A 144179-nucleotide genomic window follows, 5' to 3' on the forward strand; every position below is an offset into this window, starting at 1 on the left:
GTGTGGACATACGCAATCGACTGTATAAAATCGGTTTTTAAAAATCGACTTCTATAAAATCAACATAATTTCGTAGTATAGACATATCCTTAGTGTTACATTAAATATTTCTCTTCTAAAAGGATGACAATGCCAAAGATATCAAAACAGAATGATGCATTATAATTCATTAGACTAATTTTGGTGCCCAACTTTGGTTGCATCTGTTCAAGAAAGATAACAGAAAGGGGAAATGTCCAGAAAAGAGTAATAAAAATGCTGAGTGGGTTTCACATGCAAAATACTTGGTTCAGTTGTGCAAGTTGTTATTCCCATATACAGTCCAACGGGACTTCAAATGAGAATAGCTATATGCACATGAATAATTGTTTACAGAATTGGGTTTAAAGTTTTGAAAGACTGGGGTTAATTAGTTTGGGAAGGAGAAAAAATTACAAACTTGATTAAGATACCTAGGATGATGAAAAATATAGTGAAAACTGGCCAGGTGCTTCCTTTCACTTGCTCCCACGACACAAGAATAAGGAGACACTCTTTGAAAGTAAGGGGTGATAAATGTAAGCAAACCAAAAGGAAATATTTATGCAATGGGTAGCCCACCTGTGGAACTCATTACACCAGAAGGTCAATGGGTCAAACACAGCGTGTCTGGATTTTTAAAGATATAGATAATTTTGTGACCATCAATAACATTGGTAGTTATGGAATGCAAAGATAATATTATTCTAGCCTCATAATTCCTGGCATCAGCTGATTGCTTGCAGTGTTAAGCCAGAAATCTCTTTCCCTTCTTGTGCAGCACTGAAGGAAACTGGAGCTGTGCATTATGGAAGGTTTCTGACTTCCTCTGGAGGATCACAGAAAATAGTGATGGGAAAGGCATATTAAATCATCCAGACCATCCCCTTAAAAATGCATGATGCAGTCATAGGATAGTGGATGTATTAGATCAGCGGTTCTCAAATTTCCTTGCACCATGACCCCCTTCTGACAACAAAAGTTACTACACAACCCCAGGAGGGGGGACCAAAGACCAAGCCCGACCAAGCCCTGCTGCTGGGGGTAGGGGTGGGGGGCGCAAAGCTAAAGCCCAAGAGCTTCTGCCCTGGATGGGGGGCATGTAACCTTAGTCCTGGGCAGTGGAGCTTGGGCTTGGGCTTCAGCCCCAGGCAGTGGGGCTTGGGCTTCAGACTTGCTAGGGCCCAGGGCCAACACCAGCCTGGGCCCCATTTTGGGGTCCCGACCCACAGTTTGAGAACCCCCCGTATTAGATATTAAACTGCTCATCAGGTAGAACAATGAGAATTCTGCAGCATTCAGTTCAAATAAGGATTTGCAAATGAAGATCTGTAAATTGGTTTACCGGGTCAGGAACATACAGAGAACCATAGCTGGCCTCTGCCTACCCCGAGACACTCCTTCACCCCAAATCAGCATTAGATCCCACCTTTTTATCTTAGATTCCTTTTGGATTGGGATGCCAGGATTTCTTGGGGCTTGGCAGGCACACTGACTATGGAAGAAGCTGGGCGGAGGAAAGTTCACAGGACAGCTAACCCATGATTAACAAATTTGAGAGATAATGACAGATTCATAGACAATTCAAATTCAAGCCATAGGAACATAAGAACTACCGTGCTGGTCCATCTATTCCAGTATCCTGTCTCTGACAGTGGCCCACACAAGATGCTTTAGAGGAAGATGTAAGAACCCGGCAGTAGGCAGATATGGCAGAACCTGCCCTCTCCTGAAGGTCTCATCGTAATCCTTAATAACTGGAGATTGGTTTAAAATGTGAAAAATAAGCTTTTTATCTCCCATCCACTACTCTTTTAGTGAGCATTAACTGTAACAACTCTGGCTACTCTTGTTAGCCACATAAACATCCAATCCTTCTTTGAATCTTGCTAAATTCTTGGCCTCCGCAACAGTGCTGTCAATTTCAGACAATGCTGACTTCGGAGTAATTTTTATAAGGCTAGCAGAACATTTCACTCAGCTCAGGTGTCAGGTACAGGACACTTCATGGACTAATGACCTGATCCAGTATGGGAATTCTAATATCATTATGGTATTTAAATGATGAATGGCGAGGAGGTAGAACATGACCTTGACAAGGTCACCTTGAAAACAAAAAGAAAAAAACCTCTTCACATATCCATGTAAGTGCAATTGTTAGTTGCTATTCCATATCTATATGCAGATTCTTTTGAGTACACACTGAGTACATAAAGGAGAAATTGCTTACTTTTCACCACAGTGCAGAAATCCATCTTGGAAAAATGAAAAGCGGTCTAAGGAAACTGGGAAAAACAACGTGATTACATCCATTCAGCATGAGGGAAAGACTAATACCAAAAAGAGATCTCAGAGTCACTGTAAGACATTTACAATGTGACATGGCAGCAAAAGACAGAGGCTGCATATCCATTCGATCAAAAAGCAGGGAGGGAGAATTGTCTCCATAGAAAGTTCTGAACCTGGAATATTGCATTTAGTCCTGGGCTTTTCATTAACAAAAAGATATTGGGAAACTGGAGGAAGTTCAAAGAAGAATGACCAAAAGGATCCACGTACTGAGAGGAATGATCTATGAGGAAATTTAAAATGCTTAAACAGGTACAGCTTGGCTAAGCGGTGACTGCTACCGCTCCTTTGCATAAATATGGTTAGCAAATATTTGAAAGGTAGACTAAGGGTGATATTCTCAACCTCACTCTGGCCACGTTATGCTGTTCTCATCTTTTTACCAAGCTAAAAGGGCTCTAAAAGCCATGCCTGACTGAGGGAAGACACCTTAAGGCTGTCTTCAAGGATCCCTTCACAACGCCTGGCATAGGAGGGTTGGGACTGGAGGCAGGAGGGGCATGTTGGGGGCAGGGCCCCAGCACTGTAGAGATTCCAGGCTGTGGTGTGACCTATATGGCAGGCCTGAAGAGACTGCTGAAACTCAGGCCACTTCAACCCCACCTCCCCTGGGCTGTGAGGACCATCTCCAAGAAACTCAGCACACCATTTTCCCTTAGGATGGGGGAAAAAATAACTTGGGTTTGTACTGCGGGGTGTAACTGGGAGTAACAAAGAGAAATTGAGAAAGGCAAAATTATAGGCTGAATAATCAGGGAAAAGATTCATAATAATCCTGCACTGGGCTATAGAATCCTCTCCAAAGCAAGTGTTAGAAGCTGCACAGCTTACAACATTAACAATGAAACTGTTCAAAGCACGAGAAAAACACTATTATAGGGAACAATGATATATGTGTAAGGGGGATGCACTAGGCTCCTGACAGGCAAAATGTAACTGACAATTAATTTCTGTCATCATATTTATATTTATTACCCAAAGCCTCCTTTCAGGGCTACACTGTGCTAGGTGCGGTACAAACACCCCTGCCTTGTGCCCCACAGGGCAGACCGTTTTTATGATTCTATGAGCTGTCCAGGTAACCTAGGCAGAAGCTGCAGGTATGTACTCACACGCCACCACCTCTACGTACTGTTATGCAAAGTAGTATTTCACTGGGAATTCATGATTTGAAGGTCCAGGAAGTCAGGATAGCAGGGGGAAAAAATGCAGTCATTTTTGATGAAAAAAAAAAAAAAGACAGAAATTTCATTTCAGGCTTAAATATCCCTTTCCCTCCCACCCCTCAAACAGACGCACCCAAATATAAGTTATGAGCATGTCTTAACCTCTTTTCTATTTTCTGCTTTTACTATCACTACCAGCAGATTAGACAGAGCTGATTGCTTTAGGCTTCAAACAGAGTCAGTCTGGGGGGGGGGGGGGGGGGTGTCTTTAACAAAGCCCTCCCCCCTGTATCCTCCCACCGCATTCACTTGCAAATCACTGTGTGTCTGGAAGTGCCTGCTTTCCCCCAGCCCTTAACCCTCCCATACTGAGTGCTGCTGCAGAAGCAGCAGCAGAGCACTGTATGTGTGTGTGTGTGAGGGAGGGATGTTTCCTTTTTTTTTTTTTTTTTTTTTTTTTATTAATCAGGAGCACTGAATGGAAACCAATCAGATAGAGAGCCCCCTCGGCTTCGGCTCCCTGCATGCCAGAGTTAAAAGTGATGCTGGAAGAGAGCGAGCCCCACTTAGATGCGAGTAGATCCAGCAGTGGAGGTAGCAGGCAGCGTGGAGGACAGCAGGCAGAGCAGAGCACTGTTTCCACGCTGGTCACTGTATTACTGCCTGAGGCTGAGCACTTGTCCTCTTCCCTTCTCTTCTTACCGGTAAGGAGATCAGGCTTTGGACTGGTTCAGGGCAAGTTTAACGGAGGAGCAGCCGGCAAGCAGCTGCCTTCCCTTTTGTTTGATCGGGTGTGAATGCTCCTGAAAGCCACTTCTTTGGCAAAGTTGCCAGCTCGGTGCTGGAGCGGGGCACTGCGCGCCCCGGCCGCTGGGTGTGCGCGCTGGAGGTAGGCACAGTTTGGACGGGCGCTGCAGCCGCTGATCGCTGGCAAGGAACGTGTTTAGCGGGGCGTGCATTTGGTGTCATTTTAAGTAGGGCAAAGAGACGCGGCGTCTTGCTGCAAATTCATGGCCCTAGCAAAACACTTTAGCCAAAGGAAGGGAGGGGGTCGGGGGGAAGCACCAGCAGCAGCTTGGTGAGAAAGTACCTGAAATGCTACCTAGGCTACGGGAGCCAAGAGCAGGTTGTGAGCGATTGCAATGAACGCGGGGCAAGAACGCTCTGTAGGTCGCCAGGCAGAGCTGAGACGCAGCAGAACTGAGCGTGGAGCGCGGTTGAAATTAGGGGCGTCCTAGTAGGATAAGTCGGGCCGGGGGATGGGGGTCGTGCTGGAGCCGTCTAGAAACTGACACTCGTGAACTTCTTTATGGGATGATGGGGTGGGGAAGGTACAGGGGGGTGTATGGTTACAGAAAGACATGGAATTCATACCTAGTAGTAAATGAGTCTAAGGAATTGGTGTCACCCTATCTCTATGTGTTATATAGTGAAATCATATTTTATATATAAATAAATCTCACACTGATATATGCGTCTTGTGCAAAGAGTTGCAGCAAGAACTAAGCAGTCCCTGTAGCGGTCAGGGACTATGGAAAGAAGTCCGGTCACTGCTGCAATAAAATCCATATTTTATGGGGAGTTAAATGCAGTACTTTGGAAGTGCAAGTGGACGGTCACCTAAGTGACTCCTGCTGACATTCAAGGATCAAGAAGTTTAATGACCAAAATTATGCCCAGCTTGACGCCAGATCTGCTACTTTTATCCAAAAAGAGACGACGAGGCACCTTTTTTATTGACACCTAGGATTTAAGGTTTTGCTATCACTCTAAAGGAGGATCAGGTTGCCAAATTGCTTACTGAGTGTAAAGTCAGCCCTTTGTTTAATTTACAGTTATTGAAACAAAACTGGAAGGGAAAGGATGCCAATTCAGGAATAGTTAATGACCACACACATACCACACCCATGTACTGTGCGTCTATACAAATACATATATAGCATTGTTTCTGTTCATCCTTTCATGGGACCATATTTAATAGCACCTTGGAAATATCATAATTCAGGATGGAGTTTGGGTAGGAGTCCCTAGTTTTAATCAAAATAAACATAACTCTCCCCATCAAGATAAAGGCTTATTTCATGCATTTTCTAGAGTGAAATACCTGGTGTGTAGTAAGTTCCATGTGCAGGTGCTTTCCTATTATTTTAAGTAATCCATACATTTGATTAACAGCTGCTCATGAGCAGTATAATGCTATGGATAATGGTGTATTGCTATTTAAAAAAAAAGCCTTTTAAAGGCAATTGAGTCAATACCTTTGCATGTGTGAAGAGAGTGGAGAGCTGGAGATCTAAATCAAGTAGATTCCTTCTTCACTGATATAAACACATTTTTTTTGTAATAGGCCTGGCAGCAGAGATCTAATTGGATAGTTTCCTTAAACAGCCCAAATGTGCTAATAAATATTTCAGGGAATCCCTCCCCCTCTCCTCTCCAATGTTATCTGCCAGGGCAACTGTAAAAATATAATCTCATATGCTTGTGACTTTACACTGCATTACAATCTTTCTGGACATATTTCTACTGGCTTGTGATTGACTTTGGAGATGGGGGAAAGCAAACATAATCAGAAGCAGCAATACATTTTCAAAGAAAATGGCACTAAGGCTAGGTCTATACTACGGGGGGGTGGGGGAGGTTGACCTAAGATACACAACTTCAGCTACGTGAATAGCGTAGCTGAAGTTGCATATTTTAGGTCGACTTACCTGGCTGTGAGGACGGCGGCGAGTCGACCGCTGCCGCGCTGCCGTCGACTCCGCTTCTGCCTCTTGCCGCGGTGGATTTCCGGAGTCGATGGAAGAGCCATCGGGGATTGATTTTCACTAAATGCAATAAGTTGATCCCCACTAGATCGATTACTACCCGCCGATCCGGCGGGTAGTGAAGACGTGCCCTGATTAGTCTATATTGTAATTACTTGCAATTATTTTTGCAGTCATTTCAGGATCTGGCAACTTGGGGTCCCTGTAGGGGATTTATTAGTCTCTCAAGTTTAGTGTTTCTCAACCTTTTTGATACCAGGGAATGGCTTTCTGCCTTCCTAAACTACATCAGGGAGAGCTCAGGGACCAGGGCTGGTGCACAGAGTGGTCATTGAGAAATGCTGTTCTAGGTATTTTAGCTTTCACACCAGTTCAGGCTCTCATATAGTTCAGTGCTAGCACTCTAAAGGTTAGTTATAGGCACAGTCATCATTTTTTACCAGGTTGTTCACTGTTAGAAATATGCATCTAACTTCTGCCTCCCCCACCTGCACAGCTCCCCTGTGGAAGTAGTAACCTGGTGCTAAAGATAGTCTTACCTTTTGAAAAGTAAAGTTTGCATTTTACACTCTGCTGTTCATTTAATTGAGAGACTTCCCTTTTGAAATTGAAAGCAAACACCCACATTAAAAAAAAATGTTTTTCTCTGCTGCAAGTGTTTCAATTTATAGAACTTCTGAATGGTTAGCAGAACGTACATAGACTGCAGCCCCTACAAATGATGAAGTTAATATGCAACTCAAGGATATGATGTATCCCTCAAGTGCTGAGCCTCCCCCATCCTCCTTCCGCTCAAGTCCATTAAATTTATTTTCATCTTGCGAGTGAAGATGTCAACATGTTGATTTTCTCCTAGTTATAGACTTGAGGAATGGTTAGATTTGGATGTGATCTCTGTTGGGTCACTTAATCCATGCCTGCCTCCACGATAGTAGCAGGGTTGCTTTAATAATCCATGCGTAGGAGAGCATTGGTATTCTATTCATGTTTAAATGACAGTGTTGCCCAGCTCTTGCCTGACTTATTGGTGTGCTGTCTGCATTGACAACATTTGGTTTCTTTTGCAATTTCCCACTGCCAAGGCTCAAGATGCTCAGAAAATTGCTTATGAAGCTCACCAGAAATGATGACTAATTACTAAGGTGAAAAGCAACTAAAATGTATAAAAACAAAGTTGGTAAAATACTTTGGGAGCAAGCAGCCTGCTGAGATGGTACACAGCATGTTGCATAATGATGGTAATTCCTTCAATGAGTCTGCTGCAATGATGCAAAAAATAAAGCAGAAATGGTTTAAGGTGGCTTTTGATTACCATTACTATGCGTGAGAGGGAGCATGGAGGGACTACACCACTGAAGCTATTGTCCTTGACAGATTTTTTAAATTAACCCCCTGAAGACTAGGATAGCTAGTGTAGCTGTGTGGCTTTGCTCAAGGGCTTTTAGTTTTTGCAATCACTTAGCCACACAACTCTCAAAAACTAACCAGTTAGCTTCAGCTGGGATTAATCTGCCCTGCTGTGCAGTGCCATGCATTGTTCCTTTGCTGTATAACTTACCATCTTTAGGATAAATCCCTGAAACCATGAATTAGAATAGATGAACAGCTCTGCATGCTGGTGAATCCATCTCTTCTGCTGCCTCTGTGCAGGATTCGACTTGCAGTTTAAATATTGGTTCAGAAATTTGAAATGTGTTCCGGGCAAGATAAAATCTGGCAGAAGCTGGTTTGCTTAGTCATGGAAGCCCATTCTGAGGCTCTGGAGAAATCAGGATTCCTGGTTTATACGGCTAGAGAAGTGACTCAGTCTGAAATGTAGGATTTGCTTTTTTAATAGTGTTTCAACTCAGCTGCTGTCTGCCTTATTTGCCTAACAAAAAAGGCACAAAAGCAGATTATCAGTCCCTATTTCAGTTAAATAAAAAATCCCCATTGAATAATGCATAATAAATGCAAAGCATCAGGAGCATTATGCTAACAAGGGAACTGCAGAAGAAATAGTTATCTGTCAATTGTATTGTTTGCGACATTGCATTAGAACTTAATTAGAAACCACTGCCTGAAAACAATACAAAAAGTTGTGTTTTGGGGTTTCACCCCCCCCATCCTGTTTTACTTTCATTATAAATCTTATTTTAAAAACTTGTCTCTTCTCCTTTCCTAGGGCCCATCCTACATCTGTTAGAGTAAGTGGCAGCACTCCCATTCTCTTCAGTGGGCGTAAGAACAAGCTCCTCTAGTGCATTGACATTCCTCCTGGTTGTCCTTCTCCTGTTAGCCTAGTATTCAGCCTATACTGATCACGCCTTTATCGGCATTGCTCCATTAATTTAAATTTACACTGGATTAATTAACAGCAGAATTGAGCCATTGTCTCTACACTGGTTGCTGCTAATTGTCAGTATTGTCTTTTTTTTAGCCGATTGGTATAGCACTGGTTCCTTTGTAAATCTTGTCCAGCACTGGGTGTTGAAGGCTGTTTATAAACAGAAATATGACTTCGTTGCAGAGGGTGTCCCATGATGAGAATGTCTCAGATTATACAGATAGTTCATTAAAACTATCCAAAACCTAATGCATTTTACTGGAGGCCTCTTACAACCACAAGGATCTTCCCACACCACCAATCATTTTTTTCCCCCTCAGGAGCCTACATTTTAGCAGTCATCTCTTGCATCAGAGGAGTGAGCAGGCAGGTCTACCTTTTAGAAACCCACAACCTCTCTAAATCAGCTGTAAGGGGTAATGCTGAGAGATCTGAAGTAGTCTTTCCTTCTCATGAGTCTTCTAGCTGGCAGGGGTAGCCCTCTCAGCATGGAGAGTCTGAACCTAGGTCTCCTTTCTGAGTTATTGCAAGGCCACTGCTCTCCCAAAAAGCATTCCCCCAAAAGGTGTTTTAGCAAAGAATTGATGCCTTAAGTGTGATGGGGCCAGAACACTTGACAGCACTGTGGTGAGCAATCCAGGATTACACAGATACTGCATTCCCTTGCCCCACACCCAGCCCTGAAAGATACATGCCAGACACCCCCCTTCTACCAGACATGCATAGCATATACATTTATTTCCATCTGCTCCCCATGTAGGAACTGTGCTCACCTTGCTGTGTTTTAAGTAGGCTGTGTGATAATGGCTTTGCTTTGGCATAGGCAGATATTTTATGAATTAATGAGGTTGTCTTGCTAGGTTATATATACACACAGAAAGTGTTTAATTGTAGCCATGTGATTTAGATTTAACTGCAATATAAATATCCACCATCTCCTCCCAACCCTTCCCTAGTGACACACCACAACATAGTTTTGCAGCTGCTTGAGAGATAATAGGTAGTGTGTCTTTCCAGCATTTCCACTTTTGCACCTAATGATGGACCCAGAGCAGGAGGACCTAGGAGAAGGGTCAGTGGAGATTGAAAATTAGCACAGAACTTAAACACTGGTCGAGCTTCCACAGGTATTGCAGGTGTGTGCTTATTTGAGTGGAAGATAGAGACTCCAATCCACAAATGCTGCACTTCAACCAGCAGTTAATAGCTACTGAAACGACAAATGCTGTTCAATCAACATGATCATTAGCATGGAGCTTGGCTTTAGTGTGAAGGGTAAGACCTAACATGAAGAAAAATAAAATTGGGATGCAAATATCTGTCTATGAAGGAGCCTCCACTTTGTATTCCATAAGAAGATGGGAACAAAAATCTGCTCTGCATTAAAGTGGGTTAGGCTGCCTATACTTTGCTGTGATCAAGAGGATTTGAATCAGGATTGTAAGACTAAACTAGGTTGAGCCCAGCTACAAACACAGAAGTTATAGCCTAAGGGGGAATGTTCTTACTTACATCTTGAAAGGGATCAAGATATTTTTCCATCATATTTAAAAAAAGCACATTGCTGCCTTTAATTTCCTCCAGAAGCTTGCAAGTGAAATCTGTTTCCTCACTGATGTTTTTCTTTCTGTGTGCACAGTGGTTTGTTATTGTGGGGTTTCTGATAAGTACCATCTTGCTGGTATTAATGATTAAAATTGAGTAATTTCTTTATAAATATAAGAAAAGAGAATTAGTACTATCCTCTAGCAAATAGTTTGCTTTGTATTTTCACAGTGCTGTATGGATACCAAGGAGTCAGCTTTGGCTTTGTCCTGCGACAATACATAGTTCTATCTCAAGATTGCCTTCATTACGATAGTCTCTGATCACCCCACAATCTTTCAATGTGTTTATCCTCATAACATCCCTGTGAGATGGGCAATGCTTAGGCATAGAAAAGCTAAGGGCTTGCCCAAGATCATAGAGGAAGTCTGAGGCAGAGCTTGGATTTGAATCCCATGCTAGCACCCTAACCAATTGATCATCTTCTCTTTTCTGCTCATTTATGCTGCTCCGGGAGCAAACTGGAGCTGGTCAAAACATTTCAAAATTAATTTTTTTTAAAAAGTGGGGGGTTGACTAACTTTTTTTCCCCCACAAAAAACAAACACCTTGCCTTTTTTTGGACTAGCTCTAATACTAGCTGAAATGTATGAAAGCTTTGTGAAAGATGTATCCAAGAAAGTGTTCCCTGTTTTTTGACCAGCTTTAGAGCGGACCAGGAACTCGACTGAGTCACAATCTACTCCCTCTTTGCATTTTGGGGGTAGAGATCTGAGCCAGTCGTATACATGGCACTGGTCACGTCTCCATCTGCACTGGCTCAGCTGCACTGGCCAGCAGGTTGGGTTGTGGAGCCAAGCCTTTGCCCACTTCCTGCCTATGTGTGTGTGGTGTGGGGTGAGGAAGTATTAGCCCTATAGAGGCTGCTCTTTCCCCCCATGCTACATTATGGGCACCCTGTGCAGAAGACCAAGGAGTCACATTATGACCCTTTCTCCCCTGCACATCAAGACAATCACACTTTAACGTCCCTGTAACGTAGGTCTGTGTTATTAGTTCTGTGGGAGAAACAAGGTGGGGAGGTAGTTGTTCAGAAGTTGGTCTAATGAAAGCTATTACCTCATCCACTTTGTGTCTCTAATATCTTGGGACCAACATGTGTGCAGTGAAGTTTTAGCCAACAGTGAAGGATATAAAATTTGGCCGTCTGAAATGGAAATGCCACAACATGAAGAAAACAGGAAGCAAAAAACTTGACAGCGACATCTACTTCTTGAACAAATGCAAGAAACAAAACATCATCCCCAAAGGTCTCACCAGAGGTCTGACACAAGTTGCTCCATCCACCTTGTCTGTCTAATATCCTGGGACTGACATGGCTACAACAACACACATGCATTATTTCCATTGCACCGGCAGGGAAACTCAGTCACAGGGAGGTTACTTGTCCAGAACCAGTGTGTCATTAGCATGCAGGTACTGTGGCACTGAAGGTAGTGTAAATGCAGACAGATTAAATGGGATAGTGGTAGGGCTGGATTAGTCCCAAAAAGCACCTGTCTCAACTGTGCGCTCAACCTACTAGACAAACAGATCTGCAGTAATAAGAGCTAGAGAAAGCCCACTTCCCCCTTTTCACCGTTACAGATAGCATTCGGCGAGATCACAGAGGAGGAATACACACATTTAGAATCCCTTTCATGAAATGACAATTTCCTTTTGTGAAATGAGAGCTCACTTTAGCTGTCACTGCTGCAAGGGAAAAGATGCAGAAGAAAGGTTTGAGTCCACCAACCTTGCTCTTTTAGACAATCAAAGCTGTACCAAATAATTTTTCAAAATTGTATATTTTGTCAAAATTCCTTTTAAGTATAAGTAACCGTTACTTTTTTTCCTTTCCCATCATTGCTGGTTATTAAGCTTTTTCTTTGTAAACATAGGAAAACCTTCCTAATGCTGCTGGACTTTCTGGCCTCTTTCAGCCAGGCCCAGATCTGGAACAACACTAAGCGCATGCTTAACTTTAAGCACATCAGTAGTCCTACTGAAGTTGACAGGGCTACTCATTTGCTTCACTGTTTTACTGGAGGGTTCTCAGGAGTTTGCAATGCAATGTGTGACACCACCGCAATTGATTCTACGGTGACCATATTGTGACCTCCAAAACACTAGGCGCGGTATCACTAAATAATAACTCAGGAAGGAGGAGGAAATTAATTAGAAATGAGAACAAATAATGGGGGATGGGGGTGAGGCTCAGTCACCACCACTCATTGAAAACCTTGCTAAATCTGATACCCACAATGAACCCATAGAACAACTTGCACGGCACAGGGTTGGATTCCTCGCCACAAATCTGCAAGGAAGAGATGGCCCTTGTTAATGAGCAGTGATGGGGCAGGAAAGTGAAATATAGAAGACATACAGAATATTTGGGTGGGGGTAGAGCAATATACTATAAGGGTTTGCCTGACTGTAGCAGGGGTTCCATTCTAGAATATAGCCATATTCAAGAGCTAGAGGTTTGGACATATGTATGAAGCCTTCAAAGTGGGCCAGATTTGGTCTTCAGATGCCCATGTCTGCATCTAGAGTTTAATGGAAGCTGTGTGCACACATTACTCCTTGGGTCATTCTGTGCCAAAAAAATTAAAATTCTGCACACAATATTTTAAAATTCTGCAAATTTTATTTGTCAAAATAACACCACATAATCACACCAGTTTCCATTATTTTGATAATTGATTTCAAAATGCCTGTCAGCAAGTATGTCTGTAACAACATAGACACACACAAAAATTCCCCCAGGAGGAGAGAGTTAAAGAAACCCCTATGACAACCCAGTTCCTGTGTCTCTTCCACCCCCACCCCCACACAAAGCCCAGCTGGGGGGTGGGGGGGCAGATACCCACAACCCCTCCCCCCAGAGCCCAGCCACAGGGACCCCCTTTCCTCAGTCATCCGTTCCCCTCCTCCAGAGCCCAGACACCCCCCCCCCCCCCGTAGTGCCCATGGATCCAGAGGGAGAAACAGCCTAATGCTTGGTCCCCAGTTTTCAAGGAGTTTCCTGTGTGCTGCCATCTCCTTCCCTCAGGGCATGCTGTGAACTGCAGCTGCCAGGAAGTCTCTAGCTCCGTCCCTCCTACTCCCCCTGCCCCCGGCAGTGTCTTCTATGTGTGAGTTGGGCTCTACCAGGTCCAGTAGCCCCTAGTGGTGACCAGCAGCACTGCAGCCCATTTCTGTAGGAGAAAGTTGCAAAATTCTGCAAAATTCTGCATTGCATAGTGGTGCAGAATTCCTCCAAGAGTAACACATCCAAGGGCAAAATTGGGCCCAGTGTATCTTATTTATTAATATTTACAAGCAATGGCATTATTTCACAGACACCTGTAATCTCAGGTTTATTTGAAAATGTGTACTGCTTTTAAGGCAATGCTTCCCTGTCAGAAATAAAAGGGTGCCCTTTGATTTCTAGAAAGGGCAAAAATAAATAAATAACTAAATAAAAATCCAGGCTTCTACTTGTCTACACATAATTTATTCTGCTGTGAAATGAAATTTTATTATCATATTTTAACACTTTTAGCATGTCTTTTGCAGGATTTCTAAAATGGTGCCTCATTAATTTACTGTAATCCATTTGTCAGATATGCTTCAAGCTGCCAGATATCTCATTCACTTTAAGGTATAATAATTTTCCTTAGCAACAGGTTGTAATTTCAACCAGGCTGGTAACGGAGAGGTCAGAAGCTGATTGTCACAAATCTAGGAGATTAAAATATAGCACACATCCTCATTTTCAGGGGAAATATTACACTGAACCTAACAGAGCAAATTTACACAGCAGGATTTCTCACGAGTTGCTTATAGCTGGTTATGACTGCTCCTTTAATGTTAAAGAGGCAAGTATATTGTGTGTGTTTACTGATGTATTCAAATTTAACAAGACAGACATTAAAAATATGTTTCCATCTGAGATCAGCATTTCAGCTGTAGATTTGTGTCCTGCCCTCACCCCCCACTGTCTGTCTGCTATCTTACAAAGGCCTGGGACAGTCCCTGATGTTCAGAACACAAGAGGGATCCTTAATCTGTGGTGCCATCTAGGAGGGAGACTTCAGGAACAGGCTTCAGAATGCATTCAGGGCTCTCAGCAGCACAAACCACTCCCTAGAGTTTGAGTCCGTGAATGTACAGCACGTACTGTAGATTGCTGTCAGAGACCGCAGGTTCATAAAGGGTAGCATAACACTATGTTTGACTGGAGCCAGGTCAGTATGGTCCAAAAAGACTAGATGACCTAACAGGTCTTTTCCATCTCTGACTTCTCTGAAGGGAACACAATATTTCTTTGGGAAAAAAGATTTAAGAAGGAATGAAGTGCATTTAGGGTGCATGTTTTCAGTCACTGTCTCCCTACATCTTTTCTCATTTACTTACCGGTTGCTATTCTTCCCCTCAATCTCTATGTGCTTATCTATTGTTTGATATTTTATTTTAAATGACCCCCTAACAAGTCCTGTATTTGGTGATGCAGTCAAGCCCCCAAAAAGCCAAAGGGATAACACACTGCAGCAGAGAGCTGTGTCACAACTCTGAAAATTCATTAGACACCTGCTTGTTGAGAACTAGACTGCTTGTCCTTACATGGAGTATCAAGGGCCATATACTGCTTGCCTCTCTCATGCTCCTGGCCCATTGACTCGAGTAGGGTGACTCACACATGCAGAACAAACATAATTCAGCCACAAGCTGGGATAAGATGAGTAGAGCCCTGCAAATCCATGAATGTCCGGGGACCATTTTTGCAGATTGTAGATTGGAGGCCGATACAAATTTTGTATCTGCCCAGGGCTCTAAAATGAGTTATTGTAAATAACAAAGTCGGGCCATCAAAAGTAACTTTCTAATGCAAGCAAGATTAACTTGATGTGCTGTCAGCAATGAGATATTAGAGATGATCAGGAGAGATAGAAAACTTTCATTTAGATGGAAACATGACTGATTAATTAAGCAGTAATGAACAAGGAGCCTTGCCATGCATGGATATGAGGCTCACAGTGCTAATTTAGCACAAAGTACAGCTCCCAATTTGTTATTAAATTAAAATGGCTTTTTAAATTGTTTACATTTTTTTTCTTATCTGCTTCTGTGTGGCAAAATGATTATGCTTCTGGTTACGGAAACCAGTCAGAGCCACAGAATATGTGTGTGTGTGGGGGGGGGGAAATTGTCCTGTTTTGTAATTAAGAAATACACTCTAATATCTGTGACATCATGAATAAGCACTTCAAAGCAATGAGTGTGCTTTGTGTTGCATATTAAACCAAACAATTAGCATGCTAACAAGCAGCTCTGGACATAGAGCAAAGATGCATTGTACTTAGGGAATTTTTGTTTTTAAATGCAAAAATCTGTTCACCTGACTTACAAGTAAATAAAGGGAAGACATTTTTTAAATATTCAGAACAGCTTCTTTTTGATAGGCATCATGATTATGTCACATGGTGAAACTTTTCCCACCCTATTAGTATATGATGTTAGGGAGAGATATTTTTCATGAGAGGCAAGCCCTATGGAAAATAGGGGGATAATAATAAAAAAAGCAATGTCACTACAAGGTTAAGTCACAAAGAAGTTTCACTATGACAGGAATGATTCTACGTAATGTATTACAGGATAGCTCGACAATAGCAATTTGTCATGCATTGTGATATAATTTGATGGGCTCATTTCTTCAATGAATTATAAATTACCTCTGTATATCAACAACAGAGCTGGATTTTTTAAATGTAAATATTCCCTCAACTTTTTCTTCCTTTTCTAATCCATTTTCCTTTATACAGAAATGATTCTCCCCTCCCCCCCCATCTAATCTTTCCACTAATAAGGTGTTTAATAATTTAGAAGCCTAAAAAATGAGCATATTTCAAAGAGGTTGGTATCAATGTTAGTCTGAGAGCCTCAGGCTATAAAAATGTGGAAGAGGCTACCAAACTTTTAGAGTCAGAATCCCAACTGTCTTTCTGCTGCAGGCAGCTATTTTATTAAAGTTGGTATTAAACAACACTGCCTAGAGTCTGATTAAGAATTTATGACTGCCTAAGAAGGATTAGCAGAAGCCTATCATTTTGATATTTAAATCTTAATTTGCATCTAGGAAAAACATAGAACTTATGCAGGTTTACAGTTTCATTTATTATTTATTTTCTGCTGCATCCGAAACAAATACTCATCTGCGCATTTCAGGCAGATTGTTTTACCGCACTTTCAGGATCTGATCCCAGTCCCATTTTGAAGTAAGTGAGAGCTCTTCTATTGACTTGGGTTGGAGAAGAATTGGCCCCCGCCATCATGTGATGAGCCACATGCTGCAAAATGAGAATTGCCTCCTGCTAGGTGCCAAGCACATCACCCTTGCTGAAGTTAATATGAATTGAAAGTGCACAGCACCTACCAGGATTGGGCCCCAGTTTTGCATGCCTAAGAACTGACTGCATCCAGCAAATGTTATTCTAGAGAGTGGAATCTAGACAGACATGACTAAAATTTACTTGGCAGACAATCCCAGAGAGCAATTCTCTTCTTCTTTGATTCATAATTTACACTGTACAACTAGTTGATCTGTGTCAGTGACTGGCCTGGTACCAGGCAGACTCCGCTTGGGGGAACACTGCTGCCACTACGAAGAAGGAGGTGGGAGGAACTAAGCTGGACCTGCAGCTGCTGGGTGGAGTTGAAAAAGGAGTAGGAATAAATCCCAGAACAGATACTAGGCAAAATTGTGCTCATTTGCACCAGTAGAAAACCAAAGTAATTCCATGTACGTTGTAAAGGAGGTGCTCCTCATTTGCAGCTGTGTAATAGCAGAATCTGGCCCATTTGCTTCAAGGCTATTTTTATATATCGATTTCTACAAATAGAAATAGAAAAATGCTACATTTCCAGTTCTGCAGATCTTTATTTTAAAATGACCTTAATGTCCCCATGTCCCAGACCCCCTCAAATTCAGGTCCTCACAGAAAGATTTATTTCCACTTCTCGTCTATTCTTCAATGGACTTAATGCTCATGTTTATTTTAGGGGTTAGACATAGTGGCCATACCCTGCAGTGCTAAGGGAAAAGAGTGTTCACTAGAGGTTGGTAGCTCAATTGGCTTGCAGTAAGAAAAATATTTTGTTCGCTTGAGTCTCACTAGTCAGTGAAATACAAAAAGATTCAAAGGAGATGCAGTTATTTAAGCATCACTGATGCTTTCCATGGCCCTGATTGAACTCTTAGCGTTGACTCTGCAGCTTCTCTTTTAATCAACAGCTTAGTTTTGTCTTGAGCTCAAGGGCTTTAAGTTCTAAACACTAGATCCATGGTCTGAAAGTGGCTAGTTCTTCTTCAAAGAAGAAATGAATATTAACCACATTATAAGGGACATTTCTCATATTATTTCTGGCTTTCCAGAAAGTGATCAATTAACTGCTTCTATTTTTGTTGTCTTCTTTGGTCTGTATTCTCCTTTCATAGTTGTCATGTGATGATCTCCATGCATTGCAATCAGAATATTCTTGTCGTTGGAATGCATTTAAGCTTAAATGCTGTTACGTCCCACTGACTTCACTGGGACTTAAACAAGTACTTTGCAATCAGGAACTTTAAGCATATCTGTGAGGAGTAAGTCCTTTAGATTCAGAATTTACCAAAGCTCAAGAGTTTGTTCATCTTGTTCGTGTGAATAATGTTTTATCAAATTATAGAGTTAGAGCCTCAGCTGGTGTAAATCAACATAGTTCAACTGACCTCAAGAGAGCTATGCTGATTTACACCAGCTCAGAATCTGGCCCATAAGGTAAATCAGCAATAGGAAATATGTATATAGAAGTTATATACTGTTGAAGTTCCCAACCATTTTCATAATGTGGACCAGATCTTAATAGAGATCGTCTCATAGGCAGCTTCCCTCCCATTTGTGATGGCTCCCATTCATGATTCTGGGGAGAAGCTTGCCTTCCATTCACAATACCATTTCATAGCATATTCATTTTAGTTGCTGTTAGTGTGTTAAGTGTTTTGTCCTTTTTGAAAAAGTTAGTCACATGGTTTATTTTTGATCTGCCTTCTCCAGTTTAAAAATTCTCAGTAGTTGAGCAGAAGCAATATCATGTGGACTTCATTGACCAATCACACAACATGAACAAACAGCCTCGGCCAACAGTTTATGATCAACCTGGAGGATGAATTATTCATCCCAACTATTCTGCAGATAATTATTATTTATATTACATTAGTGCCCACATAATTGTGTATGGCAGTGGACTAGGAAAATAGTCTCTGGCCCAAAGAGGTGGCAAATATGTTCACAGAAAAAGAGTTTGGTTCACAGATTATTAGCTGACCAGAAAATGTTATTAGAAAAAGACTGGATAAACTAACTTGTTTAATTGTAGCTTGTAAGCAACATATGTTGTACATGCCTTGGTCAATTTGAAATGCATTTATTTTTACAAATACATTATGTACTTCAGTTAATTCCTTCTTAATGGGCCTGTTTCAGAAAATCTCTGCACTGTGAAACTCCCAATGGAAGTCAATGGGATTTTCACACACAGGGGGATTGTAGGTTCCCTTTAATAAGGCATGACCCAAAGTACATAACATGCTTGTAGCAGTGTATGAGAATTCCTGATGCGGAGGGCTGCAGGATCAACCCCAGTGTAAGGAAATCACGCTGAAACAGGATAAAAGCAGAACACAAAATTGCAAGAAGTATACTATAAAATGAGAGAGAAGCAAGAAGCGCACAAAAAGAGCCTTGGGAAACAGTGCGAAGGTCAAGAAATGTGCCTGTAGAGCTCTTCAGGCTAAATTCTGCCCTCAGTTACACACTCCATTGTCTTCATGGGTAGAATGGAGGTTAGAAAATGTCCCATATTTTGTTAATCCTCAAACTCCAGAGTGTTCGAAACCAGGCTGCATTCCTGTTTTACTGATACGCATTCCACATCAGACAATAGGCTTCTCAAGCCCACCTCCCTAGGTATTTTATTGCTTTCTCTGGTTGATTTCTACATCAAGGAGAACTGAATCCTGTGGCAAATTTTGACTTCATTCTACAGCAGACTCTGATAACATGTCACTTTGCAGTCACAGACAACCCCTTCCCTCCCAACAGAACAACTACTGGATAAAAAATTCTGGGAACACTGGCTTTCCACAGACCCAAGCCCAAGCTTTGGATACTGGCCGTGAACTTATTTCTACCATTCACCAGTGCACTTAAATGTCCAATATGGGCCACATTTTCAAAGGAGTACATGGGATACTATGTGCCTGATTTCCAGTTGAGTCTCAGCTAGAGATGGGCTTGAATCAAACCCTAACTTCAAATACCAAAATCTGAACCTGGGTCTAAAGTATGCAGATAGCCCCATCAGATCTTTATAATGGGCAGAAAGGAAACCGTAGATCCAAACAATCCCAGACTTTTCAGGAGGGGAGGGAGAATTGAAATCAAAATACAAGAAGAAAGTCTCAAACTGAAAATTTGTCTCAATCCATCTTTAAAATTTATGCCTGCAGTTTAGCACAAATTAGCACAGTCAAACAGCTATTGCCCATTACAAAAGTGGTTGACCTATGCACATTATGAGTGTGCAGATAATTACATGAAAAAAATTATGGGCCAGATCCTTAGCTGGTGTAACTCAGTGTATAGCTTTATTGACATCACTGGAAGAATCCACAGTGAGGATCTGGCCCTACAATTGTAAAGTTAGAAGATGCTTTGGAAAATTTGCCCTCCTTCCTCCCGCCCCGTTTCTTCCTGACTAAAAACGCTCAGAAAGTTCTAGAATACATTTTTCAGAGTGGCAGACTTCGTTTTTTGGGCTCAGTTTGGATTAACAAAGTTTACATCTGGAATTCAGAGCCCGCTGCACTACCCAAATGGGGTGCAATCCAAGTACTTAAAGGTGCAAGTGTTAAACTTTGCTCAGTTTCCCCCTCCCGCTCCCAGAGTCGAAAGTGTGGCTAGCCACTGTGGTCCTCAGTCTATCTAAATATATAGCTGAGTGTCATAACTAAATGCAGGGGGTAGGGTAGAGGGGGGATGAAAACCTCACACTGGAAGTGTGACCTTTGGATACTTGCATTTTTGCCTTTGAAAAAGCTAAAAGAGTTAAAAAGGATCACCAGCTCTACTGGAGATGGGAGCTGGGCTCTTCGACCTGACTTCTGTACAGTGCGAGTAGTGTATGACACCAACCTGTCTCATATCACTGTGTCACCATTCAGTCTGCCAGCACAGAAGGAAAAATACAAGAGACTATCAGGGGAATGCGTGTAGGGGTGGACTAAGGAGTAAACTGCTGTTTAAACAGGTTTATAAGGAACGTGATTATATTTCTTTTTAACAGTCTTTTAAAAAGGCTTTTAGAGAGCAGTTCCCCCTTCCCCATAGTGCTGTCAATTGGCAGATGCCTCTGGGAGAGTGGGATGGGGGGGAAGCGGAGGACCTCCCACTTTAAAAGGCTCTTAAATGACATTGTTAAAATTTACAGCCACATTGTTTAAAAACCATTTCAGGAGCAGTTTCTCATCCTTACCCCACAGCCTGCTCTCACCTGCCAATCTTTTCTTTTAATAGGCTGTATTCTGCCAGCCTCAGTGGTGACATGGCAGCACCTGACTTGCTGGCTGGCATTTTGCATTATTTAATATACTGATATCAACATGGGGAGTAGGAAGAGTCTACACAAGGCATTTTACCAACAAGTCCCCTGCTCACATGCAGTCCAGTTCAGATGCAGATGACCAAAAGCCACTACCAGCTGATGGCTGTTCAGGGGATTATGTGAAAGCAATTAGTGGTTTCAATCTATTTCTTAATGCAAAGGTGTCCATCACAAATGCCTTTAATTAGCACCTTTTGGGGGTAGTCTCAGAGAGGATAAAAACTGAAAGGCGTGGGGTACAGAGCTACCATCTTGCCCCAGACACACTCCTGCAGAACAGGGTGGTGGCACCTAGGCAAGCTAATGTGAGGAAACATAAATAGAGGTCTTCAAACCCCAGGGCTGTCAGTCTGCTACATTGCACAATCATTACACCAGTGGGGGGGGGGGGGGGGAAGAATGTTGATGCCAGACCAGATTCTGATTTACAAGGATACATGAGAGGGAGAGATTCCTGAATATCTGCGGTTCTGTTCAGAATAGGGAGTTATTTAAAGGGGCCATTTATTCATTACATCTCAGAAGAGGAGACTATCACGGGAGCAAATCTACTTTTCCTATTCTCCAGTCATGCAGGTGAAAGACCTGCACTAAGTATACCCAAGGATACTGGAGCACATTTTCAAGTGTGCCCTTTAAACATGTGCTTGTGAGATTTCATGGTGGGAGGTACAGCAGGTCATGATTTTGTAAGCACAGACTTAGAGGCCAATTTTGAAAGTGCGAGCTAATAATGTAGCGTTCAATCATGTAGGTCCTTACTCTTCTGAATAATTCTTACTCAAGTTCTGTTCTAACAAAAGACATTTTTTTCACTTTAAACCCTCACATGTCATAAGAAGTTGTTGAATTACATGAAGCAGCTGGAGCTTCCTTTTCCACTGAAGCCAGCAGGAACTATTCATATGAGGAAAGTTTTGTGGGCTCAAATCTTAATGTTTGCAAATACAGTTATCTTAAGATCTAGGAGTGGGGGATTTTATAGGGGCATTGCCGTGGAGAGAAAAAAAATCGCATTGCATGCATACACTATTAAATAGAATGGTATCTAATTTCTAAATTCTCTTTCTCGGTGTCACACACTTTTCTTAGCTTTCTTCCACTGTCCTCTAACTGAGATACCCTAGCATCCTTACATTGAGCTAAATTCCACCCTTAGGGCCACGTCATCTGGTGTAACAGCAAAGAGCAAATGGAGACTATAAAGCTATGATCTGACCCCTAGTCAGGGATGTATAGTTTCTGGTGAAGTCACTGGGCCTAGATTCTGATCTCAACACTAGTTTTACACTGTTTTAACTCCATTGAGTAAAATCATGGCCAAAAGTGAAGTCAATGGCAAAATACCCACTGACTTCAACCAGGCCAGGATTTCACCCATTGACTTCAGTAAAATGGGGATAGTGATAGTAATCTCCTTTATAAGTGCTTTAAGATCAACTGTGTATGAGGTAGGTATTGCTTATTAACACCACCGATGGGAGGGGATTTTTACTTAGATTTTTTTTTACTTTCCAAAAGCATTGATTTCATTTTTCTTATTCATTTACAGTCCATTACACATATTTCATTCAGTATTACCAGCTCTCACAATTTTACTTCAAGTCTCACAACATTTGTTTTTCTTAAAGCCCCATCTCCTGGAGTGATGCGATTTATCTTTCATTTAAAATAAAAGAAGTTTCTAGCCCTCATGATTGAAGAAAAGCTTGAAAATGTGAACCTTACAAGCTAGCAAATAAAAAAGAACCCAACCTTTATTAATTAAAAACAAATATTCTTTTTTTTTTGTTCCTTTTGATTTGGGATCTTTTAGGGCCTAACTCCTGATTTTTTAGCACATCAGTTGGCAATCCTATTAATTTGTTTTGATCATTGATGAATTCCTGACTATGTCATATTTAGTATAACAGCAAGGTTTCCTTTGAACTGACTAGTTACATACAAGAATTTGTAACCTTGCAGTCTCCATTTTGATTGCCTCACAGTCTTGTGCATGTAAATTTACACTCGTGTTCCAGACATCTGGATTTCATGGTCACAAGTAGTTAACAAGGAGGAAAGTGCAGTAAAGAAAGATGAATGCTAATAACAATAACACTTAGTACTTACATCGCTCTGCGCAGTCCAAGTGCTTTTCAAACAGTAGCTAATTATGATATGTAAAAATAATGATATGTTCAATGTCTAAAGGATGATGGTTAATTAGGAGGAAAGAATGTTAAAGGTGACTAGAGACATTTTTAATGTACTGTAACAGTGATAAGTGTTGATCTCTTATAGAGAAGTTATTAGGGACTTGTTTATTTAAAAAAATAATTACTAGAATGACGACATGTTCATATTTGAAAGAAATTGCACATTTCACAAATAAATAAACCTAAATCCACTCTTTTGGAAGAAAAATAAAGTCTTTGGCCTATATGTCTAAGGAAATACCAAGGTGCAAATGAAGGGAATTTGGCCCTGTATCTGTTCTTTGAACCCTGTAACAATAGATGTAATGTGGAATTCCCATGGAGAAAAAAGTTTATCTTGTATAGAAAGTTTGTCCATAAAAGTAAAATTGGGTTTCATATATTCATTATGTTGCATTTTAATAGGAAGACATGAAATCCCATCCATTTCTATTAAACATATTCCTCTTATTTGTAGGATACAGCTACAAGTAGAGAGTTAAAAATCAGACCTGAGACCACCTTGTAAAATATTGACTCCAATTATATACTGTTTAGGCTCTTCTCCCTGTAGAACCACAAAATAATACAGCCTGTTTCAGGAGGTTTTTGGTGTTGCTTGAAAGACTCCTATCCTCTAAGGACTTGTCTACACTGTGGGGTAATGTGTGGTAACATGTTGCACATCAGTTGATCAATGTAGAATCTGCTTGTGTGCACCAAGTTTTGCCTAGTGCATGTTAAATTGCATTAGGGAATGATTAGAATGCACCAGCAGGGTCTACGTGGACTAATTAAAGTGCAACATCTTGATGTGCTTCAGAAATCAGACCCTGATAGTATGCATTAACCCACTGTGTAGACAAGCTCTTATAGACATGACAGCACTACCACCATGGCCATCTTTAGTCCAGATTCATCCCTGCTCTGGTTGAGGAATGTTGTGTCCTCACTTCAGTGGACTGCTGCAGAGGCACAGAATCACTGGAGCACAAGGCTACCTTGACCACATCTCCTCCTGCCCGTGATATGCCCCTGCACTACACTTAGTTGCAGGATTCCAACAGGAGTAACTTGGCTAGACACAAAGGCTCCCTGTATCCATGACTCCTCTGGAAGGGATATACCTACAGGCCCACAGACCTCCCCTTCCTCCACCCACAGTGTTCTCCTCGGCCCTGGCTTTGCACCTACTCTATGGCCCCCTTGTCCAGTTTAGCTGGTGCAAGAAGGTCTGTAGGGCAACAGTAAATTGTATCCTTAGTCTTTTACATGCTGATAAGCAAAGGAGGGGTGGGAGCTAGAGAACCCTGTGAAATGGACCTGTGTTTAAAGAAAGTTGACTGGCAGTGGTGGAATTTTCTCTTGCACATTTCAGGATACAAAGATAAAATTCCTATCTCTGCTGCTCTGCTCAGATTGCTTTGTGGAGTCATCTTGTATTTTCTCCTTGAAGAACGTGAGGTCACAAAAATTAATTGGTAAACACACTAATAAACATTAGGATTGAAGGGGGGAGGAGGGGAAGCAGCTTCATAAAATGAGCCAGATTGCAAGTTACTGGTAGGAGACTATTTTCTGCTCTCCCTGAAATGGAAAAAATAAAAATAAAAATAAAAATCTTTTCTTAAAAACTTCATTATTTGTGGAGTTTTTTCTATGGGTTTTAGGATTTTTAAGAAAAAAAAAAACAACTTGAAAAACTAGTACTCCTTTGCAGTGGATTTCTAGATTTACTTTACGGTGATGATCCACATTTCAGTGTCCATTTATTAAAAATGTAGCTGATTAAAATGAAGTGGTGGCAGACTTCTTTGGTAAAATATAAACATTTTAAAATCCTACAATAAAATGGTGTAGTATTTAATTCAGATTACAGTGTATGAGGTACTTATCTTGTGATCTATCGGCTGGAATAGCAGACCTGATCAAGTCTTTATCATTTTGTAATGCTCTCCCCCACTAGTGGGTAGAGGACTAGAAACAAAGAGGCTGTGACTAACCACTGCATCCAGCATGCAGCTACACAATCCCTTTGCCCTCTGTGTGTCCTGAGGAATCAGTGCTTAGTAGATGCATGCATTAATGCAGATGAAAGAGTTGGGAGCATGAGCTCCGTGTCTCCTTTCGAAGCTTCACTTGACCTGACTGCTGTAGATCAATTTGGGCTGACTTGTCCTTTCTTCAGGCTTAGTTAGGGCAGAACAGAGAGCTTCTAAAGGAGAAAGCAGTATAGGGCACTCAAGCCCCTATGTAAAAAAGAACAGGAGTACTTGTGGCACCTTAGAGACTAACATTTATTAGAGCATAAGCTTTCTTTGGCTACAACCCACTTCTTCGGATGCATATAGAGTGAAACATATATTGAGGAGATATATATATACACACACACATACAGAGAGCATGAACAGGTGGGAGTTGTCTTACCAACTCTGAGAGGCCAATTAAGTAAGAGGAAAAAAAACCTAATTGGCCTCTCAGAGTTGGTAAGACAACTCCCACCTGTTCAGGCTCTCTGTATGTGTGTGTATATATATATATATATATCCTCAATATATGTTTCACTCTATATGCATCCAAAGAAGTGGGTTGTAGCCCACGAAAGCTTATGCTCTAATAAATTTGTTAGTCTCTAAGGTGCCACAAGTACTCCTGTTCTTTTTGAGGATACAGACTAACACGGCTGCTACCCTGAAATATGTAAAAAAGGGCCATAAGTGGGAACAAAGTGTGACATCATGGACGACAAGGGAAAAAGGTAATTGGCCGCTGAGTTCCTAGTTATTAAACAGACTTCAGAAACACTGATGAATAGGCCAGCTCCAAGAGCTAAAATGTATAGCATTTTTATGCTTGCACCTCCCACATGACTAAGATGTATTTGGCTGGAGTGAACTTAAACTTGACATTTTTCATGATAAGGATTGCACACAAGTGATCCCTCACCCACTAGTGCAGGGGTGGCCAACCTTAGCCTGAGAAGGAGCCAGAATTTACCAATGTACATTGCCAAAGAGCCACAGTAATAAGTCAGCAGCTCCAGCGCCTCCCGCCCACTGGTGCCTCCCCCTCCCTATCAGCCGTTTCGTGACATGCAGGAGGCTCGGGGGGAGGGGAGAGGGAGCAGTGAGGGCATGGCAGGCTCAGGGGAGGGGGCGGGAAGGGTGGAGTGGGGGCAGGGCCTGTGGCAGAGCCAGGGGTTGAGCAGTGAGCACCCCCCAGCATGTTGGAAATTTGGCGCCTATAGCTCCAGCCCGGGAGTCGGTGCCTATATAAGGAGCCACATATTAACTTCTGCAAAAAGAACAGGAGTACTTGTGGCACCTTAGAGACTAACAAATTTATTAGAGCATAAGCTTTCGTGGACTACAGCCCAGAAGAGCTGCACGTGGCTCCAGAGCCACAGGTTGGCCACCCCTACCCTAGTGTATACTTCCAGTGTGGCTGATTATTAAGTTGTTATTATTATTTTTAAAGAAGTGGTAGCGGTAGAAACCCAACTCAGTAGTATAGAACAACCCCCTCCCTCCAAATCACAATTTCTTGTTAAAGCAAAGCTACAATTCAAATTTGCAGTAAAACAAAATTAATAAAATCATATGAGAAGGAGCTTCTGATCCTCTTCTGTATTTATAATTCAGACAACCTAGACAAATGTTGCTGATTCTGAAGTTGGCAATGTAGTTGACCGTCCATTCAGCTGGCCATTGTTTAAAGGGCATTTGACACTGAGTTACATAGGGCCCAGTCCTGCAAGACACTGAGCCTCCTTTGCTCCCATAAGCATCCATAAGAATCAAGGGTGCTCAGACCCTTACAAGTTTGGACTTTTATGTGATGATGTAGCTGGAATGCTGACTGGATTCTTTGTCCTCTTCTACCATAGAGAAATTGGAACATTTTCAACCAGCTCTAATGTTGACATTCAGAGTCCTGTCAGTGGCATAACTTACAAGTGATATTTGATGAAGTTTACCACAGTATATACTGTGTAGTAGTGGATAGTGCAGTTTAGGCTGCAAACTACTGCTGTGCTAACCTCCTGTTTTTACTCACAGCTTTCTGAAACAATAAGCTTTTTAAACTGAAGTTTTTATGCTTGATACGGTCCTAAAACCATGGAAACTATCATATAAATATACACCACACAAGATCTAGATACGTAGGTGGATAGATAAAGTCTGTATTATGCTAACTGGATGAAATAAATAGTTAACTTTCTAAAACACAATCTTAAGAAAACGATGGTAAACAGAAGGTGTTTACATCCAGGAGACTAGGGTAATACATTTATCAAGAAAGAAAACCCAAAGATAAGGTAAAAGAAAACAAATATGCTGAACAAAATTGGGATGATTTAAAAAACGAAATCTATGATAAAAAAAATATCTGTATGCTAATCCTAATGTTTTCAAATGGAACAACAGTATGGAGAGGAAAAAATCCACATTTAAAAAGAAGTGTGCAGCAAACAAAAATAATTATGAATGGAAAGATCATCATGAAATAAGAAGCAGATTGAATGTGTGTGTTCTTTAACAGTGAGGAATTTGTCAGTGTAAAGTTACGTTCAGCAGTGTGACTATTATAATTAAAGAATATGTCTACTTAGGCAAGATGTTTAAAGCCATCTTGTTAACACAGAGATAACCTGTTAAAATACTTATTATAATGAGAGAAAATTGTACTTTTCCTCTACTTTCAGCTTCCTTTGAATGGTCTAATACATTTAATTGCTCATGTCTCTTCCAGGGAATGTTTGCTAGTGTCACTATTGATGTAAATACCAAGATGATGGGTGTCTTAGGGCTTAGAAAACACTAGACACACAGAAAACAAGCCTATATGCTTCAAGCCAGTGGATGTTTGGTTATTAGTTTGAATAGGAGTCAGACCAGACATGAGAAAGATGAGTAGATCTCTAGTTTGCCATGAAATATGCAAAGCAAGGCAAACATCTTTCACACCTCTAAATTTTGGAAATCGTTTAAGATTGACTTATAGTTACAAACACATCATATTACTGCATTATAGCATGGATAAAGATATGTTGTTGTCAGATTCATTTGATAGCAAACAAACAATTATAACTGTTTTGCAGCTATTAAAATTGTTTGTAACCATAAGTCAATCTTAAATGATTTCCAAAATTTAGAGGTGTGAAAGATTTTTGCCTTGCTTTGCATATTTCATGGCAAACTAGAGATCTACTCATCTCTCTCATTTCTGGTCTGGTCTGACTCCTATTCAAACTAATAACCAAACATCCACTGGCTTGAAGCATATAGGCTTGTTTTCTGTGTATCTAGTGTTTCTAAGCCCTAAGACACCCATCATCTTGGTATTTACATCAATAGTGACACTAGCAAACATTCCCTGGAAGAGACATGAGCAATTAAATGTATTAGACCAATAACTTTCAAAAAAGTCTTGACCATGACTGGCCCTGATCTTGCAATACTTGCATATAAGGATATTTCTGCAGGAATGGTCCCAATGCAACTACTTATATGCATAAGTATTTGTAGGATTTGGGTCTAAAAGGTGAATTACTATGAAAAGGTTTGAGGAGAATCTGTTCAGTCATTTTTGAATTATGCAAGGCTTAAACAAACAAAAAACCCACTTTTCTTTCCCTACAGATGGCTGAACTTTGAAACATTGCAGTTAAACATTGAGGTGTATGTCCATAATAAAAACCTGAGAAGAATTTGCTAGTTAGTAATAAATTTATAAGCAACTGAGAAGTCACGTCTGGGCTTGCTTTGTAGGCACTTGTTAAGATTTTTAGCTGATCTCAATACCTTATCTTTCCCTCCCTCTCCACTCTCTATGTGAGATCACAGTGCAACTTCTGTTGTCCATTATAGCTACCTTATTTGTTACTGATGGGACAGTTTACATAAGGTTATATTAGGAAAAGGAAAAAAATCATGAGCATAGAAAAATGCAGCTCTTTGGATTGTATGCTCTTTCCATAGTTTTCATTCTATTACGGAATATTTTGTAAAAACAATTTTAAGTTTCTCTCTTAGTTGTTGAAGTGCAGTCACCACATATACAAAGAGGTGCTGTGGCCCTGTCCTATATCTCTAGGTTTCCAGCACTTCGGTCATCATGGTAGTCATGCTGTTAACCCAACCTTACGGAGTGCATCCAGCCAAACAACAGTATAAGCAACCGTATGAATTAGTCCGCTCCATGCCTCATTCATTTTAGTGAAACGGAATCTGTTCCCATCCCTCTACCATACTGTTTGTCACAGTGAAAGTGAACTTTTGAGCCTAATCCTGATCAGATAAAGACTCACAATAGTAACCACATGTCTCCTTTAAGAACAACAATGAAAACACAAATGCAGAGTACTAGGTCAGTCAGTGTTACGGTTGTACAATGTAATTTAAAAAACAAGTCAGGAAATGCAAAACTTGAATATCTGACAGCCCCGGTGCAGATGTGATTTTTGCATCATGCAAGACTAAAAGGCAATAAATTTCTTTTCCCAGTGTTAAACTTATTGACGTCTTTTTTCCTCTGATAGATAACTCAAAAATAGCTGACCTTTGGAACATGCCATGTAAAGAGGAAGGTATGCATTTCATATGCATTAAACAAGATAGAAAAAGTGTAGCAGAAATAAACAAGATACACATGTAACTAGACAAACAGGAATAGAAAAGTACCTCATGCCATGCTAAAGTTACTTTTTGTAAATATAATTTATCCTCTTGATTCTCTTCTGCTATAGCTGCCTTTTCATCGTATAGTAACTTGTGTTCTGGCCTCTTAAAATTATCGACTTTGACACCAAAGATCAATTTTTCTGCTTTTCAGAGTCCACTCATTACCATTTATCAGTTATTTCTGGCTGCTCACTTTTGTTTTAGGCTACTTAATTGGAAATAGTTAATTGGCCTGGGTGTCTTACGGCAGGGAAAATAATGAGTCTTAAGCAGTACTAAGCTCCCATAAATATTTCACTTCATGCTAATTTCTGTGCTTCCAGCTGAGTTGTTTGAAGTGCTCAAAAAGCTTTTTTGTTCACAATTAAATACATAACTAAAAAAAATAAACGTGCTGTCACATTTAAGTGTGTATATTATATCTCAGTGAGGGATCCAATTCTTTATTTAAGATTGACAGTCATTTCACATCCATAATCAAATTATTTGTGTATCTGTGTGCCCCGCTAAAGCTCCGATTCTTGAAATGCCCATGGACAGGCTCTGACTAGAAGCCTTGTCCTTTGAGCGTAGCTGTTTGGAAAGCCTCGAGCTCCCTCAAGTGGACAAATGTTGGTGATTGTGCCTTAATGAACGGAAGCCTCTATCTGTCCTCTTACTCAGTGGGAAAATGCTTCTAGCAACATGCCTAAAGCTTTGCACAAGGAAATTAAAGTTAGAGAGGTTCTCCTTTTGCACTTACACACAAACTAAAGAGATGCTGTCATTATAAAATGTGGTGGGTTTTCCTTTTACTTCTTCACTGTTTTTTAATAAAAACAAATTGATTTCTTTGCTAGTTTACCTCTGTATTTAATATATTCTCCCCCACCCAAACATGCATGCTCTGTATATTTTAATGAAGAAGTACAAGAGAGAAGAGGGGAGTTTAGAGAAATACAGGTTCTACCAGTGCATCCGTGGTAGGTAGTATATACACAGGGTATTAAAGACTGTAGGGCTGTCAATCCAGACAGTGAAAACTGCAACATGGTTCAACCTAGTAACCAGCATGAGAAAGGAAGAATGCCCACTCCTGAATTTCTCCCAACAGGATATTAACAACTCCCCTAGGCTATTTAGTTGGTGTTACTCATCCTGTGGAGGCACTGAGATTCAGACCCTGGGTTCTCAGCAATATGTAGCCATGTCCAGCCTACAGAGCAAAGCGTGGGAGGGAGAAGTATGAATGCCGTGTAGGTGGCAAAGCGAAGGGCATTCCCAACCAGGAATGGCCCAGGAAACAAACAGAACATGGAGTAAAGAACATAAAAATCCCATGGGTGACTGTGGGGTCCTCCCATGTGATTTACATGACTTACCATATCCTGTGGGTGTACGAGAAGATTCTGGTGTGCTAAAATGATAGCACACTGTAGAGGTAGGGACCTGAAAACACCACAACAGCACCCAAGGGCACGGGACACTCATCATCAACACTCCTAATGTTAGTACACAACAGCAGCTGTGGTGACACAGAACCTGCTACACACGTGTATCAGATGCCTTATCACCCTGGCTGAGGGCATGAAGGTCCCTGACCAGAGGCCACAAATGTCAGTACCACGTATAGGATGCAGAGAAAGACCAGCATATAAGGACTCTCTGGTGAAAAGAAAGCTTCATGCAGGCAGCAAGCACAAGGCGTCACAAGGGCAAATGTTGATAGCACCTACTCTTGCTCCAAGCATTCCAGCATCACTCTTTCAAACACATCCAACAAAGTGGTGCTCTCTCTTAAGTTGCCTCTGGCTGCTTCAGTTAATGCTCTGTTAGCCTCATTACAGAGCACTCTATTCTGAAACATGCATTGAAGCACAGAGCATAGCCAGTTTTCCTCTAGCCACACCTTTTCCTTTGGCCCTTCCTGCTTTCTTAGTGCTGCACATGGCCAGAATGCAGCTGAGGCCCTGGACTGTTCTCACTACATTATGCCCACGGGCAAGGTAACAGTGCTGCTATTTTGCCCATCTTTTCCTACCAAGCAGTTCACTTTACACCTTTTCGTTCACTGGCTTGGTACACAACAGAATAAACCATTTGGGTCATATCATTTCATTGCTAAGTAACCATAATTGATCCGGAATAAGTAGCAGATCATTTTAAATAAGTGAAAAAGTATGTACCAAACCACCAGTCGTATACGTGTTATCTAACCACACTTCAGCCTTATTTCACTAATTTTGCTATTGTTATTCTGCTTACAGGGACAAGTCCTGCCCTTGTTAGATTAGCATGGCACCATTTCAGTACCTCTTCCTTCCCTCCCTGCCCTCTACCGCCAGTACCCAGCCTTTAGGCACTTCCACCTGTCCATAAATTGTCAGGTGGCAGAGAGTCATCGTGGCAGTTCTTACACCGCTCTCCTTCTCTGCAGTCAATGCAGGGAGATGAAGGCATGGTATAAAAGTGTCCTTTTACCCTCATGTACCACAGCTGCCTTGAGGCTACTCTAAGTTTTGATCTGGCTGTGAGAGACAGATCCATGAACCGGGGTCCATTAAAATGGCTCAGCCACTTTTGCACCCAGTCCATCCTCCACAGGCTGTGTCCCCTGCTCTTCAGCCACTGCTCTGAATGCATCAGCATCCCATAGTGTTTATTTCATGACAGCATGCTTACTTTGTTAAAAGAAAATGGCCATTGAAATCCTTGGGAATTTTATACAATTAAAATAAGCGGAATGGATCCCCCTTCCGCCCCCCCCACACACATAGGGGATATATACTATGTTGTATATTGACTCCACTACTCCAAATGATGGACAGATAGATGGCATCTCTTATTGCCTAAAAATAAGGATCTAAAAAACATGATGTTTCAAAATGGGCCCCTGTTATTTCTATTCTTCTATTACACTTTCATTAAATCACCATTCAGTAATTTAATACATTGATTGGCTTTCCAGGCCCATGGGGAAAATGTTGCATTTCTGTCAGTCACTGCAATGTCTTTTAATGAATATGTAAAACTGTGAATGTGAAGTACATTCCGAAATACTCAGAATTTTATTTACCCCCCCCCCCCATCTTTTCCTACTTATCTGGAATGACAGTGACAAGTTATTGATCACCCTGTTAATCTCCCATGCAGATAGTGGGCTGGGTGGCAGGGTGTCAAATTTTCTGAGTGGATGAGTGATTGGATCCTTCCCTTTTGAAAAAAATGAACCCAAAAAGATACACAATTCATTGTTTTCAAAGTTGCTGGAAAAGTCTAAATAATCACTCATTTTCCTATGTATTTATAGATTCTATCTGTAGATTGAGCTGAAAGAAAGACTTATTGGTGCTGTGAAATACATATTTCAATACAAATATGCCAAAAAACAAAAATCAAAGGTGCGGATGGCTGTTTGTGGCAGTCATAACACCTGAGAGCGATCTTGATGTATCTTTTTATGTACAGAATAAAATGATCACAAAGGTTTAGAGAAATCTTCAAGAAAGCTAATGTAATAACTCTGATGTGCAGTACACACACAATAATGCAGCCATGTAACTTTTTTTTGCCATTTCTCCTGGTGTGCATAATTATTTTTAATGAGTGAGAAAAATATTTCTCCTTCGCTCCACCCCACCCCCTGCCATCATCAAATGGGTAGACAAGGAGATGGGACAAGTTAAATGATAATCCTGTAAAGACAGGATAAATAGACAGTTGAACTCTCTCTCATCCAACACCTCGTTATCCAAATTTAGTTTGTTCTTGGATATTCATCAGCTACATGAAAACCTGCCTTTCTTATCCACACCTAATGAATAAAAAAAAAAAAATCAGTTATTCCTTTTAACCGAATGAAAAAGCATATACAAAACACCCTCCAGATATATATGATCTGTCAATACTCAGCCTTATTCAATTTCATTGTTGTTGATCTACCTACAAAGCCTTGTGTTATGGCAGCTTTGCATTGCTCCCGCATCACAGAACCGGATAATGCAGCTTTGAAGGTTTATCAGAACTGATAAAGAGGATGTAGTTTTTCCATACAACCTGTAAAGACTATGGAACCCATTGCTGCAGGATGTCGCCGAGACCATGAACTTAGCAAAATTCAAAGAGGGATTGGACATGTACATGGATAGCAAATATAATCAGATGTAATAGGGAATATTAGAAAAAGAAACATTGGAAGGGATATCAAACCTCATGCTTCAAGCCCATTTCTGTTATGGTTAGGATGAAACCTACATGGAGATAGAGGCTGGGGCGGCTCTATGTATTTTGCCGCCACAAGCATGGCAGTCAGGCGGCCTTCGGATTCGGCGGCATGTCTGCAGGAGATCCGCTGGTCCCGCGCCTTCGGCGTACCCGCTGCCGAATTGCCGCTGAAACAGTGGGACCAGCGGACCTCCCGCAACATGCCGCCAAAGGCAGCCTGACTGCTGCCCTCACGGCGACCGGCAGGCTGCCCCAGGCACGTGCTTGGTGCGTTGGTGCCAGGAGCCGCCCCTGGATAGAGGAGAGGGGTTTCTTGGCTCTTCTTCTAAATCAGCAGTTCTCACATTATGGGGCAGGCCTCGAGGTCTGGGAATGTAGTAAGGAAGGCATGAGCTGTGTGCCTTCTCTTCTTTTTTTTTTTTTTTTAAATAAATGTTAAGAGCTCTGGCTGTCAGCCCCTTGTGGCTGGGGCTCATGCATAAGGACTGTACACACCCAGGAGGCAGGGAAAAAAGGGACAATGTGAGCCCTGCCAACCAGGTTCACCAACCCCATCCCCAAATCCCTCCCCGGGACACAGCCCAGGATATTGACAAATATCACTTTTCATATTGCCTTTCTGAATTCTGCGCTGCTGCGGTGCTGTCTTCGGAGCTCGGGCCTGGCCAGCAGCCACCGCTCTCCACTCTGCCTTCAGAGCTGGGTAGCAATATATGTTACTTGTGAGGGGAAAGGGCTGTAAACAACTACAGACACACAGAAGGGGCACCTGATCAAATAAGGTTGAGAGCCACTGCTCTAAATCATTGATGCTAGCCACTGTCACAGACAGGACACAGGATTAGATGGACCACAGATTCACCTATTTCCATGTTATTTATGTACAATGCCCAGCACAATGAGGCCCAAACCCTGACTCAGGCTGATCACTGCTGTAATAGAAATAAGCAATAATGTCCTGAGTGTGTCAGTGGGGGACTAGGGCTGAATCTCCCACACACCAGCGAGAACAGAGGAAAGCATTGCAGGGACAGCTCACTGCAACAAGCTGACATGCAGCAAATGCCACTGCACAGCATGCTTCCCCTAGTTCTCCTGGAGGAGTCTTGCCTTTAAAAAGCATATTGCCTCCAAGCACTTGGCCAATGCAGCTCCTCTCCATCTGCAGTGCAGCTCTGTCTCATAAGAGGCATAATTGACCCCTTTGCTTTTTTTCTTCTAGCTGGTTTATGTTTTTGCAAGTCAAACAAATAGGAAAATTAATGACAGAACATGAGTGTACCACAAAATAATACTACTCAATGACTGCTGTGCCTTTGGCTCCAATTAACCTCAGTGTTCTTTAGAGGTTGCAGCCAGCTGCATCAATCATGGTTTCTTCAGCTGAAGAAAAAAAAAATCCATCATTACTGCAGCCACACACAGATATGTACATTATTCCCCTAAAGTATCATAATCCTCCACTTACCAAAAAGGAGTTGTGATAGCTGGGAGGGGATGAAGCTCAATTTTCCTTCACATCTGCTTGATTCTTTGGTATAATCAGCACTGCATGTGCCAGGCAAGGTCACGAACGGTGGCAATGTTCATCACAACATGCAATCTCCCAGTTCTAGGGCCATTAAATACTCAGCAACTGCTCACTCTCCAGCCCACTGTTTTTAATCTGCTAGAGCCCTTCAGAACAGGAACAGGAGAGCTCTGCTCACAGACTTGTTTCCAAGATTACTGTCATAGACCACACTTGGAGAGGGAGTCAGCTGCGAGCTGCCATTCCATTTGTTTCCATGGAATAAGAAAAAGAACATCACAGTGGGATTTAATTTCAGGTTTGCTGCCCAACACCTGCATCTAGGAAGAGGTCCTGATGTAACTCACATTACAGTCTAGCAACACTGCCCTCTGTTACTGCCATTGCCTTGCTCCAGATGGTTTCTAAAAACCTGGAGTGAGGATGGAATCAGTGTTGTAAACAGCATAGCTTATTCTGTTTTTCTTTTTTGGTTAAAAATAACACCTTATCAAATCTGTATGTTCAGTGTCCTCAGTTCTGAAATAGTTTATCTGCATACCTTTATGAACAATTATAACTTTGGTTGTCTGAAAGACAGTTTGCTTAAACTGCATCGTTTCAAAGTTTTTGACTTGGTTCAAACCAGAAGGTCAAGGCAAAACCCACATGACGTAAGGGAAAATTCCCACAAAATCCTGGGACTCAATCCAGCCAAGTTTCACACCACTAGTTGTGATGGAGCTGCTTCTTCTTTTAAGCCATATTGCAGGACAATTGGATTTATGGAGGGGAGGAAAGGGTTCTTTCAAGAGGGACTAGGATTTGCTGCCTACATATTCCCTCCCAAACATCACAAGTGTAGATGATCAGAGATAAATCTGAGCAACTGATATTTTGTACTGTAAAATCATTTACTGGAGTGATTTATTTGGGGGCACCTAAACCAAAAATGAGGGCCATCCTGCAATTTTCAGGATAAACAGCAATCCTCATTCACAGTCTTCAGTATCTGAATAAAATGCAGAATGGGTATTTGGCCATACATAAAATAAACTCATTTTAAAAATGTGGCCATTCATTTCAAGGAGTGAGAGATAAGATTGCTAATCACTTGCAATCCCCACTGCTTGTATGTGTGGGCGGGGGGGGGGGGGGAAAGGGGAGGAAAACAAACAAAATTCTTTCCACCAGTGTCATGTCATCTCCTCACTCATTCATTGGATGAGGAGTAGATTCTCCTCTGTTATGATCTTCAGAGAAGAGAGATTTGTACCAACGGAGACTTCGGTTCAGCAATGCACTCAAGCATGTGCTTAAATTTAGGCATACCCATTGACACCAGCAGGACTACTCATCTATTTCAGGTTAAGTAGGTGCTTAAGTGCTTTGTTAAATCAGCACCTTAGACACCTCTGAAAATACTAGTAGAAGAGTGTGCATGCAAATAACAAGCCAGCATCACTCAGTCCTATTGCATCTGTTTTGTTCCCTTGCTCTTGCTGTGTACAGCTATGGATTGCAGGCAATCCGTTTGGAGGATTTGCAGGGTCAAAAGATTAAAAACAAGGCACAATTTAACAAGCTTCTTTTTTTGTAAATTAAGGAAACACCTAGCTCCCAGGCATCTTTAGGCACTTTTATACCTTGTAAATCTGACCCTCTGTACCGCTGTTTCCCCATCTTTAAAATGGGGAGAATACCTAGCTGAAAGGCCTCACTCAGTGCTCTTAACTCCTCAGGTAGAAGGGGATATATTCACATAGAAGGTAACCATGAAATTTTAATGATGAGCAGACAGAGTGCTGTGCCATCAAACACATTCATTTTCAAGTCTCCCTAGTGTACATGTTATATACTGAGAGGGTGCGGAATCCCCTGGGCTCCACACATCTTTGGCATTGTGATTAGCTCCGTCCCTATTTCATTGGTTTCTGTGTGACTGAAGCAAGAGACATGGTTGTAAGACAACAGGAGGTCTTTTCTTTAAACTAACAGGGCTCATTCTTTCTGATTTGCTATCTTCAAAGAGATGGCAGATTAGATGTACAAATCAACACACTACAGATAAAAGATTATACAAAGAAATTGGGGAAATGTACATGTTTGATAAAGTGGTCATTTGTCAATGAGAATATAGAATGCCGCATCTTGTTTATCAGACTGCTCCATTAACCTCTAATGGGACCCATCATCTAGCAGTAATTGGACTTTTTATTTTATTATTAGACATTAAGGGCTAGATTGGCACTGTACAATCCACACCTGGTAATCATGAACAGGAACAGAGATTCTCAGATAGTTGGATCCGCATGCTGCATGAGGGATGTAAGATACACCAGCTCTTTTCCTAGGACAACTTACTTCCCCCTCTGTGCTGGTTCAGTTTTGCTGGCTAGTGCACTAGTGGTGAGGAACCAAAACTCCATTCACACTCCATCAACTGTTTGGGGGGGGGGGGGAAGCAGAGAGGAGTGGGAGTAGCAGCCTGGATCCATGTCAGGAAAAGGACTCCAGGAGCCCCCTTCTTCTGGCTGGCAGCACCCTGCAGCAGGAGCCTCTCTCTGCAGCAGGAAAGACTTTGCTTTGCACTGCTGAACGTAGATAGACATACCCTACATGCTACTACAAAAGGCATGCAATGTAGCTGTAGCCTTAAACAGAACTAATCTGCTGGATAAGCAGAGCCAAATTAGAGAAGAAATATATATTAGAAATGAAAATGTTAACTTGATACCTAGCAACACAAGATGCAATGAAGCCCCTTAGTTTTTTTATGATGTATTTGTACATCTCCGAGCACAACAGGGTCCTATTCCATGACTGGGGCTACTGCAGTACAAATAATAAATAGTGACAACAGTGAACAAAAGAGAACGTCTTAGGCCTGGTCTACACTAACCCCCCATGAGTTGCAAATGAGGTCACTGCAAGGAGTTTACATCCTTTAGATAAGTACTCTGGTGAAGTTTTGACATCCTTTGAAAAATCACCTTGGCAAGGTGAATTCAGCTTCAGCTGAAGTCGACGTACCTTAGTTTGAACTTACCACGGTCCAGACGCGGCAGGCAGGCTCCCCCGTCGACTCCGCGTACTCCTCACGCTGAGCAGGATTACCAGAGTCGACGGGGAGCACTTCTGGGTTTGATTTATCGCGTCCAGACAAGACGCGATAAATCAAACCCTGAAGTTCGATTGCCTGCCGCCGAACCAGCGCGTAAGTATAGACAAGTCACTGATGTTCCCTGAGAGGAAGTATAATCTAGCAGAGAAAGATGAGGAACATCTCCCCCCTCTCCAGGAGGAAGCAAGATAGTCTAGGAACCAGAGGTTCTTCCCCCACACACACACCCGAAGAGATGCAGAAGAGCAAAACAGGGAGCAGAGGTGCAGAAAATGTTAGTTTCTCACACACACACTTTGCATGGAGTAAAAGCGTGCAGGAGCTTCCAGTAGTAGATGTCAGTGCTATTTGGTGAGTTCAATGTGGCCTGTGATGGCAATGGTTCAAAGTCAGCAAATTCAGACCCTGAATCAGACCCTCTCAAGACTTGTTGCACCAGCTGATACAAGTCTTTAAGCATCACTTTTCAATTCTACGCCTCTCTTCTCCGCTCCTAGCCTCGGTCACCTTGGGCCAGTCACTTCCTTCCACGTGCCTCAGTTTTCCCACTGGTAAAATGGGGAAAATTGTACTGACTTCCTACTGATGAAAAGTGCTATATAAGAGCTAGGTATTATTACCCTCAGTCATCAACATATTAAGACATGCAGTAACCATGCAAATTAGCCAAGTTAATGCAATAACTTTTTTTTCCTGCTGTATTCGCTCTTGATAGGATGAGTTGAAAACTAACTACTAAAACTTGTTCCCAGACCTCTGCCAAATTGTATTATCAATTATGCTTGGGAGAAAAAAGGAGCTAGATTTACCTACATAGTGTCAGCAGATGCAAATCCATTGATTTAAATGAAGCTGCATCCATTTCAGCTAGTGGTGAGAATTTGTTGCAACCCAGTGCCAAGGTGGTGTGTGCACCATAAGAAATAAAAGGTGGGAGGAAGAAGTAGGAAGGGGAAAATGAATAATTGTTAAGTGAAAATTGTTCAAGAGCCCAATCATGCTCCTAACAAAGTCAATGGTGAAAAATCCATTTGATTTCAGTAGCCGCAGGATCAGGGCCAAAACTGCAAAATATTTCATTGCCTTTAAGAGACTATTACTGAAATTATATGGTATGACAAACACAAAAGCTGTAGAAAAAGCTCTTGACATAAATGTCCCTTTAAAAAACAAACATTGTTTAATTATCCTTAATCCAGTGTGTAATGTTTAATATGGCAAGAGAGATTCTGTTCCATTTGTCCTCAGTATGGTTGGCATGGAGCCAAAATACTGTTACTTTAAAGGCGCATTAAAACAAGCTCAAAACCTGTAGTGGAAAGTCCATTTCTTTTTGCAGCAATTTAAAATGGATCTTGCCAAGGTGATTTTTCAAAGGATGTCAAAACTTCACCAGAGTACTTATCTAAAGGATGTAAACTCCTTGCAGTGACCTCATTTGCCAGAGCTCTGTGGCATGCAGGGCCTCCATAAAATTGTCATTTTCAGAGAAATAAACAGGTGCAAAGGTCTGGAATGGATCCTCAAATTCTGCCCAGCTCCTAAGCATTTGAACCACAACAACGTTCCTTGGGTTTAGAATAAGGAGTAGGAGGGACTCCTTAAACAGCACAGAGTCGAGGAGATGGTTGGTGAGAGGAGTCAGTGTAGAGATCCGGAAGACAGCCTGGGATTGAGGGCGGTTTGTGAGAGTGAGAACAGGACTGAGGGTAGAGCAGCAGAAAGGAGAAGATCAGATGGAACAAAACCTATGGTAATCACAGGGGCAAAGGAAAAAATAAGGGAGCCAGCATTGGACTGAAGGTGTCTGGTGGACCGGAGAGTTTGTGTGCACATGAGCAAGGGAAGGTTGTCATAAATTAAAAAACAAAACAAAAAAAAACCCCCACAACTGCAGTGCCAGCAATTCACTTTAACCTTTTCATCTGAGCAGTTTCAGAGTGACAATAAAGTGGACTCTTGAATCCTAGTGTTAAGCAAACCAATCTCTCTAGGAAGCTATTTTCTCAACTCAGAAGGAATGATAGTAACTCTTCTCTATCTGTCATGTGTCCCCCTTTAATTGCCTTTGCTCCTTTTGGGTAGGTAGTTAGCAAATATTCTTTTCTATTGTTCTTCTAGAGGTCAGCTGAATTTTCCTAACTTTCTCACCCGTATTATGGTCCATCACACAGCTCCTTCCTTCTGCCCTTCCATTTTTATCAATTCCTCTGAAGTCCCGCACATAAACATAGTGTGGACCACCCCCAAAAACATCAGGCCCCAAAAATCATGAGACTTGCTTTAAAAGTCATGAGAATTTTTTAAGACATTTTGAATTCTTTAATTGCCTTCTGTTTTTTGAAACTTTCGAATGTCCTCAGGTCACACTTTCAAGCTTTCCCCTGCGATCAGTGAGCTAGAAAGTGGCTTTTTTATTTCTTGAATGAAAGCTGAGATTGTCACATAATCACTTGTCTCCAGGATCTGAGGCTTTAAAAGAAATCCAAAACCATTTTATTGTGATTCTCATCAGACAGAGACACACTTTTAAAGAGGCAGCAGTCCTTTATTCCTAAGGCTAACTACGCTTTTAAGATATTTGTACAGTAGAGGTCTATTATCTTGAAGCAGGATCTTCTCCTTAATTTGTGTTCATTCACAACCAGCAGAGAGAATGAAAACTGTGGCAGTGAAGCAAACATTGCAGGATTTCGCCCGCACGCTGCAGCTTAGCAAAGGTTATTTGTGTAGTGACATCTCTTCCTTTACTGAGCACATCTACAGCAGTCATTGAATCTGAATGTTTCTTTTATGCCACCTTGTATTGTTGAATTAGAGAAATCTGCATATAGCCCATGTCTAATTATGTGACCATAAAGCCTGATAACTCTGATCCAATCAATCGTCCGCTAGAAAGTCACCAACAAAGAAAGGGAAACAATAGCAAAGAGTAATGTGCCTGCAACTATTTATTAGTTACAATCTTTTTCTAAAAGATTTTTTCATTAAGGTTTAGTGCAGTTTGGTGGGGGTGGGTGGGAAGGGGAGATCAATCCTATAAATAAAAGGTTTACGGCTAGCGTAAGATTTACAGATAGCAGTTAGAGACCTTTTTTATTAAAAATAAATAAATCTGAAAATATTTATCCTACCCCCATGAGATTTATTCTTCCCTGGGAGAGTGAAACAGTGATTTCAAGTGCAGCTTTAAGTCATCCAGAAAAAAAAAAAAAAAAAAAAACACAAACACAATGGTCCAAATTATGCCTGACTCTGTACATCTGCATGAGGGGGTAGAAAGGAGGCACCAGGAGTCTCACCACCCCGCTGGTTAGAGACTGGGACTCAGGCTCTGCGCCTTACTAGTACCGCTGCCAAGGCTACCCACTAGGAAGGGATGAGGAGCAGGATGTGGCTGTGTCCCAGCTGGCAAGCTGGTCAGGTCTGAGGAGTTTATGCTGCACCCATGACAATCGGTGATGGAGCTGCTTCTGCAACATGCACACACGGCTAGCTCGACGAGACATTCTTGCTGACTCAGCCATAATTCCCACTGGGCAGTGTTGTGTGGAAAGAAAGCACAATTATCCCCCCCATGAAAATATTTCACTGAAATTTTGGCAATTAAAAATATATATATATATATAAGTCAATAAGAGTTTTGTCATTGACTTTGATGGAGCACAGACTTCACCACTAGTATTTTTATCGGGTATTGCTGCTTCTAGTAGCTTCCATTCTTTCCCCTGCATCGGAACTTAATATTATATATATATATATATATATATATATATATATATATATATATATATATATAGATCACCCGTCCTTCAGGGTTTGCTGCTGCAGTGCAGTTACCTTGGACTACAAAAACACCCCAGAATTGAACTCACAGCTTGGCATAGAAAGAGGCAGAAATTAATCTGGTCACAATCTCTCAAAGAACATCTTCCAAATTTCTGAACTTGAATTGTCAGTCTGTTTATTGTTCTAGTTCTCCCCCCCCCCCCCCAAAAAATCCCACTGTTTTAGAAAGAGTACATGTCAGTTAGCTGTCTCCTTTTCATCCCACTCACCAAACAGTCTTAATAAAAGATTTCCTTGATAAATTGCTCATTGAGCACAAAGGGAAATCTCTTCATTGTGTTACATTCTCTAACTTTAAGTAGAACAAATTCTGTTATGCTTCATGCTAGACCTTACCCTTTAAGACTCCCCCCAAACCCCAATTTATTGCAAATATATGCAGTAAGAGATTAGTAACAAATTGACAAGGCTTACACATTTTCTCTAGGAAATCTCTTTATTAACTGGTCTGCCTCTACGAATACAGGGAAAAAATTACTATGTGGGAAAAAATATTAAGTTCTGATGCTGGGGAAAGAATGGAAGCTACTAGAAGCAGCAATACCCGATAAAAATACTAGTGGTGAAGTCTGTGCTCCATCGAAGTCAATGACAAAACTCTTATTGATTTCAGTGAGGCCAGGATTTCTCACACGAACTCTAGTGTGAGTGAATAGCATTCAAGAGAAACTCAGAAATTTCAGTTTGGCTCATGCAATTAAAGAGATTTGGAATTTTTAAAGATAGACAGGTTAGTCTGTCACAATGGGGGAAAAATGACAGATCAGCGTTTTCCCTTTTATGGGGGAAAAAGAGCAGCTGCATGGAATTCCATTAAACACACCTTTGTAGGTCAAGTTATATTGCTTTTATGGAGTTACTGTTCTAGAGAGCTAGCTACACCTGTGATTCTAATGGCAAACTATTTGTAGGATTAAATGACATTATGAGTTAGTTTCCCCTTTGATTAAGGATTTGCTTTGCAAGTGACAACTTTATAAACTGGTGCATTATAGCAGAACACCCTTTACACTAAAGAGTTTCTTAATCCAGAAGAAAGTCCTCCTCATCCAGATTAATGTCGTTGTTCTTTAAGAATAAAAAGCTCTGTTTACTGGAGTGCAGTTATGCAGGAATAGAATTTCTTTTATTCTGGGCCTCCAAACTGCTTCAGCAATTTCTTTGATCTTGCTTGGCCACCCTGTCTATTTTACTGAATTAATTCAGAATCAAAAACATCCCTCCCTTGAGCTAAGAAGGCCAATTTCCCAGTCTTTGGTAGTTTACATGGACTAATGTGCCTCTAAGTCCTGAGCAGAGAGCAACCACTTGCATCACGTACTTTGAGGACTTACGATAAGCTTCTTCAGATGTCTGAAACATAAGAGTAGAGCTTGTCTTGGAAGTGCCTAATCCCCAGTTTGCTGCATGTGATGTGCACATAGTTATTTAGCATTAAGAAAGTTGCCATACTACTCAATTTTTCCCATCAAGAACATTCAGCAGGGAGTCTGGTGTATTAGATTTAAAGAGGCAGGGCTGGATTCTGGTCTCAATTACACAAGGAAAAAATCCATAGTAATTCCACTGAAGTTATTCTCTCTTTGCTCTGCCCCCAAATTTGCAAATGAGCGTACACACCAAACATATTGCAGATGCTACTGAAAACAAAACAAATAATATTCTGATTACAGCCTAGTAAAACTGAGATCAGAATCTAGCATAATGTCTGTAATATTAGAAAAACAACCAGGAGTCCTTTTTTTAGCTAGACAAAAGACTATATTTTATATATACACACACACACACAGTATAAGTTTTAAACAAACAAGTTAATACCGTATACAGCAATGATGATTGTGAAGTTTGGTTGAGTGGTGGAGTCAGAGGGTGGAACAGAGTAGGATATTTCCCAGGGAATGCCTTGCTGCTAAATGATGAACTAGCACTCAGCTGAGCCCTCAAGGTTAACACATTGTTAATGTAGTTGCACACTCTACAAGGCAGCACAAATGGAGGGAGGAGACACAATAGATACATGGCAGTTGCTGCAAATATTCCCTGCAAAAATGAATGTGATGATGAACCCACGCTATCCCAGTGGAGTGCACCATTCCCTCCACTTTCCAAAGTGCCGGGGGGGGTGCATACGTGTGTGAGACAGAGACACACAGTGTGTGTGTGTGTGAGAGAGAGTGAGAGTGAGAGTGAGACACACACTGTGTCTGTGTGTGTGTCTCTCTCTCTCTTACACATTGCCCCTTTAAGTACGCTGACCTCACTCTAAGTACACTGCCTTTTTAAGTAGATCAGCAAGTTGAGATAGCAGCGCTGCCAGCAAGCTCCCTCTGTCCTGAACCCTGTTGTGCCCCCACCCCCTTGCTCTGTGGAGCTGAGGTACAGGAGCGGGAGAGCGGGATATCCTGATATCAGCACCCCTCTTCTCCCCCCACACACACCTACACAGCAAGTAGGAGGCTCCCAGGAGCAGCACATGGCAGTGGGAGGAGGAACACCTGACCTGCCTGGCAATTGATAACTTGCTGGGGGCTGCCACACAGGGAACGTGAAGCTGATAGTCCACCCTGGTCCCAAGAAGAATCAAACTGTTAACGAGGGCCTGGTCCTGCATCAAAGCAAATAAGAACTTTCCATTGGGCTTCAAAGGGCACGATCCTCTGCCTAATCTCAGTGGTTCTCAGCCTGTCTACTGTACCCCTTTCCAGTGTCGGATTTGTCTTGTGTACCGCCCAAGTTTCACCTCACTTAAAAGCTACTTGCTTACAAAAATCAGACATAAAAATACAAAAAAGTGTCACAGCACGCTATTACTGAAACATTGCTTACTTTCTCATGTTTTCCTGTATGAAATCTTAGTTTGTACTGACTTTGCTAGTGCTTTTTATGTAGCCTGTTGTAAAACGAGGCAAGTTTCTAGATGAGTTGATGTACCCTCAAAAGACCTCTGTGTACACCCAGGGATACACCCCCCCCCGGTAGAGAACCACTATCTGATTACAGATACAAGCATACAGAATTAATTACCTAGGTCAAGTAACCTTTCCTATGTTTTTGTCTATATGTGTATAACTACACAAAGCCACCCACACAGAGAAAGAGAGAAACCACACATTGTATTAGATTTTCTCAGTATTTCTAAATGTACTAGCATTTAATAATGCTGCTTATTTCACCTCAAAAGGTTATTTGCCAAGGAGTAATGTTGTTCTTATTCTTCTGTAGATTTCCAAACTTTAACAAATATGAAATAAATACCTAAAAAGATAAAGTAATAAGTACTTTGGAAAGCAAATATACAAGTATTACATTAAATAATACTTCACACTTACCTTTAAAGAGCTTCAGAAACATTAATCAATCACTCTTCACAACACTTCCAGTAGGCAGGTAAGTCATTATCAACGGATTTAGAAACTGACACAGCAGGGTTAAGTAACTTGACCAAAGTTTCCAAGAGAATTATAATGTAAACTTCCACTAGAGCTTAATACTTCCTGGCTTTAATTGCTGTGTTTAGACCCCTAGAACACACTTGGTTGAACTGGATTGTATGTAGTCAATCTCTATGAACAATGTGCCTGGCTCATCCCCACTTACTATTTGCTATTTAGAGCTGCCTACACTGAGGTTTTTAGGAAACTTTCACACCATCTGTAACCCTGCTGCAGGTTCATTTGCACTCACCATTGTGGGCACACCAGTGAAGATTACCCACAGGTGTTTTTACCCCCCTGGGATCTAGCCCTACCTTGTGCTGGGTTACAGGACATGGTGGTTAAAAAGAGAAAACAGAAGCAGCTGGTCTACATTAGGGGTCATTCCATGGAGCTATATCATTGTTAGAGCAATGTAAGGAGACTTTCTCAAAAACCACAGCCTTCTAATACAGCCAGTTAGTGCTGGTGTCAGAGAAATAAGGCCCTGATCTCATAAAGAGTGTTTGAACTAATAAATGAAGTACTGCTAATGTAGGTCTTATAATTTTTAATACTATATTTGCAATGGAGCTAAATTTTCAAGAGGCCTTCCTAATTTTTCCTTGTGTGCTATTGTATGGTCACCTACACCTCAATAATGTGTGTGCAAAATGCTACTCCTGGTGTAGGTGGTGTAATCTGACTTGATAGCATTCTAAATCCATTTTCACTGATGTAAGTGACTCCACAAAGTGAAAGCCATATCAGGCACTGAGCCAACGTGAAGGACTATCCTTGTTCTTCACCAATTTGATGACTCATGCTCCCTCTGCCTATTGTGCTCAATAAACATCACTAAGAGAATGTACCATTTCCCCTTAACAATAAGAAAAGAAAAACACAATGAGTACTTACCAGTTGGCAAAGAGAAGGATGCAAACATAAGATGATAAATACAAAATGGCCATTCAAGGACTACAGCTGCTATATTCTTATCAAAGAAGTTACTTTTAACTACTTTTTTGTCTGTATGTTGGTGAACCAGATATCTACTGGAGTCAAAGTAGTTAGGCTTTGATAGGAAAATCTCTTCTTCCTATGGAAATAAGAACCTTGTCTTCTGTCCTAGTGTTCTATTGGTCAGACATGTACCTGATGCTCTAGCCTTTGTTTTCATTAACATGTTGAGGCTGCTTCAGAAGGAACAGTTGAAACAACTGTAAGACCAGTTTGCACATGGAGGAGACCTGCTGCCTATAGGTCTCCTTGGTCCTGCTGGAAATGCTCAGCAGAGAATCTGCAAAAGGCCAAAATTTCCAAAAGTGACTCGTGATTTGGGGTGTTTCAATCATTCGGTCCCCAATTTGAAAGACCTTAAAGGGCCTGATTTTCAGAAGATTGGAGCTGAGCACTCTCCAAATATCAAGTCCCTTTATGGTGGCTAAGTCCATCACCTAAAAATTGAGGCACACAAAATCACTTGTCACTTTTGGAAATCTTAGCCAGGACCTGTTGCTGGGGGGGCATAGGACACCAGAGATCACATAGAAGCACAAGGTATCCAGAGGTCCTGAGGCAGGCTGGACCTCCTGCTTCTTTAAAGCCAACTCAATGATTTTGCACTATATTGTCAAAGAAATGAGAGAGAAAAAGTCAACTCTCTAAAAGAGATATGTAAGTACTGTGGTTGTTTATTGCATGTCTGAAAATGGGTGTACTATTCACACAGTGATGACAAAGCTGCAAATTTTCATGAAATGCAGCATGGGTTTGTTTGTTTTTCTGCAGCATTCATATCATTTCAAGGATCTTTTTTTCATCCTGCTGCAAAACTTTTGCAAATTGAAAGCCAGACCTTATTTCACCCACATCTGCTGCTGTCTGACTAGCGGTATTGATTGAAGATAAAAGACACACGCACTAGATATATCCAGTTCTATAAGTACTACTGATTTGTTTTTCCATTCAACATAGTTGATTCCTATACTCTTTTAGCCTACTCTCTATCAAAGGACAGGCTAATGTTATTTAAAGGATTCCTCTTTTTTACATATTAGTCACATAACAGTCTCTATTTTAGTTTATGATGCATTTAGGAAACATTGCATCAGACAACACTGCTAACATTAGTAGGACAGATTCTGGTAGTTCCTGGTGCAAGGGCACAATGGTGTGACATGGATTGCACAAGAGTTTGGCTCTGCTGCACAGGGTTTGGCAAAAATCCTTTGGTAAATCCAGCTCCTTCTTCCTGCTAAAGCTATGCAGAGCTAACTCTCTGACAGGAAGCAGGATGGGATCAGGTGATAGTTGGGAAGTGCCATAGTCTGTGCCCCCGCCCCCCTTCACTGACCGGTATACAGAATGAATTAGCACACTATACTCCCCATAAGGTGGTGGAGCTACTGCTCTGGTCTGCATATCCAAGCATCTCATTAACTCCTCCTGGGGACCCTACAACACTGCCCTCCAGTATGCAGACAGAATCTTGCCTAGCACATGCAGTCAAGTAGAATTGCATTGACTAAACACAAATATTATGTCTTGGATGGCACACTGTTTCTTAGGAACAACAATTGCTTTATGATTAAAGTAGTGGGTGGTGACTCAGGTTCAAATCCCTTTTCTGCCTCAGACATTCTTGTTTGACCTTGGGCAAGTCACTTAATGACTCTGCCTCAGTTTCCCTTTTGTACAATGGGAATAACATTTCCTCTGTCTATCTTGTCTACTTAGATTGTAGGCTTCTCAGGGCAGACACTGTGTATCATGATGTGTATGTACCATGCCTCACACAATGGGATCTTTAGAAACAAAATAAAATATTATGAATAATAACATTATTTAAAAGCCAATTGGAATGTTGAAAATATTTTAAGAGCACCATCACCATTTGATCCACTTATGAACCACTTCATGTTCTCATATCCAAAGATTTCCTGGTCATGTGATTGTCTCCCCACCCTCCCACCCCAACAATTACCAAGGAAACTTGTTTTTATTTTTCTCACTGTTTTTTTTTTTTTACGTGTGTTTTCGCATTAGGCCTAGAGGAGCTCTAGCATGTGTTCAGGATCACTAGCGTTAAGTCAACAGGACTTCTCCTCGGGTCAGGAAATCCAGGCTAGCAGATCCTGAGGAAGGATATGGGGCTGTTGTTGTTCTGGTGCATTGATTTATTTTCATAGCAGTTCTGTACCTTCTTCCTGCTGAGTGAACTGAGTAAAAAAATTCCTTTGAAAGACAACCATTGATGGCTGCAATGACATTGTGTGTTCAAGGTCTTGACAATGCACCTATCACTTTTGGGTTTTCATTCTCTCTTAGCCCTGTCCTGTGTCATGATTTCAGTGTGTATCTGGAATAAACCTGACACTACATCATAGGGATTTGTATTACCAAGGTCTCATAACATAGGTGAACATTGCAAAGATTAAACTTTCAACAAGATATCTGTTCTCTAAAAGAAAATGATGCTTTCCTTATTTGTGGTTGTTATTTACAAAGGATAGAGAATGAAAGGAAAAGGCATTTGGGTTTCAGAGCTGTAAAAGCTAATTCACACAAGAACATTATCAGGTGGCGCCTTTCAGATCTAACAGCTCATAAGTTCTAAAGTGGGCTAAAACTCAACCACTGCCATTTAAGTCCAAGTCCTTTATGGACAAGTCTGCAAGAGCACCTGAACAACTGAAATTTAGCCATTACCCAAACTACCTATCAAAGAATTCTTTAATACACATGAAAATCACATATTTGGAGACCTCCATTTTCTCAGAAGAGCTGCAATACCTCCCTTTTGCTTCAGTGATTGCTGCTTCACCCCTTTCTCTCTCATAAAGGAGTAGTTCTGTTGAGGCCTTTTCTTTGTATCTGAAGTTGGTTTTAGTAGAAATAGGTAATTGTGTGCATGTGCAACTTCTAAGTGGTTTTCTATATATTTGTGCGTCCTGAACTGGTTAGGGCTCTGATCACTGAAGGGCACTGTCCCTTTCTTATGGCCTTATAAGAACTGGACTTATACATCTGAGCAAGTATAGGACCAAATCCTCAACTGGTATAAATCATCCTACATCAGTTTATACCAGCTAAGGATGTGCCCCACAAGATTTATCAAGATATATAAATAGCATACGTTATATTCAAACTTTGATTACATCACCTTCTGCTGGTGTAACCCAGGAATGTGGTGGATTTTCCTCACCCAAATGACCCAGTTTTGCTAAATACCCAGAACCCCTGCTCCGCAAATTGGTATTGGCTAGAAAAGGGGCATGGCCAGGGCACCTAGTAGATGTGCTAATTCAGGTTATCCCCAGTGCAGTATCCTACTGTGCATCTCCTATGAGGTCTCAGATATAAATTAAAGTTGCCCTGGTAGAACCCAGCGGGAGGGCAGTGGATGGCAGGTTGCTGTCTTCTCCAGGTGATGCAGCTGTCATTGATGCATGGGGGCGATTTGCCTCATTCTTGCAACAGGGATGGTGGGGTCAGACAGACCTGCACACAGACACATATACGGAGCATTTACTTCTTGAATTAAACAGCCAGAGCAGAATGCCAGCATTTTTTTCCTAACAAAGGCTGAGCAATGGCCCTGCTGATTGAAATAACGGGGATATGTTTCCATTTGTTTCACTCAAAAAACAAAATCTAAAAAAGAAAAACTATTAATTCAAGGGTGGATTCAAACCCACTCTACAGTACTCCAACAGCACATTTATATCAATGCCCTGTGTACTGCTCCCCAACTTACACTCCACGGCAGCATGCCAAGCGTTCTACCCATTTGCTTTTCTACTATGAGAACAATTGGGGTTCACCAATTGCTGGGAATATGAATAACATTAATCATTAATAGGGATTAATGAATGTGTATCATAGATTTAATGTGTATGGCTTGGACCCAGTTTTGGGACAGTGAAGAAGCGGTTAGAGGGGAATAAGCTGTCATGTGAAATGCGGAAGTGAAACTGCTGCAAGAGTCTCTATTAAAATTGCTTAGGTACAGACTCATAATGGACATGTTTGCTGTGTTGGACCCAGACTTGTGACCAGTTGTGTATGTGTGTGTTTGCGTGCACGCGAACATACACACACACATATGCACAATCTATATGAATATGTGGTCACGAATGGCGAGGTCAGCAAGCGTCTAAAGAGGGGGGTCACATCTGGCTCCAGAAGCTTTAGAATGCTGATGGTTGCTGACACACTTAGAAGTGCTGACCTGTCCTGCTAATCTGGGAGATTCTGTGTTTTTCTGGGAAATAGCCATATCTAGATTCCTATTGGCCTGTATCAAATGTCTCCAAACTGGGCCCAATGTCAATTTGTCAAGGGACCATGAAGGAGATGCCATTGGGGGAAGTAACAGAGAAGCAAACACCAAAATATTACTTGCAAGTCCAAAACACCAGGGCATTGCTTCCTGAATTTCAAAGCCAAATCATCATCAAGCCAAAGTATCTGAGAGAGAGAGAGTGAGAATCATGGGAGCTTGGGATATGGAAGGATTAATGGCCAAGCTAAAAGGACCTGGGATGCGGTAACACTGAACAGCTCAAAAGAATAGCCATACTGAGTCAGACTGATGGTCCATCTAGCCCAGTATCCTGTCTTCTGACAGTAACTGGTGCCAGATGCTTCAAAGGAAATGAACAAAACAGGGCAATTATCGAGTGATCCATCCCCTTTTGTCCAGTCCCAGCTTCTAGCAGTTGTAGGTTTAGGGCAGCATTTCTCAAATGCAGCCACCGTGTCCACATGCAGCCACCAGGGGCTTTTCTTGCGGCCACAGCCTACTAGGCAGTGATGTGGGGGGGGGAAGCAGCCCCTCCCCAGGGCCGCCAGCAGAGGTTGGGCCGTGTTCCAACTCTGGAGCCACAAATGCTGGAGGAGCAGGCAATCCAGTTTGAGTTTCCCACCTCAGGCTTCCAGCTTCTGCCCTGGGTGATGGGCGGCAGGCTCTGGCCACATGGTAGCGGGTATCAGGCTCCAGCCATGGGGCTTTGGGCTCCAGCTCCAGGCTCACCCTACCCCACATTGTCCTTGGCCCCCACTGTGTCCTATGGCCCGGGCTTTGGCTGTGCAGTGGCAGGCTCCCTGGCTGCAGGGCTTTGGATTTCGGGTTCCGGCCCAGGGCTCGCCACCCGCCCACCCCCCTTGCCCCTGGCCCTTGCTGCCTCCCTACCCACCTCCCCATCTATGGTTTAATTTGTCCCTCAGCTTGCCGGGATTGAGTAAATCTACTGTGAAAAGTGATATTTGTATGTTTGTTAATATAGCTTTTCATTGCCTCCCCACTAGCTAGCAAGTCGGCTTCTGTGAAAAGAGATATTAACAAACATACAAATATCACTTTTCACAGCAGCAGACTTACTAGTTAGCAAATCTACTAAAGAGAGAGCAACCAAAAAGTGAAAGAAGCAAAAACAAAAGACAAGAACATGCGAAGCACCTTATTTGTGTTTCTATTCTGTTTTGGTCCAGTAAAGAATAGAGACAACTGTACTTTATTTTTAAGTTTGCAAAAAAAACCCACAATCCTACATAAAGAAATTACAATGATTTGAACAATATATGTGCTACTTGTTTAGGAAAAACAAATGTAATTAGGTATTTTAGGAAAAATTGTCAGAGTGGTCACTAGCAAGAGTTGGTGGCTGCACTCTGAGGCCACCAAAAATTTGTTGTGAGAACCCCTGGTTTAGGGACACCCAGAGCATGGGTTTGCATCCTGACAATCTTGCCTAATAGCCATTGATTCCTCTATCCTCCATGAATTTACCAGTTTCTTTATTGAATCATTACACTTTGGGCCCCTCGCAACAATTTCCACAGATTATGCACTGTATAAAGAAGTATTTCCTCATGGTTGTTTTAAACCTACTGTCTACTAATTTCATCAGGTGACCTCTGATTCTTGTGTTATGTGAAGGGGTAAATAACACTTCCTTACTCACTTTCTCCAGACCATTCATGATTTTACAGACATCTGAATGGTGTGGAAAAAATGAATAAGGAACTCATAAAGCCTACTCCTTCCGAAGTCCTGTTTAAGGGCGACCACTCAGTCAGCTGTGGTTAAAGCAAAGGGGAGATGGGAGGAGCACCAGACTGGTCTGGTGAGAACTCCACTCCATGTTTCAATCTCCTTTAACACAGCTGTAAATACCACCTGAGATGAAACCTGCTGAAACAAGCTGAACTTGTTATCTTCAGAACCAGCCACTGAAAGTCTGAGCTGAGGAATCCATTCCCATGCCAGCTATCCATGATGAATGCCAGTGACTCCGGTGCATATACTTTCTTTCATTAGGTGATGGCTCCATTAATTAAATACTTCCTAGGAAGTATGTAAATATGTGCATATATCTATAGCAGGGGTAGGCAACCTATGGCACGCGTGCCGAAGGCGCCACATGAGCTGATTTTCAGTGGCACTCACACTGCCCGGGTCCTGGCCACCGGTCCGGGGGGCTCTGCATTTTAGTTTAATTTTAAATGAAGATTCTTAAACATTTTAAAAACCTTATTTACTTTACATACAACAATAGTTTAGTTATATATTATAGACTTAGACAGAGAGGCCTTCTAAAAACATTAAAATGTATTACTGGCACGCAAAACCTTAAATTAGAATGAATAAATGAAGACTCGGCACACCACTTCTGAAAGGTTGCTGACCCCTGATCTATAGCATAGGTAGTTTAAAGACATTATCTATATATGTAAGGTTTCACAGTTGATGTATTGGTATGCGTGTAAATTAAAAGATTGTTTATGAATATCATTAGGGAGAGGTAATTTTGAATTAAGTTTCAGAGTAGCAGCCGTGTTAGTCTGTATCCGCAAAAAGAACAGGAGTACTTGTGGCACCTTAGAGACTTAGTCTCTTTTTTTTAATTAAGTTGGCATTTTTAGCAATTAAGTAATTGTCTAAGGTTTCGATCCTACATGTTACGCATGTGCTTAACTTTAAGTGTGTGCGTAGTCTCTCTGAAGACTGTACTCCATGTGCAGTGACACTGCATTCATGAGAGTGCTCCCACCAATTTTTAGATTTCTGGATTTTCAGGGTTTAGGCACCTACCTCCTTTAAGGCACCTATGAAAATCCCAGCTTCACTTACTATACATTTGTTCTCACAGAGCAAATCCAGTTGTTTCAGATAGTCATATCAGATAGTTCTGCACTAATATTTTAGCTAATTAATACACTGAGTTCCCAAACACCTGATCAGCTGGAGGTTGAGAAAGGGTCACTTTAAATGTCTTGCTTATTGTTTTGTTGTCTGTTTTTGTATTATTTTGAAAAAAAAATAAGGAAAACAGAGAAAGGATCATGTGACTTATATTTTCTTACAACACCCACAAAGCAAAATATTTTTCTGCTTGAATGACTGATTTTTGGATTAAAGAAACAATAAACAAAAGTAAGTATAACTATAAAATCTCATGAGGAAAAGAAAGTCAGAATACAGTGACTGGAACATTCTGCATTGGAACTGAAAGACAAAATGTCAGCTGCCTCACAACCACCAGCATTGATACTCATCTGTATTTAAAAGTGCAGCATAGAGAACAGAGAATGATCACATCTTACTTCAGTTACTTAGCGAGTTACATCACTATGACCTGGTCTGTAAGAGAGCACTAGCACCTGATAAATCTGAAACTATAGCTTCTCTAGGGCAAAAAGCCTCTGGATTTAAGTTACTTAAATAGATTCCACGTGTGAGGCCTGATTCTAAAGGTACTGCTGAGTACTTGCCACTAATACAGAAGTCAATAGGGGCTGAGATATACAAAGTATAGATAGCTAGATAGATCCTTTCAGGATCATACCCTTACTGCAGCATTTCTGGCACATCTCAGCTGGGAAAAATAAAAAGCTGTATTTCACAGCTGTGATATCATCCTCACAAGCTATATTTCACCAAGAGCTGCTATAAAACCTCTCCCATGACATCACAGCTGTGAAATATAACTGGCTTCAAGTGCAGAAAACTCCCCCTCAGGAATAATTGTTTCCTGGCAATTGACCGAGGACTGTTCCTTTAAATGGCTGGTGTGAGCCCTGTCCATGTTGTTCTGCCCCTGCCAGCACTGCTGAGGAAGTGTTATGTACAGGAGCATGGAGATAATGCCCCTCTGCAGGATTTGTCCACAGGGGTAATGAAAAGAATGATGGGGATGCCTGACAAAATGATGATTTCCACTATCCTGTGCCCCAGTGGCACATCCAGACTGCACTAATGGCTAAATAATAGGTTTACTCATATGCTGTGCTCCATATCTCAGACCCTTCCTCCCCACTAAGGGGACCCATGTGCACACAGCCAGATCTAACTTATCATCAGTCATTTTACATCTGCACTCGGAGCAAATATCATGACAAGCATGCTTGCCAGAGCTGCAAACAGCCACGGTACTAATTAACTCACCTGTGGAATTTGCAATCGCACTCTAAAGCTTGCTGCCAGGAAGACTCCTGACCAGAAAATGAGAATTGCAAATGCCGTGGGAGATGGAATATTCTATCTCATACCACACCGGAGAAATGGACCAAACTCAGAGGTCGTGCATGAGTAGGAGTGTACATTGGAACAGTGGTGAGTAGGGGGAGTCTTAGGGTATATCTGCACTGCAGTCAATGGGGTGATTATAGCTCAGGTAGGCATACTAACACCAGCTTTAATCTAGCTAGTGCACCTAAAAATAGGAGTGACACTGTGGTGGCCAAGGCTTAAGCACAGGCTATACAGGCCCACCCAGAATGCTGGGAACATACTTGCAATCTTAGTATGCACTGAAGCCCGTGCTGCCATGTCTTCTCTGCTATTTTAGCCATTCTAGGTAGATTAAAGGTACCTGAGCTGCAATCACACCTTCAGCGGCAGCATAGATATATCTAAAGTGAGTCTAGAGGGCATTTAAGGTGGTGTAACATACACATTGTGCGGACTGGAAGAAGGTATAAGTTATACCAGTTTCAGTCTCTGTCTGTCTGCCTAGCTTCCTGCCTCGGTATTTATATTAGTATTGCACTTACCATTATACATTCAAATGCCTTACATTCCAGAACTTAAGACACATGATTATTTCTCTTTCTCACTGTCTATTCCTCCAATCAGTGGGACATCTCTCTTTGCAATTGGAGAGAGGGTACATATGTTCAGCAGGTATGTTTTCTGATTGCTACATCTGTGATTGATGGGGCAAATTCAGCCCAGGCCTAAGTAGACAATTCCCATGGACAGCAGGGCTGAAGTGTTCCTGTTTGTCTAATGAATGTTAATGAGAGTTAAATGCAAAAATCCCCTATGCATCAAGAGGGGACTAGACACTGCGTCTCAGTATCAAACATTCCCTTTTCATTCCTCCTGTTAAAAATGTCTTAGCACAACACAGACTTTTCACAGGTTAACTATTTATTGTATGTTACCTTGCAGAGCAGTAAAAGGGCATTATTTTAAACAGGCTTGCTCCATTACCAGATATTCCTCTAAAATAGCTAAATGGTATTTTATTTATATATATATATATATATATAGAAAAGGGTTTAATCAAAAAGAAATGTAAGAGGTTTGGGGTTATTTTGTGAAGTTTATAGAATAGTGACAGACTGAAAACAGTGGCTAACACCAAACATAGTGCATGGTTTCCCATCCAACTCAGTTACTGCATCTCAAGGACCAAATTCTGCCTGACTTACATTTTTGGAAGCAAAGAGACTTCAATTCAGGGCAGCATCTGATCCTTAATAGATGTCATTTCCTGAATAGAGCTTTGTGAAATATTTACAACAAAACCCCAAATCCTTATTCTCTCCTTGTTTTAGATTTTGATACAATATTGAACCATCATCATAAAAACCTTTCTTTGCAAACATTTTGAGAGATGATACACTGAATTTTAAGCAAACTCAGAATGATTTGTGGTTTTGTATTGAGACTGAACAAAATAAATTATTGCAGTTTCTTTGTGAAACTCAGCCATTTCATCCACATTTTGTTCAGGATTTGTTTGGGCTCGAACTAGGCAAATTAGGCACTACAAAAAACATTTTGTAGGAAAGGTCTTTCTCATTTGTGTTCAGTATTCCTAAATGTTCCCTGTTCATTACTCATGTCACACAATATCATTTCTGCTCCCGGATTGGATGGTCTGAAACTTTTAAAAAAATAAAAAAGGCAAATTGCAAATAACAAACTTGTGGAACACATTTTTGGGGAACACGTATTTATTCATGCTGAAATTCATGAACTTTGTAGGGTTTGTGATAATTTTCACAACTACTCAGTGGGTGGCCAACTAAGGAATAACAAGGATAATACCACAATCATAGTGAACCATCTCCATGCTTTTATTCATAGATAGATATAGGTATTTAACTATTTAACTAGCTCTAGTTTGGACCTAAAACTCAAAATGAAACTTAGGCAATTAAATACCTGGTAAATCAAAATATTCAGCAAATGCCCTGAAAAGCAAAATCACTGAGTTTCACACATGTCTAGTACTCAGGAGAGATTGACAACTGTGCCAACTTATCCAACTAACCTTTTCACCTGGTCTGGCGCCCTGGGGTGAAATCTGGCACAACTGAAGTGAATGGCTCCCATTGACTTTAATGTGACCGGGATTTCACCTCTAATATAGTAATTCTATCCTAATCAGGTTCTTCAAACACATCCATCACCACGGTTTCTGTACCCCTTCCAGTAGTATATTTTGTGATGTAACCAGTACATCTCACATGCTGTGTGATCTGACCAAGACCACCAAAATCAGCTGAATCCTGAAATCCAGACATGAAAGAGACAGTGAAGTAACCCACGTCAGCTCATCAAGACAATAACCCCAAACTAGTATTTTTAAGTAATGGAAGAAAGAGAGAAAATAAGTAGCAGAGCGGCTTCCTCCTACTCAGCTCAGATATTACATTTGGTTTATTTGAAGGACCACTTGCAGCATTTTAGAACTGAAAGCAGCTTAGAGCTTTTCAGCAATTACAATTACCGATCTACCTTTTTGGCTTATTTGCTCTAGCTCTGAATGTTAAGTACCTCTGCAAATGCTTGATATGTTGTCATTTTTCCTTCCAGAGATCCTTTGAGACTGCAAAGAACATTAAAAAAGGAAGAAGGAATGAACCTGGATTCTGTGCAGTAAAGTAGATTGCTTTGAGGCCAAGAAAGAAATCACTGCGTAGACCTGTTTGTGCTGTCATGATGATAACTTACCATTGCTTCTGGCTGCTGTTCTGGGTTGGTCAGCCTCACCAAAGTTTTTCATCTCCATTATCCAAAAGGACTAGGGGCTTTCCGGAAAAGGAAAAGGTTTTGGAACTGTCTGGAAATAACAGGAAGGAGTTTACTCGTTCCAAAAGGAGCTGGATGTGGAATCAGTTCTTTCTCTTGGAGGAATACACAGGCTCTGATTATCAATATGTTGGAAAGGTAGGAGTCTTTTATACAAAATTATGTTCTGATTTTTGAAAGTTTTAGGAAGCCAGTTGTTGTGAATGGGCAGGAATGATGCACGGTACATTTCCAGGTGCTGCTTCTTCTCTGATCACTTTGTTATGATGGGTTTCACAGTAGCAGCCGTGTTAGTCTGTATCCGCAAAAAGAACAGGAGTACTTGTGGCACCTTAGAGACTAACAAATTTATTAGAGCAGTTCAGGTGAGACGATTGCAACGTGAAGTTGAGCTACCCTAAAAACAATACCGAGAAATGAAAATGCTCCGATCTCACAAATTAGGCCCACAGCCATTCATATATGTTTATTCTAGAGCTCTTTTTTTTTTTTTTTTTTTTTTTTGCCTTAAAATAAGGAATGCAAAGCATTTGTATTAGGAAATTCTGGGCCAGATTCTCAGCTGATGTAATCTGCCATCTCTCCATTGACTTTAATGGAGTTATACCAATGTACACCAAATGAGTATCTGGTCCAAGATATTTTAACTATATGTATAATGAATGTATGTGCGGTCTCTGTGAAGTGAGCCAACACCTGTGTCAAGATTATAAATAAAGAGGCTCAAACTAGAGAGCACTGCACCCTTGAAGTGCCCTTATTTTGACAAGAGTTCTTTCCACTTGTCAAAAAGTAACTCTTTCACTGCTCATTCCCCACTTCAGCTTCTCTGCTGCTGCCATTTTCTTACGGTGTTGGGAAGCTCCACTGAAATCTCAATGACTTGCTGTGGCACACGCGGTATGTAGGGCACTGCTGGAAGAGCATTTGACACGACAAGCTCGGCACGTGAGGAAGCAACAAAACAATTAAAACGTTTTCTGTCATCAAAGTATGGTGATAGTTAGCCCCTCCTTCCTGACTATATCTGCTCCCCGTGTGCCGTAGAGTCACATCTGCTCCCTTCACTGAGACTATAGAGCTAACCCAGTTATGGAAGAGCACGATTGATGGTGCCTACAGCAATATAGAATCTATAAAATTGCCAGCTAAGTCCTGAATGCAAAAGCTAATGATAAATGAGGCAGAAAGAACACCGTTTCATTTTCTGATCCAAGGTGGGGCTGTACCTGGTCTAGCTTCCTCTCAGGAATCCTTGACAAGTCAGCAGACCGTGGGGGCTTGTATTTTGATCTCCCTCCTCAGAGCTTAGATCATTCCCATCAGAGTAAGTGCCTGCTCCTGATGCTTGTTGATCAGCTGTTCAGCCAGAGGTGGAAAAGACATCCCACAACCAGCTGAAAGTCATGATTCTAGTAAAGGAAGATCTATTCACCTGCTGCAGTATTGCTCCAACTAGGATAATCAGCATTCATGAAAAGTGCTCCCAACTAGGCTATATAGGAGTCAGCCAAATGGAGTGAGTGGTCGGGGGGGGGGGGAGATAAAGAAGCCAGGATAGAGGAGAGCTAGGAAGAAAGGAGGAAGAAGGAATCAAGAGGAGAGAGAATGAGAAGGAAGTTAGAGATGAAGACAGGGGGAGCAAACAAATGGTACAAAAATTTAGAGTTGGGAAAGAGAAGTTACCCATAGACAGAACAAAAACTGAAAAGACTAAAGATGAGAAAGGGGACAAGAACAAAAGAAAAATCCAAGGGAAACGTTAAGCTTTTTTGTTAATAGAGTCATAAGGTTGTGGAAGAAACCTATCTATATAAATGCACATTGTATATGTGGATAGAGCAGGGGCAGGTTCTATATACTGCCCTTTGAACTGTAAGTTCTGATATCAAGCCCACACAAATCCCAATAGCCCTCTTCTCCCCAGTGTAGAATTCAGGTAAATGTCATTGACTTCCATCCTGTACGGGGAAAGAATAGGACTGCAGGATGAGTTTGCAGAGTGGCAGTCACAAAAAAAGCCTCTTTGGACCCATAAACCAAGCGAGTCTGATGTGGAGTCACTGAGAGAGAATAAATGTGGAGGGCCAGAATGTTATTTTTAGAGTTACTTTTCTGTCTGGAACTGGCAATTTACTATACTTACTGTGGCAAAGCATGGAAATGACACATGATATATAAATGTCATTGATTCCGTGTCCCTGGGCTGTTCAGAAGTGGCCTTTCACACATCCTTTGAGTGCCAGAGCTGCTCACACCCTTGTCGTTGAACAATTAGCCAAGAGGCATGAAAGAGCAGCCATTTGTTATCAGACATAGTTGTGTGTTTGAGTAAGGGTAAAGGATAGAAATAGCTGAATGGCTACAGACAAGGTAACCAGGCAGTTTTAGTGAACAATTAAATTTGACTGGTGTGGATAAATGAAGATTAACAAACTTATTTTTATTTAGCATATTTTATCTCAAAGGGTGTGAGCCTTAACTGGTGACCTGCAAAGGTGAAAAAAAATAGGGTAAAATGTTTTGCTTCTTTATGCTGTATAAAGACAACAATCACACAGTGTGTGTAATAGGGGAGAATTTGGCTCGTATTTTATGTTAGAAATTCTATTGTGTCTACTCTGTATTTCTGGGTAACTACAGATGGCTGGGGAACTGGTTGGACTTTGACATAAGAGACATCAGACACATGAAAACTGATTTAACTGGGAGGAAAAAATGGTTTTACTCAGATTATTTGAAAACCTCTTTTTTGTTTAACCTCTATTTAACTCAAACACCTGAATAAAAAGCTAGGAGAAAAGCTGTCTACATTAAAGATTCCACACCTCTGCCCCTTCATTTATCTGTATATGCTACAAGATCATCATTATAGGAGGAGAGTGGTTTTGTGGGCAAAAGGGCGGGGATCACTTGGGATTGAAGTGGGAGAGGGGAAAGGAATCTTGAAGTAAAAGAGAAAAACAGAGGAAGGAGTCAGAAAGGGGAAAGAATATTGAGAGTGAGGCTGGGTAGCTAAAGGTGGAGGTGGTAGGAGAGGGGCAAGATGAAGGGAAACCCAATCCCCAATGGTAACACAACAAACATGGGGAAAATATATCCAGACTCCAAATTTCAGAGTTGATTTTACCAGGAGGCTGTGAAGCCTCCTCCCAGCTGCTGTTACTGAGCCCTCTATCCCGGGTAGGCCCATCTGGGTCCAGTGGAGGAGAGGTCAAGGGAAACTGGAAGACCTTAATTTATCTCTAGCTGCTAACTGGCCGGGGCTGCTTTTGGAAAGGAACACAGAGGTGGTCCTTCCAAGAACATGCAAAGACATATGAGATAGGTAGGAGGAAGTATGAACTGCCTCTAACCATGCTTTGCCTATTCCATGAATCAATCAAATACGTAGGATGAAATCCTGCCCAGGGATTTTGCCACTGAATTCAGTGAGTCAGGAATGGATTCCCCCTCATTCTCTGGGTCTGTCAATGCGCCATCATTGAGGAGCAGTAAATTCACTTTTAAGATAAAGGTCTAAGTGTGAGAGAGGGGAACAGTAGGGCTCAGGGAGCAGGAAGGACATTATAGACTAGTTTGGGTCCAGATTTTCACAAGAGCTCAGCATCCACCATCAGGGGCAGGTTTTGGTGACGAGGTGGGAGTTAAGCACTTTTAAAAACCTGCCCCAATGGTGGATGCTGAGCTCTTGTGAAAATCTGGCTGTTAGTGTCACAATTTCAGCTGCCTAGTGCTGGTTATTATTATGGTTTGTATTGTGGAGCCCTAGGCATGTACCAGGACCTCCTTGTGCTAGGCATTGTACAAACATACTGTCCCTGCCCCAAAGAGCTTACAATCTAAATACTTTTGAAAATATGTTCTGTATTTAGGCGCCTGAAAGAGCACGGAGCTCTTTTTGAAGTTGGGCCCCAGTTTTGTGTGCTGAGCACTTGACAATGAGCCCTCCTAAACTTTCATATCGCACAGGTTGTAATTTTGCAAGTGCTAAGTACACCCAATTCCCATTGACATCAGTGGGTGTTGCTTGTATGTGGTGTCTGTATGCTCAGCTCCACAGTTCTTGTTATCCAGTTACTGCACGTCTGTGTTTCATTCCTGTATAGTCAAGAAATGAAGACTTAAAAAAACAAAAGTCTCCACTATAGATTAGTCCTAGACATAATCACAGAAGGAACTTTTAGAAAAGTTCTGGGCTGGAATTATTCATTGTGCTGCTGACTAACTTGCAAGCTGTGGCTATATGCTGGAATGTGATTGATGGGTAGGATGACACTTTAACCTGAAGATGTCTTTTCTTCTGGTTCAAGAATTATGACACTTGGCAGGGACTCAGTCCCAAAATAAAATACAAGTAGTATGTGGGCATAAAATACAGATGTGCCCAGTGCCACTTTACAACCTAAAGCATAAATCAGCGTAAATCTGAGTTGGTTTAAAAATGTACCTCCTTAGTGAGACTTAGTAGCATTAGGGGAAATGCTCCATTAAATTCCAGGGGGAAATTGGAGTGTGGGTGCAGTCATGGAAATATACTTTGTTAAGACTGAAGTAGAGGATGAGCATGGAGATAACATATGGATACTGTGTACAATTTGTATATGGTTTATGCCTTTAACAAGACCGTGTCATGGGCTACATGATGACCACCAAAAATAACATCTGCAACATATGTCCATTCATTGGCAGGATAAGTAGGTTTGGTAAAGCATGCACTTGCAAGTTGTTGTCCAATAAGGGAATAGGATGCCTCTTCTTTTTGACTGAAGAAATATCTGCACAAATCTTAAACCTTATTTGTCCACCAAAGAATAGCTTCCAGGACTGGTTGGATTTTTGATAACATGGAGGACAATTCTAGAACTGTGTTGTCACATTCTGGCAGTCTGGCACCCAAAAGAACTTCTAGCCTTGCTTTTCATCATCACTATGTCTTATTGATGTTCATCTAATTCAAGCAGCATGTTTGCCTGTAAGCTATTAGATGTTACTACCTGTACCCCCCATCATAAACAATCATCTTCTGCTGACAACTCTATTTTTCTAGAAAAATAAAGTCAAACTCTTTCCTCTACTATGTGGTTTTACAATGGAGAAAGAATCTATTGCATTACTTTGGCCAAAACAAGAATCTTTTTGTTTAGGTCAATTTCTGCCTCCTTGGCTGTAATAGGAAGGACCTCTAGGAAAGAAGGAGAGATACTACAATGAGTTTACCTTTGTGTCTCTTTCAGAGGCAATTGGAATAGCATGTTCCCCTGAAGACTTGTACCTGACCATTATGTTTTGCAATAATCCCCAGAAAGCCAGTTAGAATTTCAAAAGCAGGGAATTTCATCCTTACACACACCAAAGAAATATGCTGCCCGAACTGTGTGTTTCCAAAAATGGTGGAAGTGTAACATTTTCCTGGACTTTGTAGCATCCAGCATCATCTTCTGATTGGAGAAGGATCAGGATCCAGTTCCAGAAGCTCAAGACTTATTTGCTGAACTAGAAGGAGAGGCAAAGTTCACAACAGCTGATGTATCCAAACCACATTACAAGTGGCATTTAAGCCATATTTAAAAAGAAAAACAATGATTACTGTGAGCACACACAAAAGGCTCTCAGAGGTGAAGCACAGAACTCTCAACCCAGGAAGAGGGAGCTGTTCCGGGAGATGGAAAGGCCCCCAATGTAACCTGGACAGCACTTGGAGCCTCCCTGGGGCTACCTTACGGGCCACAGAGCTGCCTGGAATCTCCATAGTGCTGTGGCTCCGCCTATGACACATCCCTTCCACCATCAGCCCCTGAACACCACCTATGCCAGTCCTTGCAAGGGAGGATGGAGGTGGGATCCTTGGAATGCAGCCTCATGACTGTCTACTCCTGTGCCTCCACTGGGGGAATCCTCCCATGTCTGGATACAGGGGTTTTCAGGCCTCTTTATGCCTCTCTAACCTTTTTTACCTGGTGAGAATCTCACCCGTAGGGTTTTATGTGCTTTTCAAAGCAGCGTACAAATGTTCATTAATTACAGTAATATGTATGATGCCCTTGTGAAGTAAGTATTACCATCAGCCTTTTTCCAAAAGGGAAACTGATTCACAGAGAGGCTAACTGACTTGCCTACAACCATGGTACAAATGAGCAGCAGAACCAGGATTAGAAGTTAGGAGTTCCTTGCGGCTGATGCTTTTATTCAGGCTAGCGTGCCTGTGTTTTGCTTCAACAGGCTGAGCAGAGGTAGAACAAATGCCATGAACACTTCTGCACTTCCTTTATTCTTCCTCTCCATCATTCATATTTTATGTTCCATTTGACTTTCCCAACTGCCCTTCATTCCCACATTGAATCGTACACATACACACGTACGCACCTTTGACGTATATTTCTCTTTGAAAGATTTACTCATGTCGATGGAAGCTCTCTGCATTGTCGGCTCCTGTGGAATAGAGAGAACTTTTGAAATAAGGGACAATTGAGAGGTTGGAGGCCTAGGCAAAGAATCTAGAAACAGTTTGCAAATTTCAGACTGTCCCAGTTGTGCTAAGAAAGTGAATAATGAGAAAAAGGGTGGGGCAGGTGGAAATATGGTTCAGAAAATGACAGGGCAGGAAATGAAGATCCTTCACTATATCTGATCCTCCTTGTTATTGATCTATGTCAGCCATCCTAGATTCTAGGTGCATTACAGCATTGTATAAAAGCAAATTCAATACATTATGAGGACTCACCAAACCATATCTCCTCCAACTCCAAACAGCATTTCCCAACACCACCTCCCCATTCTCCTCAACAGCCTTACCAACCTAGAAAAACCTAGGCAAACAGATCTTAGAGTGATTTAATATTTTCTCTCTGTTAACTATGTGGCCTACTGTCATTACTGACTCAGTTACTTGCTTTTTATCTTTGAACTAAATTATTTCTACCTGTACCTTGCTAATGAGACACCCATTCCATTACTCACATTTGGGGGCACATCCTAGTCATCAGAAGAGGTTCCTAAAAATCTCCTTCTGGGCACTGCTTCCTGCAAAAGTGCTCTAGCATTGCCATGAATCATATATAGCAAAGATGTTCAAAGTGTTGTTCATGGACTACTGGTAGTGTGCAGAGTATATCTATCTAGATCTTTTAGGTACCTAGGTGGCCCCATTACTGTAGCACCTCACACTCTTTGATGTTCTTATCCTCTCAACACCCTGGTTAGATAGGGAATGGAAGCACAGAGAGACTAGGTTGGGATTCACAACGGTATTTAGGCATCTAACTCCCATCACTTTGAATAGGAGTTGGATGCTTAAGTACCTTTGTGAATCTCACCCTCAGTGCTTAATTTGTAATGAAAGAGGTGCCAGGGCTCAAGCAATGTTTTACATTCATAACTGATGCAACAAGCCCAGAGGTGCCAGGGCTATGAATTGCCAAGCCTAGAGGTGCCGGGGCTCAGCTCTGGCAAGCCCTGGCACACATTAAGCACTGCTCACCCTAGAGTGACTTGCCCAGGGTCACATAGGAGGTTTGTGGCAGAACAGGGAATTATATTGGAGGTTCCTAAATCCCCTAACCACTACAATTCTGCCTCCCTCTTGCTGGTGTTTTGCATTGAGCTGGCTTATCATATGGTTAGGACCCTACCAAATTCAGTTCCATTTTGGTCAATTTCATGATCATAGGATTTTAAAAATAGTAAATTGCATGATTTCAGCTATTTAAATCTGAAATTTCACAGTGTTGTAATTGTAGAAGTCCTGACCCACAAAGGAGTTGGGGGGGGGGGTCCACAAGGTTATTATAGGGGTTGTTGCAGTACTGCTACCCTTACTTCTGTGCTGCTGATGGCAGCAGTGCTGCCTTCACAGCTGGGTAACTGGAAAGCGGTGGCTGCTGGCTGGGAGCCCCACTTTGAGAGCCGGCAGCAGCACAGAAGTAAAGATGGCCTACTATGGTACTGCCACCCTTACTTCTGCGCTGCTGCTAATGGGGCGCTGCCTTCAGAGATGGGCGCCAGGCCAACAGCCGCTGCTCTCCAGCTGCCCGGCTCTGAAGGCAGTGCAGACATAAGGATGGCAATACTACAACCCCCCCTAAAATACCCTTGACTCTCCTGCAACTACCTTTTTGGTCCGAACCCCCAATTTGAGAAATGCTGGTGTCCCCCCTGTGAAATCTGTATAGTATAGGATAAAAGCACACAAAGGACCAGATTTCATGGGGGGAGATCAGATTTTATGGTCTGTGATGTGTTTTTCATGGCCATGAATTTAGTAGGGTCTGCCTCTCCTCTAGAATTCCAGCCTCAAAAATGCCTTAAAAGACAGCTAAAAATGCATTAATATTTTCCCTGGTACACAGCATCATACAGTGCATGGAAAAACTGCATGACTGCAGGTGAAATCAAAGTCTTAGATTATTTAATTTGTAATCTCATTGGGGAAGGAGCAATCTTGTTGTTCTGTGTTTGTACAGCACCGAGCACATGGGCATCTTGCTCCATGATAGGCCTCCTGGGCATGACCACAATGCAAATAATAAATGAATAATGATCATAATGTCATCAATGCAGTACACGCAGAGAGCATGGTTACTAACCTGCAAAGAGTCCCTCATTTCAGGCTCAAAGTTCCCTCCATTGCTCAACTGTTATTCCACTGTTAGTGGCTGTAATTTATTCTCAAGGAATATTGAACCATGAGGTTTAGGGAAACTTTGTTTTAAAAATGAAGTCCCAGCATTTCCAGTTACATCCTTTACTTTTGTTGTTCCTGTTTTCCTCCTTTGGGGACCTTGGTTCACACGGGGGCAACAGTAGATTGAGAGCTCTGGCCAGTCAGCATAACATTTCAAAACATAAACTTGAAAAATGTGCTGTAATGTGACTAGCTGCTGTCAATCTCAGTGCACTAATGCAGACTGCAGCTTGCCGACCAGCGACTCCTTTTTGCTTTCGTGTGGTGAAACAGAAACCTCAGCATGCACTACATGTGTTTCAGTGTTCAACGGAGCATGTATTTCTAGGGAGAATCTGAGATGGCCGACGAAGGAAAGTGAAGAATCCCCCTCTGGATAGTGGTGGAAGGAGCCCCACTCCCCTCGCTCTGTTTTTTTAATCTCATGGAAAAACAGCAACAAAGGTTGTGAAGGAATAAATTGCTAGTTGGGGCTAAGGGGTAAAGATGTAAGTCAGATTTGCAGAGGAGTGGGAACAGTGGTTGCGGGAACCAACACTCACTCTGCTTTGGTTTCACTATTCATAGAACAAGTGCATTCTTGACAGGGCCGGCTCTGGCTTTTTGGCCGCCCCAAGCAAAAAAAAAAAAAAAAAAAAAAAAACGGGGCGGCCAGAACGGCAAAGTGGAAAAAAAAAAAAAACCTGCGGCGTGGCCGGAGCACGGGTACAGGGGGACCGGCTGGGGGTGGGAGGGGGAGGGAGCGGGCGGGAGAGGGAGAGAAGGGGGCGACCAGGGCTACAGCAGGGGCGCTGCCACGCAGCCCCTCCCGCTGCGCCGCCTCCTGCCGCCTGCCGTGAGGGCTCCGCTCCGGTCGGCGGGGAGGGAAGGAAGAGGACTGCCCTGCAGGGCGCTCTGGTCCTCTGCGCCGCCGCCCCCTACAGGGCGGCCGGAGCGGAACAAAAAAAAAAAAAAAGCGTCCGTGCCGCCCTAGCCTCGAACAATCTGCCGCCCCAAGCACCAGCTTGCTCAGCCCTGATTCTTGAGTAACACCATCCAAAAGATATCCGCAACCCTTCCACACCCAGACTTGCTTGTGAAACATAGGGATCAAAGTTTGTCATAGTGTCTTACTGAGGAGTATGACCCAGAATACTCTACAGGAGCCTTGCTGGATTGGTTACTGCACATGAGAATGATCTCTACCGATCTAATACTTTTAGAGCCCTCAGCCCTGTAGGATGTGAGCCCCACCATCTCCCTTCACTGAACTGCAGGTGTTGTCATTCACCAGAAGATGTCTGTTGGAAGGAAGAGGCTATGTACTGCTGCCATTAGCCATGCACTCACTCATGTTCACATAATCTGCCCAGAGTCTCTTTTGGGATGTCCTTCCAGCCTGGCCCATTTTATCTCTTTATGCTGGAGGGCAAAAGGAAGTCAAGCAAAGTAACTTGTAATATCCTTTGTGTGTGTGTGTAGATAGAATGTAGCAGATGTATTAGTAATAAAAGCAGGAGTGGATTTACCATGAAACAAAATGCAGGACAAATCTCATCTGACAACCAGCCCCCGAGTCCCTGCCGTTGGTGCAGCAGGGCTCAGGCAGGCAGGCTGTCTGCATGCCGTGGCCATTGGCCCCACAGCACTCCTGGAAGCAGCTGAGTGCTGGGAGGTCTCTGTGCGCCTCTGTTGGGGAGGAGGCGGCTCCGCGCACTGCAGCGCAGAGACCTGCTGCCCCCATTTCCCTAAGGGGCACGCAGAGACATGCGAGCAGCGCTAAGGCGGCTCCCTGCCCACTCTGTCTCCCTTCTTCCACACCGCACCACTCCCAGAAGTGGCCACTGTCATGTCCCTGCGGCCCCGCCCCGAGTGCCGACTCTGCAGTTCCCATTGGCCGGATAGTGGTGGAGGGAGCACCAGTCAGCGCCTGAGGGCAGTGGCATGCGGAGACCCTTGGTCTCCCCCGCCTAGGAGCTGCTGCCGGAGGGGTGTGTGTGCCAGCCGCGTTGGGAGTCATGTTGCCCAAGGTAAGCACTACCCCTCTGCCCCCCTCCTGCATCCCAACCTCCTGCCCCAGCCCAGAGCCCACACCCTGCACCCAAACTTCCTCCCAGAGCCTGCAGCCCTCATGCCCTCCCACACCCTAACCCCCTGCTCCAGCCCAGAGCCTGCACCCAGCACCGAAACTCCCTCCCAGATCCCAATCCCTGCAGCCCCTCCTGCCCCAATCAAGGTACCTCACTTTATTTTCATTTACTTCCCATTACTTATAATATAAGAGGAGGATGAAGAAAAAAGAATGAAAAATGGGGGAGGGAGATAAGAGAGAATGTTCTTTTTCTTGGCTGGGTCCCGCGGGGGGGTGGGGGTGGGAGGGAATGAAGCTGCGCACAGGGCCTCACTAACTCTAAATCCGCCACTGAATAAAAGATTAAGTTCTCCCCTCCTCTTCCAGCAGTATATGGGGGAGGGCAAAATAGCTAGAACCGGTGGCCCATGCCATATTTCCTCCTACCTGGGACCCCTTGGAAACCTCTCCACCAGAGCCCTATAGAGTTGGGATTCCACGGATCTAAAGGGCCTGGAACAGGAGAGATTGTAGTGGGGAGCAGTCATAGCTACTTTCCACAGCATGGTCCCCTGCTGATTTCATATCCGATTTGTCGTCTTGCAGGTGGGAGTCAGCAACTCTCAAGAGGCATAATGGTGGGGGTCAAACTCCCTGTCCAGAGAAACTCTGGTAAATATAAGATGGTATTGTCTGCGCTATAGTTTTTTGTTAGCATGAGTTTGTGCCTGGCTGCATTACTCCTGGGTAATGAAACCCCTAGTGAGTTATGCAGATCATTCCAAACGAGCTCGGATAAGAACTTTTCGTTGCCTCATGCCATCATGTATTATTCTCCTTCTGGAAAATATTTTACAGAAGACTAGTTAGTTTCTTAAAAAAATATTTAGGGTGGTTTATGGGTGCTTGGTTTTCTATTGATCCAACATACAGACTTCAGAGGCAGAGAACAAGTATAGCTCATAAACATTAAGCACCTCCAAAAATGTATTCTACAGAATAATATAATGAAGCCCAGTACTGGATACTGCACAACCCAGCAGGGCTAGACACAAATGCTGCGGTCCCACTGGGAAGGTTGGGAAAGATTCCTGGGTTTTCAGTGGAAGTAAACCCTCATTCCTAGTTCATGAAATACTGGATCCTAAACTGTCAGTAGCCTAGGACCAAATATCACTTATCCTGCACTCTGACTAATGTAATTTGGGAATATTTGGTAGGTGGGAGAATGTAACAAAGGGCAGTGTTGGCCAGGAGAATCCCTGTTAACATGGCCCCAATGGAGCCACTTTCCTGGGCAGGGGAACGTCAGGGACCAGAGTTTAAGTGGAAGTACAGGGCCTCCTTTGAGGACAGCCGTAGGTCCCCGTAGAGCCCTAGGGATCTGTCCAGTTTGGGGATGGGCCCTGCAGCTTTTTCCGCTAGGGGACAATATTGTGGACTATGACGTTATGGGGGAATTTTCACAAGGGAACCCTTGCAGAAATTTCCTCCCCAAGACTTCCCCTTCCTTAGATCTGGTGCAAGGTATGTTTATGTAAACAGAGACATTAGAGATTAGAGTGAACCAGAATTGGGGATCTGAACACCACTCCCCCCCTCCCAACACTGGGAAAGGTTGGATTTGAATCTAAACATACATCCTCACTTGTTTGGCTCCATCTCTGTGTTTATATATTATATAAAGTGCACACACATACAGCTGGACATGATTGTCAGCATCAAGCATTCAGACTATCAAGGGGTCACCTTTGACAATAAGCAAAGGCTGAGAGTTTGCTTTCAAGAGCATCCATCAGGGAGTAGTAAGAGGCTGTTACCTGCTGAAGAAGCATAATGTTTTATTCAACCATCTCCCAGTAAAAACATTTCTGGATAAGACCAAGGGATTGCTTTTTATTTATAGTTCATCTTTATGAGTGGGTCTCCCCATGAGGACAGCAGTTCTCAGTTAATCTATATTTCATCTAACCCCCTGAAGCCATAGAGAAGTAAGATCATAGTTGATGCAATAGTATTTAAAGCTAGGGCACTATATTCCCCCATTGTTTGACTGATTGTTGGGGCTTTTTCAGAGAATGGGGAATTCACAAGCAAAACTAATATTATTTTGGAATTAAATAAATCAAGCAAAAGTTATTTAAAGTGAACGATTTGAAGAACAATTTTGACACCTGATAAACACTGAAAAGTTTCCCAGGTAAGTGTGTTGAGACAGCAGAACAGTCGAAGGCCTGATCTACACTGCAGAGTTAGGTCGACGTAAGTTGTCTTAGGTTGACCTAATTATGTCAGTGTCTCCACTACAGCCTGGCTTCTAAAAATAAGCCAGCGTAAGGGCATGTCTACACTACAAACTTAAGTTGACCTATTTTAGGTCAACTTACAGCCACCACATTAATTACGGTGGTTTTTCATGTCCGCACCGCCCTCCTTCTGTCAGTGATGTCACCAGGAGCGCTTCCACTGACTTAAGAGGGGCAGTGTGAGGGGCTGAGAGCCCGGGCTCTCAGCTCGACACAGAGTTCCCTGCTGGGAGTCTGGCTGCAGCCCTGGCTCTGGGTGTGGCGTTCCCTGCAAGGCAGCTGCCAGGCTCCTGGAGGGGAACCGAGAGCCCTGGGGGCAGCTGGGCTCCCAGCAGGAAGCCTAGGCAGCAACCCAGCTCAAAGCGGGGAACTGGGAGCCCGGGGGCAGCACAGTGTCTACACAGATACAGCATCACCCTACCTACACCGACACAAGCCCTACGTCTCTCATGGAGGTGGAGTTACTATGTCGGTGTATTAGGGCACTTACATTGGCAAGAGCAAGGCTGTAGTATAGACACTGACATAATTAGGTCGACATAAGGCAGTTTACGTCGACCTAACTGTACTGTATGCCCATGGCCTGGTCTACACTACAGAAATTGCTTTTGCCAGTTATATTTAATTAGAATGTTGAGCGCCAGACTCTGGATACATTTATTAGTTAGTTGTATGAATAATCATTTGCAGGATTGGCGGCTAAAGGAAGACACTCATTTCTTAAGGAAACAATTTCTTACTACTACTTCCTGGCTTATGCCACAGCTTGTGTTAATAAGCCCCCTTTTGATTGGATAATACAGGGCCAGACATAAAACCCAATGAGGTCAGTGGGAGACATTCCATTTAATTCAGTGAGCTTTGGATCAAACCCACAAAGTACTATGCTGTAAAATGTAGAAGTGATGCTTTGGTATACATTTAAACCTGGTCAGTTTGTTTCTGCTTCTGTGGGATTTTAAAAATGAAGGGATATGCTACCTGTGCCTTTTATCTAGTGGGGTATCTAATGGAGAGAACAATGGAGTGCGATTAATAAATATATTTATGCAGCAGAGGCATATTAAATATAAATATTACCATCCAGTTAGATATTTCTTCTTGTGCACGCTTGCCTTTGAGTTATACAAAGATGTTAATATATATGGACTATTTGTGCTCTGATTTGGAAAAATGGAATATAAAAGCTAGGCATTCTTGTGCTGTATGCATAGTGCCCATTGAAGCAGTACCTGTGCATTTAAGGGAGAGATTTTCCAAGGCCGAAATGGTGGTTTGGCACCTTTGAATTCCCATTAAAGGTCTTTGGGAGTTAGGCAATTAACTGACACTTGTGCCTTGGAAAAAAATCTTCCCCTTAGTGTACAACAGGCCCCAGATACACACATGTATTCATTTCTTTCTTTGTAACTCTGGGCACACATTTTGCCTCCTATGCCTTGAGCACTGACTTTGGGATAATCTCCTAGCCAGTCACCATGTTGTCAAAAAAAATCTCCCTGAGGGCATTTGTCTGATTTAGTAATGATCCGTATTATCAGAGCTCAAGTCATGCTGGAACACTCCAGAATGCCATTCTGGCACTTGGTTGGGGAACTGCAATGGCATCCCAGTACTTCTAGTACTGTCAGTTACCGGAATCTCTTCTGTCAGGATGGAAGTGTGTTCCGGCACATCTCTTTGTAGGACTGAAGCACTGAATATTGCGCATGTTTCTCAAAAGCCAATAAATACAAAAATGACCAAATTACAAACTCTAGGATTGAGCCATGGACAATCTAGTAGCTCATATCTTATCCATCCTCCAGATTGTCAGAGTAGCAAATTTTCCTGCATTAATTTGTTCAGGCTAGTTTTAAATTATTTAAGTATTGGAGCTTCCATTCCTAAATGGCATGCAGGAGGTTTATGTAATGCAAAGCCAGAGTGATATTCATCTAGTGGCTCTGCCACAGGTGAGTGAGTAGCTGCAAGGTGCTTCCTTACTGCTTTGGGCTCGCTGGCTGTAGAACAGGGAAGAAGCAGTCTTCACAGGTCTTCTAATATCCCTCTTGCACAGATGGGGAATGGGTGGAGACTTGACGGCACTACTCCAATGTGCTGGCTAGCACAGCTTTGCTGACATGCCAAGAGGAATAAAATAAAATAAATTTAAATAATAATAATAATACCTAGCTCTTATATAATGCTTTTCATCTGTAGATCTCAAAGCACTTTACATGAGAAATCAGTATCATTATGCCCATTTTACAGAAGGGAAAATGGAGGCACCGGGAGCTGCAGTGACTAGCCCGCAGGTCTGTCATTGAATGGCCAGACAGGTTAAAGTGTTCTCCCACTGGTTTTTGAGTATTATGATTCCTGACCATTCAATGACAGACCTGCGGGTGGCTATCTTACAACAGAAAAACTTCAAAAACAGACTCCAACGAGAGACTGCTGAGCTGGAATTGATATGCAAACTAGATACAATCAACTTAGGCTTGAATAAGGACTGGGAATGGCTGAGCCATTACAAACATTGAATCTATCTCCCCTTGTAAGTATTCTCACACTTCTTATCAAACTGTCTGTACTGGGCTATCTTGATTATCACTTCAAAAGTTTTTTTCTCTTACTTAATTGGCCTCTCAGAGTTGGTAAGACAACTCCCACCTGTTCATGCTCTCTGTATGTGTGTATATATAGCTCCTCAATATATGTTCTACTCTATATGCATCCGAAGAAGTGGGCTGTAGCCCACGAAAGCTTATGCTCTAATAAATTTGTTAGTCTCTAAGGTGCCACAAGTACTCCTGTTCTTCTTCCTACAACCTGGTCATGCAAGTATTCTTTCCACAAACTCAAACAGTGCCCTTTCCAGCTAAGGCTTTCATAACTTAACAAACATTAATACAGCACCTCTGTGAGTTCAGCACTACTAATTATCCTCATTTTACAGATACAGAAATAGAGGCACTATGACAAGTGATTTGCCCAAGGTCATGCAGGCAGTGGTGCTGGAACTAGGGGTGCTTGGTGTGCTGCTGCACCCCCTGGCTTGAAGTAGTAATAAGAAACACCAAATATATGGTTTCCACCATCAGCACCCTCACTATAAAAATTGTTCCAGCACCCCAGCCAGTAATAAACGCTGCCAGTCCTGTATTTTAGCTCTAAGCTTATCCTTCCCCTTATATACTTCGTATTCTGTCACGGAGACAACACATAAATGTGCTTCATTCCATATGTGTGGTTTTGTTGTTAACAGACAAATAATCAGTGATATTTCGAACTAATTTTCCTAGTTAGCCTTGAAGAATCATACTTGAATGCACTATCTGACTGTTGGATTGTGATGCCAAATTTGCATGATGGGGAAAATCTCCTATAACAAATGATTTGTATGCTTTTTTGTGGCTTTCAAATCTTCAGAGACTTGGATTTTAATTCCTGACCACTGAAGTGTATACACTATGTAATAAAATCATTTTTAATCTCTCCCTTTCTTCCCTCTCATATATATCTATAATTGAGAGAATACTTAATAGTCAAGTTTTGTTTCATGAGTTCAGGGATAACATCATAGTTCTGCTCTTATACATTTTTAGCAAGTGAACACAGATGCCTTTACTAAAACCCATCTATAATATGTACTATTTATACAAACACAGTATGAAAAATGAAAAAGGGATGTCAGTCAAAATTACAGTGACATGCCAAGTCACATGAAATAAACAGCCATAGAGCATAAAGTGTTGAAATACATGTCAGACATTTAAATATAGTAGCCCTGGTCCTAGCCCGCACTCTTTCTGATTAGCAGTGCAAAGCATTGCTAAACCTGGTGGATCCATGTCCTGGAGGAGCTCTCCTGAATCCGGAGATTAAAAACTGGCTAATTGATAGATCTCCAAAAGTGACTGTAAATAGGGAATCATCATGCTATGGGGTTGTTTCAAGTTGAATCCCACTCAATGCAATTCAGTTATTCCCAGTGCTATTCAATAATCTTTATCAATAATCTAAAAGAAAATATAAAATCATTGCTGCTATGGTTTGCAGATGACACAAAAATTGATGGAATAGTAAATAATGATAAAAGGTCAGTTTTACACACTAGAGCAATCAGGATCACATGGTAAACTGAGCTCATTTGAACAACGTGAATTGCATCTCTTTCTAGCCACAGCACAGAATCGGTACTCCATCCTCATCCCTTCTTGACCTGTCAGCCACCTTCCACATCATCAACAAAGCTTTTTTTGAAATCTTGTCCTCTTGGGCTTCCATGGCTCTGTCCTCTCCTGGTTCTCCTCCTACTGCTCAATCTCGGGTTCAATGTATTCTTCGGAGGATACTCCTCATCTGCCCTCCAACTTTCTGTGGCAGTTCTATGGGGGTCTGTCCTAGGTTCTTTTTTCTTCTCCCTCTACATATTATCTCTGGGTAATATCATCCACAAACAGAAAATCTACCTCTCTAGTCCATATCTGTTTCCTGCTGTCCAAATTACAACCTCAGTCTGTCACTTTGACATCACCTTGTGGGATGTCTAGCCATCAGCTCAAGCTCAACATGGCTAAAAGAGAACTCTACATCTCCCCCCCCAAAAAAGCCCCTCCCCATTAGCTCCTTTCTTGATCATCGTGGGCAACACCATTATCCTGCCTGTCACACAGCTCAGTAACCTGCCCATCATCTTGGATCTCTTTCAAGGTCCTCACATCTAGGCTATATCTAAATCCTGTCAATTCTTTCTACATAACAACTCCATGATATAGCCTTTCCTATCCATTCAGACAGCAAAACATCTCATCAAGGCTGTCATCATCCCACGCCTCGGTTACTGCAACATCCTTCTTTCCAGCTGTGACAAATGCAATCCTGTCCCACACATACCCCTGTGAAATAAGAGACCTGAGGTACAGAGGGATTAAGTAACTTGTCCAAGGTCGCAAAGGAAATCTGTGGCAGAGAAGACAATTGAACCCAGGACTATTATATGAGCACCCTTTGCTGCAAAGATCATTTCCCTAACCCATTGCTCCGACCAGGCCACCCTCTCTTTCCATCGCTCTACCACCTCTGTTGTATCAAACATAAGCTACTTGTCTTCACTTTCAGGGCCCTTCATGACTTACCCCTACCCTACCTAGCATTCCTCATTCAGTATCAAGGGGTCAACTGCACCCTTTGATTGGCCCACGATGTCAGCCCCCCTCATTCACTTGTACAGTGCCTAGCACAATGCAGTTCTGGTCCATGGCTAGGTCTCCTGGAAGCTACAGTAATACTACAGAAGAAGCTCAATCTATTCAGTTTATCCAAGAGAAGATTAATAGGCGATTTCATCGTGATCTATAGGTATCTTCAAGAGAAGAAGGTTTATAATAGTAGAGGGCTGTTTAAGCTAGCAAACAAAGGCATAACAACAGCCAGTGGCTGGAAAGCTGAAGCTAGACAAATTCAGACTAGAAATAAGGTGCAATTTTTTTGAAGTGATGATAATTAGCCATTTGAACAACTTACCTAAAGATGTGGTGGACTCACTGTCACTTGCAGTCTCTAAATGAAAATTGGATGTCTTCCTAAACAATATGTGTTAGCTCAGTCAGTAGTTTTTGTCGTGATATAAGTATTACTAGGTGAAATTCTATGGTCTGTGCATGCAAGCAGTCAGACTAGATGATCACAATCCCTTCTGATCTTACAACATTTGAAATCCTGGATGGGATAGGGCCACTCAATGCCGGGGCCCATGGGGCATGGCTGGGATAACCCACTTATCCCTGGCCATTGCAATAGCTCCTCAGGGCCGTTGGCAACTGGAGCAGATTACAATAGCCTGTGACGGGAGTGCACCAGCACAACGCAGACATAGGATCAGGAGAGCACAAAGGAACCTTTGTGTGTCAGACTTCAGCTGTGCCAAACATCCTTTGTGTACAGGTGAGGATCTGGCTCAATAGAGGCAGCCAATAAGAATATAAGACCTTTATAGTCACATCAGTCATGGTTCCATATGAGCACAGGACCAGCACTGTGCTCTGCAGAACAGAAACTCCTGGGCCACTATCACTGCATAAACCACACCAGCTGCGGAGTCCAAGGGAGAGAAAAGGTAGCAGACTCTAAGAAGTGAGAGTGCTGACACCTTCCAATTGCTTTCTTGCCCTATCCCAGTAAAGTGGATTAGCTGTTGAACTTTCTGGGCTGAGATGGACGCTCAAGAGCATAGTAAATGATGAATAGACAGGATGGGTTGCTGCAACCTAAGGAATCATGACATACTCATTGCAGAGTGTAGGTTTAGAAGAATTGCATGCAGCACCATGTGGATCGCAAACTATTCTCTGCATAGGAAATAACCAGGAAGAATTGGGAGGCAGGTAGCTCCTCCTCACCTACGCACAACCCTCCATGGGAGAAGGGATGAAAACACCTGCAACTACCACTAATTGGGTGGAGGGGTTGAAAGAACAACAGTTGCCCATCAAATCAAGAACAGTATCCCCAAGAGAAAAATAATCTATCTAAGGTACTTATATGATAACACACACACCCCCATTAGCATTGTATTGGAACACCTAATGTATGTATCCTAACAATATTCTGTGAGGTAAGGGACCTCAGGTACAGGGTTTTACGTGGGGGATTTACAGGAGGTTACGTGACTTACCCAAGGTGACACATGAAGTCTGTGGCAGAGCAGGGAATTGAACCCTAACCACCAGACCATCCTGCTTCGCAATTTAATACCTATCAGGACCTAGCATTCCAGGGTCATAGGGTGAACAAAGGAGGCTGCATGGTGATAAGAGAGGAAACATAGTAGGGGAGAGAGAAAGAGATGAGTAGGGGAGAGAGGAGGAAGACAGGATGAAGGTAGAGACACGAATGGAAAGGGATGTGATGTGACAAAAGGGAAAGATTTAGGGTGGCACAGAAAGGGAAAGCAAAAAAAGGAAAGGGAGATGGTACAAGGGGAGTGAGATGTAATGCCAAAGGAAGAAGTGTGTTGAAGAGAAGAAAATGAAAGTGATATCCAATAGGAAAAAACAAAATATTGAAAGATAGATAGTGGGAAACAAGGAACTTGGGGGTTGTGCTGGGGGTGGGCAGAATCGTAAAAGAGAAGAGAGAAAGGCAACATGAAGGAAGAATGGTCTTAAGGAGAAAACAAACTTGTCTGAATAATACCTGCCTCCTTTGTGTGGGAGATGTGAGGATTAGTTAATGTTTGCACTGCACTTTGAGGCTGAAGATATAAAGCATTATTTAAGAGTTAAGTATTGTTATTTTACCTTGAAAAGATTATTGACTGAAGAAAAACACACTGAAAAAGCCAGGAGCAATCTCCGAACATATACAGCAGAAGGAAGGGGAAATGGAAAAGAAAAGGAAGCGTAAACTCAAGGGAAACAAAATTGGTCAGATTCATTCTGGGTCTAGTTCCATTAAACTCAGTAACACTAGGGATGACTTTGACACAGTAAGTTGAAGTTTTATAATTTTTAGAAATATGAATGGCAAAATTCACACTGAAATGCATGTACGGGTTTGATTTCGCATATCCATGGATAAGAAGAGGGTTGAGGCCCATTTGCTGCTGTGATTGTGAAGGATGGGTCTGATAAAGGTGTGACACACCACAGTACTGATATTTATTTATTGATTCAAATTTTTAAGCAGACATATAGGTGCCCATCCAGTGCTCTGTGGACCTACCCCATAAATTGTCAATCGCATAGGATTGCCAAGTCTCCACTTTTTGAATGGAACACCAGTCGAAAAGGGATCCTGGCAGTTCTGATCAGCACTGCTGACCAGGCTGTAAAAAGTCTGGTTGGCAGCGCAGTGGAGCTAAAGTAGGCTCCCTGCCTGCCCTGACTCCACATGGCTCCTGGAAGCAGCTTGCATATACCTGCAGTCCCTAGGCTCCGCACGCTTCCCCCACCCCAAGCGCTGGCTCCGCAGCTCCCATTGGCTGAGAACCGCAGCCAATGGGAACTGTGGGGGCGACACCTGTGGGCAGGGGCAGTGCGCAGAGCCCCCTGGCCACGCCTTTGCCTAGGAGCCAGAGGGACATGTCCCTGCTTCCCAAGAGTCGCCTGGAGCCTGCTCATCTCAGCCCCTCCCCCACCCCAACCTCCTGCCCCAGCCTGGTGAAAATGAGCAAATGAGCAAGGGTGGGGAAGAGCGAGTGACAGAAGAAGGGGGGATGGAGTAAGTGGAGGGCAGGGCCTTTGAGAAGGGGTGGAGTAGGGGCAGCGCCTTGGGGAAAGGGGTGGGGCAGGTGGCAGGGCAAGGGTGTTTGGTTTTCTGCAATTAGAAAGTTGGTAACCCTACAAATCACATTATAAACAAAAGAACTGCCCTTACCCTTTTCTATTTCAGCCCTCAACCTCCTCAGTGGCCTTAACAAAGATTTAAAGAAGATAGGCTTTGCAGTGTGCCCAGAAGATATAACAAATCTGGGCTTTGAGCGACTGATCTTTATTTCCTGACCCCAATCACATGACAGAACTACTATCCCTAGCACATGGCAGAAGTCATGAGCACTTCTGACACCAAATGGCTATTATTACAACTCCCTGTTTTTCTTCCACTTTCTTTCTTTTGAAAATCACATGCCACCATCTTTGATCCTCAGTTTGCCTTCTGATCACATAGTTTTGAGACACAGGAGTGGCTATCTTTCTGCTCTGGACTGTTCAATCGCTGAGGTTGTTCTGTCATTTTTTGCTTCTTACTTCTTGGTACTATTTTTTTTCCCTCAGCCTATTGCTCTCTGAAGTGGTGATCCTAATAAAGTTTTTTGAGTTGTATTGTAATATTCCAACAGTGCTATATATTGAATTATAGAGAACTTCTTTTCTTTCCCTGCTGTTTGTTTTCTTTAGTTTAGTTTTTGCACTGATTTTTCTGTTAACCTACCTGACTCTACAAAGTCAGAGTTTGATGTGGTGTGCTTCAGCCTTGCCAGAATCATCCACTTATGAACGGTGGGTCATTCTCTGTTAATGGAATTCACTTGGAATCCACTGGTGAACAATCTAAGAGTTACAGTGAGTTGTTAATCTTACTACTTGATTTGCTGGGCAGCAGGTCAGTTTAAACACAACAAAACTGAGCATTAGTTCACAAATAAGACATAATCTTTTCTGTTAACTTCAAACAGATCCATGTCAAACTTGCACCAAGAACGAACAGGAGTATTATATGGTCTTATTGTTTTCTTTGCATTCCGTTTATTTTGTTTATTACAGAATTCACAAATACAGCCCTTATCCTCAATAGTAATATTCAGACCTGTCCAGAATAGTAAATTTTGGGCTCAGTTTTTATACATCTCAATACCCACATGAGCAATGTCAAATACCTTTAACCTTTCTGACATCATGCCGTGTGGTATTATGACAAGATGGCTTTTGGGGGGGGGTACAGAAGCCCATTGTCATAGAGCAGTCTCCCCTCCCCCCGAGAGCCCTCCTGCAGCAGGCTGTCGCACGACAGGTGTGTCTGCCTCAGTTTCCCTTTGATCCAGCTATAAAAAGAGTATTCTCTCACTGTCCAATTCAAAGGCCTGCCTCTGGACATGATTTATTCATGTACAGATGCAATAATCTACTGAACCATCATGATAAAAGGTGATTTTCTATTTCACAGTAAAAACATTTCAAAATACAGACATTTTCTATTCCTCTCTCCAGAGACTTCACTTCTATGTCAACCACCCAGGAATCCATCAGCATGTGATGCCCAGTTCCTTTCTGCCCTTGTTCCAGGGCACCACTCTCCAAGCCATTCAAGCCACTGAGAGTGACCAGTTTCATGACTCTTCTACCCAAACACAGTCCAACAACTCAGTCCTTTTCAGCCTCCAGCATTGGCTTTCCGGCTCAGGAAGGCCCACTGGCTTCCTGACAATTTCTCCCTCAGTGAGGGCCTGTGGAGCTTTCTCGTTGCTGCAGCTTCCCGCCAAGACCTCTTCCAGTCCCCGGATCTCTGGCTCTCACCTATCAGTCTCCTGACTGATCTACTCTGTTGTCACGCTTTCCCATCTATATGTCCCAGATGCCCTCTCTTAAAACCCAGTTAGGAAGTAGCTGACTAGTCACAGGTGCACGGGACCCAACATCCTCTTAAAAGGGGCCAGCCACCCTGTCACACCCATCATATGCAGAAATCCCATCTCTATAGTCCCATTTTTATGTTTGGAAGTATCTGAGCTTTTTCTGATGACCATCCATCTAGAATTACTTTCTTAAGCTCTGATAAGGTTGGGTCATTTTGTGTTTCTCATTTGAGCTTGTCAAAAAACAAAAGTTAATGTGGAAATGGGTAGTACTTGAGTCCTGTTTACTTCAAACCCCTGTTCCTGCAGCTCCCCTGGGAATGCACTACAGCTGTCTAATGCTTCAGCATCTGCCACATATTGCAGCGTGGGGGACACCCCAATGTGGCTTCTCTGCAATGCTATTTGCTTCCAGGAAAATTTGGAAGCAGAGCAGCCACTTCCTCCCATTCTTTGCCAGGATCCATGCCATCCATTCTATTTTTGCTGAAGATTTAAGCCAAATTTTTCAAAACTATGTGCCTGCAGATAGACTTCTAAGTTTATATATAGTCACCTAAATATATAGCCTGATTTTCAAAACTGCTGAATACTCAGCAGCTTCTTAGCTACCCAATCTGTAAGCACCCGTTTTTTTAAATATTGGCCATAGTTTTTTTTTTCCAGTAACTATGTGATGAAAAGAGCATGAGCTTATTTCCTGGCTCTAGTAACAGTTGGGTCAAGATTACCCAGAACACAGGAGCCTAGTGGTCCTATGCTTTGAAAAGGGGACAACCCCACTTTAGTAGGTGGAATTAATCTTATATGGTTTGGAATCAAATATTTGTGTGTGTTTTTGCAGTGCTGTTGCAGGATTTTTATATAAGTTTTTGTATGTGTTTGGCAGGCAATACAGAAGCATATTTGGGACTTCATGGATTTAGTAGATCCTTTTTCTCCCCTAAATCTGGCACTGCCAATTGGAGGGAAAGGACTGATGCTGGCTGGGGCGATTTATGGAAGGGATGAGTTAATGCTGTCTGGAGTGCCAAGCCTCAATGGGCCAAGGGAATGTTGGGAAGGGTTTATGTTTTTTAAATAGAAAGCAGGTATAATTCTATAGTGCTGGCAGATCTCACTTTGAGTGTTTGGAATTTTCTGAGTACCACTTAACCTCAGGTTACACACAGGACTGAATCAGTTCATAGCTAGTCAGCAGTCTGTTGGTCTGTAAATATCCAGTTTGAAATGAAGGTATTAGCAAGTGCACAAGTGACTCCAGGTCCTGCCAGGAGTGAACCAATGATTCTATCTGCCATCTGCCTACTTATTGACTATTTAATATTTCAAACAGTTGGGCATATCTTCACTATCAAGTTAGTAGAGAGACAAAAAATTAGATCACAGCAGAACTACAGTAATAACTAGTAAGTAATAAGACATAATCAGCAATATATATTTCTGGATTATTATAAGGTGGTGTTATCCAAGAGAGACTGATTTTGGCTTGTCAAGAAGTGCAGTAACTGCTCTGAAATTCAATGAATAGACTGTTCTATTTGTAATATGAAATGGAATTTAGACTGTACGGTGGGAAACAACATTGCCCATAAAGTTCTCAGGCAATGTAAAGAGGTCTATGGCAATAGTGACAACTAAACAGGAAGCTGCCGTGCAATCCAAAGCCATTTTAAAAATGTGCTTAGTTACACTGATCAGAACAGAGTGTGGCAAAAATTGTTTGCTGGTCCATGTCTGAATATGCCATTAGCATGGGATTTAAGCTCTTTGGGGCAAGGACCGTCCTTTTGTTTTGTGTTCATACAGCAGCTAGCACAATAGTGTCTGGGTCCATGTCTGGGGCTCCTAGGGGCTACCCTAATAATACAAATACTAATAATAATACTTAGCAAAATGTTATGTAAAGCCCACACTCTCTAGCTCCCTACTGCAAATAAGTGCTCTTTATTACATTGTCCTATAAAATATATGCCAAACACGTAGAGCCTGATCTAATTCCCATTGAAATAAGTGAGAATCTTCTCCTTGAATTCACTGGGTTCTAGATAGGGTTCTCACTTTCACTGAACAATTTTCTCCTAATTAGAGAGGTTGCCCTTGAAAATTATTGCCATTGCCCATCAGAATGACATTTTAAAGAAAGTGTCAGTGTTTCCATTTCTCACAATTTCCTGGTGAGTCATGTGATTTCAGACAGGACTGCAGCTAGTTTCATGATGATGATAGATGCTACAACCGTCTCATGAAGGGGGTAATCACCCTTTGATTGGCTTCCTTCCCCACTCCCCTGCCTCCTCAGAAAGAGCAGCCAATCAGAGCTGCTGCAGGGGCCAGGCAGAGTTTCCCCCCTTACTTGCAAGAGACAGAAGAGTTTTTAAGCAGGAGATGGGGGAATAGGGAGCAGCCAACATCATTCTCACAGGTGGGGAGATCCTGGCAGCTCAGGCTAGTCTCATGATTTTGGGGGGGTTGTCACATGGGTGTTGAATGTTTAGGGTTGGCACTACTGAAATGAACTTCCACAGAGCCACATGAAGAGCAGTTTTACATATTAGAATAGTATTATCTTATTCCCGAAAGTATGTGAAAGGCACATTTAAACTCTTTCTGCATACTTTGCTGGAATATTTTCCATTTGTGCTCTATGGATTAATTTTTTTGTTTTTAAAATCTCAGTAAAAATTTGCTGGCATTTTTGTGTTAAGTGAAATTATTTATTCAAGATAAATAGACAAGCTGTAAATATATTCATGCACCTGAAAAAAAAGTACAGATACTTTGACCAAAACTTTTCCTTATGTCTTTTTCTTTCTTGCATTCTTTGTATCTCTGTGCATATGTCACTGTCATTACTTTTTGCTTTAGGGCAATATTGCCAATGACATTTCCAAGGAGGAAGCTATTAGTTATCTCAGATTGCAGGCAGTTTTGAAGCAGTACTACTTTTTAAATAGTTATTCATCTCACAAGGAAAAAAAATCAAATGTAGGTGCTTAAACTTAGGCTCCTAAATCCATATTTAACCAACTATAGAATTCTCTAATTGGGGTGGCTAAATCTGGATCTAAGAGCCTCACTTTAAGCACTCACATTTGAACTTTTTGGCCCTGGACAATTCTGGGGAAGATGAAAGGAACAACTGAATAGTTTTTATTTGACAGTGAATCATTAAAAGTGAACCAGATGGTTAAATTTAACCATGATAGTAAAGTGAAATTAGGTAAAAGTATGCCTAAAATCTTGTATTTGTTTTTCAGCCTCAATCTTTTCCAGTGACTGATGATTTAGCAGAAACAATTCCAATTAAAATTTTAATATTAAGCAAATTAATTTACTGTAATATGAGTATGATATAATTGCTTCTGCATTCACTTTCCATAGCAACAGCACTCAGCTTCTCCCCTCTTGGCTTCCTTTGTCATATTCAGTTCATTTGACCTGAGAAGTGAATACTGTTGAATAACATTGATTTCCTGTAAAAAAGGTATATTCGTCCTGTAGAGGAAGAGGCATTACAAAGGGCTTAGACTGAAATGGCTGTGCACTAAAGAAACAATAATGAGATACAGCATAGCTGAGAAGGGTATGGGGGAAATAATGAACACACTCTTCCAACGTGTGACTTAGCTCTTCATGTGATGCATGACTCTACAACTCCTTTGCCATCCCACCCCTAACTTTCACACCCTCCCCTCCCCAGTGTGCCAGAGAGAGTCCACCACGACATGCATGGAGGCATAGAATCCCACAGAGCAGTCAGTATGAACCATGCAGACCCTAGAACATCCCAAGCAGCCTTATTTGCAGGGCTGTCTGACACAACAGAAATATTCAATGTTGTTGAAATAATGTTGGACCCAGGATATTAGAGAGACAAGCTGGGTGAGGTAGTATCTTTTATGGGACCAACAGAAGTTTTTCCATTGTGTTTGGGCTTATATAGATATACATGTCCTCTTAGAAACTGGACCAGTGGACATAAGAGATGATAGAATACTAAGGGGAATGAGAAGGATTAACCATGCAGTGTTAAACCGTGCAGTGAGGTGATGACAAATTCTGGGTTCTTTTCCACTTACCTAGGAAACTTTAGAGTAAGCTAATACAGCATAACCCTTAAAATGAACCAGGATATGGTAAAATTGCATTTTTAAGCCCAGCTTTGGGAGGAGCTGAGCAACCTCAACTCCTACTGACTTCATTGAATGTGCTGAACAGCAGCTCCCGGGGGCACTCAGCACTTCACACAGTCCAATTCATAGTGAAGCAAAATTCTTCTAGTGTACCGTAACATGCACAACTGCTGATGCACATTCTCTTCTCGGGGCAGATCCTTGGTGGGTATAAATTGTCCCAGCTCCATTGAAGTCATGACATTGAATGGAGCTATGGCAATTTGCACCAGCCGAGGATCTGTCTTCTTGCGAGAATGCTATAGTGCACTGCAATGCTCGTTCTACCACCAGCTAGCAGCAAACTCCACCACATGCCACATTGCTAGTGCTCAGAGATTTCAATGCCGTGACCAGCTCTGATTGAACTGGGTATGAAACCAGGATAGGCCCCTTTGGTTTGGGTTCCCCAAATGACACCACTCAGCTTTTGACATTGTGTGTCACTGACAGTTTGTCTGTCATGGGCTTCTAGTTCAGGTACCTCAATAGCCATCGCTGGACCTGGATTTCAAATAATGGATGTGCCATGAAAAAACTGACCACATTCTTATCAAAAATCACTCTATAATGAAATCTCACTGGGTCTTTGGTGGCGCAGTAGCTCCAGGAAACTCAGACCATAGACTAGTTGCCACTCAGTTCTCATGGCATCTTCCAACTCCTCACAAACCAGATGGTCATCAGCAGTACAATGTGCAGTGTCTTTCTGTGGATCCTGTTGAAATATACACAAGCTATTGAGGATCTCGTATATAACTTTGGTACCCACTCTGATGACAGAGATTGCATGGAGTGGTATACATAACGCTATATCACACACGGCCACTGAAACAATCAGCTTCAGATGGTCACACAAGAGACACTGGCTTTCTGAAGACCCTTTGATATATTAGCAAAAAAGACAGATGCAGGGATATGTCCAAGAACAAATAGTTGAAAGGCATTTCCCAGGCCAGGGCAAAATGTGATCATGTGATCTACATCAACTCTGTGGTCAATGAAGCAGATGACAGCCTAAAGCTCAACAATCTGTGCCCTTCCTCCAGAATGATCATGTGCCTGCCTTCTAACATTCTCTCCCTGCTCATCAATGGATGAGGTCCTGAACAGATAGAAAACACATTATGAAAGTGTAATGAACCATGCACCTGCTGATGAGGGTCTAGAGCTACATGACTTTGCAGACCCAGGGATGGACACTGATCTTCCGTTACTAGTGGAAGTACAAAAAGACATCCAAAAGTTGTGGAATGGATGTGAACTGGTCCTGAGGATATTCCACTTTAGCTGCTCAAGAGTGCCTAGGAACCAATGAGCACTGGCCTGCATCAACTATTCTTAAAAGGGCAGTATAACAGGGTCAGCACCCACCTCTCATGAGCGCCCCCCTTTTGGCCGATGTGTGCCTGCAATCACTGAGTTTTGAACAGGGGTAGCACCTACTTCCTGTGGGTGCCCCCTTTCTGTTCAGGTGTTCAGCGAATCAACCCTCCGGCCGAGTGACACACACTGTTCCCTCTTCCAGGATATACAGTCTCTAGTTCTTTCTCACAGCCCTGCTTGGGGCTGTAGCACTAAGTTTTCCTTCCTAGAAATACTGCCTTCTTTAACAGTCCAACAGGGGTCCATCTTGGTACCCTCAGTTGGTGTCCTTTCAGCAGCCCTTCCTGGGCTCAGTCTTCAACCAGACCAGCAGGGCCCATCCCGCTATCCTCACCCAGTCTGGCTAAGTTCTGGGCTCAGTCCCTTGGTCTCAGCCTGCCTGCACTGACCTGCCATGGTCCTGCTGTTCTTCCAGGCACCCACTTCTTCTTCTTCTTCTTCTTCTTCTTCAAGCTCCAGGCAGCAACTGACTGCTCTGCCACTGCTGCTTCCTTTTATGTGGCCTTTGTGGACCCCAATTGGTCACTCCAGCAGCATCTCTCTATGCGCTATAGGTGCCAAATTCTGAACATAAAGTGTTTCAGTTTTGTGCAAAACGTCACAGAGATCTGGCCTTCATCCAATCACTCACTACATTCAAAAGCAGCTTTGCATTCGCTTTAGCCATGTTGCCAGGATGGACAAAAACACCCCAGCATGCCATGCCTCAAACTCTCCATCAACACACAAAGTGGTGCATGCTTTGACCATATCTGGTGTCATCGGTAGGAGCACCCAGAGATTCATGGATTCTCAGGATTAAGCCAGAACTGGGAACTTCACTCTCTGATGCCTGGTACGATGCTGGTACAATGTGTGTTTGATGATGATGAATGGGCATATCTGGTTATAGTGAACTTCCTCCTATAATGAGGCTTCTATATGGGGGACATGACTTCACATTAAGAGGGATATTTTATTATTACTATTTATTGATTTTATTCAACATACTGGCCATTGTGCTAGGCACCATGCGGGCACAGAATACACCACTATCTGTTTATTTTAACTGTATCTTCAGGACTAATACTTCGGTTTTCCTTTAAGTTTTATTTTTACAACTCTTCTATGTGGTTACAGTGGCAATTTCCCTCCTCATATGGGTCACATAAACAGCATATCGCTGCTAGGACATCTTGACACACAAGAAAAAAAAGAAACAGATTGTTTGGTACAGAAGTTTTATTCAGGCAAAAAAATAGTCAAGGACAAATGTAGATAACAGAATCTAGAATAACAGATCAGGTTTTCAGACATTCTCCTCACAGGAGAATGTTACAAATTTATCCTCTGCAGAAATAGTTTTCTTTTTAGATAGTTAATTTCTGATTTTTTTTCTAATGTATACAAGTGTATGTTATTAAAGAAAAAGGAACAAACTCAAAACTACATATCTAAGATTCTGTTCTGATGCTCTAAGGATCGTCAGATCTTGAAGCCAGGTTTGCATGGCTACCAGGCAGTTGACAGCCCCACACTGCCATAACCTGGCTGCTCTATGCAACCCACAATCTACAGTGGATGCATGCCACGAGACATCCCTTCTTGAGTGATCTGATTGGCAGTTGTTTTAGCAATCCCTGATCAGCTCCTTGATCCTATAGATGCTCACGGGGCATAGTACAAAGTGCCCAGGCAACAATGTAGATCCTTAGCTAGCTGCCATGACTGTCCCGCTTCACTGTTTCTGAACCCCCAGTATTGACTTTGGCTCTGACTTGGATTCTGACTCCTGATCAACCCCTGGGATCTCAATACCGAATCAGATACCTGGTATTGACCCTCAACCTGATTCCTGACTCTATCTCCATCTCTAACACTCAGCTTGATACCTGATTCTGATTCTGGCTTGATCCTCAGCTTGGCTCTGACCCTGATACTGGGTCTGATCCCTGGCTTCAGTTCCTGGCTCCCAAAATCCTGCCACTAGTCCTGTCTTCCTTCACCCAGGAGCCTGACAGATGTGAGAAAATTGATGCAAGACTTATTTTACAGATTTCAGAGTAGCAGCCGTGTTAGTCTGTATCCGCAAAAAGAACAGGAGTACTTGTGGCACCTTAGAGACTAACAAATTTATTAGAGCATAAGCTTTCGTGGACTACAGCCTACTTCTTTGGATGCATACAGAGTGGGCTGTAGTCCACGAAAGCTTATGCTCTAATAAATTTGTTAGTCTCTAAGGTGCCACAAGTACTCCTGTTCTTTTATTTTACAGACACATCCCTCAAATTCCTATTGTCAAGGTTTTGGGGAAATATCCCAATGTACTGAATTAAACAGACTCCTATAGAACCTTTTTAGAATTTTTATGATTCAGATTCAAGGAGACTACTCATAATAGCAAGCTCTATCTTCAGTAGTTGCATGCAAGATAAGGATAACAGCTAGTCTCAGGTCTATGCAATATGTGTTGTTGCATGGACAGTGATCTGCTGCACTTCTCAGTCATGTAATAAATAAATAATTTACTTACTGCTTTTCCAACAAACTGGTGTCACTTAATATATTCACTCAGGTCTTTGGTAAAGTTGTAAGACTGGATGCAATTACAAATCTGGTTTAGCTATAAATGTGTGTTTTAAAAAAAAAAAAAAAAAAAAACAAGACTTTTGAAATATTTAATCTTTAACATATGTTGGTCAGTTTGCTTACTGCACCAAAGCCTGAATAGAATAGAATGTTATTTACATGATCAAAGATTTTTCTTTTTCACACTTGTTTGGTTACCTTGGAAGTAACAGGAATGTCACAGCTGGTCTTAACTTCCCTAGCTTTGCTGGACAACCTGTTGGCAGTTTCTAAACATGTTCGTTTTGAGCTTTAATCCTTTAGCTGAAGGGGTGGAGGTACTGAATCTTTAACTAAAATATGCAAAGATGTTAATTAATTATTGAAGTCAAATATGTGTTGTTCCAATGTATGGAATCACAGTCCATCTTAAACAGGAGGCATTTATTTAAGAAAACTAAACAACTAGTGACAAGAACAAAAAATAAGATTGCTTTATCTTCTCTTGTGCAGTAGGGACTGCATCTGATCTGGATCTCTTTACAGTAAACAAAGATATCTAGTAGGTTAATAACATACTCAAAATGAGCATATTATTATAAGTATTAACAACAAAAAATCCCACACACAAATAAAAAAATTAAACTGTGATAAAAAATCCATCAATCTTGTTACTTCCTAATTTTCACTCTCTTAGTTATTGGGAATATCCTACTTCCACTAGTTCTCCAGTCATTATAGGCTATATCCATACTAGGGAATGTTATGAAAAAATTCCCACTGGAATGGTGGGAGCCCAAGTATAGACAAGTTTTCCATGACTGGACTTATTTTTACCATGATATTAGCTGAAACCAGGCTTAATTAACATGGTAATAAAAATGAGACTGGTTCAGGGAGCCTTGTCTGCTTTAAGGCTCCTCTTAGCACTATCAACGATTCAGCTGAACTGGTGGTAGCACTGGGGAGGGGAGAAGGTTTGTGGTGTTCATCATCTGACTGGAAAGGTAGGAGGAGACTCTAGGGAAAAAAGAGGAGCGTTTAGACAATAGTAGTTCATGCTATGTGCACTGACCATCTGCCATCACCCCATGATCCTCCGAGGGTCTAGAGGTCTTATTTCTCTTCAGGTAAAGATGTTGGAATTGCCACTGCTGGCCTCTTGTATTGGCATCCTCCAATGACCCCAGCTGCCTTGGTGCTCGGACTGCCATGTGTGCTGATTTCTTGTTATTTGTTGCTTCTCCTCATTGAATTTAGCATACTGTTTTGATGTGCATTATGTATGGTGTTAGAGCTCGTCTACAATGCCCTGCACTTTGGACTAGGGGAATGCAAATAGCAGTGCACACCAAGGTGCTGTGTGATAACACCCCTGTGTGGATGCTGTGGGCATGAACTAAAAGGTTCCTAGTTTGCGTTAAGGTATTCCTCTTCAAACAGATGGTGCAGTGAATGTTTTTTGTTTGTTTGTTTGGACTCTAGATCCACTTACCAGAAAGGATACAATTCAGTTTGACCTGTGTTTAGCTTGCCATTGTTTTGAAGCCTTTTGGTGATGGAGCTGTGGCTTCAAGTTCTGGGGCTTCCCCAGAAAGTTTCCTATAGTGCTGTAGGCTGTACAAATCTGAAGATGCTGAGAAATAAGTAGGCAGCAATGTATGATCATTCTTCCACTGTTGCATCATCCTACTCCCCTGATGCTCCTGCAATACCACAGAGTATTCTTTTTTTCCACTAGCACTGGATAGGAAATCCCCAGTTAATGCTAAGACAGTAAAAACACTGTTAAATTAGATTCTGCACCTGAACATCCCTCAGAAAGAGAGGATCTTGCAATGGCATGGGTTGGAGGGCCAACAGCAGCATGGCTTCTGAGAGAAGGACCACAGGAGCAGCAGAGATATCCTGGTACCAAATGGGGGTGGGGGAAGCAGGGCTGAGTGTCAGAGGCTGTGGAATTTCCTTCCCAGAGGATTTCTTGCCTCTTCCGCAGCCTTCCAACATTCTTTGATGGGAAGGCTGGAAGGAATCTTTTCAAACTACAGGAGATTTCCTTGGCCAATTGTCATCCTGCCATGGGTATTTCTTCGGGAAAAGTACAGTTTGGTCCCAGGTGCTTAGTGGTGTCACTATATACAGATAACGATAGTTAAGAAATTGGGCCAAATTCACTGCTGTGTTAAATTCTATTCAACCCAGTTGAATTCAAAGCAGCAGTGCATCTGGCTCCCTAATTCCCATCTGAAGCTGGAGTCTCCTTGCACCGTGTAAAGAACTGATGGTGCATTACTGCAGCTTGCTTGGTCATGCTGTAAGCTGCACAGTGAAAAGTCCCTGAATTTGTATCACTCACCTTCAGCTAAAGGGAAGCTAGTTTGTTTCCATGTGACATTTCTGTGAGGTTGTCCTGCTTTTCAGCAGTTATGCATTTCCTTGGAAGGTGCACTAGCCACCTTCTTTTTAGGATAATTCTCTTCAAAATAAAGATCACCCTACTGAAATTTGGATGATCTGAGAGACTGCTTATTGCTTTATGGAGAAAGGACTAGAGGGGATACAAATTAATAATACAATACAAAAGTCAGGTAGACCATTATGACTTGGAATGAATACCAGTAAATCATGCATCATGACGACAGATATAGACTTTAGAACGGTGTCTCAATTTTATTTTTCTTTTTTTATTATTCCCATTTCACTACTAGCTGCATTCAGACCAGGACAGAGGAGATGGCTCACTTAAGTACATCCTTTCTGGAGATGGAGCAGGAGACCTCTTCATTATCAATGAAAACACTGGAGACATACAGGCTACAAAGAGACTAGACAGGGAAGAGAAGCCTGTTTATATACTTCGTGCCCAGGCTATAAACAGGAGGACTGGACGACCAGTGGAACCAGAGTCTGAATTCATCATTAAGATCCATGACATCAATGACAATGAGCCAATGTTTACAAAGGATGTTTACAATGCCAGTGTTCCGGAAATGTCGGATGTCGGTAGGTGTCAGCTCAGTAATTCACTGTCTGATCTGGGTTCTTCGGAGGGATTTGCATCAGCGTCCATTATTCAGAGGTGGGGGGCAGATACCTGCCATTGAGTTCATTTGGAGTTGTGGAGCATTCAGCATCTCTGAAAATCAGATCTCTAGTATATGGGCTGGACCTGGAACAGAAGTCCTAATGCTGTTCAGCTCTGCTTGTTTATGGTTTAGGACAGAAACAAACTGGAAAAAGGTGGGGGAGGGAGCATGAACTGCCCACAAGGGAAAGTCAGCATACCTCTCAGCTCTTCCCTGATTTTGGGATACATTGTTACATTTCCTTTGTCCCGCCATAATCTTTTGTTTCTCATTGAGGACAAAGGGAGTTCTCCATTGCCCATTGAAGTGAAGCCATATCTTTCCACTCACTTCACTGGGCTTTGGATAAGGCCCTCAGAATCAATAAAAGCACATAAAAGTCAGATTTCAAATGAATGAATTAAAAATTCACCTTTGGAGATTTAGGGGGCTCCTAATTTAGAGGGTTTCACAGGTTCACATTTCTTTGTCCCTTGTTTCTTTTTAGAGAGAGCTGGGAGATTGAATAGCAACACAGCTCATTTGTAATCTGAAACAATGTCCAGTGAGAGAAGCATTAATTAAACAGCACCAAGTAAAGGATTAAAATAAACCTCAAGCAATATGCAAAAAAGGACTAATAGGCATCTTCTCTCAGCTCATTCATGGGGTTTGTCATGTGAATGAAACCTTACCCCCATCAAAGTCAGAGCATCCCCCTAACATTTTACATTAGGACATGGCATTATTTAATCTGTGGAGTGGATACTTTGTTCAAAAAAATCTCTTCTCAGTCCCAAAACCAACACTGTTTTTGGTACAACAAACACTTAATTCAGAACTGAACAGGGGTTATTTTTCTCAGGGCTGCCCGGGGGAGGGCAAGTGGGGCAATTTGCCCCAGGCCCCCACGAGAATATAGTATTCTATAGTATTGCAACCTTTTTATATGAAAGGGGCCCCTGAAATTGCTTTGCCCCAGGCCCCCTGAATCCTCTGGGTGGCCCTGATTTTTCTTAGATGGATTCAAGATTTCACATTTGGATACAGCCCTCAAATTCCAGGCTTGTTCAGATCCAAGGTTTTGATTTGACCCATTACAAAGATGAGACACTGAAAAATTCAGTTCTTCACTTGGGTTCAGATTTTAAATACCCACCAGCATGGGGGTGTTCAGATCCTTGGGTTTTGGTACAACTATACATTTTATAGAAAATATGAAACAGAATTTAACTTTCCTCTAGAGTCTAGACTATTGACCTTTTTTTTTTTGCTCCAACAGCAGCTGGAGTTTGTCTTTCCCTACAGTATTGGGCTGGTGTCCTTTAAATAGAGGAATGGGCAAAGCAGCTTAGATGAAATAAGAATGTAGCTTAAGCTTTGCCCAAAACTTGAATTTAACCAGAACTGCATTTTCTTTAAATCCAAAAAACTTCAGCTGTGTTTAAAAATTTACTTTTTGTCTTTCCTTTTTTTTTTTTCTTTCCAAATTGCCACACTCCCAGGTTCCCACTGGGACTGAAAGGAGAACTGCCAAAGTGTCACAAATAGAGGCTAGTTCTTGAATTCCCAGAGCAGTTTTCCAAACCTAAGATACCCAGCTAGTTATAATAAACATCCAAACTCTGGACTTGATGAGATTCCTCCAGGACTAAATTAAACAGTTTATTCTGGATTGCAGATGTGTTGTCAATAAAGAAGGAGCTGTCCAGTGCTTCATGATTAATAGATTAAATGCAGTGGGGCTTGATCTTTTGGCTCCCAATTAAAATACCCACAAGTGGGTATTTAAAAGGCCTTATTCAGTTTCCCAAAATTATTTCATTGAGGACATAGTATTTGTCAGCAGCACTCCAGTCCCTATGCTTTGTAGATCTCACAGGTTTCCCACGAGGCACAGGGCCATTTGTGCAAACCCATCCAAATCAGGGCCCTTCATGGCTCCCTGGCAATATAGCACTAGGAATTGGTCAGCTACAAGCTACTCCTGGGATTCCCGTGAAGGGAATTTCCTTTGCACAGAAAAATAATAATAATAATACAGAATAAAGCTGAATTAGCAGCAGAGGTCTTCCTGCACCCACTCCCAAGTCCACTTCACACACAGGGGAGCCACAGAAGTGGCTGATTATTCCAGTCCAACTTGGAAAGACAAGATCTATATGCACAGTACCCCATCTCCTTAATGGAAGAGACAAATTACTTTAACTGTCTGTTAACGCGCGCGTGGGCAGGGAGACGGATTTCCAGAAGGCCAATATCACAGTACTGTTCTTGTTTGTGAATTGCAGTAACCATACTATAATCAAACCAAATGTTTTCTATAAATAAGCAAGCAAACGGCAAGTACAGGGAAAGACTATTTTTCACCCATACAAACTGCTGTTTGTTGAAATCATTTAAAAGCATTTTTGGCCCCTGTCAGAGTAGCGATCTAACTACGAAAAGAGCAGGAACATTAAAGTACGTCCAGCTGGATAAACGCACTATACTATAAATTGCTCTGTCCATTGACAAAAGAGTACAGGTTTTTATTTATCATTGCAGGTACATTTGTTGTGCAAGTCACTGCGACCGATGCTGATGATCCTACCTATGGAAACAGTGCTAAAGTTGTGTACAGCATTCTCCAGGGACAACCGTATTTCTCAGTGGAGTCTGAGTCAGGTCAGGAGACCTTATATCTGTCATTCTCTGACAGTGTCTGTAATTTAAAATGACATGTTAAGCCAAGCTAGGACATATTAAACAAAAACTTCAAAGAGATTACATTTTACTCAGTGCAAAATCTGACAAACCCAATCGAGCGATACATCTGTAAACATGACACCTACATTATTTTAAGCTTAACATCAAAGCCTAATAAATATAATTAGAACTGGATGTGAACTAGTTTTCAATCATTTTCAACAAGCAGTGGGCACGGACCCTTTGCAGAGCCTTAAGTTAAACCAAGTGTTGCTCAGTTCAGTAGTTTGGCTCCAGTGAGGAAAGGAGACGGGAAGGCAGGTGGAAAGATTACTCATGGATCATCATAACAGCTGAATTAAGCTGAGTTTTCTTTTCTTCTTCTTGGTGTTTATTTAAAACTTGTGCCAATAAAATTATTACAATTATTTTTCTGTACATCTGCAATGTAGAGAGATTTTTATGTTAATCTTCTGGGGGGAAATCTTCATTTCGAATCATGATAGAAGAGGTGCATTTGGCTCTGCCCCACTCAATATAACATCTCTCAGGATCCAACCTTTTTGAGTTCTGTCTAGGGCTGTTGGGGAGATTTTAATCAGAAAATATTGATTTCTCAAAACTGAAACTTTTTGTGGCAATGTATCTGTATCAATGAAACTTTTTTTTAGGAAGGTTTCTCAGGTCCAAGATGGAATTTCAGGACAGAGCGAGAGACACAAACACACACACCCAGAGTAGCCTGGGATTAATGGGAGACCCAAGTGAGTGCTGTAACCACTGGTCTATTGGATATTCTAGCAAGGGTCTTTCTTCTTTTCTGAAAGGTTTTGGTATCATTCCAATGTGTAACACAAACAAATTTTGAAGCCTCAAAACTGTTCATAAAATGGAATGCTTGTTTTCTGGCCAGCCCTAATTCTGTCCTCAGAAGGGCATCAAGTCAGATAGTGCATGGGGGTAAATCACATAGGACTGGGGGGTAGGGAGGATTTAGGGATTGCATTAATAAATAAAGGAAACACCGAGTTTGGAACAAAAACTCGTTTAATCTCACTTTATGAAAAGTGGATGAGTTTACTCATGGTACAAAATTACTCATCAAAGTGATATCCAACAGCTTGTTTATTATTTTTAACTCTAGACCCACACACAAAATTTTTTAAAAAAGCTGTAACATGGCTGATTTTGTTGTTGTTGAGGTTTGGATAATCAAATGTCCAATAGCTTCTGTTATAGGTTATAGGAGGGTGTGGGTTCATCTTCCTCTGAAGCATAAGGTACTGGCTACTGAAGAAGGTAGGATTCTTCTCTTGATGGACCAATGGTTCTGGTCTGGCAGAGTATATCTTACATTCTTCTATCCAAAGGGATAATAAGGATGAGGGATCATATGCTGTAGCTGGTAGTGCAATGGTTTCTTAGCAGAGTGTGTTTGGGATAAAAAAATAGATACAGCAAAGGTTTGATCCTGGTCCCACCGAACTCAGCAGCAAAACTAGGGATTTCAGTGGGACCAGAATTTCATTCCTACCGACTACTTAAGAGACCAGATAAATATAGCGACACAAGGTGGGTGAGGTAATATCTTTTATTGGACCAACTTCTGTTGATGAGAGCACAAACTTTCAAGCCATACAGAGCTCCCCTTCAGGTCTGGGAAAGGAACTCCCAGTGTCCCAGCCAGGGGTTGGCACCACCATGTTGCGCGATGGACACTTGACAAAATTACCATACTTAGTGACAGACCTGGGGGGGGGGGGGGAGGGCAGGGGGTTATGTCATTCAGTCATTCAATTTTTTGAAAAATTACCATAGACCTCAACATTTTTACCGCGGACACGTTGCTGACCCCTGGTCCCAGCTAAATGCAAGGTGGGACAGATTGTTTAGCATAAGTAGTTGGCACATATTGTAGGGGCCATTCAAGGTAGAGTGGCCCATTAACACATCTGCAGTAATAGGACAAAAAGAGGGAGTTAGTGGGTTACAGATTCTTGTAATAACTCATAAATCCAGTGTCTCTGTTCTGTCCATGATTTTCAGTGTCTAGCAGAGTTATGAATTGAGCTCCCAGGCTCATCTTTTGAAAATGTTGTGCAAGTTTCCTTTGAGGATGAGAACTGATAGGTCAGTTATAGAGTGATCACTTTGTGAAAAGCGTTCACCCACAGGTGATAGGATGTTTTTGTCTTTCATCATTATCCTGTGTGAGTTGATTCGAGAGCATAATGATTGTCTGGTCTCACCTACATAGTCATTATTAGTGCACTGGATGAGGTACACCACACATTGTGATAGGCATATGTAGGATCCATGGATCTTGAAAGGTGTGTTGTGTGGGGCATTGATCATTGTAGCAGTGGAGATCTGCCTGCAGGTTTTCCATCTGTTGTTCTGGCAGGATCTGGTACTGCTTTGAGTTGGTGTGTCTGCATACAAATAAATATAAACATTTTGCTTTATTATAAATATAAATTATTGAATTTCAGTGGGAGTTAGGTGCCTAACTGACATTTATGCCTTTGAATAAGAAAGTATTTAGGAGGAGAATTTCAATCACTGTATAAATAGAAATAGATATCATATGCTTGGGTGCTTGCTGCTTTCTTAATTAATTTCCCTGCCATTTAATGTTGTTGTACTGCCTCTTAATGATGCCTTGCTGAAGTTTGCTTGTTTTTGCCATGTCTGTCAAAATAAAAAGTTGATGGGATGGGGAAAATAACTAAAGTACCTTATAATGAGACACAACCCTTCTTCCAGTTCAACAAGAGACTTTCACACAGAGTTAAAGGGGGATAAATAGTCATATAAAATAACAATGCATGCAAATCGCTTTAAAGTTTTTCTGGGGATGTCGTTAATATTGTGTCTGTCACACAGGCAGCAGCCTGAGATACAATATGACAAGTCTGCAATTTAATATGCCATCTTATAACAGTAAATATTTATACTGGGCAAAGTTTACTGATTACAGAGAGACTGTCTTTTTTTTTTTTTTAAATAAGCATTTCTGTCAGTACACTACCAACTATGTTCCCCTCCTTAATTCTCACCTTCCCAGGTATTATCAAAACTGCTTTGCTCAACATGGACCGAGAAAACAGGGAGCAGTACCAAGTGGTCATCCAGGCCAAGGACATGGGTGGACAGATGGGTGGACTCTCTGGAACCACCACGGTGAACATCACACTGACTGACGTCAATGACAATCCACCACGATTCCCACAGAGTGCGGAACATGTTTGTTTCTTTGAAAGTCTTTAAGGAAGTCTAGATAGAAATTAATATTTTTTTCTCCCCAGTTATTTCTGCGGTCATGCGTATCAGGCTTCCACAGAGTGAGTGAGCAGTAGCTTGATACTAGTGCTTCACTTCAGTGGATGGAAAACATTTTTTGTAATGTTTTCACTGCTTTGCTAGAGTTAGTCTGAGATGAACATTACTAAACAGAAAGCATCCTTATTTTTTCTTCTCATTAAATGGTACTGCTGGGGACCTCCGATCACACTCTTTGTGTTAGCATGTGTCTGCAATTATTTTTCGAACAATTTCTGCTTTGTTCTAATGTCTGTGTTTTGAAATATACTCATTTAAATGAGTCAGATCTGTCCCTGGAGTAATTCCATTGAAATCAACATGTGCTTCAACATAGTGCTGTTTGAAATAGCACTATGTGAAAATGCACTAGGAAATGTTTAGCGTGCACCATCAGGGTCTACACGAACCAATTAATGTGCAAGATGGTAGTGCGCTTTAGCAATTACACCATGATAAAGCGCATTACCCATCTGTGTAGACAAGCCCTTAGAAGCAACAGTCCTTTGCATTATTGACTGATTCTGGGCGTAAACTGATTAAAAATCTCCCACACAATTTTTTTGCTTTATCTAACCCTTGCCATTTGAGCCAAGAACAGTAGCAGCTGTTTGAGATTCTAGATACTATCAGACAAATATGAAAGCTTTGACTGTTAAATCACCAAAAATGTTATTGAAAGCAACTTGTCATTTAGGTCCAAAGTCTGCCCTTGGCTGTGGGCCAACAGCTCCCATTTAAATTGGTGGACTTAAATTGAAATGTAAGTTACATTATATGTAACTCTCTGCCCCATAAAGTCTATTATACACCTTTGCGCATGAACATCTCTTATTGCCTGAATCAATGATGCATCAACACAATGCCAGCATTCCCCAAGTAACTTTTCTTTGGGGTGTTGGGAGCAGTTTGCAGTGCAGCACATTTGCGCTAAAGACTGTCCTAGATTTGGTTTTAATGTCATTATATCACACAGACTACTGGCAGTTCTCTATATTTTGGGCATCTTTTAACATCTAGAGGTTGTTTTTTCTTTTCCTATTTCATCTTCAGCTGGCCAAAAGGGACCCAAGATATTGTCTGACATCACTTGCAGGTAGAAAGAAAAAAAAAGTTCATGGTCATATTAGGGTCTTGTCAGGGAATCACTGACTTCTGTTGTTACGAAACTAAGACATGGGGTGAGGTTTATTTCTTGCTAAAGACCTGGAGATCAGCAACTTCTTAAATCTACTGATCAGAATATTGGTGCATCTATGTCTGGCAAGCAAATACAGCTTTTATATCCAGACTCCAAAATACCATGGTCCTGGCTGACCAAAACTGCTCTCTCATTTACTGTAGGTACATACCAGTTCAAAACACCTGAATCTGCTCCACCTGAATCACCGATTGGCAGGATAAAAGCGAATGATGCTGATGTGGGTGAAAACGCCGAGATCGAATACAGCATCACTGAAGGAGATGGATCAGACATGTTTGGGGTTATCACTGACAAGGACACACAGGAAGGAATTATAACAGTCAAAAAGGTACACATTTTAATAAACTTAATTCCAACTTTTAGAATCCTTTAAGAGCCTTACATAATGTACATCTAATTTGTCATACAGTTGACATTGTTCAGTAATTTACACATTATTTATTAGGAATCTCCTCCAAATTCTCTGTACAAAGCCCTTTTACCAAATCAGTTAGGATTCCTTCCCCTTCCCATCCTCCCCAATCCTGTTCCCTCTTAGAACCACTTCATAAAACCTGCTTGCACAGACTTTGAATGGGAAGGAACAGCATTTAGCCCATAAAGAGGGACAGGTCTGAGAGAAAGTTCTACTGCCTCAGAAGATTCATCGCAAAGGCTGGAGAAGTGCCCTTCAGCTGTGCTTTTTGTCCCTAATGTGAGTAAAAAAATAATAAAAAAAAAGATTTGCTCTACTTATTAGGAAAGTGCTAGGTTAGTCAACAGAAATAATCAGTGTCCCTGTACCATTTTGCCTATTTAAATTACCTTTGACCTCTCAGAAGGTGTGGAATTATATATGCTCTAGTAAATCAAAGCACACAATTTATTGATGTACATTTTCCATATAATGTAATTAATAAACCCATTAGTGTACATTCACTTTAAAAAAAAAATCACTGTGCCTTATTAGATCAGAATGTGCATCATCTAATAGATTGCACTTTGGCTGTTGGAAAGGATTTGGATAATCTTGTTAATAGTGAGTTATCAAGCAAGCGTGATAAGGTTACAGATATCAACTTCCATTAGTTCAAGTTTAGTCAACATGAAACAGACATTGTGTGGATTTTCAAAACATACACTTTGCTTGTTGATATCAGTACGACACCCGTCATTACTTGTTCCTTAAGAAACGCCTTGTAGGGTATGATCATTGACATCAGTCTAATTCTGTTCATGTTCCTGTCTGCTTCTAACAGCAACTTTGTTCCTGTTAGTCATGTTCAACAAAACGAAAAAAAAAAAAAATGGGGTGACTACTCTCTGCCTATGTTACTATAAGTATGTGTGTATGTGCACAATCCCCCAAATGTTGTTTCTTCTGTATTTTTAAGAGGGTATTAGAACTGTATGATGTAGTCATAACCTATCATAGCATGCTACTCTATTTGATGAGTCACCCTAAATCACTTTTGACACCACATGACACAATGTTACATTTCAGTAATGGGCAGCCAATATTTTAGCACAGGGCTCTCACAAAGACTTTTCCCCTGAGCCTGTGGTACTTAGGGAGCAGGGACAGGATGGGAAAGACAGTAAATGTGTTGAGGCAGTTCCAGAGTGAGGAATTTGTTTTCCAATAATTATGTCTCATAACGAGAACGGTCCAAGGAGGCAAATTCATTTGGCAAAAAGGTGTATGTTAAGTGCACTCTTCCTGACAAATATTAAGGGCTAGATTCTCAGCTAGTGTAAATCAGCATTACTCTGTTGCTTCCACTGATTACTCCTGTTGATTTCAATGGAACTACACCTATTTATGCCAGCTGAGAATCTGAATCTTAGATAGTACGTGCTTCAGGGCAAGACTGTGTCTACTCCCAGCTTCTAACACAATGTGCCACAACCTGACTGGGGCTTTTGGGAGCTACCACAATAAAAAAATATTGAGGTATAACTATATGCAGTGCAGTATTATTATCATGTTATAACTTATTTTCTGGTGGCAGCACTCAGAGGTCCCAGTCAGGATCATGGCTCCCTTCTGTTGGGTCTTATACAAACATACAGGAAGACACAGTCACTGCTGCAAAGAGCTTAATTTGAAAAGGGGCGTGCGTAGGAGAGACAGAGAGAGACCATTAATCAGACGTGAGACTCGGGGCATCCTCCTGGAATTGATTTGAAAATACCTGTGACAGCTGGCTCAATCTAGTACGATACCAGTGTTTTGTATTGGCTCAGCATAAGTTTGTATGAGTCTCAGGCATAGTATGCCTCTCTGGCCCGTGAGGTTTTTGTAGTTCACTCCAGAAGTAGCAGGGAGTAAAAACCCCATACCATTCCCTAGTAATAGATTATTAAGAAGGGGGGTCCATTAGCTCTCCAAGCCGCCTTCAGTACATCATCAGTTCATTCGGTACATCAAAATGCTGCCTGAAGTGGCTTTAAATGGTCGGCCCCCAGAAACATCTCATTATTTTTTGTGTTGTTTTGTTACATGACTCTTATTTATTTTCCAAGGCTTTGGATTTTGAAAAGAAAAAGCTGTATACTCTGAAAGTGGAGGCTACCAACACTCATGTGGATCCCCGATTCCTCTACTTGGGGCCATTCAAGGACTCCACTACAGTCAGAATTCTGGTGGAGGATGTGGATGAGCCCCCGGTGTTCAGCAGACCAGCGTACATACTAGAAGTGAAAGAAGATGTGCCCATAAACAGTATTATAGGAACTGTAACAGCCCAGGACCCTGATGTTGCAAAAAATCCTGTCAAGTAAGCATAGACTATTTCAGCTCACCTCTACTACTCTACTTTATATTTGTTTCTATTTGAACATCTGCATGCAAAAAAAATTCCCTTTTAATATTGAAGTGTATGTTCTATACTGTATATGGTATAAACATATACACATGTACACATTGTACATACATGAGTGTGTGTGCATGCTCATTACATATAACTTGATTTGCATTTCACTTGCTTTTGTAACTACTCACTACTCCTTAGGCATTAGCTACATTAACTAACAAGAAGAGAATCTTAAAGAATACCACAGTTACATTTTCTAGTTGCAGAAAGGCAAAACTGAATAGTTCCGGTACACTATGGGTACAAACTCAGATTCACACACACAGTCACAGAATGTGAGCTCATTTATATTAGTGCAATTCCATTCACTTCAGTGAAGTTATTCACTGGTGTAAGCAAGTTTACAATCAGCCCCACAGACGTTGTAAATTATGTAAGTCACTAGGCAATTAATTTTTAGAGGAAATTTTGAAATTCAGAGTCATTAAAGTTGAGCCCCTGTTTTTCATGAACTAGCAAGTGATATGAGCAAGAACACAACTACAGTGTAGTTTAGTCTATGAAGGTCTTTCTAAGAAAAGTGATCAAAAAGTGTTGTTGTTTTTTTAAATGTATGAGACTCTTCTTTTACACTGAACAGGAGAAGAATCTTACAATGTGACACCCTCTTGTTAATGCATTATAACAGGTCACCAGTCCGAATGGGACATGGAAAATATGCAGTGTAGTTACATGCAATAGCAAGGTACATTGCCACCAGCATTTAAAATACAGGTGCATCTTGATTTTATAGCAGTCATTGTTGGGAGCACTCAAAGCTTTCCTAAAGCAGGGGGTGCGGGAAATACAAAGGAGAAAAGGGAGTTTGATAAAATCTGAGGTCATAAAATTAAGGTTTATGGGTAATACACTGCACTTCTACAAAGTACCATCCATCGACACATCTCAAAGTGCTGTTAAAACATTAATAAGTTTCAACCCACCTTGTGAGATAGTTTCCTCATCAGTAAAATGGAGATATTTACCTAAGGCAAAAAAGATTGTAAGATCTTTTGGTTCTGTGTTTGTACAGCACCTAGCACAAGGGGATCCTGGTTTGTGTTGGAGTCCCTAGGTGCTACTGCAATACAGATAAATAATAATAAGTAAAATAATAATCCTGTGTCTGAGGCTGATTCCTACACTTTTGTTTTAGCCTCCCAAACAATCTTTCTGTCATATGACAAATTTTACATAAGAATGGCCATACTGGGTCAGACCAATGGTCCATCTAGCCCAGTATCCTGTCTTAAGACAGTGGCCACTGCCAGATGCTTCAGAGAGAGTGAACATAGCAGGGCAATTATCGAGTGATCAAGCCCCTGTCATCAAGTCCGAGCATCTGGAAGTCAGAGGCTTAGGGACACCCAGAACATGGAATTACATCCCTGGCCATCTTAGCTAATAGCCATTGATGGACCTATCCTCCATGAAACTATCTAATTCTTTTTTGAACCCACTTATACTTTTGGCCTTCACAACATCCCTTGGCAATGAGTTCCACAGATTGACTGTGCATTGTGTGAAGAAGTACTTCCTTATGTTTGTTTTAAACTCTCTTACTATTAATTTAATTGGGTGACCCCCTGGTTCTTGTGTTACATGAGGGGGTAAATAACAATTATCTTATTCACTTTCTCCACACCAGTCATGATTTTATAGATCACTATCATATCCCACCTTAGTTCTCTCTTTTTCAAGCTGAACAGTCACAGTTTTTTAATCTCTCCTCATATGGAAGCTGTTCCATACCCCATATCATATTTGTTACCCTTCTCGGTACCTTTTACAATTCTAATATATCTTTCTTTTTTTCCTGAATTTTGTCCAAGGAGAATAAAATGACAAAGTAAAAGAAGAAAAAAATATAAATTTACTAGAGAAAAAAATCTCTCATCAGCACAACCTCATGATGAAAGAATGGTACCGCATAGGCTGTTTGTCCTCTATCGCCATGTTGTGCCATGGCCTCTAGTGCCATGTTGGCAGATGCAATTTTTTTTTTAAATAAAGGTTTTATTTTGTTTTTACAAAATCTTACAGTATACAAGTTTCCAGAAGACTAGAGTGTAACTATCTAATCTGCCTGTTGTAAGGGGCAGCACACGCTTGTGCTGCTCCTGGAGGAACCCTGTGAGAAAATAAACTTCACTGTGTCTATACCTGGCACAGTGTATGTTCTCCAGCATGTCAGCACACAGACATGCTGGCTCGTGGAAGGCCCCACCCAGTCCCCATCTCCTCCAATCATCTCTCACCCAGTGGCACAGGAGGGGCAGGGAATGTAGTGCCTCTGTGGATCCTGCTTCCTGTATGTTAAAAGCTGTACACAAGACGCCACATGCAGCACACACCAACAAGTTTTTTTTGCCCTTCAAAAACCAGGAACTATGCTGTATAGTTTTGAGCCCTATCTACCTTATGTATAAGTATCTATCTATAACACATTCTTGTAACACCATGGTATGAGTAATCTGCATAAGGAGGTATCAGACACCTCCTTTCTTCCTTGTACAGCCATGCAAGCCAGGCCATGATTTGCCCCAGAAAGATCAGATGGGACAGAGCCCATACAAAGGGAATTGACTCATACCAGCAGAGGATCTGACTCACTAATACTGCGTGCAAACATAACAATGGATTGAAAACATCAAAGGGAAATATTTATATTTACAGGGCAGTCCAAGGTGGTTGCTATTATTTAGACGAAACAGCATTTAATTTGCATGGTGAGGGAAATCCCCTTATTTGAGAACAGAGTAATAAAAATCAATTAACATCTTATTGATTTGTCCAAAATGAAAACCAAAGGAGGAAAAAGAGAGAAACGAGGAAGAGATTGAGACACTGGAAGGAAGTGACAGGGGAACAGGAAGAAGAGCAAGGGGAAAGAGGAAACCAAGGAACCACTAGCCTATGAGATGTGGGCCTGCCAATAAATTGTGATCCTAATGGGGCTTTTATGGTGCCGGTATCTTGTGGGATCTCCCAGGATGTTGGTGAACAGTATGAGGTTCCATATTCTTGACAGGGTGATTTTTTTTTCCATGACAAGTGTAGATGCTAAATCTGACTTCCACTTTGAGCTTGGGGGAGGATGCAATTAGACTGTATGTGTATGATTTGTCACTTACTTGTCAATTGCCCTTGACAGTCAGAAATAAAATCTTAAGACACTTGACGTTACAGTGAAAACCTTCTATTTTTTCCCACTTAAGTGCAGATTTTTCCTTTTTAAATAAAATGAGCCCTAACTCAGTTATCTGAAAGACCCTTTCATCTTCCATTACAGAATCCTTCATAATATCATTATGAAAATGCATTATGAAAAATTCACACACACATCCCTTCCTGACCCACAAATCTGTTTGACTTGTGCTTGCATTAGACAGCAAGCTGCTGAGTATCAGAAGACAATGAAGCAAAAGAAGACTAAGAAGTGAACTTTGCAGAAATATTTGCCATAGCCAGAAATAAACTGATCACCATGTACACAATATCCGTGGAACCACATTTCATCAGTCTAGACCTGACCAATAGGTCTCCTAGCTGCAGAACAACATTAAGAAAGGACAAAATTGTACAATTAATGTATGCACGGATATACAAATGCTGATACACAGCCAATATCACTAGAGTGTTAAATAACACTCCACCATCCAGTTGTTAGTGAAAATGTGTTGTTTGCACAATGCTGACATTCAGAGTAAACAGATAATATGCTGAACCTCTGAATTCTTCCCATGTAAAAAAATAAATTGTGCTGCTTCTGGCATTATCAGATCCTTCTTTAAATCTCTAGTTGAGTTTTTTGCTATTGTAACTCCTCAGAGGCATACTGTAGTTCATCATTTATTGGAACTGCCTCCCTGCTGTGGCTGATTTATCTAAAGTATCCCAGATGAAAATAATCTGCAAATAAATGCAAGACTTTATTTTGTTTGTGTATTTTACTGACAACTTACTTGCATGTACTGGCTTCTCTCTCCTTCCCCTTCCCCCCTTATAGTTATGTTTAAGGGCACAGTGGAATATACATACATTCATTAACTTTCTAGCTTGTCAATTACCCAGGGTTTGAAGGGTATAAAGTCCTGAAATCTGACATATACGCACCAGTAATTTCATTAAAGAAATGTAAAAACAAGTTTGATGTTGTCTGCTTAATTCATAGTAGGCTATGATCCATAAATTAGAATCACCACCAATTCCACATAATTAGCAGTCCTTGATCAAAAGAGACCCAGGATTATATAAACTGAGACAGAAATGACAGTCTAGCTTATTAAAAGCATCCTTCTAGGTCAGGGTTAATGGTATAATTAGAATACAATTGTAACTGCACTGATCTTGTATGTATTTTCGCTTGAATATGAAGAAATAAAATTAGTATTTCATCAAGACACTGTTCTCTATTATTGCTTTATTGAGTTCAACATCCTGCTGTACAAATGACCTAATGTGCATAGAGACTTGTGACAGCTCATATTTTGAAATAATAAATATTAATATATTGAAGGAAGCCTCAATGGTATGGCTGTGATAAACTCAGAAAAGCTCAAGAATTGGATACAAAAGGTTTCTCCATTGTTCCCAGACACTGTTATCACATGTAGGGCTAAATCCTGGGAGTTTTGCTAGAGTAAGGACTACAATCTCAGTGTCCCACAACACTAAAGCCCCAATTGGGCAAGGTATTTAAGAACATGCCAAACTTTAAGCATGAGTAATTGTGGGGGGTGAGGTAGGAAATAAATGCACTGCAAACTGCTTAAAGCTAGGCACATGCTTAAGAATCTTGCTGAACCAGCGCCATGTTACTAGAGCTGGTAAGAAAAGGGAGTTTCTATTCTGCGTGAAATTCCAATCTTTTGAAATTTCTTTTATCCCAAATCAGCATGAAAGAGTCAACATTTTCTGAGGGATGGAAATTCTGAATCTCTGGGGGAAGTAAACTTCACCAGCCATAACTTACTTCCCTCAACATGCTGGCTCAACTAGGCTCTGCCCACTCCCCACTTCTACCCACCCAGCCGCACAGGAGATACGACGATGGCTGCTCTCCTTGGATTTTGATGACCTGTGATGCAAGTAGCCCACACAGGAGAGTAAGGAAGCACTTTAGACCTCTTCACTCACCTGCACAGGCATATAGGTCAGCTCATGACTGAGTCCAGAGCAGGAGCAGAATAATAGTCTAGTTCTGCCATAGTTATATGAGCAGAGTTTTTTCACCACATCTTTGTTCTGTGGCAATTTCATTTTAACAAGAGATGGACCTGAGCAGCAACATTTGGATCTGGATGTCAGAACTCCCTCACAGGAATCAGGGACATTCATCTCCAAGGCTTAAATTCAGCTCAGTATGAAAACGGAGAGAGACTAGATAAGAAATTCAAATCCATATTCAGATTCTGAATGCTCCCAAAGTTCAGTGGTGTTCAGATCCATCTGTAGATATTACCAAGGAAACAAGTTGGATTATCCTTTAATGTGCTAGAACATACATTTACATGGCATTTACCATGGAATGAATCATCAACTACACTAATCTCTGTATCTTTTTGTTATTGTTTTTTTTTAACCAATACAATTTTGGGAGGGAGTGAAGGCAAAAATTGCACCCCAGCTGACAAATTTTGTATCAAAAGTGATTTGAAACAGTTGAGATATCAAACTATGAAAAGAGGGATTTATAATGGGAAAGCCAATTAAGCCTTAAAATAAATGAATGTCATATCTTTCAAGATACAGACTCCACGTTTCTCACTAAAAGGCAAACCTTTGATGCTTCTCAGAAGTATGTAAATTCTACAGTAATTCATTTATTCAGTGACAATGCCCCACCTTCTAAATCAAACCCTCCAATATGTCATTATCCAACAGCTCAGAACAGACTCTTTGTATGAATATATCAAGATGCCGAAGTCTGCACTGAAAACAAAAAGGCAGCTCATTTACTAGGTATTTGATGTCTAGTCTTAGGAAACAGTTTCAAAACAGAAATTAAAGTAAAGGCATTTTTTCTAACCATGGTCTCTGTATTTTCAGATATTCCGTAGATCGGCACACTGATATGGACAGAGTATTCAACATCAATTCCGGAAATGGTTCAATATTTACTTCAAAACCCCTTGACCGGGAAACATTGCTATGGCACAACATTACAGTAATAGCAGCAGAGATCAGTAAGTCAAACCTAAATACAACCACTGTCCCCTGATGTAATGAATTTAGCCTTCTAGCTGAGTGTGTGTAAACCACGGCTGGGAAGATGTCAGGCTGTATGGATGGGCCCGCTCGATACTAATCAAGCAAGGGAAAGTTCTGAAAAAGATGCTCTGCACTTCCTTTTCTTTTTCCTAGGATTACAGCTTATGAAGAGACAACTTCTGTATCTGAACAGGCGAAAAGTTAATGCTTATGTGTTTCTGAATCAACCTGCCTGGAAAAATGCTCGTAGCCATTCTTTAATTACAGTAGGATTTGCCGACTTCTGAAAAATTGTATACAGCAAACAAGATAGTAGGAAAATAGTCCACACAGTGCGGCCAAAATCAATTCTGTAGCATAGCCTGGGAATTTTCAAGTGAGCCAAAAGGTCCCCAAATCCCATTAACATGCAATGAAAATTAGGCAACTAACTCCCCTAGGCACCTTTGAAATTCCCATCCATAGATACTAACCCATTCCATTATTTTAGGCCCAGACGAAGGGAGTCTCTCTCTGTGATGACACCATGTGTGTTAATTGTTTTGCGAGCTAGACAGCCAGAGAGGTAGACCGGGTCTGTGTGAGACAGGCAGTCTCAATAAAAACATCCCCTTGATACTAATATTTTAATTACATGTCTCCTTTCTGTCCTGAGGTATGCTGCAAATGCTGGCATCAGTGGGTGCACAGTCTATTTATTTCTGTGGAGTTGCATACCCTTATGCTAGGGCTGGATTTGATTGAAGCACGATGGAATAGATGGATCACTGGCTGTATAAATGTACAAAAGTTTGGATGCTGTTGGGAAGCTTCAGAACACTTCTTTTTTAACTTGGTATAAAGCAACTGTAGGCCCTACTTTCTCATATATTGTACATAAGTAGATATATAGCTGAAAATAACCTATGTGCAAGCCGGGCTACAAGGCCAGACTAGCTCTTTCAAAGATGGGCAAGCTTTATAGTTTCTTAGCCCGGCCCCCACTAAAGCCATTCGGCAATTGGAGTTAGTTGTGGACTATTCCATCAAATTGCAGATGCATTTCATTGAACTAAATAAAGCTAAATGAAGCTAAAGAAATATTGAGACAAATTAAGAGTAAGCAAGTACATTCCCACTGAAGTGTACTCCCTTCACATTAATTACCAGTACATTTGTAAACTCATAAAGAGAAGCACTTTACAATGGTGAGTATAGTTATCCTCATTTTACAGAGGGGGGAAACCATGGAGATACAGAATGGTTATGGCCAACATTTTCTAAAATATCTAGTAAGTTTGGGTGCCTCAGTTTTTGGGTGTTCCCCTGGAAACACTTTGACCCAGATCTTCAAAAGGTATTTAGGCACCTAATTCCAATTTAAATCAATGGAAGTTAGGTACCTATATACTTCTGAGGATCTGGGCCTTTGGGCCTCTTGTTCACAGATGCACAGCACCTCCAACTCTAAGTGAAGTTAATCGGAGCTTCAGATGCTTCCAATTCACTGTCACTGGACCATACTGCCTCCCTAGTGAAATTCAGAGGGTGGTTTAAATCTTTACATTTAAAATTGGGAAAGGTACATATTGCACTGCAGAAGACACTCGACAACCAGAATCAGATAAATTTTAGGATTTCAGTCTGTGGATTGACAGAAGCTACATCCAAAACTAAGGAGATGTGTTAACATTATGTACCAAGATCCATACAGTAGCACTTTTTGCTGGACAGTCTAATAACAATTAAGTGATTGTGAACAAGAAGTTAAGCATCTCTTATTCATTAATGTAAAAGGGTTTGGAAGGAGAAAAGAAAGAGCAGTGAAGCTTGAAGATTGTATAAGTACATTGGATCTACATACCTGTTATATCTCTCTGAAGAAAAAAAGTGAGAGAGAGAGACTTGGAATTATATATTTTTCATGGAAGTTCTCCTAGTTACTATATTGTTGTTTTGAAATTTTTTTAGACTCCGAGCCAGCTAGAAATAAATAAAAAGGTGTAGTTACTTGTACAAAGCAGCATGCAGAATAAGTATAATTAAGCTTGATAGGAAAACCCTCGCACATATTTGAGTGAATTCCTAGAAAATACATATAGGCGTGAAACCTTCATAGCCATGAAAACTAAACTTAGCAGCTGGGATTTTGCCCATTATAAAGATTCAAAATTTGTATCTACCTTTTAGTGTAGATTTCAGCTTGGTCTATATTATTCTTAGACTCTTAGTATTATTTTACACATGGGATCAATTTAGACCAATGGCCCAAATTAAAAAATGCTTTATATCCAATTCAATCATATTCACTTCAATGCAACTGTAGAGGTTTAAAGCACAATATTTGGCCCAAACCACTAAGTTCTTTAATACAGTACAGAGCAGACAGTTCCAATTTTGTGAATATAAAGTAATAAAATAATAGGTGAGTATTAAAACCAAATTCTACCAAAAACACTCCAGTGAATTCATTTAGATATATAAAAGGCTCGAGAATTGCTGTATTTTATTCATCTGTTTTATTACAATATTTTTGCCTTTGACCCTCGTTTAAGATTCATTAATAATCTGTAGAATCAGTATTATGGAGGGTATGGTTCTTTGGAGCAATTTAAACCAATCCAGGAAATGGAGAAATCCCAATAAAATAAATGACAAACTGTATTTGCAGATTTTTATTTTGGTTGTGATGATGCTCTCACTAAAACAAAGGGGGTTTTTGTTTGTTTGTTTGTTTTTTAACTCAAAATACCAAATTCATTGCTTGCTTTTATTTTTATATCATTGAAGTTGATTTTGATTTATGAGAATTTTCCAAATTGCTTCTTTTTTATGAAGTAAACAGTATTTCCATAAAAATTTTAAATTCAAGAATTTTTTTAAAAAGAGTACATCACTCTTGCTGCTTTATACAGCTCCTATGAGAGAAGTAAGCAATGGACTACATAGGGTTTATATTCCTCAGTTGATGTGTTTTAGTGTCAACTCTGGAATAGCAGCAAACAAAGATCAATCCACAAAAGGTCAGAAAGCATCTGTCATTACAACAGTTGGTGTTTATGTAGCATTTTATATGAAAGCACTTTATAAACATTAGACCCATTCCCACCACCCACTTCTCATCCAAGTAATTTATCCACATATAGGACCTGCTCCTGCAAACATTTACACATATGCAAATATTAATAAAGATATGAGGAGTGGCCCCACAATTAGTCCCATTGACATCAATAGATTGCATGAACATGAATAAAATTGCCATGTATAAATAAAGACTTGACTTATTCAGGCCCTATTCTATCCTTTTCTTCCCCAGCACTGAGTCCTATGCGCACTATACAGCTTTTCCTTTCTTTCTATTTTTATCATTACAGACAACCCAAAACAAAGCAGCCGGGTCCCTGTGTTCATTAAGGTTCTGGATGTAAATGACAATGCCCCAGAATTTGCTATGTTTTACGAGACCTTCGTCTGTGAAAATGCAAAGGCAGAACAGGTGTGTTGATTGTTTGCACTCCATAATAAAAAAAAAACCTATTAAAAATGAATTCTGTTTAGGCATTACTCTTGCGTCACCTCATCAGGAGGTGTGCTTTGTGTTGCCACAAGCTGTCACCGTGCAAAATTAAATTAAACAGTGACTGTGTCATATCTGATTATATTTAGCATTCTTGTACCTGAAGTGACAGTGTGTTTTACATAGTTAAATGTGGTTGCTTCTTGTAGTGTGTCGTGCTAGCTACAATTCAGTTCCGTCTCTCTTCCCTTGAATATGGGACTCTGCATCTGTATGTCCGGGTGCTTCCATCATCTCTCTTGAAGAACGGTTACAGGTCTGAACAAAAGTCCTGCCTTGTAAATTAGCTGCAGGCTGCCACATTGCTCTAGTTCCTAGTTCACATTGCTCTGCAAGACCTGTTGCTTGATGGTTCAAAACAGCAGATATCCCAGAGGATTCAGCCACACAACTCCTGTTTAAAATTAATAGGATTTGTGTGGTTAAATAGCCTAGTCAGCTTTGTTATCTCAGCCTTCGTTTCTGCAGCTTGTTCCCACTGGGGATTTCCCACCTATTTGGGATGGCACCAATCCATGCAGTCCCCAGAACTCCGCAGAATTCTCAAGCCACTGCCCAAAGTCATTAAGTTATTGGGCTGAAGGGCTGCAGCATGACAGCTTGGTGACACACACACACAGGCCCAATTTTCATTCATGGTAAGGCCCCTCTGGCTGCATCAAGGGCCTTAAAGCGGAAGAAAATTATATCTATCCCCTTTTTAAGACAATTTAACAGTTCTAGAGCCGACTGCCTTAATGTAAATGAGAATCAAGCCCACAGTCATCGAAGGGTAATTTTGCTGTTATCATTTCAGCTGATACAGACCCTAAGTGCAGTTGATAAAGATGATTCTTTCAGTGGACACCAGTTTTCATTCTCCTTGGCTCCAGAAGCAACCAGTGGCTCAAACTTTACAATCCAGGACAACAGAGGTGAATTCCTAGGAAGACTTTATTTTGTTATTTATTCTTTGTTTTTTTCAGCACTCAGTTGAGAACTCCTGTACCATTTGCTTTGTGTTTTCAGACAACACAGCAGGGATCTTCACCAGAAAAACCAGATATAACCGACATGAAATGAGTACTTATCTCCTGCCTGTGGTGATATCGGACAGTGACTACCCAGTCCAGAGCAGTACTGAAACAGTCACAATCCGAGTGTGCGCCTGTGACCGTCGGGGGAAGATGCAGTCTTGTAATGCAGAAGCCCTAATCCATCCAACTGGCCTTAGCACAGGGGCTTTGATTGCCATTCTTCTCTGCATCATTATATTGCTAGGTAATAGACCCACATGAGTTTCTTTCTTGGGGGAGTGACAGGGTTGCTGGAAGGAAGAGGGGGCATTACACATAAAAGACACATTGGAGAGATCTCTCCTGCATTATTCTGTAACAAAGGAGAAGTCTATAAAATCAGTCCCTAGTGTGTGGAAGACACTCCCAGATCACAATTCTCCACTCACATAGGCAGCAGCATTTTACACCCACTTTGGGCAGATGCAAATGACTAAACAAGGTGCAAGGCAATATATACAAACCAAAGTCACCAGACGTGTCATGCTGCATTTACAGTGCTACGTTGCAGATTATGAGGCATGCTGAAGTTAGGGTGACCAGACAGCAAGTGTGAAAAATCGGGACGGGGGGGCGCACGGGAGGGAGGTTATAGGCGCCTATATAACACAAAGCCTCAAATATCAGGACTGGCCCTATAAAATCAGGACATCTGGTCACCCTAGCTGAAGTAGACACCTGTGGGGGTGCTGGAGAAGCATATTGAGTTGGGACAACTACAACACCCTTTAAAAGGTCTCTCCTTCCAGCTCTCCTTCCAGCACCCTAAGATACAAATGGCGTGGGGCCCTTTTGGGGTATGCAGCCCTCAGGGCAAGCTCCAGCCCCTCTCCCTTCCATTCTGGGTAGATGAGGACTGGTATTCTGGCTGCCCCCAGCAAAACAGTAGAGCTGGGAGAAAAAAAAAACTTCCCTCATACCCTTTCCTTTCCTTTCCTTGTACACGCCCATGCAAACCCAGTCTGGCCCTTAGCCTTTCGCTGCACTCAGTGGCCACTTTGGGAATATGAGGAATTTTGAAAATTGGTACGATTTGAAAAAGTTGATTCTTGGGGAGACATTGTCAGATGCTCTACCTACCTGCCCAGGGAAGTAAAGGGGGCATGAAGTACCCCCTCACTTGCATGAGCCAACTACCCATGTCCTGGAAATAGCATGGGACGGGACAGAAAAGGGGATAGAGCAGCCTCTGCAGTGTTGCAACCCCCACTCCTATGCATGTGGGCTGAAAATGGGCAGGGGCTGGTGGGAAGTAGGTGGCACCAGTGCTGGACCACCCCCTCTCCCCCAACCACACACACACACACACACACACACACACACATGCGCGCTGGGCGGCACAGCTGAATCACCTTAGCCAAGGAAGTAATCTGCTAATGATGTTTACCAGTAGCAAATGACTCCCTTCTGGAGCAAGAGGATGGGAGGAAACCCACAGACCACATAGTGGCTCCAGACATGCACTGCCCCTTACTCAGGGCAGATTGTTAAATGACAGTCTTGCCCTTAATTTGCAATTACAGTGGTTTTTTTATGTCATTACTTTTAAGGGTGGGAGCCCACTTAATATCAGCTCACGGAACAGGAAAAAATTGTCCTATGCTGCAAACCATTTTGCATACATTTAGTATAACTGTGCTCAGTAATATCAATCTGACATTAAACGATTTCCAGTTTAATGTCAATTGAAAATAATTGATTTCCTCCTCTCAGCAGCACTTTATGTCAATTATTGCGCATGTCACCATGCAGCATAAGCAGATTTTCCATTAACCAGACTATATCATTTTCTATTTTCCATCTTGCTGCAGGGTTTGTAGGTGAAACATTACTCCAGGTGATGCAATGGCCTGGGCAGATCCAAACCACAATTTCAATGTTTATAGTAACTAAAGGTGCCTCCAGATTGGTGATTTTATTTGCAGCTTGAGAAAGCTCATATTACTTCCTAGAAACTCCCAGTTAATGTTGAAAATTGATTTGGATAGGATTGATTTGGATAGCTTGACTGTACTTTGATTTTTGCATCTAACTGGTCCTGAGATTTTTATTTGAAAGTTCAGCATAAAAGAAAATTCTTGGAGTATCAAGTACTTAGTATTAGTTATTGTTCATGAATTTATCATTCTGCTATCCCTTTGTGGAGTAACATTGTTGTTAGCAGGATGCCCCAACAATAATTACATGCATAAAATACAAAGAAGCAAGACCACATTATCCCGCTCTTCTGAAATGAAAGCCAGTGGAATTTCTGAATCCCATTAAAAAACTGACCTTGTTTTTCAAATCCTTCATGACTTTCTCTAGACTACCTCACAGACCTGCATTGCCTCTTTCATCAAACATCAGCCTTCCACATAGTCTCTTAGATTGTATATTCTATAGGACAGGAGCTGTCCTTCAGGCGGTGTTTCTATGGCACATACAGAGGGGCCCCCCAAGTGGATTAGGATCTCCACGGGCTACCATAATATAAATAATAAGTCATCATCATCATGTGTGAGAACCTGCAATTCCTGTCATCTAGACCAGTGTCCATCACCACCACTTCTCCCAGCTTCATCAACTAACCCATTTCTTTTCAAATCATAGCTGACGCTATCCTCTGTTACCCAAGCAGCAAAGACATAACAGCGATTTTTAAAAAATGGGAATTTGCACCTGTTCTGTGGATAGAGTTGCCACTGACTTTGGTGGGAGTTTAGCACAGGGGCTGCAGGAGCAGACACTGGTACTATGTCCTTTAGCTATGTAAAGAATCTTGGAATACAGCTGGCCCGAGAGATGATCTACAAAATAAGGACTGAATCCCTGAAATGCTTGCATACACTATTGGGAGTCAATAAATGGTTTCAGGGCCAGGCCCAGAAGACTGTATGGAGAAGTATTTCATAGAGCTGGGCAAAAATTTTCAGCAGAATTTTTTTTCAGCTGTTTCAGTGACAGCAAAACATTTCACAAATTCATGTTGATTTCACTGAACTGTTCATTTATTAAAAGATAAATTAAAAAACTAACATTTTGTTCTAACATTTTCTGACACGTTTTGATTTTTCAATTCAAAATGACCATTTACAAATTTCCTTTAATTCTGTTTTTTAAAAAATTAAACACCTTAAAAAAAAAAAGCTTGAAATCAAAAAGTTTAATTTGGCGTTGAATGAAACATTTGATCCAAAACAATTTATTTTATTTTTTGATTTGCTGAAATTAAAAATGGTTCTGTTCAAACCCAAATGATTATTTCCCAATTTTTCAGAAGTACCAACAACCTGAAAAATCTGTTATTTGAACAGATCACTATGAGCACTGTAGCAAGAACCATCTTTCTGTAGTATGTTTGTACAGGACCTAACACAATGGGGCCCTGGTCCATGATAGCATCCTAGAATACAAATAAGAAGAATACCAGTGCCACATTGTTGCTGTTGATAGGTTTTCAGTGATAAACATTCATATGTCATTTTAAAAAAATGAAAAGTAGAGTCAAGCTAAGTAAGTAAAGTTTGGCTTCACAAGGTAATAGGAAAGTTTGTCTTAGGCCCCACTGCCGCACTGAGTTCTGTGCAAATGGACCTCTGTGCTGCCACAGAACTGCAATAATGCTAGTGAGATAGTGCACAGAGATTGTTGCCGTATCAAGGCCTTCGGCACAAACCAAAAAAAGATTATACACCTAAGCATTAAAAAGTGGAAAAGGGGTCTGAGAAATTATGTGGGGTTTTTTGGTGATTAAATAATAATAAAAAAAAATACCTGTTCTCTGGGTACAGAGCCACAGCTCATGTAAATCGTCAACGTTCCATGAAGTCAACAGAGCTATGACTATTTACGCTAGCTGAGGATCTTCCCCTTGTTCTGCACTTCTTTCCAGGAAAAGAAAAAAAAAAAAACTACTGAAACAAATAGTTTTGATATGCAGCTTTGCTAACCTTTCATCACACCCCAATAGATACAAGCCTTCTCCTTGGAGCAAGTTTTGCAGCATTTTAGGTGTTCAGCCTAATTTGCACTCTCTATTACAATATTTTTGGGGAGGGGTTTGCCTTGAGACTAGGCTGGCAATTTCAAAGGAGCAAAGCTGCTACACAACTAAGGGAAAATGCAACCACTGACAAAATATAGCTCTTCCTGCTAGCTTGAAATCCTTTCTTCTAATATTTTATTTATCCCACTCTCAACTCCCAGAGTGATCACAGGCAACAATCAGAAACCCCCCAAATTCCGGTTTGCAATTTTGCAGTGCAACTTCTGAAAGTTAGAGTTCAAGCAGCACAATATTTCTTTCTGGCTTTAATTGGGTGCCAAATTAACTCTCCCACCCGCACCCCCGTCTCTCCATTTTATTTTTGTTTCCAGTTACAGTGGTGCTGTTTGCAGCTCTGAAACGGCAGCGGAAGAAAGAACCTTTGATAATTTCCAAAGAGGACATCAGAGACAACATTGTCAGTTACAATGATGAAGGTGGTGGAGAGGAAGACACCCAGGCTTTTGATATTGGCACACTGAGAAATCCTGAAGCCATAGAAGACAATAAATTACGCAGAGACATTGTGCCAGAAGCACTTTTTATGCCGCGCCGGACTCCAGCGGTACGAGATAACACCGATGTCAGAGATTTCATTAACCAAAGGTTAAAGGAAAATGATACCGATCCTACCGCGCCCCCATATGACTCGTTAGCGACCTACGCGTATGAAGGTAATGGCTCTGTGGCAGAATCCCTCAGCTCCTTAGAGTCGGTGACTACGGATGGAGATCAGGACTACGATTACCTCAGTGACTGGGGTCCTCGATTTAAAAAGCTGGCGGATATGTACGGCAGCGTGGACAGTGATAAAGACTCTTAATATGTTGCCTTTGTTGATTTCCAGGAACAGCATTGAGATATGTGAAGTAGCTATTTCTTTCTATTTATCCATGGCTCTGTGATAGGGCTCTCTATTCTATCGGTTCCAGTTGTCTAATGACTGCAGTCTGTGTGGATCAAATGTCAGAAAACTTTTTTCTAGTATAATTTTATGAGCTTCCAAGAGGCAATTTTTTTTTTAATGCATCCACTTTACCAAGCCAGTCTTACAGGCACAGTGGTAGGGGAGGGAAACAGGAATGGAGGGAAGCAATATTTGTACTTGTTCTGCTTATATTGTAAATTGGAGTATATTACTGTTCCAGCTCACTTAATCTTCTTACTGTATTCAGATTATTCAGCTCAGATGATTGCTCTGTCCATTTTGTATTGCACATCCTAATGTACTGAGGTATTATGGTTTAACCTAAATATTATAGTAAAAAGTAGTGGGGAGGAATTTATTATAAAATTAGAATCAGCTGACAAGGCTATAAGACAACATGAGAGTAAATTTATTCTTGAATTTAAAGATGTCTAATTGCCATTTAACTATAAATATTTTTTGTTGAACCTGCCATTGGCCCCCAAAGCATAAAATCATACCAACTCCATGTATATAATTCCCTGTGGACCACTATATCTGTATCCCTCTTATCCAACATTCACAGAGAGATGTGTGTGGTCTGTAGCTCTGAGCACAGAATTGCTAAGTACTATCCCAGTTCTAATACTGACTCACTTTGTAACATTGGGCAAATCACCTAATCACCTTGGATTAGACTGTGGTTTTGAAACAAGACTTGAGCAAGGAGCAGAATGTAGTTGTGCTGTATCCTATGTCTAGTATAGATCACTTCTTCCAGGCACACCAGCTCAGTGTGTAGGGAGGCCGAGTGAGGCTCCACCCATTTCTCTGCTTCTGCCCATCCACACACAGAAGGGGAGTAGCAACTTTAAGAAGGCTACCATCTTCCTTGTGACATGGATAGCGAGTGAAAAGAAGAAAGGGGGTACCTTGCACCCTTTACTCCCTTGCAGGGGTGCATAAAATGGGTCACATTCTGACTCTGTCTCAGTTTTACCATCTGTAAAATAGGAAAATAATGCCTACTTCACAGGGATGTTGCAAGGGGTAGCGAGAGTTTGAAAATTGCTTTGAAGGAGGAAAGTGCTAAACTCTCATCCTAGTAAGTCATTTCTAATGGTTTTTGTAATTTTTAATTTTTTTTTTTTTTTTTTTTGGTGAGGATTTGAGCCCCGAATGCACAAGTAAATGAGAAATGTTCATCATTCTGGTTACTAGAACCAGGAGGGTTTTAGAACACTGTCTTTACAAATGCATCAACCAGAATTGTTATAGGTTTCCATTACACCAAGAGGTGGCGTTTTAAACATGAATCTTTCAGTTTGTTTCCTTAATTTCCTTGCCAAACCTGCCATTTTTGCCCAAGCCAGAACAGTGGTGCCATAGGACTCAGTACGGGCCAGTGTCTCTTCTTTACAACTCACATGCATGAGGCAAAAGTGATCAGCAATGTATCAGAATGACAAGAGGAATATGTCACTGATTACGTTTCAGATCCAGCCATTTGAAATAAATAGATTATTGCAGCTTTTAAGGTCATAGCCTTATGACACCTTATCAGGAAAGAGTGAAGTTTCTCTTTATACATCATATACAACCATTCTCATTCATTCAATATAAATAGAATAATTTACATAGAATAATTTTATGTGATCTGTTGCAGTTGCTAGGTATTTGTGTTCTTTCCTGGAAACCATAAAGAAACCAGTTTAAACACGAGTCAGTAGCTCCAACTTACCCTTTCCAATAATACAAGGATAAGACAAACATTAAAAGGCAGCAAACTAAAAGGGATTAAAAAAATATTTTACCATATTTTATACCATCTGCGGAACTCATTGCTACAGGATAGTAAGACAAAGGGTTTAGTAAGATTCCAAAAAGGATTAGACATTTACAAGCATAATATGTGCTTAGAAAAACTAGGATTCAATGTAAAGGGCTATCAATCTTTGTGTGTTCAGGGCATAAACTAGCATCAGGAAGGCATCTCCTCCCCGTTGCTTAATTCCCAATTGTGCAGTGCTGGACAACTAGACCCTTTAGAAAAATCCCACTAAATGCCTACGTGCATCTTTAAGCACCAAACATCTTTACAAATCTGTCCCTTTATGTCTTCCTTTCAATAGTCTGGCAGTAACCATTGTCTGAGGCAGAAGAGCAAGTTAGATGTTTACTGGTCTGTTCTAGTGTAGTGTGTTTCCTATTTTCTTATCATTTCAGATGTTTTGGTTTTTTTTAATTAATGATACTTAGTAGCAGTTCAGGCTAGAATTTTGCATTTTATTGACCAATGGTTTTATCTGGTCAGGAACATGACATAGTGAGTGTACAGAGAATGCGCCACACAAGCCTGTTGTGTAAATATATATAAAAGTATGCAATCTACTGACACCAAAATTATGGTGACAAACTGAATAGCAAGTAAATTCCTGTAAGAAATTCTCATGAGGCAATTGCATCATTACTCACGTCTGAATTATTCTTTTATCCATCCAGCTTATAAGTGCTGATTTTTCCACAAATGAGACTCATTTACCATCATTCACACATAACAAGAAGGGTCCAATTCAGTCGTGTCTTCTTCCTCTATAGCTCCACAAAGTGCAATTAAAAAAAAAAACAGTGCCATTTAAATTGCCATATTGCAGTAAATAAAATATTTGCGGTAATATTTTTACTGTACTTTGTGTGCTGCAGTGGCAAAGGATGGAAACCACTGCGCCACATTATTTTTATTCAATGACTGGGATGTTAAAATTGTCCATTATAGACAAAGAAGTGTCAGATTACAGCCTGAAAAGTGGGTTTCTGGGCTGTGTTAAGGTAGTGGACTGCTGCCTCAATCACTAGGATATCTGTTCAAGTCGAAAGACCCCCTGAAATGATGCTAGGAGATTCCACTGAACAAGGTGAAGATGAGCTACACAATCAGCTTGCAGTCTCGATAGTGGCAAACTAGATGACCTGAAATAGGAAAGATACTGAAGGGTATCGAATAGTCTAGTGAGATGAGTGTGAAGGGGAAGGAGGGACATGGCATAGCAATAGCAGAAAAATTATTGGAGTAATTATTTCAGAAGAAAGTCATTTTTATTCCAGTGTCCACATGGGGAATTATACAGGAATATCTATAGCAGAATAATTATTCCACTACAGCTATATAGGGAATTTCCCATGTGGACAAACCCTAGAAGGAGATCTGAGGCTGGATCCTGCAATGAGCTCTGTGCAGGAAGGATCCCACTGCCCAAATAGAGCCTCACTGGTGTCATCACGGGACGGGAGTTCAGTCCCCAGACCTGATGTTTCCTAATATGCTGTCTGAACATGGGAAACTCATGTGATCTTGGTCATTTCCGTTTCCTTTGCTATAAGCTAGGAGGAATAACACTCACACCCCTTTAGAAAGTGCTTTGAAATCCTCAGATTAAAAGGCACTACATCAGGCAGTGCCAATAGCAACATTTTCAGAATAAGCCCTAAAAGGTGAGCAGACTTTTCCTATTTATTTTTTGGTTCACTGCCAGGGCTGTCCTGATTATATACAAACACATTTCATATTTGTTAAACATGAAAAAAATTAAAAAGCAGTTTTCAGCTCTTCTAATTTTTCAAGTAACAGGCTACATCTCGAGGCACAGAGTTGGCATCTATCTGTCATACTGAATTATGCAGAAAAAAATTAAATTGGGTGTTTATAGCTCCCATGGTTGTAGCAAATAATAAGCAATATATTAATAGGCAAGTAGGTAGAATTAGGTCTGGAATTCTGTGTGTGTGTGTTTCTATGAGTGAGAAGGAAGAAATAATGAACATTTTAAAAGAAGGCACATTTGTAAATTAGATATTTCCATCTTCATTGGGGACAGTAATGAATGCTTAGTCAATTCCTTGGGGCCAGATCTTACACTTTCAGAATTCCAATAGGAGTTTTGCATGTGTGAGGAGCAAAACAGACTGCTCGCTGTCTTGCCCAGACAAAATAACTCAGTGCCATTTTGGTGCAGAGCTCTAACAAAAAAAGACCCCACAGCTAGAAAGTTTAAACTGCTGTAAGACAACATTTCACTTTCTTTTTTTTTTTTTTGTTATGCTTTAATTTTATACATCATCTCTATCTCATGATCTCTTATCTGGATGCTGCCATGCTAGCAGGTGGTCCAAAGTCCCATTGGCCCATTGTGTTTAAATTAACACTGCAATCTGGATTTCTTTATCAAATTATGAGACCTGACAGATTAACAGTTGCTATGTTTATCTTGACTGGGGCAAACTGTTTCATAAATTTTGAAAAGGCAATTTTCCTTTCAGCCCTTCAAGAATTATGGCACAGCCACTTCCTCCCCCTCTCCTGAATGTTAAAGCTGCAGAATTTTACATTTCCCTTCAGTAGTTAGAAAAAGGCATTTTATAAGGATTTTTCTATAAAAAAGGTAGAACAAAACCATATTTAATGTCTGTGGCTCCATGGTTTGCTCTATTAGGAGGGAAATAAAGTAGCTGTCTCACTTGTTAAAAATTAATACAGCAAAGGATCTTAAAAAAAAAAAAAAGATTGGTTTATGGTCCCTCCCTTTTCAGTTTAATTTAGACACAGCTGAGACAATAATCTTTAACCTGCCCTCCATTTTGTAATACCATGCTTATGGCCTGGTCCTGCATTCTGTGCATATGCAACACTTTCCTTTAAGGGGAAGATGGCAGTGTTGAAGTCAAGGAGAAATTGGCTGGCTGCTCAGGGAATTCGACAGCAGGTGGTTATGGTGTATATTTAGGGATTGTTTTGTTTTTTTAATGCGATGGAGGGTGAGAAGTTGCAGGTAGGGTAGTAGAAAATGGGGGAGAAAAACTAATCAGTCATATGCTAAGCAGGACCACTGTGACACTTAAAGCAGCAGAGCTACCATATGACACATAGTATTATTAGATTCCATAGAAGCTTTTATAATAACTGCAATTTTTTTGCAAGAATTTCTTTTAAAAGGGGACAGCAAACGTAAATGTCTCTTAATTTGACAAATAAGGCATGAGCCCAGCATTTAGGGAAATCCTTTCCACACCAGTGGGCTCTTAGCCTTTCCTACAAGACTGCACTATTAATGTAAATACATCTGGAGACACTTTCTATAAGCTTTTAGTTTTCTCTGATCTATTAGTTTAGTGTTTATTAAAGAAACAAAAATGTATAGAATTATTAGACATTCAGGTGAACACAAGAAACAACACAGCAAACATGACATTGCTCTGGTTTTTGACAAAAAACAAAAACAAAACCTCTTCAAAACCACTGTACTATTTTATTTCTGTGATTACTTTCATTGCTTTGCAAATTAAAAAAAAATAGGCCTTATAATAAATGCTATGTGCATCCTAACTGTGCTGCCGAGCTAAATCAATCTGGCAAACCCCTATTGTGATTTGTGATTTTTTCAACCCCTAAAATAAATGTTTTTCGGTATTGATTTTTTTTAATTAAAAATACTTCCAAGCATAAATTGAAATTGATGCCACTGCCCAGGAAGATTTACTAGCTAGAGTGCTCCAGTCATGCAGTTACTCTCAGTTGTCATTCCCTTGTTCTGCAGAGAGAGCGCGGAGTCAGATGGAAGTAGTAACTGTTCAGCACAGAGGAACGTTTGTGGGTGATAAGGTTTTCATCATTTAAAAAGTTTACATCTGGAAGGTTCTCTGTATTACAAAGAGCCCCATGCTGGAACAATTACTTTTATCTCAGCGTGGCTGGGCCATTTGTTACAGTCAGCTGGCAAATGTGCATTCTTTCCCCTTATATTTCTTATTCACTGTAATGGCTTTTTTTTTTTTGTGTTAAGATTTAATGAGAAACCAATTTGAACAGCGATTTCTCACAGAAAGAGTGAATTTGCCTTTTTGCAAATCAATTTTTGTAACAAGTTATTTATATGATACTAAATAAATTGTTTTTTTTTCTAACTTGCTTTTTTTAATTCTCTCAGTTTACAGTCTATATTTACAAAGTTAACATAAAATAATGGTATAAATATTCTAAAGTAATTCAGCATCCATCACCATCCTGACATTGCCGCCAGTTGGCTCAACCCATCAAATTTCATTGGTAAATGCTTGGCTTCTAACACACTGTGTAAGCAATTGGGCTAATCTTGTGATTGGGGGGGCCTCAAGGAAGAATGATGTAATTGGACAAGGAGTCACTTCCCCTTAGAGACCCTCACTTGTAGAAGGCGATAGGAATGACCATTATATTGACAAAAGCATAGGGTTCAGAGCAGCTACTTATGTTTATGGGGGACTTCAATTAGAAAAAGCTCTCATTGAAGTCAATGGGAGTTTTGCCTCAGTACTGGGTGTGGAATGTCCTCCATCTTGAAGCATATGAAGATCATAGCAGAGAAGTCAGATGTAATACACTTATACATATTACTCCTTGGTTATTTCTCTTTCATTAGAAGAGGGTCTCAAAGAGAATTTAGGCATAGGGCTAGGTTGACCATATATTGAAGATGAGCACAAACCTCAACTAAAATATCTTCTTATGCAAGCAGAGCTACTCTCCGAGGAAATTCTTCATTTTAGCACTTCATAAAGGAAAACATCCCATCTTATTTAACAACTTTTGTGAGGAAAGGGGGGAAATATCACTGAAAAGCAGTGCTTCGTCAAAAACATGGGTAAGGATACATTAGACCTACTCAGGCAAAGTAAGTGATCTGAATGACTGACTCCCCTAAGTGGTTTATGAATTAAAATAAATTGAGTGACTCACATAGGCCAGTGGCTGGTTGAGCCATATGGAATGCTGTCTTAGATGCACCTCAAGAATACGGGTGAAAATTTTATATGGTGATCTTAGCAAAACATGGTATTTTAGTATTCATTACTGGGACTGTGGTTTAGACTAATACAAATGTCTATATACAAACTAAAAATAAAGGAGATTAGTTTATTATCTGTATTACAGTACACCAAGGCCCCAGCTGGAGCTCAGCTGTGGTAGACCCTGTACATACTGGATTTTATCTATTACATATACACATACATATCTTAGTTAACCTGTGTCATAACTATATCTTTTTTTCCGTAGCGCTGGGAGATTCCAATCACATTCGGGCCCCATTGTATTAGGCTCTGTGCAAATAGATTAAGAGACAGTCTCTGCCCCAAAGAGCTTCCAATCTAATTAAGTGAAGATGAAACATGTTGGCGTAACAAACCAGCAGAGAGAAGTGGACGGTAACAGTGACAGGAGAACAGAGTTATGTGTAATGGCTGTGGTCACAATTTGCCAGCTTGAGAGTTTGTTTTTTAAAGAGACCTTAATCATCACAGTAGGACTGCCACTTGGCCATTTTTTGGCCAGCCTGGCTAGTTGCTGGTCAAAAGATGTACCATTCCAGTTTCTTTTTTGCTGTGCACATGCTGCCATACACATAGCAATCTTAGCTACAGGCTGTACACGTCATGGCTGGCAGTGTGCCGCAGCCTGGACAGCACCCAGGTCCCTTTCTGCATGCCAAGCACTCACCAGCTGGCTGCCGAAACCACAGTGGCTCCTCTTGCACTGGGAACCAGCCGGGAAGCAGGACAAACCTGTCACCTGAGGGTGAGGCTTATTAGCATGGATGGATAAAGAACAGGGTGGGGAGGCTGGGGCTCCTGGGAGGGGATCGTAGGACGGACTCCCTTGAGGGCTCCAGGAAGCAGGATAAATGAGGCTTACCAGCAGGGAGGAGTAAGGAAAGGCAGGGGGAGCCCTGCCTCCCCCACCCTGCTCCTTACCCCATTCTGCTGGTAAGCTTCTGGTCTGTCCCATTTCCCAGAACCCTTGAGGGAGCCCTCTCCCATCCTCTCCCAGCAGCAGGTGGGCTCCCTCTAGAGCTGAGACCCCTGGTGCGAGTGGGGTGGGTGTAGGGGATTATGGACCAGGGAGGTAAGGCTGCTGGTGCATCTGAGAAGGGAAGAGGAGGATTAGGTTCATGGGGAGGGGCACTGTGGCATGGCTAGTGGCCAGTGTTTCTGTGCCTCAGAAGTGAAACCCTAGCTAGCAGTACTTTCTGCTGCCCCCCTGTGTAGGTGTTAATCTAGAATCCTCAACATCATTCACTGGGAGCTCCACATGGCAGATCTAAGATTGGGATGGTAGAACTTTTTCCTTTATAGGCGACGACAGCCCGTCATACTTGGCTCCTGTGCCATTACACCTCGCTTACCAGGGGGCGTTCCCCATCATGAAGGAAACCCCTAACAAAAGGCATCCCAGCAGTAAAATACACTGTTCCCAGACATTCAGTCACCATTTTTATCTGTGTAGAAACCAAAACAAACCTCCTTGCTCCATCCAGGTTATCACAGGGATAAATTAGACGTTAACTAGACAAGTCATTAATTCTTACAATCTGCCTGAAGAGATATAGTCATTCAAACAGCAATATGTTTCCCACATGTTTTTAATCTCTATCTAAGAACTATGGTGCAGATCACTAATGAAAGTGGCCAACTTTTGACCTTACTCTTCAGGAGCTAGATTGGCCACACACTGCCTACTCTCACTTTTGTATTGACAAAGACACCTTCTCTTTCCATCTCATCCTTATGCTCTCTCAAATATCGAGCAGCCATATTTGCACATTAAATACAGCTCTTTCAGCAAGAGCCAAACCTTCTTGGGGGTTCTCTATGAGAATCACCATAATCTCCCTTTCTTTGGCAAATTTTCCAAAACACTAGATAGACCCATAAACCTTAAGGCCAAAAGGGAGCATCATGATCACATAACCTGATCTCCTGCACATTGTAGGCCACAGAACCTTACCATCTCCTCTTGGAATAGACCCATAACCTCCGGCTGAGTTCCTGAAGTCTTCAAATCATGATTTAAAGGCTTCAAGTTACAAGCTATTTACCAACCATTGCATTCAACACCAACACCTCCACTTCTAGTCACAAACTTCTTTGTTCTCACTGCTGCTAATCTGTGAAGAAAAGTTACAGCTGTTTGATGCTATTAATGCTAACAGTAGGCACAATATACTTCAAAACATTTGGTTCAGACCTAAAAACAATCATCATAGATCCCTCTCTGAATCAACTGACGCTTTCTGTTTCACATAGTTTCACTCTAACCAGGCCAGCCCCTCTTTCCCTCCTTTCTACTGCAATCAGCTGCCTAGCACACTTCCATCCCATTATTCTTCTTTACATTCCCCAACCTGATCCAAGCCAACTAATTAGATGCTCAACAGCTGTCTCTCCACCTTTCAGCTCCCCATTTTTTCGGATATCCCACCAAACCAAAGGTGGGCTTTACGCAGGTCTGCCAGTCTTGACCACAGTCTTCAAATCCCTCATTCTCCATGTCAGATTTGCTCCAGCATATATTATACACTTCTAACCCAAGGGAACCACAGAACACACAAATATTTGCAGATATCCACTAGCTTAGCATGTACTCTCAACCCACAACGTTCCTGCCATGCATCTTGCAATGTATCAGCAAATGGAAAGAGACCTGCTGAGATGGGGACAGAATAAGGAAGGATGTACACAAGAGGGTACAGTCATCTGAAACTTCCTAAGGGCTTGGGATGGCTTATTCCTTTATCTCTCATTAAAAACACCAACAGTAGCCTGTGCACAATTTTGTCTGAATTCCCTGCTGAAGCTTTTCTTTTCTTAACTCAGAATTTTCCTGGCTCTCTGCTCATGCATGCATCTTAATTAATAAACAAACAAATACATTCCCTCATGATTGCCTTTACATGTTTTTCTAAACATCTGTTTCTACCTCTATCCTTCAACAAAACAGCTCTAGTCTGCAGCTCAGCTAGGGAGCCTCTCTCTCTCAGGACACAATCAGGTTTTTTTTTCCACGTCAATTATCTTAATTGGTAACAAGCTTAACCCATTTCCCAATTATGACTCCAGTTTGTTAGAACAAACAACCCCTCAAACCTTCTTGAATAGAAATATTTAAAAAAACAAACAAACAAACAAAAACCTTTCCTAACTAGCATTTTATGAAAACATTAATTGAAGGGATGGGTCCTTCCTTTGGAACCCATGTTCTGAAACAACCCTGGGCCCATCTTTCTAATGCACAAAATGAGACACACACATACAAATTCCCATCAAACTTTATCATTCAGGTCTGTCTCTAATGAAAGGTAGAAGCATAAAGAGAAGGTACGAGGAATCCAGAAGCGAGAGGGCCACACTTGCCTTACTGCACTATCCACAACCTTCAACTGGTCCTGTTCGTTCTTGCTCATCTGTTTCCAGTTATACAGCCAAATACATCAAAGCGGTCACATCTTTCCTGTGCCAGCTATGCCCATTATTACAGACTTGAGCAGAGGGCAAACTAAGAGTCAACTTCTGCCCTCTCTTCAGCTTCCTTTAGGATGGGGCGCAGCTTTAAATTCTGCCAGGAGGGGGCATGATGCTATAATCTGCTTGGCCACGTCCCCCATTTCAACTAATACAGCAAACTTTTGCAAAGACACTGGCACTTTACCTACACCCTACCCTACCCAGAGAGGCTGTGTCCACAACCTGCCCCTCCTCTGAACTTTCCTCCATCATTTATACTGATATGATATGGGTTAACCAGGCAGTGAATTTAGCCCAGATTGTTATGATATCCTACTTGATTACAGCGCTTGCCGAATTCCTATAACCTATGTGGGCCCTCCTGCCAAGTTGAGAATCAGAAGTGATAGCTACGATAGTATTTGTGACTCTATGGCTTTCAGATATTGTCAACAGTTTTTAAAATAGTCTTAGGGTTAGTTTTTAAATTTAAAAAAGCCCAAATGAAAGTTTGAGTTGCATGTTTCCAATAATTCAGCATTTAATAAACCAGCCATCTATCTGGCTGTGATATGAAGTTGCTTCTGAATGTCCTGGAGATGACAGCTTGTTATTTTTGTTAATATTTTAACATTGCATATAGCCTTTTATTTCAGAAAGAACTGTTTGAATGTCTTGGTACCAATGTGGATATTCAGCACATGAGCTCAGTCCTCTTCACATTGAAATCAATGAGAATTGATTCCAAAGGGAGTGGCAGTGGACTTCCAAAAGCCAATGGATATCATTGAATTTCTGATGAGTGAAGTGAAGTTTGGCAGAGAGCAAAGGAACTTGCAGGATACATCAGAGGAAGGCTGCCACTGGACACTGAGAAAAAACATTTGTAAACCAAGGGGACCATGTGCAAACAAGAATCTTCAGGAAAAGGAACACACCTCATAAAAGAACTGTTCTAAGGCTTCTGGATTTCATCGCAAACCAATATTTACTAATAATGATCTCACAAAGAAAAGTTATCAGTAAACATTAGCCTGTTCACTAAATTCTGCCAGTTCCCCGTCATTCCTCTCCACCAAAATCCCTTGTCTAGGAGTTAATCATCTGGTGCTCCATTCCCTCTCTACTTTCTCACTCTCTTCCACCCTCCACCCAAGGTAACCAGAATTCAGCTCTGAAAATTATCTTCCACATTCAGCCCCAGCATCTTGTGTCTTCTTTCATGCATTCCCCCTTGTTGCCCATATAATGCCCTTGTTATTCATCTAAATGACCAACTATTTTTACAGTTTTGCTCAACTCTGCCCATTTTTAAATCTCACAATACTTAACACATGTTTTGTTATTCTTATTTTAACACAGAGCCAATCTTGTTGACATTCCCTGTGTGCTCACTATTGAGAATAGCCCTAGCCATTTTGTAGCCAGGGTCTAATGGCCGAGACCCAAGCCTGTACAAATGTATGCAATAAGCTTGGGGAAAGCACTGTGCTGATATAATATTTCTTTCCCTGCTGCTGTACTCAGCTTACCTCTCTGCTGGGGTACAGACCAGAGCTTAGTCTTTTTAGGACTTTGAGATACCTATGTATTGTATATAGGGTTACATCTCTCAAAGAATGAAAGTGACACAAAACACCTAAGAGAGAAAATATTTGCCATATGTAAATGCAAATGATATTTCTTATAACTTATTAAACAATGACTTTATCATAAGCAAACTAGGGAAATACTGCCTAGATAAACCTATTGTAAGGTAAGTGCACAACTGGTTGGAAAACCGTATTCAGAGAGTACTTATCATTGGGTCATAGTCATACTGGGAAGGCATATTTAGTGGGGTACCGCAGGGATCTGGGTCCAGTTGTATTCAATATCTTCATAAATGATGATGTCATGGCAGGTATCTATTATAGACCACCTAACCAGGAAGAAGAGGTAGATGAAGCTTTTTTAAAAACGAACAAAATCATCCAAAGCACAGGACTTGGTAGTGATGGGGGACTTCAACTACTCAGATGTCTGTTGGGAAAATAATACATCAGGGTACAGATATAGTCTTGTTGAGGGGGGCCTCAGCAAGAAAAAGGTTGAGAACCCCTGGCCTAGAATACTTACAGAACTGGCTGAAGAGATCGCTGAGTCATTAGCAATTATCATTGAGAACTTAAGGATGGGAGAGATCCCAGAGGACTGGAAAAAGGACAAGTATCATATCTATCTATAAAAGGGTGAATAAGAACAACTCAGGGAATTACAGACCAGTCAGCTTAACTTCGGTACCCAGAAAGATAATGGAGCAAATAATCACATAGTCAATTTGTAAGCAACTTAAAGAAAATAAAGTGATAAATAACAGTCAACATGCATTTGTCAAGAACAAATCACCTCAAACCAACCTAATACCCTTCTTTGTTAGGGTAACAACCCTTGTGGATGGGGGGGGGGAATATCTCGACTTTAGTAAGGCTTTTGATACAGTCTCACACGACCTTCTCATAAACAAACTAGAGAAATATAGCCTAGACAAACCTGCTACAAAGTGGGTGCACAACTGATTTGAAAAGCTTACTCAGAATTCAAAATAATCTTGACAAACTGGAGAAATGGTCTGAACTAAATAGGATGAAATTCAAGGAGGACAAATACAAAGTACTCCACTTAGAACAGAATAATCAATTGAACAAAAACAAAATGGAAAATGACTGCCTAGGAAGGAGTACTGGAGAAAAGGATAAGAACATAAGAATGGCCATTCTGGGACAGAGAAAACGTCCCTCTAGCCCAGTATCCTGTCTTCTGATAGTGGCCAATGCCAGGTGTTCCTGAGGGAATGAAATAGAACAGGTAATCATCAAGTGTTCCATTCCCTGTGGCCCATTCCCAGCTTCTGGCAAACAGAGGCTAGAGACACCATCCCTGCCCACCCTGGCTAATAGCCATTGATGGACCTATCCTCCATTAATTTATCTAGTTCTTTTTTTTTAACCCTGTTATAATCTTGGCCTTCACAACATCCTCTGGCAAAGAGTCCCACAGGTTGACTGTGCATGTGATCTGGGGGGTAATTGTCTATCACAAACTAAATATGAGTCAACAATGTAATACCGTTGCAAAAAAAGTGAACATCATTCTGGAACGTATTAGCAGGAGTGTACAAGATAGGAGAAATAATTCTGCTACTCTTCTCAGCACTGATAAGACCTCAGATGGAGTACTGTGCCCAGTTCTGGGCACCACACTTTAGGACAGATGTGGACAAACTAGAGAAAGTCCAGAGGAGAGCAACAAACATGACTAAAGGTCAAGAAAGCCTATGACCTATGAGGAGAGATTGGATGTGTTTAGACTGAAGATGAGAGGACTGAGTGGGCACATGATAACAGTCTTCAAACACATCAAAGGTTGTTATAAAGAGAAGAGTGATAAACTGTTCTCCTTAGCCACTGAGGACAGGACAAGAAGTAATGGGCTTAAATTGCAGCCAGGGAGATTTAGGTTAGAATTGGGGGGAGGGGGGGAAATTCCTAACTGTAAAGATACTTAAGCACTGGAACAAATTACCTAGAGAGATTTTGGAATCTCTATCACTGGAGGTTTTTAAGAGCAGGTTAGACAACACCTGTTAGGGTTGGTCTAGGTGAGGGATCGCTAATCTTTGGCACACGGCCCGCCAGGGTAAGCTTCCCGCAGCCCCCATTGGCCTGGAGCGGTGAACCGCGGCCAGTGGAAGCTGCAATCAGCCGAACCTGCCTGGCCCACCCGGGTGCTTACCCTGGTGAGCCGCGTGCCAATGGTTGCAGATCCCTGGTCTAGGTAATAGTCCTGCCTCAGTTCAGGGGATTGGACTAAATGACCTATCAAGATCCCTTCTAGTCCTATGTTTCTATGATTCTCTGAATATTGTAAGTCATTTTTTTAGAGAGACAAGGTGGGAGAGGTAATATCTTTCATTGGACCAACTTCTCTTGGTGAGAGAGACAAGTTTTCAAGCCACACAGAGCTCTTCTTCAGGTCTGGGAAAGGAACTTCCAGTATCCCTGCTAAATGCAAGATGGAACAGATTGTTTAGCATAAGTAGTTAAATCATATGCTCAAAGCAGCTCTGTTCCCTTCCCACTCCCCTCTTGTGAAGAGAAGATCATTTTCTTGTCCCTCTCCCCATCCCTAGAAAACCAGCCCTGGGAAGGGAGAAAAGAGAATCCCCTGAAGATGCTTTTCGTGAAGGGGAGTGAAGAACTTCCACAGCTGGAGGAGGAGCAGAGATGCTCTGGGCAAGCAAAGAGTGGGGGAGTCGGGGCAGGGGCAGGAAGGAAGGCAGACTTGATATGGAAACTGGGTAACAAAATGAATTGATGTAGGCATATGGTAGCCAAAATCCTATTTCACCTATACAGTTATGACACTAATTATCACACACCCTTTGGGGGTGAACAGGGGGGGTTTCAAAAATCTGAAGACTGATCCAAAATATTATTTAATTTGTTTTTAAAATCTTATAGTTTGGGGGATAATATCAAGATTTTGAGGGGGTCTAACCCCTGATTTTGAAGGGTTGGGTGGCAGTTTTGCACATGCTTATCTTTATTCCTATGGTAGGCCCATTGAAGACAATGGGACTACTTCTAGTGCACACAATTAAGCACATGCCAAAATGTTTGCAGGATCAGCACCTTATTTTGTAAACTGTTCCGGGCAGGGACTCTGCCGCTATTTATTTTGAAAAGCACTTTGTACATTTATATTGCTAAATAAATAAGCAACCACTTCCACATCCAGGAACTGCATAAAGATTTTGATCTCTGAGTCTCCAACCTCTGATATGAGCCACTCTTCATAAATTTCCACATAGGACAGTAGTGTACTAGGCTCAGAGCTGGAGTTAGGTATATCAAAATCAGACAAAACACACACATTATACAGAATATATATTTGAATGCTCAGAAAGATCAGTTCTTTATGGTTTTAGGCTTCTCATCTATTTGTTATAAAATCCCCTCAACTATTTTCACAAAGTAACTAATGTCAACATCAGAAAGTGTGCATTGTTCTGAATATCTAAAAGTTTTGCAGAAAAAAATAGTGAGTAAGCAGATGTGTTCTGTGTGTGGATATCTTTACACAGTTAAGCCCCAGTCCTGAAACACCGTGTCTGTAGCTCCTCCTGCATGGAGACCCGTTATCTTGAAAGTGCCTCTACACAGGTGCAACAGTGTGCTCAGTTGCACTGAATTGCAGGCTTGAGGCCATCCTCTATATTCTCTCCTCTACCCCTGCATGAACGATTTTTTTTTTTTTGCACCAAAGCTTGCTCTCCTTCATTGCTAGGCATTTCACAGCTGTATAATGTCGGTGGTTGTCCATCCACATGGGGTTTGTCCTGCCTCTATCTTATGTAGACAAGGTTTGTTTGTGTGTTTCATTACATTGCTGTAATTGTTTTGGAATTAGATTGAGATACACAATTATTAAATGTGTACTAATAACTCAGGGGAGGCCAACCTGAGCCTGAGAAGGAGCCAGAATTTATCAATGTACGTTGCCAAAGAGCCCAGCACCTCCCACCCACCGGCAGCCACACCAATCAGTGCCTCACCCTCCTTCCCCGCACCTCCCGATCAGCTATTTTGTGGCACACAGGAGGCTCTGGGGGGAGGAGGAGGAGTGAGGGCACAGCGGCTCAGGGGAGGGGGCAGGGCCTGTGGCAGAGCCAGGGGTTGAGTAGTGAGCACTCCCCAGCACATTGGCAAGTTGGCACCTGTAGCTCCAGTCCCGGAGTCGGTGCCTATATGAGGAGCTACATATTAACTTCTGAAGAGCCACATGTGGCTCTAGAGCCACAGGTTGGCCACCCCTGTAATAACACTTTGGGATATATTTGCTTTGCATGTTTGCAATGTTAATTTGTTTTTTTTTTTAAGTAGTAGAAAGAAGGACTTGTCATTTATTATGTGCAACTAGACTACTGCTTCTGGGAGGAGACCAAGACAAAGTCAGGAATAACCAGAAGGTTATTTAAAAAGTTAAAAAATAAAAGGTCCGAGTATTTAGTATTATTGAAACACTTAAGACCCAATCCTGCAAACACTTCTGCACATGAATACTCCTCATTCTCATACTGGGTAAAGTTACTCACATGTTTATTTGTCTGCATGATCAGGGCCATTTTCTGTTATAGAGTAATCATCTCCACAAGCTGTTTTCTAAAAATGATGTAAGAGACATTAAACTTCTCGTTTCCTTATAATTAATATAGTCAGAGGTTAACCACACACAAATGGGTCTCTGAAGAATAACAAATACAGTTTATGAATAAGATTTGTTTATAGTTGTATGGAGAATTTGTGTAAGTTAATAATGAATATTATATATATTATTCATACTTCTCTCTAGCTGAGGCCACAGACTCCTCATTTAATTTCAGAAATTTAAAAACAAAAACCCCCCCAGAGTTTAGTTATCCTGAAAATATAATTCACTGTGGATACACTGACAGATTTTTTAACTACCAATGTGATATATGTCATCATGTGCCAGCAATGCCCCTCTGCCATGTACATTGGCCAAATTGGACAGTCTCTACGCAAAAGAATAAATGGACACAAATCTGACATCAGAAATCGTAACATTAAAAGACTAGTAGGAGAACACTTCAACCTCTATGGTCACTAAGTAACAGACTTAAAGGTGGCAATTTTGCAACAAAAAAGCTTCAAAAACAGACTCCAAAGAGAAACTGCTGAGCTTGAATTAATATGCAAACTAGATACCATTAACTGGGGTTTGAATAGAGACTGGGAGTGGCTGGGTCATTCCACATATTGAATCTATTGCCCCATGTTAAGTATCCTCATATCTTCTTGTCAACTGTCTAAAATGGGCCATCTTGATTATCACTACAAAAGTTTTTTTTTCTCCTGCTGATAATAGCTCATCTTAATTAATTAGCCTCTTACAGTCGGTATGGCTACTTCCACTTTTTCATGTTCTCTGTATGTATATATATCTTCTTACTGTATGTTCCATTCTATGTATCCGACGAAGTGGGCTGTAGCCCACGAAAGCTTATGCTCAAATAAATTTGTTAGTCTCTAAGGTGCCACAAGTACTCCTGTTCTTTTTGCAGATACAGACTAACACGGCTGCTACTCTGAACCTTTTTAACTAGAGTGGCACAAATAGTATATCAAAAATGTGGTGCACATTATAGTGAATGCTTGAGACACAATAAACACAATACCTTCTCAAAGTCTCCCATGTTAAAGAAAGGTGATTTTCTTTATTCAAGCCTCCTGCAGTAAGAAAAGAAAGAGAAAGAGAGGGAGAGGAGATGGACACAGCTCTTTGTAATGCTACTAGCATGTGAAGGTTAATCATAAAGCACGTTGCTGTTTTGAAATGCCCTGAATGTGAAAATAGAAATGCATTCAGAGCAGGCTCATAAATGGACCATTCTAGTTGAAATGTTGAAAAATGAATTCCTGGCTCTGCTTCACTTTACTAAGAAAGAAAACAGTGATCTTCTGGGGCAGGGTCTTTAAAGATTTGTGATGAAATTTATGTGGCAGAAAGAGCTCTCAAAGACAAATCAATATAATTAAGTACAGTGCTCTCACAATCACACTATCAAGAAAAGTGGCTGCATCGTCTCAGGACTGTCATTTACTCACTCTCATTGTATCGTGTTGCCTAGGGTGTCTCAACATTGAAACGATACAGCAGCCAGTAACAGGCAGTAACACTGTGGGCCAATGAGGTGATGGTTTGAAGTCATTGCCACCCCAGGAAGCGGCAGCATTACCTCCCATAGTCTGTAGGTTACTTTACACATTTGGATTTGATCCTGTTCCCATTGGCTACAGAATCATCCCCCTGCATCCCCAATCCCAAATGCAGAGATATTGTAAGTTACAGTTGTTTCACATTAGGAAACATTTATTATTGGTGGCTGAATCTGCACCTAGAGATTGCAGGGACAATGATACACTCACACATCTTCGAAACTCCACCCAACTTTTGTTGTTATTGTTATTTTATGGTTCTCATTCACACATATTTTGCATCAGTCAGTTGGGAAAGAAACATAGCATCAAATTACTGTCTCTACTAAGAATTAACGTCTTTTAAATCAGGCCCATTTATAGGGCAGAGAAGTGTAATGCTGGTGAGATGACCAGTCAGAAAACTCTCATACTTCACCTGTTTAACAGCTGTTAATTAAAATATATATAATTTTCTTTGGTCACCTCAGTTCACATGAGCTTCTTGTCCCCCTTTCCCACCCCTGCCCTCTGAGTCTATTTTTTCCCATCTTCCCAGCAGAATTGACTGAGGCACAAGGAGTTCAAGCAAATTGTCCAGAATCAAGCAGCTGAATTATCAGCTGATCTTGAATTATAACCATAGCTGCTGGAACTAGGGGTGCTGCCACACCTCCTGGCTTGAAGTGGTTTCCATTACATACAGGGTTTAGAGTTTGGTTCAATGGGTCTCATCACCCCCACTATACAGATTGTTCCAGCACCGCTGATAATAACTAGGATGTTTCTGTCTCTCAGTCCTTCCTTCTCTCACCATTAGGCCTGGTCTACACTAGGCGTTTATGTCGAAGTTAGCGCCGTTACATCGAATTAACCCTGCACCCGTCCACACTGCGATGCTATTTAGTTCGACATAGAGGTCTCTTTAATTCGACTTCTGTACTCCTCCCCGACGAGGGGAGTAGCGCTAAATTCAACATGGCCATGTCGAATTAGGCTAGGTGTGGATGGAAATCGACGCTAATAGCTCCGGGAGCTATCCCACAGTGCACCACTGTGTTGACGCTCTGGACAGCAGTGCGAGCTCTGATGCTCTGACCAGCCACACAGGAAAAGCCCCGGGAAAATTTGAATTTGAATTCCTTTTCCTGTCTGGCCAGTTTGAATCTCATTTCCTGTCTGGACATCGTGGCGAGCACAGCAGCACTGGCAACGATGCAGAGCTCTCCAGCAGTGATGGCCGTGCAGTCTGTGAATAGAAAGAGAGCCCCAGCATGGACTGATCGTGAAGTCTTGGATCTCATCGCTGTGTGAGGCGATGAGTCCGTGCTTTCCGAGCTGCGATCCAAAAGAAGGAATGCAAAGATCTACGAGAAGATCTCTAAAGACATGGCAGAGAGAGGATACAGCCGGGATGCAACGCAGTGCCGCGTGAAAATCAAGGAGCTGAGACAAGGCTACCAGAAGACCAAAGAGGCAAACGGACGCTCCGGATCCCATCCCCAGACATCCCGTTTCTACGAGGCACTGCATTCCATCCTCGGTGCGGCCGCCACCACTACCCCACCAGTGACCGTGGACTCTGAGGATGGGATACTGTCCATGGCCGGTTCCTCGGACATGTTAGGGGACGGGGAAGATGAGGAAGGAGATGAGGAGGGCGAGGCAGTCGGCAGCTCTCACAACGCTGATTTCCCCGACAGCCAGGATCTCTTCATCACCCTTACAGAGATCCCCTACGAAGCGTCCCCAGCCGTTACCCCGGACACAGAATCTGGTGAAGGATCAGCCAGTAAGTGTTGTAAACATCTAAACATTTATTTTTAACAAAACAGGAATATTAACAATTAAAAGAATGGGTTGTTCATGATTAGTGTGCCCTAGGCGCTTAACGGTTTAGTAAGGGGCAGTGCAAGTTTTGAAAAGAAATCTAGCAATGTCCGGTTTTCAGTGATTGTCCTGCACAAGCCGCTCTACTGTTTATTCCCTGCTACTGCAGCTACAGTAAAATGCGGTCTATATGTCCGGGGATAGAGCAGTAATCCTCCTGGGACATCTCGATGAAGCTCTTCTGGAGGTAACTTGAAAGCCGTTGCATGAGGTTCTTGGGGAGAGCGGCCTTATTGGGTCCTCCGAAGTACGACACGTTGCCGCGCCACGAGATTATCAAGTACTCGGGGATCATTGCTCTGCACAGCAGGGCGGCATACAGCCCTGGTCTTTGGAGGCTTTCCCGGAGCATTCTCTCTTTGTCGCTCTCGGAGATCCTCATCAGGGTGATGTCGGCCATGGTGACCTGCTTTTAATTAGGTAGGGGAATGTTAGTGTTGGTACTGCTTTCCCGTTCCTTTACAGAACTGTAACCGCTGGTTTGCAGCCACGCGGTGGAGGCGGGAGAGGGGCAGCCGAAAGGGATCGTTCCCGGGGACAGCCGCGAGGGGGTGGGACAGGGGCAGAGTTCCCGCTTGCCGGATTGCTGGCAGCAGGGACTGACATTGCTTTAAATGTGAAATGAGGCCAGTGGTAATATAAAAGTTTTAAACTGCCACAAGTGTACGGCTTACCATGTCTGCCTGCAACAGAAATTCCGTTGTGCTGCCTCGCTTCTCAAATCTGCTGTTCAAGACCCCAGGCACTGAATGCGAAGGCCGAAAATTCGACCTTGTGCTGAGTGCGCATGTGAAAGGTGCTGTGCATGGTCTTGTTCACAGAGAAAGACTATGTTCTTTGTTCACAACTACATTTATCTTTCTTAGGAATTCACTCCCTTTTTCCCATTTCCACAGCCCCGTCTGCGACTGTCTCACAACCTAGCCTGGAATCACACTCCCAGAGGCTAGCGCGGATTAGGCGTAGGAAGAAGAGGACACGGGAGGACATGTTCTCTGAGCTTATGGCCTGTTCCCAAGCCCAGGCATCACAGCAGACCCAGTGGCGGGAGAACTTGACCCGAATGCACCAAGCCAACATGGATCGGGAGGAGAGGTGGCGGCAGGAAGACCAGCAGGCGACTCAAACGCTGCTTGGACTACTGAGGGAGCAAACGGACACGCTCCGGCGCCTTGTGGATGTTCTGCAGGAACGGAGGCAGGAGGACAGAGCCCCGCTGCAGTCCATCTCTAACCGCCCTCCCCCGCCACCAAGTCCCATACCCACCTCACCCAAAGTGCAAAGAAGGAGAGGTGGCAGAGTCCCTGCTAAGTCTCACTCCACCCCTGCAGAGAGCTCTAGTAGCAGAAGGCTCTCATTTCCCAAAATTTGAAAAGTTCTTTCCTTCCCGCCTGACACAAGCCCACGTCCAAGTTTCACCTCCCAATGCCATGTGTAGTTGATAATAAAAAATTCGTTTCTGTTAACTACTGTTTCAATCATGTTCTTTTGGAGGAGGAGGGGAAAGGGGGTTGGTAATTGGACAGGACAGTCTCCTTTGGCAGGGTACATAGTCGGGGGCAGGCACAGCAGCAGGGCACATACACAGTGCAGTGATGCAGTGACTAGTTACCCCGGTTAGTCTGGGAGGTTGTTTTGATGTAATGTTGGGGGGGGGGGGTTGCTCTGTGACTTTGTGGCGGGGGAGGGCAGTTACAGATCTTAAGCGCCGGTCCTTAGGCAGGATCACAGAGCCACACAGCATGGGATCTGTAACCGTCCTCCCCCTTCCACAAAGTCAAATAGACCCCCCATACACACAGTCCCGATCAGGAGGGGTGACAGGCTCCGTTGAAACAAGCATCCCACCGCAGCGGAGCCTGTCAATCCTGGAGTTTAGAAGCTGCATTCGCGTCACAACACTACACCCGCTCCGCACCATAGTCTGCGTCCCAGTTTTAAAAAATTCCCGCGAAAACAGTATTAAAGAAAACGGTGTGCTTTAACAAAGTAGAACTATTTTTATTTCGACACGTGTGTTGGAGGGGGGGTGAAGGGGGTATGTAACTGGATAGGATAGTCAACATTACCTGGGTAAAGAAACGGGGGCAGGTTTAGCTTCTCAGTACACAAACTATAAAGTCACAGGTTACCCTGCTCACTCAGGAACTTTGCTTTCAAAGCCTCCTGGATGCACAGCGCTTCCCGCTGGTCTCTTCTAATCGCCCGGCTGTCTGGCTGTGAGTAATCACCAGCCAGGCTATTTTCCTCAACCTCCCACCCCGCCATAAAGGTCTCCCCCTTGCTCTCACAGAGATTGTGGAGCACACAGCAAGCTGCTATAACAATGGGGATATTGGTTTCGCTGAGATCACAGCGAGTCAGTAAGCTTCTCCATCTCCCCTTGAGACGGCCAAAAGCACACTCCACCACCATTCTGCACTTGCTCAGCCGGTAGTTGAAGAGTTCTTTTTCACTGTCCAGGGCGCCAGTATAGGGCTTCATGAGCCAGGGCATTAGCGGGTAGGCTGGGTCCCCGAGGATGACTATAGGCATCTCCACATCCCCAACAGTTATTTTGTGGTCCGGGAAGTAAGTACCTTCCTGCAGCCGTCTAAACAGACCAGAGTTCCTGAAAACACGAGTGTCATGAACCTTGCCCGGCCATCCCACGTAGATGTTGGTAAAACGTCCCCTGTGGTCCACCAGTGCTTGCAGCACCATGGAAAAGTAGCCCTTTCGGTTAATGTACTGGGTGGCCTGGTGGTCCGGTGCCAGGATAGGGATGTGAGTTCCATCTATGGCCCCACCGCAGTTTGGGAATCCCATCGCTGCGAAGCCATCTATGATCACCTCCACGTTTCCCAGGGTCACTACCTTTGGCAGCAGTACATCAACGATTGCCTTCGCTACTTGCATCACAACAACCCCCACGGTAGATTTGCCCACCCCAAACTGGTTCGCGACTGACCGGTAGCTGTCTGGCATTGCAAGCTTCCAGACGGCTATGGCCACTCGCTTCTGTACACTCAGTGCAGCTCGCAACCGGGTGTCACTGCGCTTCAGGGCAGGGGACACCAACTCACAAAGTTCCAGGAAAGTTCCCTTCCGCATGCGAAAGTTTCGCAGCCACTGGGATTCATCCCAGACCTGCAGCACTATGCGGTCCCACCACTCAGTGCTTGTTTCCCATGCCCAGAATCGCCGTTCCACGGCATCAACATGACCCATTGCCACTGTGATGTCCTCGGCGCTGGGTCGCCTGCTTTCTGACAGGTCTGTGCTACTCTCAGACTTCAGGACATCACCGCGGAGCCGTAGCCTCCTCGCCTGACTTTTCTGCATCTGCCTCAGGGAAACCTTTATGATAAGCTGCGAGGCGTTGAGAGCGGCCACAACTGCAGCGATGGTCGCAGCGGGCTCCATGCTCGGAGTACAGTGGCGTCCGCGCTGTCAATGACTGGAAAAGCGTGCGAACTGATTTCCCGCCGGCGCTTTCAGGGAGGGAGGGCGGGAGTGATGGACGGATGACGACAGTTTCCCAAAAGCACCCTCGACTCATTTTGTTACCCAGAAGGCATTGCCGGCTACACCCAGAATTCCAATGGGCAGAGGGGACTGCGGGAACTGTGGGATAGCTGACCACAGTGCACCGCTTCGAATGTCGATGCTTTCACCGTTAGTGTGGACGCACAAAGTCGAATTACTGTCCTTAGTGTGGACACACACGTTCGACTTTGCAATATCGATTACAAAAATTCGATGCAAGTAAAATCGAACTACTCTCGTAGTGTAGACAAGGCCTTAGTGTAAGTAGAAGAACAGGAGTACTTGTGGCACCTTAGAGACTAACAAATTTATTAGAGCATAAGCTTTCGTGGACTACAGCCCACTGATACAGACTAACACGGCTGCTACTCTGAAACCTGTCATTAGTGTAAGTGACTTCCAAGAGGCCTGTTGGTTTTATCAAATGGCTCTTTTTAACATGACTGTAATTCTTATCACATAGCCATACAAAACAGGAGAGATGCCTATAAAAAGACTATTAGCAAGCAGTAGTGCCTAGAAGCCAGCAAGGTCAGAGCTCCACTGTGCTAGGCAGTGTACAGACATACGGCAAATGACAGTCCCTGCCACAATGAGCATACTTAGGGCCAGAATTTCAAAGGTATTTAGGTGTTTTAGGATTAAATTAATGGGAGTTAGGCACCTATCTTACTTAGACACTTTTAAAATTCCCACTTGCTGCCTATCTGATTTTTTAGGCAACTAAATATCTTTTGGAATCTGGCCCACAGTTTGTTATGTGGCAAGAACTTCACGTGGAGTTACTGCATGGTTAAGTACTGGAGTCCATATTCCCATTAGCTAACGTAAACCCTGTCTACCTGTTCAGATGAAACTGCAATCAGAAGATGAGTGAATACACAGGGATAGAGAACCAAATTGCATAGAGACTTGACAAGATTAAAAAAGCGGGCAGCATGGAAGCAGCATAAGATAAGTACTAATGTAGAATCAGAAAACTAGGGAGTGGGAAATAAAGTGCTGCTGGAAAGCAGAAAAACTAAGACTACCCTTAGGTCAATAAAGTAGAAGGGTTTGAAATACAACTCTATTGCATTAACAAAATTAGTGCTAATTGGACGTTTTCAAGCAATATCAAAATTGTGACAAAAAAGGCCTATTTCTGTAACTTTTTAATAAAAATATTTTTCCCATTTTGGGGCTAGCACTATGTAGTATTATTCTGAAATGTGTAAGTGAGTGGATGACATGTAAAAATGGGAAAGTGAGCAAGTCTGGACGGTGATAGAAAAGCTAGTGAACATTATATAGAAGGGATAGAAATATGAAAATGAACATGAGACAGTGACACAGGAAAAGAGGTTGGGACAGCTAAAGCTATTTAATCTAGAAAAGAGATGACTCAGGAGAGATATGATCATAGCCTATAACTTCCTTCAAGGTGAAAATATACATGAATGAAGGAAATTATTCCAAGACTCAGAAGATGACAAAACAAGGAGCAATGGCTTGAAACTAAGGAAGGAAAAAATAGCTTTTTGTTCATGTTTAGCCTAAGAGTAATTAGGCTAGTGCATGGATGGTGGGTATAATAGGCCAGGGGAGGCTAAGCCTCCCCTGGTGCAGCCACCGCTAACTGCCACCAGACCCCTGGTCCATGGTGGCCCTGCCTGTGCTCCGCCTCTTCCCTTCCCTGAGGCCCCCACTGCCCTCCGCTGCCTGGTGAGTCTGTCCCTCCCTTTCCTCCACTCCACCCCTGTCTTCAGAGGTCCCTACAGCTCACTGCGTCCCTCCTCTCCTCCATCACCATGGGGGAAGGAGGTGGTGAGGAAGGACACTGGGTGTGGCAGGGGGCCTCATGGGGAGGGGGTGGAGAGGAGGGAGGCAGTGGGTGGGGAGGGGTCTCACGGAGAAGGGATGGAGCGAGCACCAGCAAGGGGACCAAGCGGGGGAGGGACCTGGGGTGGATCAGGGGTAGAGTGTGGGCGGGGCCAGAGGTGGAAGAGGCAGGACAGGGAGCTAGCTTCCCCCAGGGGAAGCTTCACCAGCCGCCCATGGGCTTGTGAAATAGATTCAAAGGCAATTGAGGCACAATTAATTCAAATATTTAAGACTACAGGTTAATGAGGAACACAATGGAGTGAAGAGTTCTGGGGAATTCAGGTGATCAAACTGAATGAATCAAAAAGACTTCTCTGGCTCTCCTATTCTGCAATCTAGCTCCACACTATACCGATCATCACTTTCAGTTCAGCATAGTCTTCAATTTCTGTTACATGCAACATATTTTTCCTTTCTATAACAAACAACTTTAATACTTTTTTTCCTCTTTGTTATCTTATATGACCTCCCACTAGTTACAGTTTGGTCAAATGATCTCCTCAGCTCATCACATTGTTGTTTTGTCTCTATTTAGGGCTATATCCTCTGTATTGAGCACTTTG

At 41.8% G+C, this 144179-nt stretch overlaps 2 protein-coding genes across 3 annotated transcripts; both read left to right on the forward strand.

The window, feature by feature from the left end:
• Positions 1-3898: 3898 nt before the first annotated feature.
• On the forward strand, positions 3899-118756 carry LOC101939056 (cadherin-6). Of its 2 annotated transcripts, none has more exons than XM_005286443.5 (12): positions 3899-4237; positions 57972-58325; positions 92103-92397; positions 95007-95126; positions 98215-98382; positions 99813-100000; positions 102178-102431; positions 108558-108694; positions 112073-112194; positions 113072-113189; positions 113284-113535; positions 117690-118756. In XM_005286443.5, the coding sequence occupies exons 2-12, from the start codon at positions 58095-58097 to the stop codon at positions 118178-118180; spliced, it is 2376 nt and encodes a 791-aa protein (XP_005286500.2). In that variant the 5' UTR covers positions 3899-4237; positions 57972-58094; the 3' UTR covers positions 118181-118756. The 2 variants fall into 2 exon arrangements, with proteins under 2 accessions (XP_005286500.2, XP_065440863.1); XM_065584791.1 differs by lacking the exon at positions 3899-4237 and adding an exon at positions 55362-55475.
• Positions 118757-137157: 18401 nt separating this feature from the next.
• Positions 137158-139870, forward strand: LOC135981595 (uncharacterized). The gene is made up of 2 exons (XM_065584790.1): positions 137158-138127; positions 139122-139870. Exons 1-2 carry the CDS (start codon positions 137725-137727, stop codon positions 139595-139597), a joined length of 879 nt encoding a protein of 292 aa, XP_065440862.1. The 5' UTR covers positions 137158-137724; the 3' UTR covers positions 139598-139870.
• Positions 139871-144179: the final 4309 nt, after the last annotated feature.

The sequence above is a fragment of the Chrysemys picta genome, chromosome 2 (assembly GCF_011386835.1).
Source record: "Chrysemys picta bellii isolate R12L10 chromosome 2, ASM1138683v2, whole genome shotgun sequence".
NCBI classification, from domain to species: domain Eukaryota; kingdom Metazoa; phylum Chordata; order Testudines; family Emydidae; genus Chrysemys; species Chrysemys picta.

Coding starts and splice junctions, on each gene's coding strand:
- LOC101939056 (XM_005286443.5), top strand. CDS start 58,095: ATGATGATAACTTACCATTGCTTCTGGCTGCTGTTCTGGGTTGGTCAG. Junction 100,001..102,177: donor GAATTATAACAGTCAAAAAG/GTACACATTTTA, acceptor TTATTTTCCAAG/GCTTTGGATTTTGAAAAGAA. Junction 113,536..117,689: donor CTGCATCATTATATTGCTAG/GTAATAGACCCA, acceptor TTTTGTTTCCAG/TTACAGTGGTGCTGTTTGCA.
- LOC135981595 (XM_065584790.1), top strand. CDS start 137,725: ATGGCAGAGAGAGGATACAGCCGGGATGCAACGCAGTGCCGCGTGAAA. Junction 138,128..139,121: donor ATCTGGTGAAGGATCAGCCA/GTAAGTGTTGTA, acceptor CCATTTCCACAG/CCCCGTCTGCGACTGTCTCA.